The sequence below is a fragment of the Tamandua tetradactyla genome, chromosome 26 (genome assembly GCF_023851605.1).
Source record: "Tamandua tetradactyla isolate mTamTet1 chromosome 26, mTamTet1.pri, whole genome shotgun sequence".
NCBI classification, from domain to species: Eukaryota; Metazoa; Chordata; class Mammalia; order Pilosa; family Myrmecophagidae; genus Tamandua; species Tamandua tetradactyla.
In genome coordinates this window covers 18,723,605-18,867,783 of record NC_135352.1, presented here as the reverse complement: position 1 = coordinate 18,867,783, position 144,179 = coordinate 18,723,605, and the positions used below count along the sequence as shown (strand labels likewise).

Below are 144,179 nucleotides of genomic sequence, written 5' to 3'. Positions count from 1 at the left end.
CAGTGTGGGTCCCAGTTTCTGGAATAGGAAAGCAATTCGGTTTGGTTGGAAAAACAGGATATTCACCGGTTGAATTAATAAGTTAGAGTTAGATTGGAGATCATTGAAAACAACTGTTTTTCCCAATAGTGAATGAGATTGACTCCAGATCTTGGAATCTATAAGTAGTTCAGGTATTGCTGAATAGGGCAGAGGGATGTAGGGACAGAGAACAAGCAGAGCCTGGCAATAATGTCTTTTATAAAAAAATTTCTTAATGAAAACCAATTTATTTTCAACCTGAATAACAGTCTACTGCATCATGAACCTCTATCATTTCTATACTATATACTTAGGAATTTCTTGTTGTTTTATAGGTCACATCCTGAGTCTCATATGGGAATAGCATAGTTAAATTTAGGAAGGCATTGGAATATAAATAGCTATATTAAAGTATTGTAAGGTTTGAAAAATTACATGTCAAAACTGAAAATGTAAAAGGTTCTTTTGAGTTTCTCTATTTTTAAGTTTCCTTTCTATTTCTCCTCTGTTGATGACATTAATGTTGAATATTGAATCATTTTTTATTCCAAATGTTGACTATAGTTTCTCTATGCAATATGTGAGACTTGTATAAATGAATTGCATGGGTTTTGCTATTTACGTTCCTTAGTTATCTTAAATTTGTTCAAATATACACGAATTGGTGATAATATATCAATTTGAATGCTATGTGAGAAATTTACTGGGAGAAAGATCCTGTTTTGTTTTATTAATTCATAAGAATATTTGTAGAAATTTTATATATGGGAAGAAAACACAGCATTTTTCTGACCCTGCGTAACACAATTCCCAAGGATGAATTTGAATGTTGCAATTGCCTCAGAACTGCTCTCTATCTGGCTTAGTAAGCCTGGGGTTATTTTATTCAAATTCCAAATGTTGATTCAGGGTGCAGAATGGTACTTAACAAGCTTCCTCTGCTGAAGCTGCCTCATATCATTTAGTTGTATGTGTGCTGTAACACTCATCCTGGTATGTCTTATATTTTGGTTTTATATATATATATATATATTTATATAATGTTTATGCTTCTCCCAATCGGTGTGAGAAGGTTCAGAAGAAGGAGATTATACAATCTTACTCATGTTTGCAGTCCCAGTGCTTTGCCTTGCACGGTCCCCTGCCAGTAGATGATCAATGAGTGCTTGCTAAATAAATTAATGAACTTTAGGTTTCACTAACTTTTTCTTCTACAGAATAATAAGGGTAGATTTTAGTATATCAATGCACTTGGAAATTATTCCTAAATATCATCAGACCTGTGCAGATATAAAATCTTATAAATTTGGTACGTTTGTCTGTTAGATATGTAAAACTTTCAGATAATAGGATAGTATTAGGAGGATTAGCAGTATGCTAATTCATTCAGTTGATAATGAATAACAAAAGTGCAAATACTGTTCATATGTGCATATATATATATATCAATATATACCATATATAAAAATGTTATGCATATATAAATGTATGCATGTGTGCCATGAAAAAATATAGCCAATGAAAACATGGTGTTTTGCATTTATCTATTTATGTAAATAAATCCTGTGGAAGGATAGAGGCAATGATAGTTAATTATTCTTAGAAGGATCAGGGAAGTTCGCACAGAGGAGAAATTTGATGACCTAGTCCTCTGATGTTGATTAAGATTTTTCCATTCTGGGCAGAAAAAGTAGCAGAAGCAACAGAAAACTGGCCTGAACGTGCTGGGAATCTAGAACTCTGGAGCCCTAGCCAGAAGGGCTGTGGTCCGAGGTACATGAGCAGACACTACTGCGGAAAGGTAGAAATAAACCATTTCTTGATGAATCTCACACCAAAAAGGCAATTATATTCAAATATTCTTTCCATATCACTCCGAAATAAAGTGTTATTTTTCTCTTGTAATTTGATCACCTCCTTCATTTTATTGATGGCAATTTCTAAAGAAGTAATTAAGGGGTTATCAAGAAAAAAAATACTTGCCAAACAATCTTTATTTTGAAGGTATCAAAATAAAGCGATCAACATTCATAGAAGGAATATAAATTTAAGAAGATTTTTCTTAATTTGGTATCGTAATATTTTTCCATAATGTACATAAGTATGTTTTTTTAAAGCAAATATTGCTAGGTTTAATATTTAAATATATCCACTACTTCTTAGAACCACTGTTTTTTTTTTTTTTAAAAATTCATTGCCATAATGTTTTATGGCATGACATAAAATTTTGTACTTATTTCTTCTAGGAGCAGAATTTACAGATTTTTCTAAGTAAATCCATACTTCCTTTTGTTTAAAGGACCATAATTGCATTCTCTTTTATGGGAATGGACAAATTGGGATTCGAAATGGAATCACATTATTTCATCTTATTTTTCTCCATTGGCATTTCTCTCTAGTGCTCAGACATCATAATAATTTAAAATATTGGGTTGGTACAGGAGCAGCTGCACAACCACAAAACTAGTCAGGCCTGGGAGAGGAGTCAAGAGCTTCGCTGATATTTTGGAACTTGCTTTTTTAATTGAAGAGGGACACTTTAAGCAAATAGATGATTCCAGTATTTGGGGTTTAAAGGATGCTCATTTAAAAATTCTTAGCTATTTTCAGATAAGCCACATCTGTTCATGGCTGGAAAAGCTTTCCTGGTGTTGAAAATGATCTCTCCAGTTCAGGACTGCTGGTCTTCAGAACCCAAACTGAGTTGGTTCCCATCAGTGGGTTGCAAGAAACTATTTCAATCGTTAAGGTTCATGGTCTTAAGTTCCACAATATGAAATTCTTCCTTGCCAAGGTTTATTTACTTCTCAAAGATAAACATGTTCTTTTTTTTTTCCCTCCTGCTAATACAGTTGCGATAAGGAAGGTCTAGTTTCAAAATATTGTTGCTGTCTCACATCTTTTGTAACTTGAAATCAGTGCTATCACTCTCTACATTGCATGGACTACTGTGGTCTTCTCCTAACCGCTATTCTGGTCTCATACTTTGAGTGTAGTAGTTTGAAGCTGTTATGTACCCCAGATAAGGTCATGTTCTTTTAATCCATTCCTGTAGGTATAGACCTATTGTAGGTGCAACCTTTTGATTAGGTTATTCCAACCGAGATGTGACCCACCTCATTCAAGATAGGTCTTAATCCTATCACTGGAGTGATTTATAAGAAGATAAAATGCCTAGAGAAGCTGAGAGGTGAAATTAAGAGAAGCTCATAGAGAAAACCCCCTAAGAAGCTGAGGGAGGACCCATAGAAGCTCAGAGAAGAAGCCACTGGGACCAGAAACTGAAAGCAACAAAACCTGGGAGAGATGGACCACAACCATTGCCATGTGCCTGCCCATTTGACAGAAGAGCCCAAGCTTGCTGATAACTTATCTTCAGAGAAGGTAGATTACTTTTGATATCTTAATCTGGACATTTTCATGGATTTAGGACTGTAAACGTAATAAATCCACATTGTAAAAGCCACCTCATTTCTGGTATATTGATTTCCTCAGCTTTAGCAAACCAAAACACTTAGTCTCCTCTACTTATTTCATTCTTTACATCAGGGCCATAGGTATCATTCTAAAACACGAATTTGATGAAATCTCTCCCCTACTTAAAATCTGGCAGTGGGTCCCAGAACATAAATTGTAATTGTATTAATAAGGCCAAGGGCCATTCCTTATCTTTCCCCTACCTGTCCAGCCTCTTTCTTTTCTCTTGCCCAACCACACATTCCCTTTCCCTAGGATGCCCTCTGTACTGTACTCTGTTAACTTTATCTCATTCATTATACTCACATGCTGCATACTGTCCTTCAGAAAGTCTCATTTGACTCTCTGACCGTGTATAGATGTTGCTTCAGTGTACTCACACAATGTTATGCTCACCGCATTACAATATCAATTTATTCTCTGTCTCTACACATTAGGCAGGGACTGTGAAGTTAGATGTCTTGTTCACCTTAGTACTCAGGAGATATTTATAACTGGATGAGATAGGAATTGTGTAAAGCATGACACAGTTAAATGCCATGGTTTGTGTCATCAACTAGCTGAAAAGGCTTGATAAAATTATTTTGACCTTGTTCTAGTTTGCTAGCTGCCAGAATGCAATATACCAGAAATGGAATGGCTTTTAAAAAGGGGAATTTAATAAGTTGCTAGTTGACAATTCTAAGGCCAAGAAAATGCCCCATATAGAAATGTCCAATCTAAGGCATCCATCCAGGGAAAGATACCTTGGTTCAAGAAGGCCAGTGAAGTTCAGGGTTTTTCTCTCAAGTGAGAAGGCACATGGCGAACATGGTCAGGGTTTCTCTCTTGGTTGGAAGGGCACATGGCGAACATTGTGTCATCTGCTAGCTTTCCCTCCTGGCTTCCGGTTTCATGAAGCTCCCCGGGAGGTGTTTTCCTTCTTCACCTCCAAAGTACTGGCTCGTGGACTCTCTGCTTTATGGTGCTGCAGCATCCTCTGCTCTGTCTGAATCTCCCATTCTCTAAAACGTTTCCTTTTTTATAGGACTCCAATAAACCGATCAAGACCCACCCAAATGCGTGGAGACATGTCGTCACCTAATCCATTTTAACAATCACTCTTGACTAAATCACATCATCCAGGGAGATGATCTGATTATAGTTTCAAACTCATTATTCTACCTTTATGAAATGGGATTTTGATTAAAACATGGCTTTTCTAGGGGGCATACATCTTTTTAAACCAGCACAGACCTCTATGAGTCTGTCCCATTTCTTCAGCTGTAAAATAAGGATATCTGGATTACCTGTTTTAGTCTGCTAGGCTCCCAAGAGGGAGTATACAAGAAATGGGTTGTTTTTTACATTGGGGTTATCTTACAAACTTACAGTTTTGAAGCTGAGAAAAATGTTCAACTCAAGGCAACATCAGGCAATGCTTTCTCCCCAAAGACTGGCTACCAACAATCCTGAGCTCCTCTGCCATATGGTGAGGCACATGGCAGTGTCTGCTGACCTCTCCCTTCTTTTCTGGGTCTCATTGCTTTTAGCTTTCTGCCTCCCTGCTTCCTCCCTCTTTGTCTGAACTTCATCCTTTTATAAAGGATTGCAGTAAAAGGATTAAGACTCACCCTGAATGAGCTGGGCTACATCTGAACATAAGGTCAGAAAGATCCTACACTGAAAGGTCCTATATATAATGGGTCCCATACCCACAGGAATGGAGTAACTTTAAGAATATGATTTTTCTGGTGTCCTTTCAGCTTATAGACTATCACATAACCTAAATTTTATATACCAGCTAGTCTAAAATTCTATCATTGTATTTTATGATTAAGCAAAAATGACTGAGTACTTATGTTTGCCCAGCAAAGTATTACATACAAAATACAATGCAAAAGTTTGAAGTAAACTAATAGTCTGGTTGGAGAAGGAAGGCATACACATAACAAGTAAGAAATGAGAGACATAAATCTTCATAAAATATTTAAGTCTTTCTTTCTGCCAAGAAAGAGGAGCTAAAGAATGTTAACGTTGGTTAGGATTTTATTTTGAGAAATGGTCATGCAAAAACTTAGGGTGCTACACTTAAAAAATACTGTAAAGTGAGAAGGTAGCATGAAAAATGATATCAGTGTCATGGCTGTGAGCTCTTTATAATGGCAGAAGCACATTAAAGTTTCACAAAATAGGATTTTCTAGTTATATAGCAGTACCAGAGTGATAGTGAGTGGCCAATATCTACAAATAGTCTCTTTTTTGGGTGGGGGGCTTTATTGGGGGCTAGTTTGTTTATACTGCAGCTGTAGATATTGACTCAATACTACTCACATTGAAAGTTCAAAGTTTACTGATAATAAGAAAAATCCTTTTCATGGCATAACTTTTAGGGCATTGATGCATTTTGACATTCACTGTCATCAATGGACAATCTTAGTTTTTCCAGATCACCTGAATCTTGTAATGTCTTTATCAGTAAAATTTTACAGAGACGAACTGGACTGATTGATTACTGTAACTAAAATTGTTTGTAGGAGTTGATTGTTTTTAGTAGTGTAAAGAGTCAGGTGGGAAATAGGGAAAAAACTTACAGTTGGTTTTTCTTGCTAAATGGGATAATAAAAATAAAGCACCTAACACAGCACAGGCTCATTCCAAACATGTAATTTTCCATGACTTTTTGTTCACTGTTTTCTTGGTCAAGCTGTTGGGTCATGAAAATATTTGTGTTTTCAATCCTTAATTAGTTGTGGTTCTCCTTTTCTATGCTGGATTTTCCTATCCAGAAAGATGTTTTACATTTTCTATACTTAGAAATAAGATATTTGATTTTTTCATCTTCTAACCAGAATGACTAGAAGATGCTTTTCTACCATTGAGGGAAAATGAAAAAGATTCTATCTACTGAAGTCTCCCTGTATTTAGGTCTTCAAGTGCACTTCTTTTCCATTTTGGGCTAAACCTCTCTCACGCTTTAAGATCCTGTCCCACAAGCCATAATTTCCTGAATTCACCACTTTGAAGAAACAGAGATTTTTTTTCTCCATACCCATCACAAATGATCTATCTACATTGTTAGATGTTTTTTCTTGTTGTTGTTGTTGTTGAATCCATCCTTAAAATTTGAGAGGTAGTAGAAAATTTGGAATAATTTTGTCTAATCTCCAAATTTAAAAGATAAGGAAGCAATGCCAAAGGGGTTAGAAAGTTGTCTGTTTTTTTATATATAATTTCTTGAAATTTGTATTATGCTTCTGTTTATATCCCTATGCATGACCATAGCTGCTACTTTCAACAGCTCTATCTGGCTTGAGAGGCCATCCCTATATATTCAACTGACCTTCATTTACTGCAACTGTTCAAAAGAAAAACTCTGTAGTCTTTAGGATTTTCCGCCCAAATATACTTTTCTCTCCTTTCATATTGGTATCATTTTAAAAAAAATGAATTTTATTAGAGAAGTTATGTGTTTACAGAACAATCATGCATAAAATGCAGAATTCCCATACCCCACCCCACCACCAACATTTGTTACAGTTGATGATAATACATTTTTGTAATTCTACTATTTTTTAACAGTAGTTACATTTGTGACAATTGACGAAAGATTATTAAAGTAGTACTATAACGATTAGCCATATTTACATAGGGGTATTTTTCCCCCACATTCCTGACCTATTATTTTTGTTTTTTTCATTCATGTCTTTATTGTATTACTCATCTACCCATATATTGGATAAAGGGAGTGTCAGTCCCATGGTTTTTAAAATCACATGGTCACATGATAAAAGCTATATAGTTATAAAATTGTTATCAAAGATCAAGGCGACTGGATTATAGTTCAGCAGCTTCAGGTATTTCCTTCTGGCTATTCTGATACACTAGAAACTAAAAAGAAAAATTTATAGAATGAGTCAGCAGTCATAATCACTAATTAAATCCTAATTTCTCAGTTACCCCTCCTCCTTCTCATTTGATTATTCTCTCAATCTTCAGGGATATCTGGGTAATGACATATTAGCTTCCTTGTGCTAGAAAGGGGTATGGAACTCATGGGGTAGAGGAATGAAATGGTTGATATTCTTGGAGAGACTGGTACCTCTGTGTTTCAGGGCTTATCTGCATAGGAACAATCTGAAGACCTTGAGTTTCAGGAAAAAAAATTGGAAAACATACAATTAATCCAAACTAAGGTCTATAGTCAACTGTAACATTGCAATATTCTTTAATTAAATATAACAAAGGCAATATACCAAAGCTAAATGTTAATTCAGGGAGATGTAGGGGAGGGATATGGGATTTTTGTTGTTCTTGCTTCTCTTTCCTTTCGCTTCTTTCTTCGCAGAAGAAATGGCATCATTTTTAATATGACACTTATTGGACTTCATACGTCTTCTTGGTAAAAATGATCTCCACTCACTTATCCTGCCAAAAGTTCTGTTTGAGACTGGCTTTCATGGGGCATTTGTAAATTCCCTACCACGTAATCTTCTCTAATTTTTGTGCATTTATTTCTCGTGTCTATTATACATGTATAGATTTGTTCATTAGTTGTTTCAATTAGTTCTTGTCTTACTTTGTGGGTTTTTTTTTTTCATTTTTCATGTCATTTATTCATTAGTTGTTCCATGTCTTACTATAAGCGCGAGTATGCAATCTGGGAAGTCCTGTGTAAAACCAGTGTCATTGCTGTAGCTGATTAGGAGAAATAGGAAAGACCTGAGAGAGAAGAAAGTGAGTGGTATTTGTTAAGTGATTAGGGTGCATGAAGATCTCTTTTTAAGAACATTTGCTTGCAAAGCTGTGGTCATAACTTCTGATGGGACTTTGAGAAGACAACCCACACTAACCAAGTAAGGGTAAGATAAAATTGAGTTATGCATTCAGTATAAATACTTGTTAACTGGTTTATATTCCCATTCTAAAATTATCATGGTGAGAGTGGTTATTTCAAACTACTTATCTGTTGTCTCACTTATCCAATGAGTTTAGATAAATGAAATCAGATGCAATTCCCATCAGGGCTGCTGTCAGGGTGTTGATGCTTTGGATGAGATTTCAAAGAGAAGCATGTTCAGAGGCTGTTATTCCTATTAATTCCCACTGCCGATAGTGACCATAGTGTCTTTTAAAAGAAATAAAAGACAAGACATCCATATGCAAATAAGACAGTGATTTAAAGCTGCAAAATTAGAGAGAATTGTACAAATCAGCAAAATGGCTCTCTGCACATTTTGCCACCATCTAGTAGAAATGAAAGAGATAACAGTTTTGTGAGGTGAGCCAAAAGTAGGGGTGACGGGTCTAACATATCAATTTATTTTCTCAGGGGGATGATAATAGAGCTTTATAAAAGTTCCTGTCTATTATATCACAAGATGAGATTTCCAAACCTTAATACCAGATTGTTCCTGTTATCACTATAGTGATGGTAACATCTGGTAAATTGAAAAGGAAAGATAAAACATTACTTATTTATTTTTAATCTGAAATTTGCCTCTTAACAAAATCTTCTATAACCATGGGTATTAAACCACTTAAATTAATCAATGAATCTATTTGGAATAGAAAGGAAAATATATCCTCCAGCTGAGATGTAGTTGGTAATACTGGGGTTAAATGCTGCATAATCAGTATTTTGATAGACTACATCTGAATAGAGTTTGATGGAAGAAAAAAGACTTTCTTACAGTTTTAAATATGCTTTCATACAGCTTTTCAAAATATGGTAATCCCAACAAACCCATGGAAACGTTTTTTAAATCTACGAAATTCTGTATTTGAATCTTTCTTTTCTTCCTTCTTTCTCTCTTTCTTTCTTCTTTTGTGGTAACTCTTTGTCAGGATCCATGAAGCTTTGTTAGAAAAAAATGAAAATGGAATTGAGAAGTCTTAAGGGCCGATGGAGAAGAACCAAGAGTGAGGCAGAGAAAGGAGAGTTACAGAACTAAAATGAAGAGGAGGAAGTTTCTTGTAAGGAAAGTATGCTTAGTATTCGGCAAAAACGCAAAAGAAACCATATGCCTGTAGACGGAGCTAAATGGGAGGGGAACTAAGTGGTCTGCTAACCTAAAAATACTCTCACTTAATTTTATCAGGCATGGACATTTTAGATTAGAAAATTAAGAGAATTTTAAAAAGACGCATTTTTCAATTTTAAGCAGTATGCTACTGTAAAAATATTTTAAATGTTCATTGTTATTTCTATCCATTGTGCTTTATTGAGAGTGTAGCAAATGCTTCATTACATCCTTATAAATGGGTAGGGACTACAGAATAAACAAGAAGATGTATTCCTGAAAGAAATATCTGAATCATAATTTATCTCATAGTGCAATTTCCCGACAGCCTGCCTTCTACTCAAATAGCAGTGAATGGGGAGTAAATGTGTACTTTATAATTTAGGACATCACGTCAAGAATAAAATTTAAGAGATTTTCTCTCTATAATGTATATGGCTTCATCTGCAATACAGGCATATATGCCTTTACAAAACCAGTACCATAGCAGCAGTCACCTTATTACTTGCCGACAGGTATTTATAACTATTTGGAGCCAATCTGCAGGGCTGTCACATGGGGATAATAACCTGCCATAGTATGGAGAGCCTGGTTTCCTTAGGGTGGCTTTACGAGGTTTTTCTAATATATCTTGAATTGAACGGGATATTTTATTCTCATTACAATCCAAGCAACTCCTGATCAGGGGTTCTCAATTTTAATTTTGATCAACCTATCACTTCATTAGGGAAAAAGAAAAAGATCCTTTGAAACACCGGCTCCAGCTTATATTTGCTATCTCACATACAAAGGCACACAAACGTTTATGTAAATCTACTCCTTGGCATGTGTCCTGGGAGAGAAGAAATGGCTGGACAGGGAAGCACTCAAACACAGGAAGGCGGTTCTGGGAACCAGTGTGGCTGCCATCCCTGTTTTCTACTTTCTTTCTCCTTTGCTTCCTGAGAGCCTCAGGCAGGCACCTCAGACTCTCCAACTTGACAAGGATTGGTTTGAAGCCCGAGACTTTTTTTTTTGCAAATGCAAATTTCAGTTTTATTTTTAATAGTATTCATTAAGCATCAATTTTCTGATAAATTCTGTTCAGAAGAGTTATTTATACAGCAATCATTTACTAAGCCTCACTTATGATTTCTGGAATGAAAATTGAGATATTGCCTCCAAAGGATTTAGAGATAAAACAAGGTATTTTTCACATATGACATGTCCAGTAAAACAAAGCAAGTATATGATAATACATTACAGCTATATATAAAATGTTTTGAATGATAAAAGGAAATAATAGTAGTTGATATGGGATAGCCTTCATCAAAGGGGACTTATTAGAGGAAGTAAATATTTAATTGGATTTTTTTTACCTTTTTTCTTTTTTGTGAAAAATAACCTATATACAAAAAAGCAATAGATTTCAAAGCACATCACAACAATTAGTTGTAGAACAGATTTGAAGCCCAAGACTTTTTGTTATCTAAAATAATTTTTGAAAAAATCTGTTCAGAACATTTTCCCACTTTTTCGTCCTGTTCAGTAATGTAGGAAATCCTCAAAAGAATTTACTATATTGATTGAATAGCAAACCTTAAATATGTTTCTGATTTAACTATTGAATTTGTAGAGACTGGCATGTTATTTATAAAACTTAAAGTGTAATATGATTTGAAGACTTTTTTTGCTCCAAATATCTAAATGCTCCATGAAAGTATTGAAGCAAGGAGATGAACTACAGTCATGGGGAAATTTTTATATTTCATGATAATTCAGCATAGATTTATTCGTTCCATTTTAGCTATGTGCACACTAGGTATAAACAAATATTTCTTCCAGGGGAAATGCACATTTATTATTTTGATCCTAATAATTAATACCTAAGGTATATCTGATATATATATTTATATTCAAATTCATATTCGTATTTATATTTGTTGTGATATATGGAGATCTTTGGCCTATGAACACACTTGACTGGTTACATGTTATGGCTTATGAAGGTGATAAAACAGTGTTTACCCTCCTGAGTGGTTAAACTGTCAAATTAGGGAAAGTTTATTCTTATCCTTAAGAGGGAGTTGGGAAATAATAACAATTCACATTAGTACAGTGTTTTGTAGGATGCAGGTTGCTTACAATTATGTTAACTTCTGAAACCCTCATAAAACCCTAAGTGGTAGAAACAGCAAGTGTTCTTTCCCATATTTTACAGATGATAAGGCAGAAGGTCAGAGAAATTATGACCAGCTCCATATCACCCAGCTAATATGATTTAGACCCAAGACTTGATTCTCATCTTCTGTCTTTTGAACTTTCCATCATGCTTTGATTTATAAATCAATAGCATTTTGATGGAGTTCCTGTATCCTTTAAGAAGTAATTAATTCCAAGTATATTTGGAACACATAGTATACAATCATATGTGTGAAATCATTGAAATGAACTATTACAAAGCTATAATTTGAAGAAACAATATCTTAGTCATGTCATACCATCATTGGACTGGATAGATTGAGTGAGATCATGAATATTTATGAACATGGCTATCCTACAACTACTGATCTATGAGAAAATCATCCACCGTGTACTAATACAATTATACTCCTATGGATAGCTTATATTCATAATTTCAGTTGAACTATTTCCAGAACAGTATGTTCTAACATTACTTGATGACAGCACATATACATTAATAAGTAAGTTACAGTTTTAATACTAGCATGTATTTAGTTTCTGAAACTTTAGGAATAAGAAATATGATAAAGTACCAACCAAAACTATTTTGAGGAGTTGTAAGTGAATTATTTTCACTGACTTTTGTATAGATTTTCTTACTTTTTCTTTATTTTCCCATTTTTGTGTTACTTTTTTTTATCACTTCTTGTGATAAACCCTTTTCCCTTATAGACAGACTTTTCTTATTCCAATGTTATTGAAAGGTTTTGAATAAGGTTTAATAGAGTAGTACTTGTCACTTGGGCAAAACACCCTTGATAAAATCTACTTGACATATTTAATTTGATTAAAAGTCATTTATTCAATATATAGAAATTTTTCATCATTTCTTGAGATTTGTTCCATATTGACTAAATCTATGCTCTAGTTTAATCTGATAATTTAAGGAATTTTTTATCCAAAGATATCACTGGACTATTTCAAGTAGTTACGTTTGGGACAAAAATACATAATAATCCACTTGATCTAAATAAATTTTCAGATTTAGTTGGCCAAAGATTGCTGAGGACAATGTATATATTCTTGTCCTGATTGATTTACATTCCATTTTGTTTTCGTATAGCTTATATTTTTAAATTTAGAGATACACAGTATCTAGCACCATTCCAGAATTGTAGAGCCAAGGTCAGCAAACTATTGCCTGCAGACCAAATCATGTAACTGCCGGTTATTGTAAATACAATTTTATTGGAACATAGCTACTCTCATTCACTTCCATATTATGTATGGGCTACTTAATGGCTAAATTGAATTGTTATGACAAAGACTGGATGGCCTGCAAAGCCTAAAATATTTACTATCTGACTTTTGACAGATAAAATTTGCTGACTCCAACCACAGAGGTTACAATTTGTAGTTTAACAGGTACTATATCCATTTTCTTACTTTATTATTTTTAATATTTTATCCCTTTGGAAACATTCACTGCATTTCAGCAGAAAAACAGCATGCATGGAGAGGCACTGTGTTTCTAATAGTTTACATTTCTTTGAAAACCATCCGATGGCAATGACCTAAAGAGACATTTCAACAATAGAGCATCTGAATCCAGAACACATGATGAATGAGCTATTTTTGCCAGTTAAAATTTCCTTGTCACCTAGTGATAAACACTGCAAATATTTTCCCATAAACCCTAATAAATTACCTGGCATCTGTTTTGAGAGGAAAGCCTTTTGTAGATGTTTCTAAGTTAACAGTTATTTGTAACTAATATATAATCTATAACATATTAAAAAGCTATGGAGACTTCCCTAGTGAATATGCTCACCCTCAAATCCTAGATTCCAAGCAGGGTAAACAGTCTTACCATTTGCGGTATAGATTCTCTAGTGCTCAGGTATATCCAGCTTTCCACTCATCTTGACCTTATAGGAAGACTCCACTTCCAGGACCTTTTGCAGTTAGGTGGGGCTCTGTGACCACTTCCAGCCAATGAAATGTGCTGTCACAAGCTGTCAAGGCATTTGACATCAAAGTACCTCTTCTGTGCTCTCATTTGTCCTGCATTGCATATCTCAGAAGCCATATGTAGAAAGGGCAGTATAGAGGGCTCTTGAGTCACTGAAAGGAGGGAAGACCCCATTGACCTGGATCTGACTTGGTGTGAACCCAGTGATACGTTTTGTTTTTCATTTATCAAGCTAATAAGTTTGCCAGATACTCAGATTTGAGAGTGTATGAGTTATGCAGCATGACCAACTTTAGCAAAGCCAATGTTCTATTGTATTACAGCCTGGATTACAGTCCCTTATTAGTGCCCATACTTATTAGTGCCCATAAATTGTCTACAATGGTGGTTTTAAAATTAAAAAAAAATTGTTTCCTTTACAGTGTTGAGTTGAGAAAATACTCAATGGACTTTGAATCAAAAGTTTTGGTGTCCAAGTTTACTCCCTGACACTTTTGTCTAAACAGCTCTTTTTGCTATTTGGATCCAGGGAAACTGAGATAGTTGAGAAATAGAAGAAACAAGACATGTGTCCTTTTTCTATGATTAACAGTCAGGGGTGCCTATGCTATGTAAAACTTCTACATTTGAATAGCTGTGTGGCTTAAGTAGCTTTCTTCTTTCAAGTATCAGCTCAGCATTATTTTTTTTTTTAATTTTTTTTTATTAATCAAAAAAAAGAAAAGAAATTAACACAACATTTAGAAATCATTCCATTCTACACATGCACTCAGTAATTCTTAGTATCATCACATAGAACACATAGATGTATGATCATCATTTCTTAGTACATTTGCATCGATTTAGGAAAAGAACTAGCAAAACAGCAGAAAAAGATATAGAATGTTAATATAGAAAGAGAATTAAAATAATAATACTAATAAAATATATATATATATATAAAAAGGAAAAAGAAAAAAACAAAAACAAAAGATACAAACACACAAACAAACAAAAAACCATATTTCAGGTGCAGCTTCATTCAGTGTTCCAACCTAGTTACATTACACTTAGGTATTATTGTGCTGTCCATTTTTGAGTTTTTGTATCTAGTCCTGTTGCACAGTCTGTATCCCTTCAGCTCCAATTACCCATTATCTTACCCTGTTTCTAACTCCTGCTGGTCTCTGTTACCAATGATATATTCCAAGCTGATTCTCGAATGTCGGTTCACATCAGTGGGGCCATACAGTATTTGTCCTTTAGTTTTGGGCTAGACTCACTCAGCATAATGTTCTCTAGGTCCATCCATGTTATTACATGCTTCATAAGTTTAGTCTGTCTTAAAGCTGCATAATATTCCATTGTAGGTATGCGCCACAGTTTGTTTAGCCGCTCGTCTGTTGATGGACATTTTGGCTGTTTCCATCTCTTTGCAATTGTAGATAATGCTGCTATAAACACTGGTGTGCAAATGTCCGTCTGTGTCTTTGCCCTTAAGTCCTTTGAGTGGATACCTAGCAGTGGTATTGCTGGGTCGTAATCCATTCTGCCATTCTATGTCTTTTGATTGGGAAATTCAGTCCATTAACTTTTAGTGTTATTACTGTTTGGATAATATTTTCCTCTACCATTTTGGCTTTTGTATTATATATATCATATCTGATTTTCCTTCTTTCTACACTTTACTCCATACCTCTCTCTTCTGTCTTTTCGTATCTGACTCTAGTGCTCCCTTTAGTATTTCTTGCAGAGCTGGTCTCTTGGTCACAAATTCTCTCAGTGACTTTTTGTCTATAAATGTTTTAATTTCTCCTTCATTTTTGAAGGACAATTTTGCTGGATATAGGAGTCTTGGTTGGCAGTTTTTCTCTTTTAGTAATTTAAATATATCATCCCACTGTCTTCTAGCCTCCATGGTTTCTGCTGAGAAATCTACACATAGTCTTATTGGGTTTCCCTTGTATGTGACAGATTGTTTTTCTCTTGCTGCTTTCAAGATCCTCTCTTTCTCTTTGACCTCTGACATTCTAACTAGTAAATGTCTTGGAGAACGCCTATTTGGGTCTATTCTCTTTGGGGTGTGCTGCACTTCTTGGATCTGTATATTTAGGTCTTTCATAAGAGTTGGGAAATTTTCAGTGATAATTTCTTCCATTAGTTTTTCTCCTCCTTTTCCCTTCTCTTCTCCTTCTGGGACACCCACAACACGTATATTTGTGCGCTTCATATTGTCATTCAGTTCCCTGATTCCCTGCTCAAGTTTTTCCATTCTTTTCCCTATAGTTTCTGTTTCTTTTTGGAATTCAGATGTTCCATCCTCCAGTTCACTAATTGTAGCTTCTGTCTCTTTAGATCTACCATTGTAGGTATCCATTGTTTTTTCCATTTTTTCTTCTTTGTCCTTCACTCCCATAAGTTCTGTGATTTGTTTTTTCAGATTTTCTATTTCTTCTTTTTGTTCAGCCCATGTCTTCTTCATGTCCTCCCTCAATTTATTGATTTGGTTTTTGAAGAGTTTTTCCATTTCTGTTCGTATATTCAGCATTAGTTGTCTCAGCTCCTGTATCTCATTTGAACTATTGGTTTGTTCCTTTGACTGGGCCATATCTTCAATTTTCCGAGCGTCATCCATTATTTTCTGCTGGTGTCTGGGCATTTGATCAGATTTCCCTGGGTGTGGGACCCAGCTGGTTGAAAGGTTTTTCTGTGGAATCTCTGGGCTCTGTTTTTCTTTTCCTGCCCAGTAGGTGGCGCTAGTGGCGCTCATCTGTCTGCGGGGCAGTCGGCCTGGGAAACCGCGCGTGGAGGCGGGGGTCGCTGGCTGCCGCGGCTTGGGGGAGTGCTGGTCCAAATTGCCCAGCTGGCCCGAGACGCCAAGCGTGACGGGAGGGCCCCGCTATCCAATGTTCCCAGTCAGACCGGGGAGCCACGTGCGTGGAGGGGACCCTGGTCGCCAGCCGCCCCGGCCGGGAAAACGTGCGCCCCTCGGGTATCTCACCGCAGCGGATTCTCCCTGCCCGTTCAGCCGTTCCAGAATGGGGTACGCTGTCTTTTTGGTCTCTGTCGTGACTCCGGGAGCTGTTTCGTATTGTTTCTGTTTCTTAAGTTGCTTTTCTGGAGGAGGAACTAAGACCCGCGTGTCTTACTAAGCCGCCATCTTCTCTGGAAGTCTCAGCATTATTTTGTACTTTCAATAATAGGCATGGCTCTTTATAAGTAGTTTTGTAACAAACAACGTAACTTTTATTATCAAATAGCCATCTACATACATTGGGAAGGCTTGCTGTTATGAGTTTGTTTTTGAATCATTTTGTAAATGAAAAAAAGAGCACACCTTCTCATTTTTACTTTGAATATCAGTTTGAATTTTGATATTGCTAATCACAGACTGAGAAAATATTAAGCCTTCTAATGGAACACTTTTATTTTACAACAAAGCAAACTTAACATCATGGAAGGAAAAGGATTCAAGGCCATGAAGCTTGTGAGAGACAAATCAGTGACAAGAACCTGAAGGTCTAGAAATCCAGGGTAGGGGTTTTGCTACTATAAACCTCTACTTAAAAAATTGATGTATCATCCAGCAATATGCATTTTTATCATAAACGTGATTAACTAGAGCTATAAATAATATATTGGGGTATGAATTAGATGAGAGTTAAATTAAAATACAGTGATGTTACTCAAATGTCAAATATATCAAGAAACATATAATTTGCTTCTATAATTTGAGGAGCAAAAGGAGAGAAAGACAGACGCTTCTTTAAGATTAGAGGAATCTTGTGGTTGGTCAAAAAATGATTGAAGAGGTGCAGACCTAAAGAGAAGACCAGTTTGACATTTTCAAGCTGTGCTGGAATAGTGTAGTTACCATGATGGCAAAGAAGATGGGGATTGACAAGGAAACTAAAAGCAGGAAAGCACCCATATCTGTGATTGGAAAATATGCTTCTGTTGAGAAGATGAGGGAGAAAAGGTAGAAAAAACAGGATTGGAGGTAGATATGGAAAGTAAGGCTGAGAAGCTTGAACTTTAGTAAATGAGGTAGCAGGAACCTTTGCATAATTTTAAGCAATGATTTTGGAAGATTGACTCTTAGATGTGGTGCATGCCGATTTGAGGTGGGACAGATTGGAAGCAAGGCCACAGTTGGTGTCACATCTTACAGTGTAACTGTTCAAGAAAAAGGGATAGGACTTAGATGATTATGATGATAAGGAAAAGAAAGGCACTGAAGTTGAGGGTGTTTTGAAGTGCAGGATATTGTGTTTGGTTCTTGGTGAATCATTGGTCAGAAGAGAGGAAGGGAAGAAATGAAAGGAGTTTAGAAAAGTATGAAGCCAGACTATTTACTGAGTCGAGATATTTATTAGGAGAAATATCTAATTTATTTGGGAGAAGGTGCAATAGAATATGTAGATGAGTAGATATACTTGGAAAGGATTTTGAGATAGAGGTAAATTAGGGCTGTCACATAAAAGAACTAATTTTGATGATCTTTTTGCCATGTAGCAAACTACTCCGTTTCAAAGTAGTTGGCTTTAAACAACAAACAATCATTTATTTGTTCATACATTTGAAAGTAAGGTAGATCTTAGCAGGACAACTCATCTCTGTTCCACACAGCATCAGCTGGGGGGCAGCTGGACTAGAAGATGAAAACTCCACCATCAAGGTGATTCACTCACTTGGCTTGTAATTAGGTGCTGTCTGTCAGCTGGGCGCTCAGCCAGGGCTATGGGCCAGGAGCCTTATTTAGTCTCCAAGGCACTGCTAGGGCTTCCTTATAGCATGGTGGCTGAGTTTCAAGAGAAAGTGTCACAAGAGATAACCTTTTCCACTAATTCTGTTAGTCCAAATACTCATAGAGCCAAGATTCAAAGTGAGGAGATGTTGACCCTATGTTTCAAATGGGTAGAAGGCAAAAGAATTTGGAGGCCATTACTTCAAACCACCACAAACTGGAGCTCAAACCTAAGATCGAATCTAATGGTCGAGGTGGTACAGGGGGTGGGTGGTCAGTATTATTACAAAGGCAAGCTCTGAAGTGAGGGAAATGCAAGAGGGAATGGAGCAAGTAAAGAGGAAAAGGTCTAAAACTAAGTATCACTGTATCCACATTTATGGTTTAGAGGAGAAAGATGATAGCAGTAAATAATGAAGGAACATTATTTGACAAGAAGATGTAAGGTCAGTGGCAGTGTTATATTATTTTCTTTGTTTCTAGGTTTCTTTTCTTGTTTGTTGATATTTTTGAAGTCCTAGCTATATTCTCTATGTCAAGCACTCAAAGCCATTTCATGTACATAATATTGCTCAATATATATTAACTTTTTCATTGTCTCTGAAATGCTCAAACTAATCCCATAAAGAAAGAAAGAAAAAGAAAAAAGAAACTTAAGAAGGAAAGACAGAAGAGAAAAGAAAAAGATCATAGATAATAGATTTATTATAACAACTCTTATATAGCATTTTGCCCTGTCCTTATGGCCCAGAAACAAAGGAGGCAGCAGAGCTACTCTGGTGTCCCGTGGAGTATAATGTAGACACCTGCTTTGATTTCACTTTGGCGAAATCTATTACCTACACTGTGTGAACCTAAGGACCATAATTCTATGATAAGTAACGGAAGGCTCTCTGACTCTCCTGCTGGAAACCATGTACTTTAAATAATGAATCTCATATAACACCCAGTCAAGTCATCCCTGTCCTTGGATCTAAAAGGAACTACCAGATGATGATCTTGAATATAATTTTCTGAGCCTACAATTTTTACCTGAGTCTCTTGAGCTTAATATATCTTCCTAATCATCTTCAGATAATACTGACACTGTAAGAGTCTTTCTGATACAATGTGGATCCTGAGATAACTCAAGGTTCATGTAATTGGCCTTCCTCCAGCCTCCCTCCCCAGAGACCAAAATAACAGGAATACATTCTTGCATTTCAAAGCAGTATTTTAACTCCATCCAGTGTACTCACTAATGTGCCATTTGTTTTATGAATTCACTCTCGATTTCTCAGCTCAAACATATATTTTAAGGTAATAAAATGGCTCTAAATAAGAAACTCATGAAATTGTCACTGTGGCGTCAAGAAAGATGAAGACTTTGGAGATAGGTGGGGAATGTGGTGCCTTACTGTTTGCACTACCTTCCCTCCACCCCACTTCTTTTCTTCCTCTCTCTATCTCTTCTCTTTTCTTCTCTCTTTCTTTCTCGTTCTCTTGTTCCCTTTTTTCCTCTTTCGTTCCCCCAAAAATGAATTAAGATTAAAAGTAAAAAATTAAAAAAAAACATAAGGTAGTTGAGATAATCAGGAGATAATGATATTGAAACAGATGAAACCCTTAGGACTTAAATAAAAAAAGAATATTGGGTTGCTCTGTTCTAGCATGAGGAAGAGGCTGGGGGTCTTGCTGCCAGCATTGTACATCCATCTGTGACCTCTGGAAGGTTCTAATGTCTGGGATTGAAGCACCAGCCCCATGAACCCAGTCACTGAGACCCCGAACATCATCTGAAACTAGCCAAGGAGGGCTCTATGCTTCCCAGAAATCTGCCACAGTTGGAGGATTGGGTGGGTACATGGAGGCAGAGGGTTGAAAGCAGAGACCAGAAGGAGCCTCTGGAAACGCCTCTTGGAATAATTGTTTGACCTTGTCCAGCTGTAGCTTCAAGATACTGGATCTGGGAGTCAAAAAGATTAAAAGAGCCAGGTCCAGGAGGTCAGGTAGAGAACAGGATGAAATCCACAGTGCAGAGTTAACAACAAATAATGGGCAGTGTGTTAGTTTGCAAGCTGGCAGATTGCAATATACCAGAATTGGAATGACTTTTATAAAGGGAATTTAATGTTAGAAGTTAACAGTTCTAAGCCTATAAAAATGCCCAAATTAAGGCTTCCAGGAAAAGATACCTTAATTCAAAGAAGGCTGATGGGTGTAGAACAACTCTGTCAGTTGGGAAATCACGTGCTGGCATCTTCTGGCCCCTTGTTCCTGGGCCCTGATGCTTTCAGCCTCTGCTCCTGGGGTGGGATGGGGGGGGGGGTTCCTCACTTTGCTTCTCTTGGGCTGGCTTTTCTCTCTTGGATTCCCTTGGCTCTTTACAGGTCCTGGCTTGCTTAACATCTCATGGTGACATCTGCTGGGCTCCAAGCATCTCCAAACATGGGTAACTCTGTTCTTCAAGTATGGGCACCTGTGTCAGCTCTGCTCTGACGTTTCTGTCAGTATGTCATTTCTGAGGTTTCACCAAAATGTTTTCCCTTTTAAAAACTCTGGCAAACTAATCAAGACCCACTTGGAAAGGGTGACGCCACATCTTCATCTAATCAAAAGGCCACACTCACAATTGGGCATGTCACATCTCCTGGTGATAATCTAATCACAAATTTCTAATCTACAGTACTGAATCAGGATTAAAAGAATGGCTGTTCCCACAAGATTGAATCAGGATTAAAACAGCCTTTCTCGGGGTACATGATAGTTTCAAACCAGCACAGGCAGTAACAGGGAATGGTTCAGAACATGGAGCCCAAATTGTCCCAAGAGGTCATTAAAGGACCTGAGTTGCTGCTAGGGTGACTGCTGACTGAACCCATGGGTCCAGTTAAGGGCCACAGCCAGGTGTATTCAGACAAGAATTCATAAACTCTTAATTCATCTTCACATTATTTTCTGAAAGAAAAAAAAAAGAAAGATGAAGAGTGCCTGAAAGAAGAGAGAACACTCAGAAGACTCTTATATGTTTGTAAAATGTCCCATGCAATACTATATTGTCAATCTTTAAGCTTATTTCATTTGATAACATTTAATATTAAAAACTCTTGAATACACTCAAAGCATATTAATTCTATTATCTTGGTTACTATATAATTTAGAAATTTGTCCATAAAGAAATTGCTTTTATGGGCTAGTTAAATTAGAATAAGCATGTTTATTCCCAAAATGTTACTTATGATTTTAAAAGCAACAACAATAACAGTGATGCCTAATATGCCCACAGCACTTATTGTGTGTCTCAAGTGTTTTGCATGTATTAAATCAATTAATCCACGCAACAACTCTGTGGTTTAGACAGATGGTGCGTGATAAATGGTGGGACCTTGCCTTCCTATTACTCTTTTATTGAACTCAGCTGATCTGCATTTGTCCCAGTTTTACCTATTTGATTTCAGCGTAAAACTGCTTAAAATATAAACATCCTGCAATGTTACTCAACTTTGCTTCTAACCTGTGCTTCCTCCTCTCATTTCAGACAGAACCAGACTTACCAATGTCATATTCTATGATCATTTCTAGCATGAATATTTTCCCTGCATGCTCAGTTTTATTTGAAGTAAATCCCCATTCTTTGTCGGTACCCATTCCTTCTCACATTTAAAAACTCATCATGGGTGACATCAGAAAGCATGAACTTTAGTTAATTTCTAAACTGATTGTGCATTGGATCGCAAGTCTCCATAGCAGAGCTGGAAAGCAATTCTGAATACAATGGGCTCATGGTGTCTGTAAGTTCTGTAAGAAGGCACCATCTTCCCTGCTGTTCTTTCTGCAGGTCCCATCCACATTGTCATTCAGAAAATCTTCAAAGTTTTATCTGCCTGGGATTAAAGCCTCAATTACTTTCGTAGGTTTTTTTTTATGTTTTTTTGACCCTTTTTTTTTTTTTAACTCTTACCACCTTTCCAATTCTGAACAATTTTAACCAGGTTTTCTCAATTTTTCTGGTTAAAAATTGCTGTACAACCATCAAAACCTCAAAATGGAGAAAATTGAAGTCAAATTCCATTCTCTTATTGCAATAGTTTTCAAAATATAATCATTTATGATTCTTTCATTGTAATTGAGAGACAGGCTATATGTGTGACTATGTAAAAATTGCAACTATTTCTTTTTAAATTTTTATTGGGGTAACATATATACAAATCAAAACTTCACATTTTTATCACTTTCAAGGATACAATTAAATGGTATTAATTACACTCATAATGTGCTACCATCACAATCATCCATTACCCAAACTTTTTCATCCAAACAGAAACTCTGCATCTATAAATCAACAACTCTTTATTCCTTCCCTGATAATGAATAATATGCTTTTTCTCTCTACAAATTTGCTCATTCTAGGTATATCATGTAAGTGATTTCTTACAGTATTTGTCCTTTTGTGCCTGGCTTATTTTGCTCAAGATGATGTCTTCAAGGTTCACCCATGTTGTAATGTGTATTAGAACTTTGTTCCTTTGGCTGAATAATATTCCATTGTATAGATATACCACCGTTTGTTTACCCATTCATCTATTTATGGCATGTGGGTTGCTTCTAACTTGGTACAGAAGTTATGCTCCCTCTTGTGTGTTTAATAAATAATCAATGGGATATTCTTTCCACCTTGATGCAACAAAAAACTAAAATACTTAACCAATCTTGTTGACTTTCTAAAAATAGGTAATATCACATGCTTTCTATTTTAAATATCAGTTACTGCAAATCATTTTTACTTACTTTGTGTTCTTAATTCTTCTTGTATTATTCAATAATTGTTTCTTAATATAAGAATATATGCAATGTAGCATTCAAGAGCCCCTTAATTTTATTAACAGAGCTTCCCAACTGGTGTGCAGAAACCAAGTTACATATATGCCAGTGTATTTATTTCTTTCGGCACTCAGGGCATCTAGCAGAAATCAGGACAGTCAGTAATGTGAGTCTCATGTTTACCTGTGTCTGCTATAAAAATGTTAACATTTTCTGTGTGTACCATACCATGAAAAAAGTTGAAAACTGCATATTTAAAACACTTATCACTATGTACAAAACAATTTGGCAGACTTGACTAAGAATTCAAATTAAGAAGTTACTAAAAGAGAAACCAAATAATCCCACAGAGAACAGAGTGGATAAATGAATGAAAATAAAGACAAATTTGTGAATTACCAAACAGAAAAGAATAACTCCAAAACTAGTTGCTTGAGGAAGATGAGAAGCAAAGAAAAATTACTAGTAAATATAATTTTAAAAGGAAACTATATAATTAAAGAATGATAATGGCAGAATAACTACAGTTATAGAAGAAATGAAAAGGTATATAAGAGAAGAATTTGTTCAAGTCTATTCAAATAAATCTAAAACCTGAATGAAATAGATGATTTCTAAGGAAAAAATAAATCTCCAAAGCTGATCTCAGAAAAGAAGAAATGGGTTATGTTTCCCAAGGGTAAACCTCCTAAAAGTGCTAGAGCAAAATGGTTTAGAAGTGAATTTACTATAAACATTGAGACATAGAGAACTTCAAGGCTGTTTACACTGTTCCAAGATACAGAGAGAGCATGAGATTTTTAAAATATTTTTTATGAAATCAGAACATAAGAACAAGACATTATAAATGCTGCACATAAAACTAAATAAACTAATTTCACTTATAAATAACTATAAAATCATAAAAATATGAATTAGAATTTGGCAGAGTATTAGCAAATAATGTATTATTTTGATCATATGATGAGGAGGGGCTCATTTTAGGAATCCAAGTGTAGATCTGTGTTAGATTATCTATCAATGCTATTCACCATTTTATTAGATCTGTTACAGACTCCATGTCAAACTCATGATTAATTGTGAAACAGAAGTCCCAGTAAAGTTGGAAATATGAACAATGACTACTATCCTCAATAGGATTTGTAATTCCTTGGAATTTTTAGCTTCAAAATTAGATAAGAGAAGGGGGTGTGAGGGTGGTTCCATGGTAGAATTCTTGCCTGCTGTGTGGGAGACCAGGGTTCGATTTCCAGCCCATGCACAAAGAAATCAACAAAAACAAACAGACAAACAAGCACAATATTCAACAAATCATGCTGCAATAACGGGATACTCAAATGGAAAAAGAATGAAATGTGACTTCGCCATACAGCATACAAAAAAAATAGATGAGGGAAGTAAATGAGAAATATTAAAACTAGAGATTAATGTAAAACTTATAGATCACGAACTCAAGAATTCGTGAACTTACAGATCATGAATTCACAAAATTGAAGTGATCTTGAGTTTGACAATGGCTTCTTAGACACAATCCCTAAAACAATCCACGAAGAAAAAATTGATAGATTAGACTTCATTAAAGTTAAAACCTTCTGTACTGTGAAGGACACTGTCAAGTGAATGAAAAGACAAGTCACAGATTGATAGAAATTATTTGCAAAACATATCAGACCAAGGACTCATAGCCAAAATATACACAGAACTCTTAAAACTCAATAATGAGAAAGCAACTCAATTAAGAGTTTGGCGAAAGAGCTGAACTGACATCTCAACAAAGAAAATATACAGATGGAAATTAAGCATATGAAAAGATGTTCAAATCCATATGTAATTAGGGAATTGCAATGGAAAACAATGAGCTACTACTGCATTCTTACTGCAATGATTAAAATCTAAACCACCAACAACTCCAAATACTGGCAAGGATGTGGAGCAAAAGGAACTCTTATTCATTACTAGTGAGACTGCAAAATGGTCCAGCCACTTTGGAAAAGAGTTTGGCAATTGAACTCCTAGATTTTTATCCGCAGGATTTGAAAAACTTTGTCTACTCAAAAATATGTATGCAGATTTTATAGCAGCTTTATTCATAGGTGCTGAAGCTTGGAAGCAATCAAGATGCTTTTCCATGGGTCAAAAGATAAACAAACCATGGCATCATTCAATGGAATATTATTCAGTGGTAAAAAGAAATGGGTTATCAAGTCATAAAAAAACCATGAAAGAATCTTAAATGTACTTTGCCAAGGGAATGAGCAAGTCTGAAAATGCTACATACTATATGAGTCCAACTATGTGAAATTGTGAAAAAGGGAAAACTATAGAGAAAGTAAAAAAGATAGCAGCTGTCAGGGCCTGGGGGAATGGGATGGAGGGCAGAGATGGATAGATGGAGCACAAGGCATTTTTACGGCAGTGAAACTGTTCTGTAAGAAACCGTAATGATGGATATGGGTGATGTTATGCCTTTTCCCACAGACTTGTATACACAAACAATGAACTCTAATGTAAACTGTACATTTTATTACTAATAATAATTGATAAATATTGATTCATCAGTTGTCACAAATGTACCACACTCATGCAAGATGTTAATAATAGGGGATATTGTATTTATGTATGTGGTGGGGTAATTTGGGGACTCTTGATTTTCAGTAAAATTTTCTGTAAACCTAAAATTACTTGAAAAATAAAGCTTACTAAGATTGAAATGAAAAAAAAAACCTAGAGATTGAGAGAATATATTGTCATTGTTTGCATATGATATGAAGGTACTTATGATAAGCCAAGAAATACAACCCAAATGGAATTCAGTGAAATGGCTGATTAAAAGCATAAAAAGTATAAGGATTAGTAATCTATATGCAATAAAAAATTATAAAATATAATGGATGGAAAGATCCTATTTGCAATAGTAAATATATTTAGGTTAACTAAGCATGAACATTTAGCCTATCTGGACATAAATATGGAAGACTTATAAAAGAGAAATTTAAAATTTAACTAGTGTGTAAATGGGCTTTGAATCAATGGGAAGACAAATCTTGCTCTTATGGAGAAATGTTTGGTAGTGTTAAGATGTTAATTCCACCTAACTTAATTTATAAATGCATTTATTATGTTTGAAAGTAGCAAGAATTCTTGAAGAGTTGGCAAATGCTACTAATTTCATATGGAAAAATAAGCACATGCTATTTGCCAAAGAATATCTATAAAATAAGTGTTATGAGGAGAAATATCCATACTAGATATTGAAACATATTACAATGTTATAATAATTTAAATAGTTTTGGATTGATACAGATAAATGGGTCAAAATAGTCTGGAAATGAAAACCAAACTTCATCTGTATTTTAGTTTCCTAATCTGTTCAAGCAAATCCTATGAAATGAGTTGGGCTAAACAATGGGAATTTATTTGTTTACAGTTTTGAGGCTAAAAGAAAGTCCAAATCAGGGCATCATTAAGGCAAAGCTTTCTCCCCTAAAGAACGTGGCGTTCAGGTTGGCAGCCAGAGATCCTTGGTCCTTGGCTTATCACATGGCAAGACAAATGGTGGCTTCTCCTGGCCTCTTTGTTCTCTTCCAGCTTTCATTGATTCCACCTTCTTACTTCCTGTGGCTTTCTTTCTCTCTCTGAATTACACTCTGCTTATAAAAAAACTCCAATAATAGGATTAAGACCTATCCTGATTGAGGTGGGCCATCACTTCTTAATTTTATCCCCAGCAAAAGATCATTCTTACAATGAGCTCACACCCACAGGGATGGATTAGGTTTAAGAACATGCTTTTCTGGTGTACATACAGCTTCAATCCACCACAATAGGTTAAATCAGTGGGGAAAAAGGTGGATTATAATAATTGAGGAAGAATTGGCTAACTGTTTTGGCAAAAAAGTTAAGCTGAGATTCTGTCCATCTTTTCACTGCAACTTAACTACAGAAAAATAAAAATGTGAATATAAAAAATACCACAAAATTCTAGAAAATGACTGGTGAAATTTGGTAACTATGTGAGTGCAGTATGTCTTCATATGCATCATATTAAACTCAGAAGCCATTATTTAAGATTCATGAACTTGACCATAAAATTAGAAATATCTGCAGGAGGTGACATATGAACAGAAGCAAAAAGCAAAGATGAACAAGGGTATATGTTCATTTTTAAAAAATATGTGAAGAACACTTAGAATAAATTGCAAAAAGAGAAATAGAAAAATACACAAGGTCATGAATAGATGGTTTATTTTAAAAAGAATACTGGTGACCAATAACCTTAACTATTTTAAATGTCACAATAAAATGGCAATTAAACAGTCTATCAGCTTACCAAAGAGTTTTAATAATTGAGGAAATTCAGTTTGCAATAGTTTAAGGAAATAGGCTTTCCCATACTGTTGGATGACAATTTGGTGATATCTCAACTACAATAAAAATTGCTCATACCCTTTGAGCCAGAAATTTTAGAGCAAGTGGGCAAAGGACTGCAGAATATTTATTGCGTTATTTATCACAGAAAAAAATGATACAACCAAAATGTATATGAGTTAAACAACTTAAGGCACAGCCCTAATATGGAATGCCACATAATGGCTTTATGGAATGTGGCAGGCTTATATGTGCTGCTCCAGAACTCTATAAAGTTCAAATTGAGAGAGGCATAAGAGAAAAGCAAGTTTTACAGTTTTATATGCATATCTGTCAATACATACTTATATAATAGTTTATGCATAGAAACATTTTGGGAAGAAACTGTTTATGTGGCTATTTCTGGTCATTGAAAATCCAAGTGAAGCAAGAAAGAGGATTTTACTTTTCACTTTTTAAACTTTCTGTAATATCTGAATCAGTTAAAAAACTTTTTATATTAGATCTATAGAAACACATAAATAAAGAAATGCAATTTCCTTGTTTTGTTTCCCTCTTTCTGATGCCTCAGTGTTTGCATGACTTTAGAAGCTCCTATGCAGCCTCCATCTAATCCTTTACATCCATTGCTTCAGGTGCAAATTCCCACCTTAATTTGATCCCTGAATAAGAGGTTGAATTAAATAATTGGCCTCTGGATGGTTTAGATGAAGAAGGTCAGAATCCTGGGTGGGAATGGTTTCGAAAATGACCTCAGATTAAATAGACCATTGTCACCAGAAGGATTTGACAAGTAGAGGCAGACCCAAAATGCTTTAGAAAAGTCTGTATGAACATGAAACAAGGTTGTCCATATTTGGGGGGTCTTAAAAATGCAAGTCACTATCTGCCATCTATCCAGGGTGCGGGTGCTTGAAGGGAAATTTCCACTGTTTCTCAGCAGATAGTCTTTCCGGCAACCAATACTTCATTTGTATGGCTTAATCACTTTTTCCATTTGCTTCCTATCTGTATGCACCGTGTGGGCCCTTGTCCTTCATATCGGACGATTGATTTCAAGAGCCTCTAAACCAAGTCTCCTCCCTTGTCCAAACTCTTCCTTCCCAAAGTGTTCTTCATACTCAAACCAGATTGATCTTGTTTTAGTTTCTTTTGGACTAGACCCCTTTATTAGAGTCTTATTAGTTAAAAAATTATTAATTCAAACTGAAAACTGAACTTCTTAGTTTCTCACTATCTGAGCCCAGTTCTCTTTAAATTTATCTGTAACTCCTTTTCTGCAAAGGATTTTGCTCAACCAAGCTGGTTTAGCACTGGCTTTTTGAACTTGCCTTTTGTTTATTCCCACTTCAATAATCTTATCCTTGCTTAGAATGCTTTCTTCATTTCCTCTCTACTTAAGTCCAGTTTTTGTACAGTCCAATGTCCTTCCTCTATTATTCATGTACTCCTCCAGCTTTCATTGCAACATCAGAATAATACTATTTTGTATTGTTACTTAATAGGTTATATTTCTGCTTATTTGTGTAGAAGGACAGTAAGTTCCTTGAGGATAATGACCACAGTTTATAATTCTTTGTGATAGTTGCACCTACCATACAGTCTTGGACAAAAGATCCATTAATAGTGGGGTTAGCGAGATGATGAAATTCGCCAGAAATGTAGAACTTGTGAAGAAGGAGAGTTCCTGTGCAATGGTATCTACACAGATCATGTTGACATTAATCAAAGTTTTAACATCTCCATCCACAAATTGGTCTTTCTTGCCAACATATCCATTTTAGGATTTTTGACACGTATATTTTGTTACTGTTTATTTATGTCTGAATGTCTCAGTAGAGGAAGAAGACGACCCAGGATAGAATTACCATAAACAATTTATTTACTATATACAAGGTCTGGCTCTCCTGGTGAATGTATACATGTGGCATGTTACATATTCAAAAAGCACATAGAAAAGAGCAAACAAATAACAATATAAATATGAGGTCCATTTGCAATAGAAGAGTTTCATTGTTCAGGTATAAACAACCCAGAAAGACACTTTAATTATCTATTTTGTAGTGTTTTGGTTTTACAGAGTTTGTCCAGATTAGCTCTTGGAAAGAAATATTCGGTCATTCCATTTCATTTAGTCGCACTCAGTTGTTATAGGCATACAATGCAAAAATAAGGATTTTCAGCAATTGTCAATTACTATGGGTATATTGAAGATACAAGGCAAATCACACAGGCTAAATAATTCATTCCACTCCCATTTGGCTTAGTCTGTTGTGACTCCTATTTTATGTTTTCTCTGGGTAATTTTAATTTGAAAAATCACAGTTGAATAATGCCTGCAGAGGTATTGTCTTTTATTCATTCATTTATTCAATCAACTATTTACTGAGTGGTAGAATTTATATTATTTCTATAAAACAAAGTAACAGATTTATTAAAATTAAAGACTGGGAAACAGAACAAGCAAGTGAATATTTCAGAGACAACTATGCTTTATAAACAAGCACCAAGTTTATAAAGTGAGGACGCCAGGATTTAACAGAAAACTCCAATTTGCTTTTTTCTAAGATAAACTAACACATTATAAATGCAAAATACTCTTGTATAAATAAACCATTGGACTCAAGAGTCAGGAGACATGGGTTTCAGAACTAACTTTTCTACTGATCAGCTGTGTATTCCTGGGCAGGTCACAATTTGTTTGGTTCTGAGATATTTAGATGATCTTTTAGTTTTCTTTCAGCTCTATGCTACTCTGTTCTAACATCTTACCAAATTACCAAAGAGATTTTTTTAAAGCAGTAAAATATGAGTCAAATATTTTCTGGAAGAATATGTACCACTTTAGTTTCAATCTCATTTCAGCTTTCAATTTTTTTCTTCCTCATTTTCTCCTTCTCTTTCCTTTCCTCTTTCTCTTTTCTTTTGCCTTCCTCTCTATTTTTTTTCCTTCCTTGTGTTAGTTAGATTCAGTTGTCAACTTGGCCAGGTGAGCATACCTGGTCTTGTTGCTGCGGACATAAGCCAATGGTACTTGAACCGCATCTGTTGCTAATTACATCTGCAGTCGGCTAGGAGGCTGTCTGCTGCAATGAGTGACGTTTGACTTAATTGGCTGGTGCTTAAATCAGAGATCGCAAGGTAGCACAGCTAAGCAGCTCGGCATTCCTCATTTCAGCACTAGCAGCTCAGCCCAGGCCTTTGGAGATGTAGAAAGAAGTCACCCTGGGGAAAGTTGTTGGAACCCAGGGGCCTGGAAAGAAGACCAGCAGACACCATCCTGTGCCTTCCACATAAGAAAGAACCTCAGTGGAAAGTTAGCTGCCTTTCCTCTGAAGAACCAACAAAATAAATCCCCTTTTATTAAAAGCCAATCCGTCTGTGGTGTGTTGCATTCTGGCAGCTAGCAAACTAGAACATTCCTCCCTTCCTCTATGCCTTTAATTTCCTTGTACAGCAAACACTTAATTTATTTGCACCCTTTCAACATTCTACTCTCTATAGTTAGGGAGAGTCAATTATAGAATTGGTGATTAATACTCAAGGCTAATTAGATTTCCAATCCATGAATGAATAAAGGCAATACTACTTTAACCCCAATGGCAGCCCTGTAGAGAGAGGGCATGTTTATCTGTGACTGCTTCTAGAAAAACACACTCTTCTTGTTTGTGCAGCAATGGGATTTTTTTAAACTGGCGTTCGATGGGCTATGTGGGGGTGACTATTATTGCAGTTGGAGCTAACCTTTCTATATGATGCAGTTATAATATTATTTCAGTGATTAGACTTCTGCAGCTGAAGAGCTTAGTAGTACTCCCCCCAGAAGCTCAGAAGCCGTTCATATTAAAGAACTCTCTATTTTCACACATTATGAAATCAGTGAAACTAAGGTAAACTCAAAGACTTGGGGATTTTAGGTAATAGTGCTCCAAAGTGTCTCCTCCTTTGTTAAACAGGTTTATAATTTATTATGTTCCATATTTCTCTGGAAAGATAAGATATAATTTTCTAAGGGATTTTCAGGTCTGTGTTTGATAGATATGGGGACCATATGTCCCAGTTTGTCTGGGACAGTCATGGTTTATGCCTATTGTTCCACTATAGTTGTTAATAGCACCTCATCCTGATCTCCAAAGTATCCCAGTTTGGAAGATAAATTATAGGCTTCCCCTATTCATAGACTGTCATAAAAAACCAAATGAGCTATTTCTTATATGGGTTGTGTAATGCACAACCTGGATGTTTTCTCCTTGGGGAAAAGGCCCTGATGGTGAGTTAGACCCTGGCGCCAGACAGAGCCCTGAACCCTTTCTGTCTCTTGTGGCATATTTTTGTTTGGTTGAGTATATTAAATTGCTCACTTTTGTCAACTGGTTCATCAATTTGCGAATTAGGTGACCAAGTAAATTGCTTCTTAAAAAGGTTTGATCCTTGTTGAGAAACAGCCTCATTTAGAAAGGAGTGGAATTTTCAGCTGGTTTTCCTGGTAACCTAACATTGTTGAATTTGCAGAAATAAAGATGCAGATCAGTTGATTTGGCAACAATTTAATTACAGCTCACTGAAAATTGTGAAGTTATGGAACTCTTAGCTATGCCTGCTTTAGCCTACTGCTGGCTCCTGTAGGTGAGAGTGCAACAGAAACCTGGAATCACTTGACAACTGATAGCACTTTTTGCCTGAATGAATGAAGTCAAGTAACAGGAAACACGTGGGAGAATATGCAAAGTGTATATTTCTTTTCAAAAGATCTGAAGCCCTCATGCTTTTTGAGGGATCTAATTCCATTTTCATTTAGCGGAACATTTCTAACTCAAGTGCATTCAAATGTTTAGGGGATAATTTTTCATTAAAAGGAACATATAGAAATGAAAACTTTAAGAAGGGACAAACAGAAGCCACACAACTAAAATGAGTAGGTCAAAGGTCATCAGATAATTAAAGTGGTATCTGAAAATATGTGCAAAAGAGAAGTTATATTTTTCTTGATTTCCAGTTTGAGGGAGAATGAAGATAATATTATGCCTTATCTCATGCCCCTCTCCATCTTGCTGTGTGTGCTCGAGCCACTCTGTCATCTCCCTGTACTCAGGGAGTAAGTGATCCTCACCAGATTACCTCTTTGTGTGGCTCATTTGCCAGCACAAAGGGCTCCTTCTCAGAAATCATCCAGTCTAGAGTAGCTGTTCTATTATTTTCCACCCCTTTGCTGTTTTATCACAGCCATGGAGCCAATCACTATTTAAGTTTATCTCATTAATTTGCTTGGTCTCAGTTTTATTTCTTGTTTCCCCGCTAGCAGATAAGGTCCGCCAGAACAGAGGTCCTGCTTATCTTGTAGACTGCTATATTCCAGAAAAGGATCCATAAAAGGAGCTGGCACATAGAAAGTACTCGAGAATTATTTGTGAATGAATGTTGTTGTTCCTATAAGCTGAGACTCATATCAGATTCTTGAGATTGCATATAATTTGTGCAATGAACAGATTACTGTGTTGATTGTTGGAACTTCTAGTTTCAACCTTATAATTTATGTGCTGATGCTGTGACATTCCTTAATAAAAGTGCTGGACAATACACTATTTAAAGCAAATACAAAATTGGGAAACTATACTTAAATTTGCAGTGGGTCCTCTCAAAGGTGAGTGCTCACTCGATGGGCTCTGAGCAAAAAAGTGATACCGAGAGTTCAGGAAAAAAGCGCTTTATTGCAAAGTAAGCTGGCAGAAGTCTAGAGACAGCCCCATTCTTAAATTTGTCTCCTGGAACTAGAGAAACGTGGGGTTTTATTCAACTCAATCAAAGGAAGGTGGGGACAAGGATGTTTCGGATATTAGCCATATGGTGATTGCTTAGCAGATATCTAAATTAGCAACTGCAGGTTAACTATTGCCATTGGCTGTTCAAACATTCAAATTGGGAACTGCAAACCAGCTACTTCTGCTAACTGGTCCTTTGTTGTGATAGGTGGGGCCGTGACATTGCCAGAGCTGGTGACAGAGGGCCTCTCGCTTTTGTTTTCTGTTCAGTGTTTCTTTTACCTATTGTTCTTGCCCATTTGACTTCCCTTCGCAGGGTATTTTATGTTCTGGGGTGGCTTTAAGTTCAGGGTCCCTTACTCAGTGTATGCACAGCAAACTGGTTTGGACTGCTTTTTATGTAAGGTGGGCTCTGCGGTTTTATCTGGGCATTCAGGGAACAGGAGGGGGGCCTTACCTTGGTTCTTATGTGGGACTCCCAAGCGCGGGATGGAAGGAGTGTTAAGGGGCCCTTGGCTCAGGTAAACCCGGGCTCTCAGGCCTGGACTCTATCAAACTCACACTATACATGCCTGCTTTTCCTAAATGAATCGTTTCTATGTTGACATAAATGATTTTTAAAAAAACAAACAAAAACCCGAAATCCTTTCTAAGTAATTAATTACTGTGCTGATTATACTAAAAAAAAGGCCTTTACGTCTATGCATAGCGGAAATGAAGTACACAATTGTTATAGTAAACAGACTATGAAAGAATAACCATAACTCTGAGTCCCCAATTCCTCCGGGGGGGGGGGGGGGGCGGGAATTCAGCCTCAGCATCTGATGAGGGACATAAATTGTTACTGGCCTTCCTTGGGTTGGACCTTTGAAACAGGTCTCCTGATTGGTTACCCGCTTACAAATAGAAACCAAGAATGGAGAAGGGTCCACTGGTGTCCTAAAGGCATCCTCTCCCAGAAGAGAGGTGAGTATGGTTCTTTTAGAGCAGGCTGGGGGACATGCGCAGAGGTGGCTGATGCAAGCAGGTAGCGGGGCGTCATCATTGGTTCTGATCATGCGCAGTCCTCGCTAATGCTAGAACACTAGTTTACATATAGCGCATGCCCAGAAGATGGGTCTAAATACCGCCCAGTGGTAGAAACTTTACCGTTAGGTTGAGCAAAGAGCAGGTCAGGGTTGGGGGCTTAATGCGCATGCTCCGGAAAGATGCTTCCGGGCCTAAGCGCTCCCGGAAGGCGTGGCCGGCATCAAGATGGGGTTTGGGTATTTCATTGGCCGGGGATTTTGGTTTACCGCTGGTTGGGGGGCAGCAGTTCTCAATAACTTCTTGCAGGTGTTTGCTTGCTTTATTTTTCTGGAACTAACCACAACTCAAGAAAGAACAGGTTTCACAATGTGACTGTGTGGTTGTGAAAAAAAAAAAGAGATAGAAAAGAAGTTAGGTGGAACAACTTTTTTGGTCAGAATTCGTCTTGGTGACAAGGCCACTCAGAGGAGTTGACAGAGTGGCTAATATATAAGCTTGAGTCCATTTGTGACCTGAGTGGACAACCAGGTATTTGGTTTATCTCTTAAAATCTGTTCAGAAGTTCTTTTTCAGAAGTTACCTATCTCTAAGAGAACCTAACGTTACCTTTTTCAAGTCATGGAGAAGTGATTTCATATTATCGACGAAGCTGATGAAGTATCAAAGGAGGGTCAGGGTTGAACTAGTTTTTATGCAAACGGTCAAGTCTCCTTCAGAAAAATTCTCGGCTGTGCTCTTGGTGAATGTGGTGCTAAGAGCATGTATTTGTCATATGTGGCCATCAGCAATCTGCAAGCAATTTCCAGATGACATACTGCATATCTGGGCTTTATGTGGATGCCTACACATCTGCTTTCCTATCAGCAGTATTAACAAATAGCTCTAAGCTGTCTACTTTTAAATATTTGAAAGCTTTTCCATTCTTTGAAGAAGCCCTGATAATGCATGTGACGATAATCTCAATTCTTTTCTGTCAGGATGAGTTTTCTAGGGCTTAAACAATGTGTAATAGAGGGATATTAAAATATGATTCTCCTTCTTCTTTTGAAATGTAAAATTTTAAAGGTTACGTTCAGAAGATCACCAAGGAGATTTTGCAGTTGGCAGGTTTCTTTTACATCTTAAATATCCAGATGTTAATATACAAAACAGTTTTTAAAAATATTTCCTTTCTTCTGGTATAAAGCAATGAATATTCATTTAATATATGTAAATGAGATTTTTTTTCTCCCATCAATATTCTGATTTAATACTCCGGCAAGCTATATTTTGTTAAAAAGTTTTCTTTCCCACTTCCAAATTATTGTAAACAAAAAGTGAACATTTAAAAATAGCTTAATGGTAACTATAAATACACATTTACATGTAACTATTGGAAATTAAGCGTAAGAAGTTATCTGTATTCCATGTGAATTATGGAGTTCTAAAGCCTTATAATACAGAAGGAGGAATATAGTACTGTTCTAGTTTGCTAGCTGCTAGAATGCAATATACCAGAAACGGAATGGCTTTTAAAAAGGGGAATTTAATAAGTTTCTAGTTTACAGTTCCAAGGCCAAGAAAACATCCCAATTACATCAGTCTATACAAATATCCAATTTAAGGCATCTGGGGAAAGATACCTTGGTTCAAGAAGGCTGATGATGTTCAACATTTCTCTCTCAGCTGGAAGGGCACATGGTGAACATGGTCACATCTGCTAGCTTTAATGTGGCTCTACCCAAAAAGGACTCTCCAAAATGTTTCCTCTTTTAAAGGATTCCAGTAAGCAACTCCATCTTCAATTGGTGGAGACGCACCTCCATGGAAATCATCTAATCAAAAGTTACCACTCATAATTGGGATGGTCACATCTCCATGGGAACAAACAAAATGCTCCCACCCAGCAATATTGAATGAGGATTAAAGGGCATGGCTTTTCTGGGGTCCACCACAGATTCAAACTGGCACAAGTACCAATACTAGAATTATGGCATGTAAGGACCAAGAGACAAGTCTTTAACCCCTCAAGGAAACAAATGGTTAAACCAGAGCCTTAGAGAAGTTAAGAAATTTGTCTACGTTTTTAGAGCTATTTGAGATATGTTCCATGTTTCTAAGTCAAGTGTTTTACAGACTGTGTCACCCTTATTTCCATACATGTTCTTAAGGTGGCATGTGTAAACAGCAGTGGTTCAAATTAGGAGTCCTCATAGTTAATCTTTGCTATAATTACTGTAGCAGTGGGTCACAGACTAAATATTATATGTGATGCTTAATGAAAGTAAAGATTCTTGATCTGCCTCTCCAGGGGGTCTGTGGTAGAATTTGAATCTACTTTTTAAACAAGATTGTGATTCTGTTGTATTTGGTAAACACTCTGAGAATCTGTGATCTCTATACTCAAACATAGGATATGCATTTAATCTGAAACATGTATGTAAAAATTATAGGATCTCTATATGACCTTGGATGATTAAATATTCCAAAATCATGAGGAGTTTTAAAGACACAAATGAGTATAATCTGCGTGGAAGAAAGTGCAACTTGCTTTTTAAGACTCAGAAAGTTTTCTTAAATTGAGTTATCTCAGTCAAAATTTGTTTTGATAGTGCATGTCCATCCCCCATCCGCCCTGCCAAAAGGGGGAAGGTAAAGTGTGACTACTTGAGAAAAGTGATTACCCTATCAATTCAAATATATCTGTAGTAATAAAGCAAAACAATTATTTTAATATGAAAACAGAAATAATTAAATGACTCCATTTTCTATTCTAAATATGTATAGGACTGTCAGTCAAATAGATGCTGCTAAATTAATGTGCAGAATCAAAGTAATCTGTCTTAATTGTTCAAGGAAAAATTCAGATCACTCATCAACCTAGATAAAGAAAGATATGCAGATTTTATATCAGCCACTTGGCATTTCCCATGGTGATTTGCTATTTTAATTTTCTAGCCTCCTAAATGAACTATGCAACCTTCCCTATTCAGATTTCCACACACCTGTTTGGCCTGAAGACAAAAAGGGTATGAAAAAATGGTGTTTGTGAGATTATTCCCAAACTAATCCTCCTACAGACCCAGAAATCGTTCACCATCTGTTTGCTTCCTATCTACCCCTGCCTTTAGGGTCCTCCTTCCCACCTCTCGATTAATCAGTTTCTCTGGCCTTTTAATCTTCCCTTTAGTTCATGTGTTCATGTATAGAGCTTGTCTCTTCCTTTCAGGCATATATTTATGTTCCAGTCATTCTTCCTGAAATGGAGACCTTCGTTTGGCACTTGATACTGCCTGTGTACTGTCCCAGGGGCTGCTTCATTGGACATGGTTTATGGCCCTTTTTGCTCTTGCATCCTCTGAGGCTTCTTACCCAGAGGCATGGCATTATTTTAACGTAATGTTTAAATATGGAGAAATGTGTAGATAGTGGTCTTGGAAACTATATTCAGGGGTGTTTAAGTTGAACCTCAAGTTTTTGTTCTAAGGACTAATCAGTATGACTTGATCCAAATGTGTGGTATTCTTTGTTCATCTTTACTGCATTTAAAAAAAAATACATTTCAGCTTGAATCCTTGGGTCAGTATGTAAGTAAACATTAAATAGTGATTTGCTCAGTTTATTTCTTAGGTGTAATATGAACTTTGTCTGCAAACTAAAAATCAATCTCTTCTTTCTTTGAGAAGCAGATTTCCATTTTTAATGTGCCCTGTCAGTACTGAAGAGTGGGCAAAAAGGACATGTTGACTAGATACATAGAATAAGCCTGTAATAAAGGCATCAAACATTTTTACTACTTTGGTGAGACCACAGACTTTGAATTTAAATGATTTGACAACTGTATTATCTCACATGATATGTTTGACCCATATTTTGCAGAATAGTGCCTATGTGCTTGATTGTTCTATTTTTTTTCTCATTAGTCCTTTCCTGAACATAGTATTAACTCATTCAGCAATAACTTTATCCATAAATTAAAATTGCATTGCTGTATTTTGACAGCTGTATGGATGAAATACGATCCACAAAAATAGCTAAGATTTATTGAGTGCTCACTGGGTGCATGGCGGTGTTCTAAGTATTTTGTGTGTATGTTCTCAGTCTTCACAGTACACTTAATAAGATGGCTACAGTGATTATCCCCATATGGAAAACTATGGTGCACAGACGATAAGTAACTCTTTCAAGGCCAAACTGATAATAAGTGGCACAACCGCTTTTGTGAGAGGTCTGAAGCCAAGGCTCTTGCTTTTATACACTTTTCTTCTTAATCTTTAATATAAAGTTGAGGAACATTTGTTTTCCATCCTGATTCTTTAGACCTGAGGAGCATCACTCTACTTTAAAAATTAGGTTTTTGATATGTCTCAACAACAACAAAAAAAAAGCAGAGGGAGATGAAGATTTATACCTTAAATTAGTCTTTGAATTTTTAGAGGTGGGTGCTTTAAGAAATTTGCACTAATATAAATTCAAGATGTGATTTAGTTGTCCCTGTCTCAGACAGGCTGAAGTAATCTTGAAGTAAGTATCACCCTCATTTGAACATGCTAAAATCTACTCATTTCTAGTCAATTTAATGTAACAGCAACTGAAATAAAGGAAATTGAGAAATGAATATTTAGTCACAATTTTATATAGTGTTTTATATCACATTATCAGACTTCAGTAAATCCAGATTAGTTGTGTGTGATTGTTTGTAAAATTAGATTAAACAGTTATATTAGGAAACTATGGCAACAAACCAACATCTTATTGTCAAATTTTCAAGAAGTTTAAAGCAATTGTTTCTACTTTAGTAGAAATAAAGTGTTACCAATGAAAATCAAAGATGCAAGTAAATTTAGACAAAGGATGATACTTATTTTCAGGACAATTAGGAGTGTCCATGTCTACCGGCCATTGTTAAATTCTAAGCTGAAAGAAATTTAAAATACAGTCCATCTGTGTCTATAATTACTAAAAGGAAAGCTAAAAGTAAAATATCATTTGTTTGTATTGGTGTTGCAAAAGCCGTTTTGAGTTGGGTCTCCCTGTTCTTCTGATTGTTTCCTGGAGGAAAGTGTGTATTTTATGATACACTGATGATTTAGGGACTGATAACTGTAGGGATGAGGTCTGAGCTTGATGACATGGAAGTCAAAAAGCCTCAAATAAAGTTGAGAGTCTACTCTGGAGGTCACTCTTACACAAACTAGTTAGACATTGCTACCTATTATAACTTGCCAAACTCCAACTAAGACCATTCCTGCCAATCCTGAAGAATACCTATGGCATTATGTAAGATTCTACAAAGGTCAGTTCACTAGGGTAACTTTCCAGAAGCTTACAATCTCCGCATGGGTCCCTGGACCTAGTAAGTCCTGAAATGCACAGGGGCCAGCCTCTCTAGAACATCAACTAGTTCCATTCCCCTATTCCATATTACCGACAGCCACTTTCAACATGAAAAGTTAGAATGGGCACCCTGAAGAGTGGGAGAAAGACAGCAGTGATGGTGGAGTTATACAGAGAAGGTAGGGTTTAACAAATGAGTCTGGTTGCTGAATCATTATATTGATATTTATTTTTATCTACAGTACCTTAAAGCAGCTAGAAGTAAAATCCTAAAATTGTGAAATAGTAACCCATACCAAACTCTGAAATCTCTTCTACAACTAATTGTTGTGATGTGCTTTGAAATTTATTGCTTTTTAGTGTATATGTTATTTTTCACAAAAAAGAAAATAAAAAAGGGAGGAGTATAACAGAGAAGGTAGGATTTAACAAATGAGTATGACTGCTGAATCATTAAATTGATACTTTGTTTGGTCTCCAGTGTCTGGGAACAGCTCGAAGAAAAAATGAAAAATCTGGTATGTCAATTTGAATCTGTTATGCACCCCAGAAAAACCATGTCCTTTAATCCTCCTTCCATATTGGCTTTTGGTGGGTGTTATCTTTTTTATTGTTTCCATGGAAATGTGTCTCCACCTTTTCAAGATGGAGTTACTTACTGGAGTCCTTTTAAGAGGGAAACACTTTAGAAAAAGCTTCAGAGCCAAGAGAGCCCATGCAGCCAGAGACCTTTGGAGATGAAGAAGAAAACTTCACCCCACCCCACCCCCAGGAGAGCTCCATGAAATAAGAAGCCAGGAGAGCAAGCAGACTTCTCCACATGCCCTTCAGCTGAGAGAGAAACCTGGAACTTTATCAGCCTTTTGAACCAAGATATCTTTCCCTGGATACCTTAGATTTGGACAGTTTCTTAGCCATGCCTTAATTTGGACATTTTCACAGCCTTAGAACTGTAAACTTGCAACTTAATAAATTCCCCTTTTTAAAAGTCATTCTGTTTCTGGTATATCACATTCCGGTAGCTAGCAGACAAGAACATCAGGGAAGTATAACCCATGTCAAACTTTAAATTTTGTTCTATAACTACTTGTTGAAATGTATTTGGAAATTTATTGCTTTTTTGTATATATGTTAAATTTCACAATAAAAAAATGTTAAAAAAAATAAAAAGGCTTATATGAGTATCCCATCAACAAGATAGAACAGTGTTCTCACCTGGGTTCTTCTCTCTCTTAGAGAAAAGAATGTCTTTGTCCTGATTTTAGGTCTATGAACTTTAGTTCATGAAAGCATCACTTATTATATCTAAAACATTGAGAGTTCTGAAATTTACTCCAATAATAGCTCTCCATTATGTAAAATAAACACATTACAGTTGTACTTGTCATTAGGAAAAGTTGAGGCAAAGTCATTTTTGTAGTCGATAGAGTGAATTTTTCTGAAGTAGTTACAGAAAAGTGCATGATTAGTTTTAAAACAGAATAAATTAAAATAATTAACATAATTATACAGCAGAAAATTAAATGTAAAAGTCTTTTAAATGTAAAGGACTGATTCTCATGCCATAGCTGTAAGAGTATAGACTGGTGGGCTGCAGCTTGACTCTCAGCTCCACTACTTATTATGTGTGTGAATTTAGGCGTATTCCTAATCTCAGTTACCTCATGTAAGACATGGATGTTAAATAATGTGATAAAACACCAACTTACATAAAGTGTCATGTATATTGCATAGCACATGAATACTCAGTAAATGGAGTTTTATACTTTCTACTCCTTTTCCTGTTCAATGAGATTGGTGATATGTGACACACTTATGCTGTTGAACATTTACATTATTCCATTGCTATGTAGATACCATTAGATGAGAGAGGAAAATGATTTATGAGGCATATGATGATGGTGGTAACCTAAAATTAAAATTTTAGTTGTATAAGTCATGAATGAAAATAAGGCCTCGTTAATTTCATGGTCAATAGTGAGAAATCCAGATTAATAAATGTATAGTATGTGTAAAATTTTCCTAATTGAATGTTGTATTAGGTACTCTAGTAGAAAATGACTCTGTACTCTTGAGTAAATTTAAGGTTTTTGAACCTCTTCTTTAGTTTCTTTCTCTAAGCCTTTGAAGTTTTAATGTATTAATAGTAACTTAGCTTAACCAACACAAAAAGGAGACCCACATTAATGAATAATTAATGGCAGTATCTGAGATTAAAATCAGTCTCATAAAATAAACACTGTCAGTTTTTCTGCAAGTTATTTAGTAGTGCCATGTGCAAGAGTTTTATTCCAAATGATAATTCATTGATCACAACTGTACTAAAAATACTTTGAAATCAGTCGAAATTTGTTCATCTGTAGAAATGCATTAAACCACTCACATTTTCAAAAATGTGTCAACAATGTGATGTTTTCATGATGTCAAGAATCTGTACAATTCTGGCAATAGCAAGGATGTTAACAATGACATCATATATGTAGATATCCCAACATGTACAAAGGACTGTGCTGAGAAATACAAGGAAAGACTATAAAATTTACATGTAGTCTCTTACATCAGCTAGACGTGTTCTTGAGACCTTTGATGTATATGGTTAGATTTTGGACAAAATGGACTATTCCAGCAGAGTAGATGGATTAACAGTTTTGGAACACTGACTGTGTATGTGTTGGGTCTATGTATAGGACTACAATAGTCCTATAAAATGTGTTTCATTGCTCTCATTGTACAGATTGGGAAACAGAAATACAGAGAGGTTAAGTAGTTTGCTAATTTCATAGTTGTTTTCCGTTGTTAAAGCTGCTAGAATGTAATATACCAGAAATGGAATGGCTTTTACAAAGGGAATTTATTAAGTTGCAAGTTTACAATTGTAAGACCATGGAAATATCCAAACTAAGGCATCCAGAGAAAGAAAGATACCTTGGTTTAAGAAAGGCCCATGGGTCCGGAACACCTCTGTCAGCTGGGAAGGCAAATGGCTGGCATCTGCTGGGGGTCTTTGCCTTTCTCATTTAAATCATCTTTGCTGGGGGTGTTTTCTTTTTTTATCTCCAGAGATCACTGCCTGTTTGGGCTCTGAAACTTTTTCCAAAAATGGCTCCTTCTTACAAGACTCTAATAAGCAACCCCACCTTGAATGGGTGGAGACACGTTCCATGGAAATCACCTAATCAAAAGGTACCACCCACAATGGGGTGGGTCACATCTCCATGAAAACAATAAAAAAGATCCCACTCAGCAATACTGAATGAGGATTAAAGAGCATAGGGGAAGACATAATAGAAATATGAAACAAATCCCATGCATGAATCCAAATCCCTTCTGTGTCATGTTGTTTGATAAAAGAAATTGATTAATCATTTCCTTTTCACATGCCTTAAGACAATAAAAAAAGTTGCTTTCTTACTAGGAAATAAATAGTATAAATCCAGAAATCCATTGATATAGTTAAAATCCCTCTTCACTAATATTTCCATCTGGCTGGGAAAAAATGGGTCAAGTTTACTTACTTGATGAAGAATATGTACAGAAGGATGAATTTTGCTGCACTGGGTTTTAAAGCACCCTAATAGATTTGAAAATATACTATGTTCACAAACTTGCTTGATATATGTGGTAGTTAGGTTCAGGAATCAACTTGGCCAGGTTAAGGTGCCTAGTTCTGTTGCTGTGGACTTGAGCCAGTGGTACCTGAAGCTCATCTGTTGCTGATTACATCTCCAGTCTGCTGGGAGGTGTGCCCAGTTCAATGAATGATGTTTGATCTAATTGGCTGGATGCTTAAATGAGAGAGCTCAAGGTAGCACAGCCTAAGCAGCTCAGTATACCTCATCTCAGCACTTGCAGCTCAGCCCAGGCCTTTGGAAATACACAAAGGAATCACCCCTGGGAAAGTTGTTGGAACCCAGAAGCCTGGAGAGAAGGCCAGCAGAGATCGCCCTGTGCCTTCCCACATAAGAACCTCAGTTGAAAGTTATCTGCCTTTCCTCTGAAGAACTATACATTAACTAAATAAATCCCCTTTTATTGAAAGCCAGTCCATCTCTGGTGTGTTGCACTCCAGCAGCTAGCAAACTAGAACAACATTGAATTTAATAAGTTGCTAATTTACAGTTCTAAGGCTGAGAAAATGTCCCAATTAGAACAAGTCTATAGAAATGTCCAATCTAAGGTATCTGGGGAAAGATACCTTGGTTCACGAAGGCTGATGAAGTTCAGGGTTTCTCTCTCAATTGGGAAGGCACATGGTAAACACAGTCAGGGTTTCTCTCTTGTCTGGAAGGGCACATGACCAACACGGCATCATCTGCTAGTTTTCTCTCCTGGCTTCCTGTTTTGTGACGCTCCCTGGGAGGCGGTTTCCTTCTTCATCTCCAAAGGTCACTGGCTGGTAGATTTCTGTTTCTCGTGGCTTTGCCATTCTCTGCTCTCTAAGAATCTTTTGTTCTCTGAAATGTTTCCTCTTTTATAGGACTGCAGTAAACCAATCAAGACCCACTCAAATGGGTGGAGACACGTCTCCCCTCATCCAGCTTAACAACCACTCTTGATTGGGAGACATCTCCAGCAAGATGATCTAATTACAGATTCAAACATACAGCATTAAATAGGGATTTGCCATTTTATGAAATAGGACTTTGATTAAAACATGGCTTTTCTAGGATCCATACATCCTTTCAAACCAGCACAAACATATAAGGCAAGATCTTGGGGTAAAAAGTCAATTTTTAAAAAAAATGCCAGGGTTATTTGATTTGTAGAAGAGAATGTGGAACAGGGATTAACAATGATTAAACTCTGTAGTGCATGTGTTTCATATAACAACATATTCTTCAAAAGGTGTTGAATTTGCTTTAGGACAGAACTACATAAACATGCCTTGTTTTTTCTAGGTATCTGCTTATGGGTGTCTTTAGCAACCATGGTGCATTTTAGGAGTGTAGAAAATGTTTTTTCATGATTTCTGAGCACAAAGGTTTAAAAAAGAAATTGATACATCATTTAAACAATATTGCAATATCCATCTTTCATGTTCTTGTAGAATTCTCATGTTTTGCTTGTCAGAATGTGTCCTCTTTTAATTACTACTCTTATCTGAAGAATGCTAAAATTTAGATTTTTATTATTCAACATCAATGGAAATTTATTATGTTTCACAAAATCACCCATTTCCAACTCAAGAAGCAGACACACACAAAAAATGTATGCACCAAATGTTCTTTTTTTTTTTTTTTTTCTTCACGGGCAGGCACCAACAATTGGACCCGGGTCTCTGGCATGGCAGGCAAGAACTCTGCCTGCTGAGCCACCATGACCCACCCTGCACTATATGTTCTAACCACAGAAGAATATAATCTCATTTCAGAAAACCAAGTGAGTGGGACATAAAAATGCACACTTTGAATGATTTATGGGTCCTGTATGTGAGGCTGAGTAGGAGGGTAGGTGAAGTTGGGCAGGAGAGAAATTCACAGGGGCATGAGACAAGAATGCCAGAGGCAGGCTCAGATTGGAAACAGCCAGAGAAAGTATGCAGATGTGTTGGCAAAATGGAGGGAGACATCTCTTCTCAAGAGGATGACTAAATTTATAAATGGGTTGGTGTATACAGGAATGAAAAAATAAGTAGCAAAGGTGTGACTAAGGAACAAAATATGAAGCAAAGTAAAATGAAAATGATGGTTTGGACTGTTTGGAACCTATTTTTTACATAGGAAATATGTGTTGTTTCCTTGCCGTGCTAAGGTGGCAATTTACATAAAGGCACTGAGTTAGCCTGAACAGATATCAACATGTGGCACACTCCAAAACATCTCATTTTAGTGACATTGGTAATAATCAGCACCTTCTGAGAAATTAATTTCTTTTTCTGTTGGCAAATGGAATACAAGGTTTTTGTTTTTGTTCTTGTTTTTTTAATAAATGGAGCTGCCGATTGAATCATTTGTAGTCTTAGGTTTCAGGAGATGTATTTCATGGTCAACATAATCACGGTTACTGATCATTACCCCTTTTTGTAAATGAAAGAAAATTTACCTATTTAATGTGCTAGGCTATAAAAGGAAGTACAATTAGTAGTTGATTTTCAAGGACCTCAAGGTCTCAATGAAAACACAGGACTTAAGGACCTGAAAAATAAATAACCATTTTGGATTGTGGAGTTGTATAAACATAGGTCAGATATTGGCCCATCTCATCTTAGGTATCTACATTTGACTAAGATATTTAACCTTTTCAAACCTCATTTTCTTCATCAAAGCCAGATTTTTTTATTATATAGCTCTCCTAAGGTTGTTTTGTGAATCAATTTAAATAATGTTTATCAAACTACTTGGTCACTTGGCACATAGTAGATTGATCACATAATCCTAATTATCACTATGGAATGATACTGACCATTGCTAAAGGAGCAAGAGAAAGAGGAGATGCATTCAGTTTCAGTTTATAAGATCAAGCCTAACTCATAGAATGTCAGATATTGCTAAGTAAAGCTCATATCACATTAGAGATCAATAACCTAAAGTATAGTATTAGATTAGACATTAGAATTTACTAAAATTCTTATTTCTTTGGAAAGTCTTCAAGTGTGTCCAGCTTCATTACTTTTTACAACTTATTTAATGTCTTCATTTGTTCGTTTTGCTTATCTGAATGAACAGTGGCATGTAGTCAATAATCTTTGCAATTCACAGAAGACAATGATTAATATCTTGGCTTCAACTTAATTTCTTTGTTGTCTTTAAAAATACCATAGATGTGAAGTGCAAATGAAGATGTCAAAGGAAATTGATGGGTCCGTAGGTAGTTTAGTGGCAGAATTCAAACCCAGGTTTGATTCCCAGCCAGAGTACCTCCACCCCCACCTCCCAAAAAAGCACTGGGAACAAAATTTCCGTATGCTATACATATCACATATGTCTTGGTTAGGGACATGTGTCAACTCGGCCAAGTTGTGGTAGCTGTTTATCTGATTGGGCAAGTACTGCCCTGTCGGTTGCAATGAGGACATTTCATAGGAGTAGGTCATGATCACGTCAGCTGCATCCACAGCTGATTCCATTTGTAATCAGCCAAAGGGGAGTGTCTTCTACAATTAGTGATGCTAAATCTAATCACGGGAAGCCTTTTAAGAAGGACTCAGAGGAGACAGGTTGCATTCCTGCTTTGGCTGGTGATCCTCTCCTGCGGAGTTCATCCAGACCCTCCATTGGAGTTGTCGGCTTTACAGCCTGCTCTGTGGATTTGGATTCTGTGTTCCTGCGGTCATGTGAGACACTTTTATAAATTTTATATTTGCAAGTGTCCCATTGATTCTGTGTATCTAGAGAACCCTAACTAATACATCTTGGTACCGGGAGTGGTTCTTAAGAAACAGAATCTTAAAAATGGATTCTTATGGATGGTTTCCTACTCTGACTGGACTCAGAGACACTAAGGACTCTAATTCCCATAATCAGAATGACACTCCCAATCCACGGACTGAGTTGGCAAAGGAGATAGTCAAAATATATCATTTGATTCTCCTAGTGCTTCGCTTGTACGAAACCCGACTCTGGGGGATAATGTTTTTGACACCTTTACAGAGTTTTGTAGAAATAAGAGTTACAGAGATGTTGGTTGGTTGTTGTTAGATACACTGGCTACATTAAGGGGTGGAAGGGATGGGCTTAAGGCTTCAAACGAGAAGCTTAAGCGCCGTCTGAAAGATGTAGACGTTTCTATGAGTATCCTGAAGGAAAATCTTATTTCCTGTAGCCGTAGACTTGAGATCTCTGAAAATCAGACTCAGAATCTTATTGCTAGAGTAGCAACTTTACAACGTAAACTGAAATCTCAGTCTTGCATGGTGTCTGCCATTAAAGTGAGGGCATTGATTGGAAAGGAGTGGGACCCTGAAAAATGGGATGGTGACATATGGATTGATAATGATGTTGGGGGCGAGATTGAAACCCTAGGCCATGCTGAGTCTTCTCTAGATAACCCTGTAATAGTCTGCCCTGAGGACATAGCAACCCCACCTCCAGCCTGCCTTGAGGAATTGGCCACCTAACCTCCTCCTGAAGGGATTAGCCCTAGAGTGATTAATCCTGTTTCACCAGATGAAACTGCAAATGAAGGCCCTGAAGCAAATGGCTTGGAAGATATTTCTAATTCTTTTCATGACCCACCCCCACCACCCCTCATTTCTCCCAGACCTATAACTAGACTAAAGTCCCAACAGGCCCCTAAAGGTGAGGTACAAAGTATCACACATGAGGAGGTACGTTATACTCCAAAAGAACTGTGTGAGTTTTCCAGTTTATATAGACAGAAATCAGGGGAATATGTGTGGCAATGGATTTTAAGAGTGTGGGATAATGGTGGGAGGAATATAAGGCTGGATCAGGCTGAATTTATTGATATGGGCCCACTAAGCAGAGATTCTGCATTCAATGTTATAGCTCGAGCAGTTAGAAAAGGTGTTAACACCTTGTTTGGGTGGTTGGTTGAAACATGGATCAAAAGGTGGCCAACGTTACCTGAGGTTGAAATGCCAGAACTGCCCTGGTATAATGTAGATGAAGGGATCCAGAGGCTTAGAGAGATTGGAATGTTAGAGTGGATTTATCATGCAAAGCCTGCTCTTACACCCCAGGAATGTCCAGAGGATGCACCTTTTACCAGAACAGTGAGAAATAAGTTTGTGAGACTAGCACCATCATCCCTCAAGAGCTCTGTGGTTGCACTTCTCTGTAGGTCAGATATTACTGTAGGAACTGCTGTCACTGAGCTGGAATCCTTAAACACAATGGGGATGACAGGATCCCGAGTTGGCAGAAGCCAGGTGGCAGCACTTAATCACCAAAGACAGGGTAGACACGGGTATTATAATAGACAACAAACTCAAAGGAGGCATCAAAATTTTATGACACACGGAGATTTGTGGCATTGGCTAGTAAATCATGGGGTACCTAGAAATACAATCGAAGGGCAGTCTACTAAATTCTTATTGGAGCTCTATAAACAAAAGAGTTCTAGGTCAAGTGAACAGAAGTCTAACCTGAATTACAAAAACACAGAATCACGGCCCCTTAATCAGTTTCTGGACTTGAAACAGTTTACAGACCCAGAGCCTCTTGAATGAAGGGGAGGCCAGGTTCCTTTGGGGGAGAACCCTGTTACACTGCCACAAATTTATACTGTTAATCTTCCTCCAAGTCTTCCCCAAGGAGACCGATGGCCTTTTACCAGGGTAACTGTGCATTGGGGAAAAGGAAATGATCAGATATTTTGTGGATTATTAGACACTGGTTCAGAAGTGACATTAATTCAAGGGGACCCAACACGTCACTCTGGACCACAAGTCAGAGTGGGGGCTTATGGAGGCCAGGTGATCAATGGAGTTTTAGCTCAGGTTCGTCTCAAAGTGGGTCCAGTGGGCCCCTGGACCCATCCTGTAGTTATTTCCCCAGTTCCGGAATGTATAATTGGCATAGACATACTGAGCAACTGGCAGAATCCCCATGTTGGCTCTCTAACTCATGCAGTGAAGGCTATTATGGTGGGAAAGGCCTAGTAGAAGCCACTAGAACTGCCCCTACCAAGCAAAATAGTAAATCAGAAGCAATACCATATTCCTGGAGGGATTGCAGAAATTACTGCCACTCTTAAGGACTTGAAAGATGCAGGGGTGGTGATTCCCACCACATCCCCGTTCAACTCTCCTGTTTGGCCTGTGCAGAAAACAGAAGGGTCTTGGAAAATGACAGTGGATTATCATAAGCTTAACCAGGTGGTAACTCCAACTGCAGCTGCTGTTCCAGATGTAGTATCATAGCTTGAGCAAATCAGTACATCCCCTGGTACCTGGTATGCAGCTATTGATCTGGCAAATACTTTTTTCTCTATTGCTATTAGTAAGGACCACCAGAAACAGTTTGCTTTCAGCTGGCAAGGTCAGCAATATACTTTCACTGTCCTACCTTAGGGGTATATCAACTCTCCAGCCCTATGTCATAATCTTGTTTGCAGAAACCTTGATACTTTCTGCCTCCCACAAGACATCACACTGGTCCATTATATTGATGATATCATCTTGATTGGATCTAGTGAGCAAGAATAGCAACTACTCTAGATTTACTGGTAAGGTATTTGTGTGTCAGAGGATGGGAGATAAATCCAACAAAAATATAGGGGCCTTCCACCTCAGTAAAATTTCTAGGTGTCCAGTGGTGTGGGGCATGTCGAGATATCCCTTCTAAGGTGAAGAATAAGTTGCTGCATCTGGCCCCTCCCACAACCAAAAAAGTGACACAATGCCTAGTTGGTCTTTTTGGATTTTGGCGACAACATATTCCTCATTTGGGTGTGATACTCCGGCCCATTTATCAAGTGACCAGAAAAGCTGCTTATTTTGAGTGGGGACCTGAACAAGAGGAGGCTCTGTGACAGGTCCAGGCTGATGTACAAGCTGCTCTGCCACTTGGGCCGTATGATCCAGCAGATCTAATGGTGCTGGAAGTGTCCGTGGCAAATAGAGATGCTTTCTGGAGCCTTTGGCAGGCCTCTGTAGGAGAATCACAATGCAGACCCTTAGGATTTTGGAGCAAAGCCTTACCATCTGCTGCAGATAACTACTCTCCTTTTGAGAAACAGCTTTTGGCCAGCTACTGGGCCTTAGTAGAGACTGAACACTTAACCATGGGCCACCAAGTTACCATGAGACCTGAGTTGTGTATCATGAGTTGGGTGTTGTCTGACCAACTAAGCCATAAAGTTGGGAGTGCACAGCAGCACTGTATTGTAAAATGGAAATGGTATATACGAGATAGAGCCAGAGCAGGTCCTGAAGGCACAAGTATGTTACATGAAGAAGTGGCACAAATGCCCATGGTTCCCACTCCTGCTGCCACATTACCTTCTCTTTCCCAGATCAGAGCTATGACCTCTTGCGGAGTTCCTTACAGTGAGTTGACTGAGGAAGAGAAAACTCGGGCCTGGTTTACAGATGGTTCAGCACGATATGCAGGTACCACCCGAAAGTGGACAGCTACAGCATTACAACCCCTTTCTGGGGTGTCCTTGAGGGACAGTGGTGAGGGGAATTCCTAGTGGGCAGAACTTCGAGTAGTGCACCTGGTTGTTCATTTTGCTTAGAAGGAAAACTGGCCAGAGGTGCATTTGTATACTGACACATGGGCTGTTGCTAATGGTTTGGCTGGATGGTCAGGGACTTGGAAAGACCATAATTGGAAAATTGGTGACAAAGAGGTCTGGGGAAGAAGTATGTAGATAGACCTTTCTGAGTGGACTAAAAACATGAAGATATTTGTGTCCCATGTGAATGCACACCAGAGGGTGACTTCAACAGAGGAAGATTTTAATAATCAAGTGGATAAGATGACCCGTTCTGTGGATACCAGTCAGCCTCTTTCCCCAGCAACTCCTGTCATTGTCTAATGGGCTCATGAACAAAGTGGTCTTGGTGGTAGGGATGGAGGTTATGCATGGGCTCAGCAACATGGACTTCACTCACCAAGGCTGACCTGGCTACAGCCACTGCTGAGTGCCCAATCTGCCAGCAGCAGAGACCCACACTCAGCCCCCGATATGGCACCATTCCCCAAGGTGACTAGCCAGCTACATAGTGGCAGGTTGATTACATTGGATCATTCCCTTCATGGAAGGGGCAGCAATTTGTTCTAACTGGAATAGACACATACTCTGGATATGGGTTTGCTTTCCCTGCATGCAATGCTTCTGCCAAAACTACCATCCGTGGGCTTACAGAATGTCTTATCCATCGTCATGGTATTCTGCATAGCATTGCTTCGGATCAAGGAACACACTTCACAGCAAGTGAAATGTGGGAATGGGTGCATGCTCATGGAATTCTCTGGTCTTACCATGTTCCCCATCATCTAGAAGCAGCTGGATTAATAGAACAGTGGAATGACCTTTTGAAAACTCAATAACGATGCCAACTAGGTGGCAAAAACTTGAAAGGCTGGGGTAATGTTCTCCAGGAAGCTGTGTATGCTCTGAATCAGCATCTGTTGTATGGTTCTGTTTCTCCCATAGCCAGGATCCATGGATCCAGGAACCAAGGGGTGGAGATGGGTTTGGTATCACTCACTATTACCCCTAGTGATCTACTAGGAAAATTTTTGCTTCCTGTCCCTGCTACCGTGTGTTCTGCTGGTCTACAGGTTTTAGTTCCAGAATGGGGTGTGCTTCCTCCAGGAGAAACAACAATGATACCACTGAACTGAAAGTTAAGATTGCCACCTGGTCACTTCAGGCTACTTATGCCTCTGGATCAACATGCCAAGAAGGGGATTACATTATTGTCTGGGGTAATTGACCCTGACTACCGGAAAGAAGTAGGACTGCAACTACATAATGGAGGTAAAGAAGAGTTTTCTTGGAATATAGGAAATCCCCTAGGGCATCTATTAGTCCTACCATGCCCTGTGATTAAAATCAATGGAAAACTGCAACAACACAATCTAGACAGGACTACTAATGGCTCTGAAACTTCAGGAATGAAGGTTTGGGTCACTCCACCAGGCAAAGAACCACGGCCAGCTAAAGTGCTTGCTGAGGGTAAAGGGAACATGGAATGGGTAGTGGAAGAAGGTAGTGATAAATATGAACTTTGACCACGTGATCAGTTACAGAAACGAGGACTGTAATGCTGTTTTGTTCATGTTATACTGTTTAATTTGTAAGATATCAACTTTAAGAATGAATGTTGCCTAAGGATTTGCACCCTATTCTGAAGAGATTTAATGTGTTTCCAGTTAAATGCAGGACAGTTGAGTATTGTCAGGTAAAAGAAAAAAAAATGTGTGCTTATTTGTTTTCATTTGGAAATTAAGTATGGTTTAAGGTGATATGTATATATATATAGGTGCCAAGTTGACAAGGGATGGACTGTCATGGTAGGGACATGTGTCAACTCGGGCAAGTTGTGGTAGCTGTTTATCTGATTGGGCAAGTACTGCCCTGTCGGTTGCAATGAGGACATTTCATAGGATTAGGTCATGATCACGTCAGCTGCATCCACAGCTGATTCCATTTGTAATCATCCAAAGGGGAGTGTCTTCTACAATTAGTGATGCTAAATCTAATCACGGGAAGCCTTTTAAGAAGGACTCAGAGGAGACAGGTTGCATTCCTGCTTTGGCTGGTGAGCCTCTCCTGCGGAGTTTATTCAGACCCTCCACTGGAGTCGTCGGCTTTACAGCCTGCCCTGTGAATTTGGACTTTGCATTCCTGCGGTCACGTGAGACACTTTTATAAATTTTTTATTTGCAAGTGTTCCCTGTTGATTCTGTGTATCTAGAGAACCCTAACTAATACAACATATCTCCCTCTCTTGTGTGTATGTATAAATGTAGAAATATATGTATGTAGGGCAATACATTAAAAATAAAATGAAATTGAAAAACATAAAACGATGACCATGGGCACTGTTATCTAAAGAACATTATTGATTGTGTATCCATCAGGATTCCACATTCTTGAAAACAGAATTGCTCAATTGTAGATTTACTACAATACCACATAATCACTTCCTTAGAAATTTTGAACTACATGATAGATATTTTCCACAGTGTTCTCATGGTCATGAGAATATTTCATGGTCATGAGTTATTGCACTAAATATTTGCAAGATGATCATTAATATAAAGAGCTACAGCATAGCAACATTAAAAGTCAAGGAGCATGAAATGTAAGAATTTAATTTAAAAAATTCAATTCTCATATGAAGAAACAAAAAGTTATGGTTTAAATGAAGTAATCAATCTACTTTATTACCAGGCTCCATGTTTTTAAAGGACGTTTTAGTAGAATGGAAAGTGAAGGAAAATTTTAATATCAGACAATTTTCCCAATATATTTTTTTAATGAGGAAAGTTTATGTTATATGAATTATACATGTAAAATTAATAATACTCATTACTTCTTAGAAGAGATAATCAATTATATGCTAAGTGACTGCAACTGCAAGACTTATCATTTAATTTACTTTTGATAACAACATGATAAACTAATAGATTTGGAGATGACTGGGGAAATTAACATGAATTTTCAAAATATGTGGTTTCTTTACTTTCATGGTACACGTTCCAGTTCTCTCTGGCCTGGAATCCATCTGTGCAATCCAATTTGTTTTGAGATATGTCTATATGTCTGCACTGAAGGGTGAAGATTTTTTCTGAATATGGCTATTATTTCAGATGAGATTGGGCATGTTCAGGGTGGTATGGCCATGCACAATGAGTATTATTTCATAAGTTGCAGTCATAAGAGAGCATTCCTGTTCTTAAAGAGAAATTTGTCTGTAGAAGTAAATCAGATGAATAAATAAATAAAATAAGATTTGACTGTGAAATGCACTGCTTTGATGGGCATCTTGGAATAAAGAACCAGGAAGTTAAGTACTGTCTGCATAAACCTTTTTTACGTAAATGATTTCCAAAGTCAGCCTTTTAAAGTAAGGTCATTTTCAGAAATGACAGAAAGCCAACTGAGCAATAATTAAAGAATTATTGCTTTATTCAATTAGTGCTCCATTAATGGTTCTCTAGGTCATACTGACTTGATAAAATGGAAAGGTAAAGAACCCACAGGTAGCAAAAGTCCTTTTAGGTATAATAGATGTAAATTGTAGATAAACAGTGACACTTACTTCCTACTTCCAGTTCACTCAGCGAAGATTTTGCACTGGACATATTATACATATTCCAGGCGATATGTCAGTTGACAAGAAGGAAGACACAACTTTCTCCTTTTGATCTTCACATGGATTTAGTAATTTTTATAAGTCACTTAATGTTTATGAAAATTGCCTCCCTCTCTTTATATATGTATTATATCATTATGCAACTATATATATATTTATATATATATATACACATACATACATACATACATACATACATATATATGTTCATTTCTCTGTTAATTAGCCAACACATTTACTGAACACAATATAGACAAAACACCATATTGGGGGTGGGGGAGGATTCAAAATATATCAAACTAAATACTTTTTCTCTATCAAATCTATAAAATATATATTACATGGTTCTTATCCTTAGGAAAATTATCTTTTAGTTAAAGAGCAAGGATGGTAAAAGCAACAAACCTAAAGAAATATACGAGATGGTTCTAGGCAAATTTTGTGTTCACTATTTTTTTCTTTTCAATTTCGGTTTACTTTTTCTTCATTACAATCAATTTCTTAGAATGACCTGTGCCTTCTTGCCTTCTTTGCATTTTTGTCTCATTGAGCTTGCAGCATAGCAAGTCCATATCCCTGGATAAATCCAGTTAACTTGACTCTTCTATCCTCTTCTGTGCCTGCCCTTAAGGAGCTTGGTGTTATTACAAAAAAATCTTGAAACTGGGCAGCTTGTGAACATTTCCATCATTATCACTAACTACAAATGGGTACTCAATTCTGCCTGAAATCTCACTATGTTTCTCTAATTTTCTTACTCTCCCTCTCTCCTTAATAATTATTATAAACCTTTTTTGGTTTGTTTTTTGGTTCCTCGAATATTCCATTTCTTCTATTCACTTGACCTTCCTCATACATTATGGAAGGAAAAAAGCCACCGAATAAGGCCAATTCAAAAAATTTGCATTTCTACCAGTCTTCTCTGATAAAAGTAGAGGTAACCATGTACTTTAGATCAGCTGAAAGTCAATTAAACAAAAGTAAAAAAATGCATCTAAATGTCCCTCTCAGACTTTTGATTTTAAAATGGCAAATAAGAAATGGCATTGCCCCATCTGTCTTTTGGTTTTTTGGAAATCCCATTCTCAAAAGAAAGGGAAGAAATCAATAAAAGATCCATTTTCAGCAAACCTAGGAGACATTTGTAATTTCAAAACACAATATATGAGAAAAAGTTTATAAGTGTACTTCAGGTCAGATTGGAGTGTGATAAGACACAGAGAAACTATGTGGTCACACAAATCTCAGAAAAATTGGGAAAGGGCTTTTTTTTTTTTTTTAAATAGGAAGCACCCTTTGAGAAGCAAACCATCTTTGGAGCAAGGGAGTCAGGGTGCTTAAATTGGTGGTGAAACTTTCCTGGACTCAGTTTGATGTTGAGTAAATGTAGGCAAGGTCAGGCTGACATATGACATCCTTTAGGGAGCCAGGGCAGGTGACGGAGAGTGACTGGGCATTATGAGCAGTGCTGGAGCTTCTGAGAAGCTGGCTTGAGAAAAGTCAGGGTGAAAACCACGTTCATATTGGAAACCTTGTGTCATAAAGAATTTTACTGTAAACCATCCTGTAACATGGCCAGGATTTTCTCCCTCTGTTCTTATCCCATAAATATATGGTCCAGGACTCAAAGATGAGAAATAATTGAAAGAGAACTAGCACAGAATCTTTATGAAGATGCCACGAGAAAATTAAAGTGAGAAGAAGAACAAGAGAAATGAAAGGCAGATGAAGAAAATTCACTAGAGAACAGGCTAGAGAAGAAAAGGAAGAAATGAAGAGTTAAGAGGATTAGAGAGAAAATGATGGGCAATACAAAGAGACTTGGTTTGAATCTCTGAATAAAAGAACCAGAATAATGGAATAGAAAACATTTGAATAATACAATTGAAGAAAACATTCCAGAAAGAGAGGATTGAATCTATAGAATGAACAGATACCATATTCTAGGAGAAATTTACAGAGAATAATCATAGTTGAGATACAGTCTAGTGAAGTTACAAAACTCTGAAATCAAAGATATTTGCCAAATGGGTAGAATTCAGGTTAATTATAAACAAAAACATGTTAATTTGGTTTTATAGTAGGTCAGTACTAGGATGAGGTCTAAACCAAAAAGTTTACATTTAAACAAAATGTCAATCAAATATAAAGGAGGAAGATAAATATTTTTGAATATAAAGCAGTGAATGTAGTTTCCATGAACCTTGATAAAAACTGGCAGTGAGCACTGAATCTAATTAACTGTAGAATAAAAGACTAATATTAGTGTGAGAATTCTGGATACAAAATAGAACATGAAAGTTATATACTCTGTAAAATTTGTGTATCTTCAAAAGGCTGGTCTTGAGGAAAGAGGAAAAATCTGGGAGATTGTTTAAGGATGTGGATTTATAGTGCCTGAGGTTCAAAAGATGTAATTTAAAACTAATAAATCAGGTAATATGTGTATTAGTAGATGTGGTAGTTAAAAGTTGTTATGTACAAAAGAAAAGATCATGTTCTTTTAATGTATTCCTATGGGTGTAGACTTATTGTGTAGGTGGTGCCTTTTGATTAAGTTATTTCAGTTGCTGATGTGACCAGCCTCATTCAAGTTGGGTCTTTATCCTCTTACTGGAGTCCTTTATAAGAGGATAAAAGCCACAAGGAAGATAAGTTAAAATTCAGAGAAACATTCAGAGAAGTTCAGAGAAAAAGCCATAGACAGAGAACCAGAAACTGAAGCAATGAAGCCCGGGAAAGAAGGACCAGCAGACATCGCCATGTGCTTGCTGTCTGAAACAGGAGCTCAAGCTTGCTGGTAACCTGTCTTCAGAGAAGGTATCTGCCTGTTGATGCCTTAATTAGGATGTTTGTGAAAACATCTAAGACTGTGAAGCCTTAGAACTGTAGATTTATAAGCTAATAAATTGCCATTGTTAAAAGCCAACCCATTTGAGGTATACAGCATTCTGGCAACTTTACCAGACAGAAACAGTACATTTTAAATAGCATGAAGATAAACATTAAGAAAATAGTATAATAAGTAATAAATATATTCCTTCAATTCTTGTTCATTGTATAGAAAATGGAAATTATAGGTATAAAGATAACTGGGAGAACAAAATAAACAAATTTTCATTTATTCAAAATGAAACAAAAAATGCACACTATACAGTAAAATATACACATACTCACATGCATGTGACTCTTCAATAATTGTAGAGAAATATAAATGGGACAGGTAGCCTATTAAATAAAAAGATCACCAGTTGGATCACAAAGCAAAATCAACATGTGCTGTATATGAAAGACATCAGAACCCTTAGATGATTTTAGAGAGGGTGGGTTTGAAAGACCAAAGTATGGAAATGGGAGGGCAGTCAGAAGGCTTCCTTCACAAGAGATATGACGGAGTATATTCAAGGAATATGGAGGAGCTAAAAGAAAGACAATTTGTGATGGACTGGCTGTGGTATTGAAAGAGAGAGAAGATGACTTCTCAGTTTCTCATGAGAACATTATCACCTGAGGCAAGCGTATTGGACGATAAGAGTTTTAAAGTGAAAGACCATGCATTTATTTTTACCTTTTGAGTTGGATGGGTCTATGGGCTACTTAAGTACATCTACTGGGCCAGTAGTGGTTACATTAATCTAACATTCAGTGGACAGTTAAGGAAGATACTAGTTTGTAACTTGTCAGCATGTGTCAGCAGACAGTGTAAGATAATGTTTACATCTAGTTTGTGAACTACTTGCTAAAGACAATAATGAAAGTTGGGGACATTCCTGGGGTTCAGCAGAGAAAGAGAATGATGTCATAATGGAGTCATAAATGGGAGGGGGAAAAAAGGTCCTATTTTCCTTCTTCATAGATAAGAATTAAGTTTTTTAGATTGGTGCCACTTATTGGGACACAAACTGATTTTTAAAAGAAATATGCCAGCAAGTTAAGGATTTTTCTAGTGCTTTTGAGAATCCAATTCTCCCAGAAAATTCTGATTTCTATTATTTTATAGTAGAAAATCTGCCAAGCACAGCACTAAGAACTGTCAAAACTGTTGTAAATACAGGGAATGTATTTATATTTCATTGCATGGGTTTATTTAATGTGAATGGCTCAAATTCTCTTATTTCTTCCTTGCCAGGTTAATATTTGGAATGATTTTTATAATTTTACTTACCAATGAAGTAATTGTAATGCCTGTTAATGATACAGTAGAGCTAGGTCAAATATATCCTTAAAATACTCTGGGTGAACTCACTTTTCCTGCTATTTATAAAAAAAATCCATTTCATTACAGTGATAAGTCTCCATAAGGAACACTCCACACAAGTAATTTAACATTTCAAGTTGTTAAAATCACTTTGCTTTTGGCTTCATAACTTTAAAATGCTACCCAAGGCACGCTGTAATTATATGGGAATGTGCAACTTGTCAAACCTCATAGCTTTTAAACTTCCGATCAATTGAAATAAAACATATTCCATAAGAATCTTTGCCAAAATGATGCTCCTTATTGAAAAGTGGTACTCTAAGAAAATGTCTCATTTTTTTTCCTCTGTGAGGCAGAAAAAAAGAATAGTAAAAGTGGGGATGCTGACATGGGTGGGAGTGTGTGAATAAGGTGACTGGACTTGTGCATAAAATAGGTAAGTGGGAAGGAAAAAGGAAAGGCTCCTACTTAACTTCCTTCTGAGTGCTTAAGTACTGGCAGGGGTATAGGAAAATTTGAAGACACAGCCTGGGAGCAATCTCTACCCTCAGGTGGGGATGGGATAGGAATCAGGGTGGGGTGGCAGCAGACCGAGAGGACAAGCAAAATCCTAGAGAACAGTTATATTGTGGCATATGATCAAGGATAGGAAACCAAAGTTAACAGTTTATATCATTGCAAAATGTGTAGGAAAAGAGGATTCTTAGAGTGGAATGGGATTATGGGAGAAAAGTGAATCCTGAGTGATGTTTAGGAATTTCAGAAATCCATCTTCTTGTCTTCCCCTTTTCTTGTCTTTCCTACTAACTTGTAACTCTTTTATTGCGATCACAGTCCAACTTTCCCCACCTCTGCAATATGTCTCTCCTTCCCTTCTCTGTCTTTCTCTCTGCAATTGATCTACTTTTTCTAAAAGTCTTGAAAACGTTTTGAGAGAAGCCAAAAAAATAAAAGCTCACAAAATGATTGAATATATTTGAATGTGATTGTTTTCTTCATCTTTTTAGACTGCAGGAGGGGAAAAAAATCACTCATTACAAGTGCTAGCATAATCTTTTTACATTTCTACTGGCACTCATAATATTATAGAGCAAAGAGCCATATCTTTTAATTTTATCTATATACAACAGAAGTTCCTAGGTAAGTTTTTAAAATCTGATTTTTTTTGTTGTTGTTGTTATTGTAAGTTTTTGGTCTTGGATATGTCAGTGATTTGTATTTCTGCCCACTACTGATCAGTGATTCATTGGTGCTTAGGTTGGTTTAGAAAAAGTTGATAGGTAGGGACAAATTTATTTTAAGTAATTAGATTTTACAGCAAAACATAACGTTTCAAAATACCAATATTTGCAAAAAAAATTGGAAATGTTTCTATTTTGCATGGAATATAGAAAGTGCTTTATATATATGCCTCATTTAAACATAAGAGGCATTGTTAGTTCTTTTGAGTGACGGAGAGGTAACTGATGTGACAATCTCCAGGGCAAAGCTCTAGCCCAGGTCCTGCCACTAACCAGATTTGTGCCTTTGGGCATGTCACTCAAATTATCTGGGCTTCAGCTTCCTCATTTGCTAAAAACTTAAAGTGCTGGGCTAGAATTTCAATGCCTCTTTTAGCTCTCTCCCACCATGTTACTTTATAAATGACACTTTAAAAAGACATCTCTATGCTCATTTCCTTCTTAAAGTTCAGTATGCTTTTAAAAGAAAATGACCCCATAAAATGGCAGGGCATATACAAAATGAATTCCATTTTGGAATTTAAATAGATTTTACGTCTGATTTATTTAGATACACTCAACCAGGGATGTGTTTTTCTTAGTCTGGAAGTGCCTGTCCCCAAGGTGGGAATAATATCTCATTTTATTTTGTCTGACGACTGTGTATTGTAACTCTTGGTGTTTTCCAGAACAAATTAAAAAATGATTCCTTTACACAGTTTGAGCTCTGAAGACAAAAGATACCTAAAGGAAGATGTTAATTTAGCTAATATATAATGAAATTTAATTTCAAAGTTGTTGGACTAAAACACACCAGTCATTCAACACAGTCTTGTTAACGGCAAGGTGTGTGACAGCAGTTGTGTTAGGTGCTGAGGTTTCAGAGAGGAAGAATACAGTTCATGCTCTCAAGAAATTCACTGTCAAGCTGGGGAAGCTGACATTTATTGAGAAGTGATTGTATACTCAGGTGCATAGATTCAGGTGTGGCATGGGAGGTGCAGTCTATTTACTGTGGTGAGTTGCTGCCTAAGATAATGTCTAAATTTGGTTAGGAAAGATGATAAAGCATATTCAAGGTGCCAGGAGGAGCAGGGCCAGAGGAAAAGTCATTTTAGGCAAATGGCAGAACATAGGCTCAGACATGAAAATAGTATCATGAGAAACAAGCAATTGTATATAGCTGGAGAATAAAATGTGGACATAATTTCAGTGGCTGGAGTAGGGGGATATAACTAATGCTTTATTCACTATATTAAAGAACTAAGGAGCTTTAGAATTTGCCCTGTAACATCACATAATGAAGAAAGAATATTATGATGGGGGGGTGTCTTTTAGAAATATTAGTTTGAAAAGAGTCCATATCGACAATAGGGTTTATGACCTTGATTTTGGATCAGGACATCCTAATGGTGCATATTAAGGGAAATAAACTGGTGGAATGGAGACAAGATATATCAGTGAGGAGGCCATTGTAGAAGTCCCGTTAAAAGATGATGAGCTATAACTTGTCATTTTCATTATATCTTGTGTGTTAATTTATTTTAAATCAATAATCAGAATTTGTGGGTGATATGATTCATTCTGTCTCTCTCCCCTCTTTCTCTCTGGTGTTAATTCAGAAAATAAAATTAGGATAGCACTAACAAATGCAAAATGAAATTCTAGCCAAGCAATATTTTCACATATGCTTGTTTGTTATCAGCAGTTGTGAAGCTAGGGCAGTTATTAAAGAAGTGAAAAGATTACTTCTCTGAACGAAAATCAGACAACAACAAAAGATCCCGCATAATACCACATCAATACAGCCACCTTCCTCTGTGGACTTGTTGGCTCAGCTTGTGCTGGCCTTTTGTATCTATACTTGACATGAGGCCTTTTGCTGGGATGGGCTGTCTTCAGTCTATAAGAAATGGAACATGTCTCTGCCCTTAAAATAAGTTTTTTGCATAACAGTGCTTAACCTGTGTAGGAGCCAAGGGTTTAAACAAGACCTGCAGAATTTGTTGGGAGCAGCTGGCGTCAAAGTAGCAGCAAGAAATTGAGGAGATAGTAATTTGCTTAATGGAAAACAATCTGGGAGAGAGAATGTTTGTTTTGTCTTAGCCCCAGGTTCTTTGTGGTCATCTTAAGTAAGCACTCTGTATTCTCACCAGGTGCATGCATACTCTTTGTCACGTGAATCCTGCAGTATATAAGCAGGAACCAATTAAGAATAAAGTTGTCTGATGTCTCTGGTCTGTTATCGCTGAGCTTCAGACCCCCTGAACCCATCTTTGTTGGTCTTTTATTCTTTCTTTCATTCTTTCTTTCTCATCATTCCTTAATATCCTTCGAGCTCCATTTCATAGGAAGCAACAAACCTAATGCACTTAGTTTTTAATGGCTCACCAGATCACTCCCAGCAGCATGAGAAAAGCCAAATCTTTGTGGGCAGTCTTTGCAAGTATAGGCTTTAGACATCTTTCTGGACCTTCTCACTCTGAGAACTTTTATTGCTCCTTAGAAATGAGTTTTGTGATTGGGGGCAGAATGTAGGCTTATTTGGACTACAAGTGCATCCTTACATGCACTGAGATTCCATCACTCCCATTGCAAGAGTAGATTTTTCTTAAAAAAATTAAGTGATGGAATTTATTGTGAAAGCTCTTCAGTCGTCTCTTTGGAGGCTTATTTTTTCATTCTTAACGGCTCCCTACTGAGATGCCTTGTTTCATCTTGACCTTTCTAGAGACATCCTTTTTTCCAATCTTATGGCCTCCATCCTAAATTTAATATTCTAGATTCAATTTCTTCACAGCTTAGCTAAGAAAGCAACAAAATTAATATATACCAGTGTGACAATAGGCCATAAGTAAGGGCACAGTGAGTTAGTGTGCTTTATATTTAAAGCAACACATAAGCCTTTCAGTGTGCTATATTTATAAAGATGTATAAAGTTATTTTATAAAAATATGCTTTAACTGCTGACCTGACATTAGTGGGAGAAATTTGGAGCTCCAAGGAAGTCTGATTGGGGGAAGATTTTTTTGTTTGTTTATTTTTGTTTCATTTTTTGTTATTTTTGGTACCCCTCAACATATACCATTGATACCTAATTGATTTCAGGTACAACGTTGAATTTCCTTACTTTTTAAAGACATACTTCTTAGGTAACCAGTGTCTTAGTTTGCCAAGGCAGCAGTAACAAAGTCCGCAGACTAGTTGGCTTAAACAAAAACAGTTTTGTGGACTACATGTACAAAGGTGTCAGCGGGGTCATGCTTTCTCCTAAAGGGAAGAAATTGTTCCATGCCTCTTCCCGGGCTTTTCTTGTGGGTGGCCAGCAATCCATGATGTTCCTTGGCTTTTAGCATTACTCAATCCCTGACATCACATGGCATCCCTCTCTCCCTTTCTTTCTCTCTCTCTGCCTGCCTGTCTCTGTCTTACTTATTGTCCAAATTTATTCTGCATGTAAGGACACCAGTCATACTAGATTAAAGGCCCACCCTAATCCAGTTTGATGTCAAGCTGGGGAAGCTAACATGTATTGACAAGTTTACTAACCTAACTAATATTATCTTCAAATATCCTGTTGACAAATATATCTGTATTCACAGGATTAGAGATTAGGACTTGAATATGTCTTTTTGAGGAACACAATTCAATCTGTAACAGCCAGGCTCTTCACTAACTCTGAATCCCCTTCTATAACTAGGGGTGAGACATGTGAAACATTCAGAAGCTGGTCTAGAAAAAAAAGGTCCAGGCAGAAAGAAGTAATATCTCATTTGAAGCCAGATCAGTTGCTTAGAAAGGGAGAGGAGCATCTCAATGGCTTTCGAAATCTTAGAAGAAGTAGGCATCAGATGCTGGAGTTTGGGACCAGAGACTGGAGATTTGTGGAGATTGGAGCCAGCAAATTCTTCCTTGGTGAGGACAGTCCTGAGCAATTTCCTGAAAAAAGGTTGCCTGTCTCTGATTTTTTTGTAGTTCACCACTGTGTGCTCTGCAGGAGACCCTGATGAGGTGGCCAGTCTTCAGTGGATTCAGTGGCTTTTCATTCTCTCTTCCTCCTTCATGCTCACTTTATACTGTCTTCCTAAGCTCCTCCCATGTGAAATGTCAATCACACTGTACAAATTACCAATTCAGTTTTGTCTTTGGAAAGCTACCAAAGCTGGTCTTTGTTTTGACTTTGAATTTGGGATCTACACACAAATGACACAATTATATCTAAGTAACCATTTATCTATCAATTAATTTCTGTTTATAAGTGTAAAGATGGACTTTATTTAAAAGAAAACCTTTTGAGGACTACAAATTACCAAGTAAAAGTAGATCACTACTTAGAAGCCTAGTGAATATCATTTTGCTTGTCAAACTTTGACAAAACTTCCTAGCCTTCTCAGAAAGTTTTTTGTTTGTTTAATCTGAAAAATTAGCACACAATTCCATGAATCCTTTTGTAGAATTTTTCTTTGAGTAACTTTGACAAATTCACCCCATTCACAATGTTATTAGTTATGATAATGCTCTTCTTTATAAGGTCACATTGTCTTTATTTCAAATTATGTTGCACGTTATTCCTTCAAAATGAACTTTTAATTTTCAACTCCAAATTCTTGGTTCATAAAGATGGCACCTTAGAAAGGGATAATTTCCTCTCAGTTTCTTATGGTGTTATTCCAGGCCAGTTTCTTTCAGCAATCAGAAAACCTTCAAAATGTCGAGTTCTAACATGAAGTCTTCCCACCAAAAAAGTGGTCACGTTTTGCTTTCTAATAACTATAACCATAATTGGGCAGCAGCAAGAATAGAAAAATGAAAATTAAAGGTACCTGTTAAAATAAATTGATCGATCATACAGAAGTAATGTTTGGCTCATGGCAATTAAAAAATGGCAACCTGCGAATGTTAATAACTAGATACTTGACTCCTTACTAAATATGTTAAGAGAATGAAGCCAGTCCAGTATGACCAAGTGGGAATGAATCATTATCGTTGTGCTTCATTCTTCACAACAAATACTCTCAGTTAATAAGAAATGTGAGTTATATTTAGTCCCAAGTAGAATCCAATTATGCCACACCTGTGGAATACTACCAAAACTGTTCTTTGTTTCAATTTTGAATTTGGAATCTAAGCTCAAATGACACTTTTCCATTTTAGAAATCATGTATATCTGTCAGTTTTAGAATACCAGTTTTTCTGAATTCAAAGGCATTTCTTGTAGGGGTAAAACTAGAATAGATACATAGCTATTACAGACTGTTGTGAAGTATATTTATGTATTTTTTATTTGCTCTTTATCGGCAATAACCCTGGGAAATAGACATGGCAGGTGTATTGATCCGGTTTTACAGATAGCCTTAAGTATCTTGCCTAAGATCACATAGATATTATAGATATTCAATAGAAGAGTTGTGAGTAGAACTTAGGTGTACTGATTCCAATCAGGCCCCTTTCTCCATACCTCATACAGTAGTAAGGATTTTTTCAGAGAAAAATTCTACAAAGGGATTCATGGAATTGTGTGCTAATTTTTCAGATTAAACAAACAAACAAAAAAACTTTCTGAGAAGGCTAGGAAGAAAATACTCTTTTCCTTTTGCATGGCAGCTCATTTTATCATAAGTACTCAAGACTTACAAATTTTAAACTACATCACTAAAGATTATAAATTAAAGAACTTCACTTAAGTAAATTACTATTACTTAAAAGTTAGTTTGAAATGATTTAATTTCTTCCTTGGTAAAAGGAAACTGCATTCTGGGGTAGTCAAAGTCTCCTCAGGTGTTTTGTAGAATAGGAAATTACCTAACAGTGATTGATCACCTACTATGAATATATTATTTCAACCCTATTAAGTGAGATGCATTATTACCCCCCATTTTATCGAGCATTTTAGTTACTTGTTTAAGGACTCTCAGCTAAGTGGTAGATCCAGGAGGGGTACCTCAGTGGTTTGGCAGTAAATCCCTTTCTTTTTCTCCTACACTCTACTGGATTACTCTCTAAAATCATAAATGATGAGAAGGCTAATACAGTCATTCAACTAAAGGACTACATCATGTGTGCATTTGTAAGGAGTTAAAAGAAGTTAACTGTAAAGCTTATAAAATATTAAATCTAAATATCACACTGAGCCTTGAATTATTCTTTAAGTAACATCCCTGCGCTATAAAAATCCATTTGCAATAAATTTTCATATGCAAGATAAAGGATTTCAAAGTCTTTCCGGAAAGCCCATGGGCCCTATGCAATTTGTACTCCTTACATTCTTTCCTCTGAGTGCTTAGATATTCATTGTTAGAGGGGTTTAGTCTGTTACCTTAAATTCAAGTCCCAGTCAATTACTACATGCTCATTTTCATTTTATGTGTGTAAATGTCTTACTGTTACCAAAAAAATGCTATACACACTGAAAGTGTCAGCTGTATATTATTAATAGCAGAAATATGGAAACAAAACAGTTGCTCTTGTATGCAGGGAAGCCTTCAGGGAAGATGACCCTTAGAATTGGGTTCTCAATGACAAAATGCAAATGGATTTTTTGCTTATAAATTTCTGAATGCAATTATTTACTTACAATATTACTCACCAAATTGTAATTATGCCCATGAGATGAATATGTTGAAGCTTGCTGAGAGAAGCTAATATCATCATCAACATTTTAGGTATCTTTCTTTTGGCTAGTTATTGTAGAATTGATATGTGACAGGGGAAGGAAAATTTTTCACATTTCACACTGGAAGCATTTTTATTGGATATTGATAATTTTGCTCAGTGCTGCAAGGAGAGGAGCTTGCCTCTAAATTCATATATTTCTTTGCATGATTTACCTCATTTTTCAGTCCTATTGCATGTGTGTGTGTGCACATATGTGCATATATGTAGGCCTAGCGATGAAACACATAAAATATCTGTGCATATACACATATGTGGCTTATGGAGAGTAGCACACGGGTTTGAAAGAAGATATGAAATAAGAAATAATAGAAAATGTCAAGATATATGAGCATTGTTAAAATTTGGCTTAGCAACCTGGAATAGGGGATGGGAAATATGTTCCCTAGCTTTGCTGGTGACACTGAGTTTTTCAGTCTAATGATATGCCAAGATGACCAAAATCAATGACAGGAAGATGACCAAAATCAATGACAGGATGTTAGCAAAAAGGATGAGTTGAAGTAAGGTGATATATGAATTCCACTGTAAGAGTAAGATAATGTATTTAGGAGTCAGTAGTTAGAACTGTACTAATAGGGTATCAAAAATGAAATTTACAGTTGAATACAGTGAAAGGAAAGTGAAAGAGAGTAGAGGAGGAGAATGTATGAAAAGAAGAAACGGACAGACCTCAATGGATCAAGGAAAGCTTTATCAGAGAGCTTGAGAGGACAGCCCGAGGAGCAGTCAAGCTGACTGAACCAAGAGCCGTGATAAGGGGAGGAAGAGTGGCATATTTATAGAGCAGGGTTTATTGAAACTAAGAAAAATAAAAAACAAAAAAAAAATGTCTTTTATGGTTACACTTCTGCAGTTAAACATTTAGTATACTTCGGAGATTGTTAGGAATAGGCAGGTGGGGTTCTCCAGTTCACCAGGGTGGGTAAAGTTCAATCAGCCGTGACAGGTTAGGTCAGTTTGTTATTTCCATCATACAGGAAAATAATCTAGAAGTTATTGTTCCCAAATATATTGGATCAGTATATTTGGATGGCCTTAACTATAAAGAACATTAGAAAAAAAAGTGAAGACATGCTATATCCCTATATAAAATACTGAGGTGTGCACACTTAGAAAAAAACAACAATTGAATGCATTTCTATATTTACAATAAGCTTGTAAATCATAAGCAGTTATTTACTTTGAACAATATACTTTCAGAATCCTCCAGTGTCATAAATTAAAGAATAAACACATATAGTTGATTTTAGGTAAATTCAGAGTATGGCCTCATCAACAGTTCAGCCAAATGAAGAATTTTTTGGATATTGCATAACGGCTTTGCCTCTCAGTGAATACTTCAATTTAGCAGTGGTCAATTTTTGTCCAGTAGGGTTTAATTTTTTGAATATTAGGCTTTATTGTAGTTTGCTTTTATTGTTTAGAATAATGAATGTAAAAAGGGAAAAAATGAATGTGCTGACACTAGTAATAAGTATAGGGCTCAGAAATTAAATGCTATAGAGAAAAATTGTTTCCAATGAAATCAGCAAATATTTAGATTTAGTCTGGGTTACTTATGTGTACAGTGGTGAAGCAAGTTTTGTAAAAATGGAAAATTTACTAAATTAAGGAGTTACAGTATTTGGTATTAATATACCTTTGAATATTTTTGCATGCCAAGATTCTCTTCATATAAAATGTACTTACAGTTTTCAATTTTTGCACATTGGATTTCCAGAATTGTTTTCAAGAACATATCATATGTAAAGGATATATGGGTATGAAAAGAACCTGGTTAAAAAATTGGCACTCCTAAGCTTACTAGCCATATGATCTTCGGCAAATAACTTCTTTGAATCGCAATGCTCCTATCTGTCATTTGGAGGTAAAAATAACTATGTTAGAGGTCTTTTGTGTTAGTAAACAAGATTACAAATGTAAATACCCAGCACAGCCCCTGAAACTGTGGGGTACTCAATAAATTGTGCTGATCATTAGATTTTATAGCTCTGAGTCCTAAGTTCTTGCCATTCCGCTACAGTATGATCAAGCTTGGAGATTGATATCAAGTTGAAAAATTTCTGTGCAGTGGGACTTCCATGAAGATAAATCTCTTTAGGATGGGACTCAGAAGCTAAGGATGTGTATTGTAATGATGTAAAATGATTCACTCACTAAGTAATATAACATTAAAATAAGATGTTAACTCCCTATTCCTCATTGTCTTTAGGCTAAAATCCAACTTCTCTTATAAAGATTTCAAAGCCGGTTTGGATTTGATCCCTGTTCACACTTCCACTCGCATCTTTTATGCCTACCTTATATCCTATGACCCAGCTATTCTAAACTGCTTTTAGTCACTGAAATAGACCATGGCTTCTGTACATCGTACTTTCTATGCTTAACGACTCTATTTTCAGATCTGTTAGCTTTCTTCAGCTGATTCTTTAGGTCTTCTTTGGTCATCTTCTTCTTCCCTCCCCATTCCATTTAGATATCTCTCTAGTATGTTCCTATATAATGGCACAGGAGGGATTGAGACACTTTTCAAATTAAATTGCCTAGTTGTTTACATCTCTAAGTAGACTGTTAGCAATATGATGATGCCACATGTTTGACTTCTTTACCTTTACTCCAAAAGCTTTGCACAGTGCACGGAATAGGATATGTGGCCAATAAATATTTATGGATGATAAAAAGGGATTCATGAATGATGAGATTGATAGAGGTAAAATATGTATATTCAAAGGAACGAATATTAGATCATTTTTATCAACCTCAGAACACTTAGAATTGGTAAAAATTAAGGATAAACATGTTTCGAAAGAAGGCTTGGCTAAACCAATGGATAACAATGAGATATCCATACATAAGTGTTACCCAGGGCATTAGGGAGCAGGATGAAGAGCCCTCATTCTCAGACACTGAATGGCCTTGGTAAAGTCACTTGACTTCTTTTGGCCACAGTAGGTTTATCTATAAAATAAGTATAATGAGATTTTACATACCTGAAAACAACAGGTTGAATAAAATAATTCCTTGAAGTCTTTTCCAATTCTAAGACCCATGATCCTATAGACGCCTTGTGAAGTTAAAGGCAACTAGAACTTGTGAAATAAAATTTCCAATATGCATATTTTAAAAATCTTTGCCAAAAGAGATAATCATTGTGAGAAAAATGTATGTGTGTAAATACCAGCAGGAGCATATAGTTTTCCTTAAGAGTCTCTATATGGAAATAAATGACTGGACATTATATTAAATTAGAGATTGCAAACAGGCACAATCATTTTAGATTAAAAAATCATAGACATTTACACACAATTTATATACTGGTTTTCATGGTACAAACAGTTGTATATAGGATCACCTACTCAGATATAATTCATGGCTATTTCAGTTGTATAAGCAAGTGTCCTTTCCCTAGATATTGATATTCATATCTTATGAAAACCTCAATGAATTTCAATGATTTGTATAAAAGACATTATTTTTGAGGAAGATTATATTTGCCTGTCAATTCAACCCATTTTTCATCTACAGAGAAATCCTCTTGCCACAGAACTATAATACTCCTCCATGAATTTGTATCAGGTTTGATGTAAAAAAAACTTCTGTAAATAAAAATCTCATAGTGAGGGACCGGGTAGCAGAGGGTGAGAGTTATGGAAGGAAAATAAGCTGGTCTGAAAGTCTAGTGATGCACATACTGTACAGAAAGTCAGAAAGAGAAAAGTAATATATTCAAGTACAAGGATTAAAAAATGAAAGAAGTAAAAGCAATTCAGTATACTGGCAGGATATTTTGAGTTGAAAGAAGTATGTCACAAGGTGTAAGACAGAACAGAAGGAAATGTGGAAGTTTATTATAAAAGTCTTAAAAATATAAAGTTAAATCAGAAAATAAAAGTCTAAATATAAAACTTAGCCAAGGAGTATATTATCTTTACATGTATAAAAATAAAAAAATTATTGGAGAGTATTGGAACAGGTATCATAAAACACCACAGAAAGGAAATCAGATCCTAAAAATAATTCACAAATGACAGAACAATGGAAATGTAAGGTAGACTCCAAAGGTGGCTAATTCAAGTACTAGAATAATATTACTAACAGTAATTGAGTCATGATAAGAATATGGGGGAAAAGGAGAAAAGTATGAAACAAGGATCCAACTATTCACTAATGAATTTATGCAATTCAAATAAGGTGCTCCTATGGACCAGGTGTTAAGTACTGGAGTTATAGAAATAGAAAAAGAGACATTTTTGGCCTCAAGAATTTCACAGTTAACACAGAAAATGGAATAAGCAATGCAAAATTACACCCCCAAGTGATGTCATGCCATAAAATAATAGCAGTAAACATAGGGTGCTAAGGAAGCATCCTGGCCAGAGGAAAGAAATTTTATTGGGGAAGGAATATTTGAATCTTGCTTTAAAAATAAGGAAAGAAAACTGAAGTGTTTTGGTCAAATGTGTGTGTGTAGGGGAGATGGTGAAGGGAATATAGATTTGGAATAAAGGTTACCACAAGTAAAAAGGCACATATGAATGGGTAACCATTGGTATGGTGTTTTCAAGCTGTATGTACCCCCACAAAAACGTTTCTAAATCTAATCCATTCCTGGGGGTGTAACCCCATTGTGAGTAGGATCTTTTGTATTTGTGTGTGTTTGTGTGTGAGTAGAATCTTTTGGTGAGGCTACTTCAGTTAAAATGTGACCCACCTCATTCAGGATGGGCCTTAATCCTCTTACTGGAATCCTTTATAAATGAAAGCAATACAGAGAGAGAAAGCCATGGAAACAAGAAGCAGGAATCAAGGAAACCCAGAAGAGAAGGGAGAGACCAGCAGATGATGTGATGTGTAGTCATATGACAGAGGAGCCAAGATTTACCAGTAGCAGGTCTTCAGGAAGAAAGTGTCACCTTGATGTTGTCTTAATTTGGACATTTTCTCAGCCTCAAAACTGTAAGCTAATGAATTCACATTGTTCAAGCCAAATCATTTAATGGTGTTTGATTTCAGCAGCCTAGGAAACTAAAACACTCAATGCAGTAAGTTCCATATTGTTGGAGGATACATGGATATGAGAAGGCAAAAAGTGAGACCAAGAAAAGGTGATCTGGTTCCAGGTTCTTAAGGATTGAATTAGTCAGATTTATGCATTTTATAATCCCCTTTGCTAGTGGTACATAGAATTAATTCAGGAAAATTAAGACTGAAGTTATGGAGAGACTAAAGGCCCTGGAAATACTGCTAGGGAAAAATGAGAATGGTGTTGAGGGAATATAGTGATGAAAATGGACATAAGAACCAATAGGACATGACTATGAAATATATGTGCAGAGGGGAGAAAGACAAAAATGAGAATGGCTAAGTTCAGGGTTGACTTACTGAAGAAATGATCATATTTTAGAGATACGGAATGCTAGATATGTAAGGGAGTCGTGATCTTCAGAGACTTGTGGTTTTGTATGCATGAGAGATATAGATAGAAATGCCCAGTAAGCATAATAGATGTGTTTGTAGCACAGAAGTGTAGTGTAGGTGATACCATGTCAAGAAATGAAATCACCCAGGAATAAAATGAAGAAGGAGAAAAGAAATTACCGAGTGGCAAACCTTGGGAAAACCCAGCATTTGAAAGGTAGGTAGAGAACCTGAGAAAGAAACCGATAAAGGTGCCCTAAAACGTAGAAAGTTTGCGTCCTAGTGAAAGGCCTAGCTTTTATTTAAAGACACAGGAAAAATATATATATATTACAGTGGTTAAAATAAAATAAATTTAGGAAATCAATTTTTTCTAATATAGGGAGAAATAAAAACTATGAAATAAAGTAACACATAACCATAAGCCTTAGGCAATAGATGAAATAGGATGAAGCAGTGAAAATTCTTTTAGAAAGAAAGTATAGTTAAATTTAAAAAATACTAATGTATCAATTTCAAGTAGAAATGTCCTATGACCTTACTCAAGTCTTAAACCTGATGTCTTTCAAATTATGATAGTAACAATCAGTCACACATCATAGTTCTCAGGGCTTAAATAAAGAACTGTGTGTGAAATTGAAATCTCTGGAGAAACAACATCCAAAGTCATTCCAGAGTAATGACTACAGTGCAGATATTGCAAAAGCTGGAGTGCATTAAAGGAATCTGCACTTGAAAAATATTTTAAATAATCATTGACGTGGTATGAAGGAATAAATTGGGCTACTTTTTATTGTATTACAATTAAAATTATTAGTAAAAGATTTGCAATAGCTATTTTGAGTTGTTTTGTCAAACTTTACATTGTTGCTTTCTTTCTTACTTAACTTTTTAAGTAGAAATTATTATGTAGACCCCCGTGCTGATTTGAATCTGTGGTGGACCCCAGAAAAGCCATGTCCTTTAATCGTAATTCAATATTGCTGTGTGGGAGTATTTTGATTGTTCCCATGGAGATGTAACCCACCCAGTTGTGGGTGGCAACTTTTGATTAGATGATTTCCATAGAGGTGTGTCTCTACCCATTGAAGGTGGAGTTGCTTGCTGGAATCCTTTAAAAGAGGAAGCATTTTGGAGAATCCTTTTTAGTAGAGCCATGAGAAAGCCAGCAGATGCCGCCATGTTCACCATGTGCCCTTCCAGCCAAGAGAGAAACATGAATTTCATCAGCCTTCTTGAACTAAGGTATCTTTCCCTGGATGCCTTTGATTGAACATTTCTATAGACTTGTTTTAATTGGGACATTTCTTTGGCCTTAGAGCTGTAAACTAGCAACCTATTAAATTCCCCTTTTAAAAGCTATTTTTTTTTTCTGGCATATTGCATTCTGGCAGCTAGCAAACTAGAACAGATTTTGGTACCTGAAAGTGGGGTGCTGCAGTGGTTTGCAAATACCAAAGATATTGGAACGGCTCTTTAAGTGGATAAGGGGAAGAATCTGGAGAAGTTGTGAGAAGCCTGACAGAGAAGGCCTAAAATGCTTTGAAGAGACTGTTGGTAGAAACATGGACTCTAAAGATACTTCTGACCAGACTCTAGACAGAAATGAGGCATGTGCTATTGCAGACTGGAAGGAGGGTGATCCTTGTTTTAAAATAGCAGATAATCTGACAAAATTGACTAGTCTAGGCTTTGCCTGGAAGGCAGATTTTAAAAGCCATGGACTTGGATATTTAGCAGAAGAGATCTCCAGATTAAATGTGGAAAGTGTAGCCTGGTTTCTCCTTGCAGCTTATAGTGAAATGTGACAGGAAAAAGATAAGTTGAGAACTGAACTTTTGGATACAAAGAAACCAGAAATTGAAGTTCTGGAAAATTCTGGGCCTCCAAGAAGGGAGACCCCAGAGAAAAGTGCCCCATGTGAGGATTTAACCAAATGTGGAACCAGCTGGTCATTTCAGAGAAAGTCAGGCTCGGACATGGAGGTATCCAGGAAGGATTTGTGGAAACTCCTTATATCTGATGGGCATGATCCAAGGCTACTGCATAGAAAGCCAACTAGAGTGTTGTGGGATCTGTATAAAGAGAACCACTGCCAGTCAGGACTGAGAGGGACAGAGAAGGGACACATTGGAGGAAAAATAACTGCAGAGGCAAAGCCATTGAGGCAGGGACTGGAGACAAGAAGCCTCAGGCCAGAAGAGCAGACCCACCCAAGCATGTGGAGAGGGTGAGTTTGCCCCGAAGGCAGAGGATGGGCCTTCCACCTCATTGCAGTGGAAGAGTTATGCTGCCTCAGGCCTTGGAGAGGGTGAAGCACATTCCTTGAGGTCTGTGGAGAGCCTGGCTGCCACCAGATGGGGGGGTTGAGCATGTGCCCCGAAGATGGCAGAGAGCCCAAGTACAGCCCTGATGCTTGGAGAGGGTGGAGCCGAGAAAAAGGTGGTCTCCCCAATGTCCCTCAAGGTTGCATTTAGAGAGAGGCAGGCCACTGCATAGGCCCTGCCTCTATGGTGTGGGACTGCTGTTTTCTTTTTCTTTTTTAAAAAATTTATTTATTAATTAAAATTAATTAATTAATTAATTAATTAAAAATAAAGAAACAAAATTAAACAACATACGTAATCCGTAATTCACAATATCATCACATAGTTGCATATTCGTCATTTCTTCAAACATTTGCATTAATTCAGAAAAAGAAATAAAAAATAGAAAAAGAAATAAAATGAACACAGGAAAGAAAAAAAAAGATTATACCTACCATACCCCTTACCCCTTGCTTTCATAGCTCACCAGCATTCAAACTAAATTTATTTTAGCATTTGTTCCCCCTATTATTTATTTTTATTCCATATGTTCTACTCCTTTGTTGACAAACTGCCGTTTTCTGAAGCCCCAAAGATGAATGACTCTCAGACTTTGAACTCTAATGGACTTTACACTGCAGGTTTTCAGAACTGCTTGGGTCCTGTGATCCCTGTGTTCCTCCCTATGGAAATGAGTATATATATCTAATGAATGTTCCTCTTCTGTATGTTGGCAGTAAATAACTTGTTGTGAGTTTTATAGGTCCAGAGCCAGAGGAGAATTTTGTCTTAGGACAGATCATACCTGTAACTAACTTTGATGAGTTTTTATACTGTTTCTAACTTTGTATTTTATTTGTACTGTTACTGAAATGGTTTAAGGTTTTCTAATACTGTTAAGGAATGAATGTATTTTGCATTTGGAAAGAGCATGTCTTTTTTGGGGTCCAAAGGGTGGGATGTGCAGGTTTGAATCTATGGTGGACCCCAGAAAAGTCATGTCCTTTAATCCTCATTCAGTATTGCTGGGTGGGAGCATTTTGATTGTTCCCATGGAGATGTGACCCACCCAAATGTGGGTGGCAACTTTTGATGAGATGATTTCCATAGAGGTGTGTCTCCACCCATTGAAGGTGGAGTTGCTTGCTGGAATCCTTTAAAAGAGGAAACATTTTGGAGAGAGTCCTTTTTTGTAGAACCCGAAGAAAGCCAGCAGATGCTGCCATGTTCGCCATGTGCCCTTCTAGCTGAGAGAGAAACCTGAACTTCATTGGTCTTCTTGAACCAAGGTATCTCTCCCTGAATGCCTTTGATTGGACATTTCTATAGACTTGTTTTAATTGGGGCATTTCCTTGTCCTTAGAACTGTAAACTAGCAACTTATTAAATTCCCCTTTTTAAAAGCTATTCTGTTTCTGGTCTATTACATCCAGCAGCTAGCAAACTAGAACAACCCCCTAAATTTATTATTCAAGTGAGCTGATATTTTCCCAAGTAAGTAAAGTATGTGTGTGTGTAATAGGTTTATCCAAAAGCTTTCTGGGCCATTTCTACCAATATTTTCCATAAATCCTAATGCTCGCTAACACTGCATAAGAATGGTGAAATGAAGTGGTGAGCCTCCTTTTTAAAAAAATATTTAAAAATCTATAATCTTGGATTCATCAGTAGTTTGATTTCCAGGTTTTTTTTTATAAGGTAAATTCCGTATGGTTTGTATCATTAGTTGGCCAAAATGCCCATTTAGGTTTTCACTGTTGCTGTATAACCTAATGTTTTCATTCTATATAATGAAATTAATATTTTAAAAATGCAGTTTTATTGAGATATATTCATACATCGTATAATCTATCCAAAGTACACTATCAGTGGCTCACAGTATCATCACATAGTTGTGCGTTCATCACCACAATCAATTTTAGAACACTTTCATTACTCTGAAATAAAAATAAGTAAGAAAACCCCAAACAACCCCATACCACTTAACCCGTTCTATTATTGACTCTTAGCATCAGTGTAGTGCCTCTGTTACTTTGATGAAAGAATATTAAGAGTTTACTGTTAACTCCAGTAAATAGTTTGCGGTAGTAATTTTTCCTATATACCACTCTATTATTAACTTCTTGTAATAGTGTCATACATTTGTTCTAGTTCATGAAAGAATTTTTAAAATATTTGTACTGTTCATCAAGTTATCCACCACAAGATTTTCTATATTGTATATTCCCATGATTTAACCTCTAGCTTTTCTTTTGGTGACATATAAGACACTAAACTTCCCTGTTTTATAAAATTCACACACCATACAGCACTGTTAATTATATCCATAATAACATTATCTGAATCCATTTCCAAATGTTTAAGTTCAACCTAGTTAAAAGTACAGCACATATTAAACAACTCACCAATCTCTGGCATCATACCATCTCCTATTTTATGTTCATGAATTTACATGGTATATAATTAGTTCATATTAGTGAGATCATACTGTATTTGTCCTTTTGTGTCTGACTTATTTCACTCAACATACTGTCCTCAAGGTTCGTACCTGTTGTGTGCTTCATGACTTCATTCTACTTACTGCTGCATAATATTCCATTGTATGTATATACTGCATTTTGCTTATCCATTCCTATGCTGATGGACACTGGCTGTTTCAATCTTTTGGCAATTGTGAATACTGTCACTATGAACATTGGTGTGTAAGCATCTGTTTGCATCCCTGTTTTCAGATCTTGGTATATACCAAAGTAGGAGGATTGCCAGATCCTAAGGCATCTCTATATGTAGCTTTCTGAGAAGCTACCAAACAGTTTTTCAAAGTGGCTGTATCATTTTCCATTCCCACCAGTATGAATAAGTGTTCCTATTTCTCCACATCCTCTCCAACATTTGTAACTTCCTGTTTGTTTAATAGTGACCATTCTAGTAGGTATGAAATGATAACTTATTTTGGTTTTGATTTGCATTTCCCCATTAGCTAATGGAGCTGAGCTCCTTTTATGTGGTTTTTCAACCATCTGTATTTCTTTGGAAAAATGTCTGTTTATGTCATTTGCTCATTTTTTAATTGCGTTGTCTTTTTATTGAGTTGTAGGATTTCTTTATGTATTCTCGATATCAAACTCTTACCAGACATATGGTTTCCAAATATTTTCTCCCTAATACCAAAGCCTGATAAACATATTTTCAAGAAAAAAAAAACAAAAACTATAGGCCAATCTCTGATGAACACAGATGGAAAAATCCTCAACAAAATACATGCAAATCCAATCTAAGAGTAAATTAAAATAATTATGCATGATCAAATGGGTTTTATTCCAGGTATGCAAGAGTGGTTCAATACAAGAAAATCAATTAATGTAAAACAGCACCTTAAAAAATTGAAAGAAAAAAATCACATGATCATCTTGATTGATGCAGCTGCCTTTTGACCCTTTTCATAAAGTCCTTTGAAGCCCAGAAGTTTTCAGTTTATTTTTTCTTTCATTTTTTGTGCTTTGAGGAGTATGGTCTAAGAAACTACTGCCTATTACCAGTTTCTGAAGATATTTCCCTACATTTTCTTGTAGGAGTTTTATGGTACTGGCTCTTACATTTAGGCCTTTGATCCATTTTAAGTTAAATTGAATAGGGTGTGAGATAGGGGTCCTCGTTCATTCTTTTGTATATGGGGATCCATAATTATCCCAGCACCATTTGTTGGAGAGACTTCTTTGTTGATTTGGACTTGGGAGACTTGTCAAAGATCAGTTGACCATAGATGTGAGGGTGTATTTCTGAACTCTTGAGTCCATTGATCAATATGTCTCTCTTTTTGTCAGTATTATACTGCTTTCACCACTGAGGCTTTATAATATGCTTTAAAGTCAGGGAGCTTGAGTCCTCCAACTTCATTCTTCTTTTCTTCTGATGTTTTTGGATAGTTGAGGCCCTTTATACTTCCAAATAAGTTAGAAAATTAACTTTTCCTTTCCTGCAAAGTAGACTGTTGGAATTTTGATTGGTGTTGCATTGAATCTATAGAGCAACGTGGGTAGAATTGACATCTTAATGACATTTTGTCTTCCATTTCATGAGCATAGAATGATTTTCCATTTATGTCATCTTTCATTTCTTTTAACAACTCTTTATAGCTTTCTGTGTATAAGTCCTTTATATCCTTCTTTAAGTTTATTCTTAGATTTTTTATTCTATTAGTCACAATTGTCAATGAAATTTTTTCTTGGTTATCCCCTTAGATAGCTTATTTACTAGTGTTAGAAACCCTACTGATTTTTGCATGTTGATCTTGTATGCAATCACTTTGCTAAATTCCTTTATTAACTCTAGTAGCTTTGCTGTAGTTTTTTTCAGGATTTCCTACGTAATCTGCAAATAGGGGAAGTTTTACTTCTTCCTTTCCAATTTAGATACATTTATTTCTTTTTCTTGCCTAATTGCTCTAGCTACAGCTTCTAGAACAATGTTGAATAACAGTGTTGACAGTGGGCATCCTTGTCTTGTTTCCCAGTCTTAGAGGGAAAGCTTTCAATCTCTCAACATTGAGTATGATATTAGTTGTGGGTTTTTTATATATGTCCTTTATCATGATGAGAAAGTTTCCTTTGATTCTTAAATTTTGAAGTATCTTATCATGAAAGGATATGGAATTTTATCAAATGTTTTATCTGCATCAATCAAGATGATCATGTGATTTTTTTCTTTCAATTTTTTAAGGTGCTGTTTTACATTAATTGATTTTCTTGTGTTGAACCACTCTTGCATACCTGGAATAAAACCCATTTGATCATGCATAATTATTTTAATTTACTCTTAGATTGGATTTGCATGTATTTTGTTGAGGATTTTTCCATCTGTGTTCATCAGAGATTGGCCTATAGTTTTTGTTTTTTTTTTTCTTGAAAATATGTTTATCAGGCTTTGGTATTAGGGTGATGTTGGCTTCCTAGAGTGAGTTAGTGTCTTCTTTTATTCAATTTTTTTTATTAATTTGGGCAGGATTGGTATTAAGTCTTTTTGGAATGCTTGGTAAAATTTGCCTGTGAAGCCATCTAGTTCTGGGCTTTTCTTTGTTGGGAGATTTTTGATGACTGAGTCAATCTCTTTATTTGTTACTGAGTTGTTGAGGTCTTCTCTTTCTTCTTAGGTTAGTATAGGTTTTTCCTGTGTTTCTAGGAAATTGTCCATTTCATCAACATTGTTTAGTTTGTTGTTGTACAGTTGTTCATAGTATCCTGTTACGATCATTTTTATTTTTCAAGGTTTGAAGTAATGGACCTATTCTCATTCCTGATTTTTATTTATTTGCATCTTTCCTCTTTTTGTTTTTTGCCAATCTTGCTAAAACAAAGATTTTGTTTTGATTGTATTGTTCTTCTTGAAGAACCAAATTTTGGTTTATTGATTCTGTTGTATTTTAATTCTGCATTTCATTTGTTTCTACTGTAATTGTCATTATTTCTTTCCTTCGCCTTGTTTTGAGTTTAGCTTACTGTTCTTCCTCTAGTTTCTCAGGTGTTTAGTTAGGTCTTTGGTTTGTAGCTCTTTTTTCATTTTTAATGTTAGCATTTAGAGTTATAAATTTCCCTCTCAGCACTGACTTCACTGCAGCCCTTAAGATTTTTTTTTACATTTTTTATTGTGAAATATAAAATATATACAGAAATGTAATAAATTTCAAAGTACATTTTAACAAGTAATTATAGAACAGATTTCATCATTTGAAAAAACTACAATTTATCTTTCTTTTCAGCTGCTCTGAGACACTGGAGACAAAAAGGAATATCAATATAATGATTCAGTCGTCACACTCATTTGTTAAATTGTGGCTTCTCTGTTCTAACTCCTCCTTCTCCTTTGATCCATCTCCCAGTCTTTAGGGATATTGGGACTATGCCTTTCTAATTTTTTTCATGTTGGAAAGGGGTGTTGACAGTATGGGATAGGGCCATGAAACTGGTTGATATCCATGAAGAAGGTGGCATTTCTGTGTTTCAGGATTTAACTGGCTTAGGAACCATCTGAAGGTTTTAGGTTTCTGAAAAGTAAACTTTGTGCATGCAACTTTTGTAGGATTTTAGATAGAGCCCTGGGGGTTCTTTAAGGTTAGTAGAAATGATGTGGATTGGGGTTTGGCAAACCATGGTGATTAGCAGTATCTAACTGAAGCTTGCATAAAAGTAGCCTTCAGAATAGCTTCTCAACTCTTATTGAACTCTTAGCCACTTTATCTTATTTTGTTACAATTCTTTCCACCTGTGGTCAGGAAGGCATTCTCTATCTCATGGTGCCAGAGCCAGGCTTATCCTTGGAGTCATGTCTCATGTTGCCAGCAAGACTCACACACCTGGACATCACAGTCAATGTAGGGGGGAGGGTAATGATTTCCTTGCTGAGTTGTGCTGAAAGAGAGAGAGAAAGAGAGAGAGAGAGAGAGAGAGAGAGAGGACATAGACATAGACATAATTGTAGGTAGGCTTAGCTTCTCCACTACAGAAATAAGTTTCATAAGAGCAAGACTCAACTCAAGAGTTTGGCCTTTTAACTTGGAAGTCCCTTGTGTTTGAGAGAGTATCCAGGGTTTCCCAGGAGGGGATATTTAATAGTTCAATATTTTTTCTCCAGTCTCTCAAAGGATTTTGGCAATACTTTTTAATTGTCTGCCCAGCCATACCCTGGGAGGTTTCTAGGTATTTCATTAAGCTATACAGAATTACAAACCCTCATTCCCATTCTGGGCTCCATGTATTTGAGTTGTTTAAATGAACTCCGCAGACAGGTTGAGTTAGTTTGTGTGCTACAGAAAATTTGAATTTTGGACAAAATGAAACTCCCTTCCTTTTGTCTCATACAGTAGGTGAAGTTTTAAAATGCAGACAGTGTCATCCTTTACCCTGTATTCTGATTTACCTTAATTCCAACCTGATCAACTTCATTCTTATCTCTTATTGAAGCCTAATCTCTTTTTTGTTTCATCCACAGTTGTTGTATGTAGCAATGCTGACTTTAAGAGCTGCAGAACTCCACCTCTGTGTCTCAGGTGTCACAAATGTACCCAAAGTTCTGGGGAAATAGCAGGTTATGCATATATAGAGCAGCATCTCAGAATCTAGAAATAACACTTAACACTCAGGAATAATGTGACTACTGTAAGTAGCTTACAATCTAGGTCCCAATTTTCTTATAAGCATCTTCTAAAAGAGACCATATAATATTTGTTCTTTTGTTTCTGGCTTATTTTGCACTGCATAATTTCCTCAAGGTTCATTTACCTCGTTGCATGCCTCATGACTTTGTCCTTTCTGTAGTTGTACAGTATTCTATCGTATGTATACACCAGAGTTCGCCTTTCTGCTTCGCAGTCATTGTACCCTTTGGACACCTCCACCAATTGGGCATCATGGATAATGTTTAAAATAAGCAATCCATGTCTCACAGAATCCTCACTCAGTTGTACAGTCATCATCATTCTCCATTTTAGGTAATTTTCATTGATCCACAGAGTAAAATAACAGATGAACACACCCTAACCAAAGAGCAGCCCAAAGCTCCCGTTAACTCTTGTCCCTCCTCTCAACTATTTACCCATAGTATTGCTGTGGTACTAGTGAAGTGTTCTGTTAAATATAGGCCTTAGCATGCAAGAGCAGTTTTCCCTCTGTGCCCCTCTATTATTGATTCTTTGTACAAGATTGTACTTTAGAAGTAGTTCATGCAAGAACTTATATTTACAGTGATAATTGGTAAGATACATGGCTCTGTACAACAGAATCCTCACTCAGTTGTACAGTCATCATCACTCTCCATTTTAGATAATTTTCATTGATCCACAGAGCAAAATAACAGATGAACACACCTTAACCAAGGAGCAGTCCAAAGCTCCCCTTAACTCTTGTCCCTCCTTTCAATTATTTACCTATAGTATTGCTGTGTACTGGTGAAGTGTTCTGTTAAATATAGGCCTTAGCATGCAAGAGTAGTTTTCCCTCTTTGTCCCTCTATTATTGATTCTTTGTACAAGATTGTACCTGAGAAGTAGTTCATGCAAGAACTTATATTTATAGTGATATTTGGTAAGATATCAATATTCATGTTCAATCATATTCACCTTCAATATGTCAATTTTACTTACAAACCCACTAATGAACTCCTATCACTTCTATCCATTCTCAAACATTTAAGTTCAACCTCATTAGGTAACTGTTCACCTATCTCTAGTTTCTGTGTATCTCTAGGTCCCCTATATTCTACAGTATAAGACTCGGAGTTTACCTTTACCAGGTCATATTAGAGAACTCATACAGTATCTATCCTCTTCAGTTTGGCTTATTTCACTCAGCATTATGTTGTCAAGGTTTATACCTATTGTCATATGCTTCAAGTCCTCATTTCATCTTTTACATAATATTCCATCATATGTATATACCAGATTTTCTTTATCCACTTGTCTGTCAATAGGTACTTGAATTGTTTCCATCTTTTGGCAATTGTGAATTATGCTGCTCTGAACATCAGTGTACAAATGTCTGGTCATGTCACTGTTTTCAGCTCTTCTGGGTATATACTGAGTAGTGATATTGCCAAGTCATTGGCAAACTCGATATTTAGTTTTCTGAGGAACCACCAAACTGTCTCCCACAACAGCTCACCATTATACGTTCCCACCTGCAGTGAGTAAATATTCTAATTTCTCAACATCTTCTGCAGCATTTTTAGTTTCCTGTTTGTTTAACAGCAGCCATTCTTATAGGTGTGAGATGATATCTCAATATAGTTTTTTTTTAATTTTTATATCTCAATATAGTTTTGATTTGCAGTTCCCTTATAGCTCATGAAAGTGAACATCTCCTTGTATGTATTTTAGCCATTTGTATTTGCTCTTTGTAAAAATATCTATTCATATCTTTTGCCCATTTTATAATTGGGTTGTTTATTGTTTTGTTGTTTAGTTGTATGATTTATTTATATATATACTGAATATTAAACTCATATATTCAATAGGTGGTTTCCAAATATTTTGTCCAGCTGAGTTGGCTGCCTCTTCACCTTTTTGACAAAGTCCTTTGAGCCACAGAAACATTTGATTTTGAGGAGTTCCCAATTATCTATTTTTTATTTCACTGCTTGTGCTTTGGGCATAAAGTTTAAGAAGCTACATCCTATTATTAGGTCTTGAAGATGTTTCCCTATATTTTCTTGTAGGAGTGTTGTGGTACTGGGTCTTATATTTAACTCTTTGATCCATTTTGAATTAATTTTTGTATATGTGTATATATACTTACCTATGGTAAGGGTCCTCTTTCATTCTTTTGACTTTTGATATCCACTTCTCCCATGCCCATTTATTGAAAAGACTGTTCTGTCTCACTTCGGTGGATTGGGGGACTGTGTTGAAGGTTCATTAACAATAGATTTGGTGGTTTCTTTCCACATTCTCACTTTGATTCCATTGAACAGTATATCTGTCTGCCAGTACCATGCTGTTTTGACCACTATGGCTTTATAATAAGCTTTAAAATCAGGAAGTGTTCATCCTTCTACTTTGTTCTTTTTAAAAATGTTTTGGCTGTTTGATATCTTTCTCTTCCCAATAAAATTATAGCTAGCTTTTACGAGTCTTCAAAGTAAGTTGCTGGGATTTCTCTTGGTATTGCATTGAATTTGTAGAACAATTTGGGTAGAATAGACATCTTAACATTTAACCTTCCTAGCCATAGGCATGGAATGTGTTTCCATCAATTTAGATCTTCTTTAATTTCTTTTAGCAATGTTTTGTACATTGTCTTTCTGTGTACAGGTCCTTTACATCTGCGGTTAAGTTTATTCCCAGATACGTGATGCTTTTAGTTGCTATTTTAAATGTAAGTTTTCCCTTATTTTTCTCTTCAGTTATGTCATCACTGATTTTTGCACATTAATCTTTTAACCTGCCACTTTGTCAAATTTGTTTGTTAATTCCAGTAGATTTCTCAGGATTTTCCAAGTATAGGATCATATCTTCTACAAGTAATGTAAGTTTTACTACTTCTTTTCTGATTTGGATGCCTTTTCTTTTTTTTTTTTTGCCTAACTGCTCTAGCTAGGACTTCTAGCACAATGTTGAATAGTGGTGGTTGGTGACAGTGGGCATCCTTGTCTTGTTCCTGATTTTAGGGAAAATTCTTTCAGTCTCTCACTGTAAAGTGGGTGAGATGCTGTCTGTGGGTTTTTTCACATGTCTGTTTTCATATTGAGGTAATTTACTTCGATTCCTAACTTTTGTAGTGTTTTTACCAGAAAAGGATGCTAAATTTTGTTTAATGCTTTTTCAGCATCAGTGGAAATGATCATGTGATTTTTCCCTTTTGATTTGCTAATGTAACTTATGTTCCATTGAATGATTTTCTCGTGTTGAACCACCATTGCATACCTAGTATATAAACCCCACTTGGTCGTGATTCATAGTTCTTTTAATGTGGCATTGGATTTGATTTGCAAGTATTTTGTTGAGAATTCTTGCATCTATATTCATTAGGGAGATTTACCTGTGGTTTCCCTTGCTTATAGCATCTTTATCTGGTTTTGATATTGGAGTGATGTTAGCTTGCTAAAATGAGTTTGATTTTGTTATTTTTTCCAGTTTTTTTTTGGAAGAGTTTGAACAGCAGTGGTGTTTGTTCATTCCTGAAAGTTTCATAAAATTCCTCTGTGAAACCTTTTGGCCTTGAACTTTTCTTTGTAGAAAGATGCTTGATGACTGATGGAATCTCTTTACTTGTGATTGATTTGTTGAGATCTGTTTCTCCTTGAGTTAGTTTAAGTTGTTTCTTTCTAGGAATTTTTGCATTTCATCTAAGTTGTCTAGTTTGTGGGTAGATAGTTGTTCACAGTATCCTTTTATGATTTTAAAAAATATTTTCTTCAGGGTCCATGGTAACAACCCCCCCTCACATTACTGAATTTGTTTTTTTTGCACCCTCTTTCTTTTGTCTTTGTCAGCGTAGTCATGGGTACATTGATTTTAGTGATCTTCTCACAGATAGAACTTTTGGTTTTATTGAGTCTTTCTTTTTTTGTTTTTCTCTAATTCATTTATTTCTTTTTTAATCTTTGTTATTTCTCTTCTGTTTTCTTTGGGGTTATTTTGCTGTTCTTACTCTATTTCCTGCCGTTGAACAGTTAAGTCCTTGATTTTTGCTCTTTCTTTTTTTATTATAGGCATTTGGGGAACTAGTTTTCCCTCTTAGCCCTGCCTTTGCCCCATCCCATAATTTCTGATATGTTGTAATATCATTTTCATTTTTCTCCTGATATTTACCTACTTCTCTTGCAATTTCTTCTTTGACCCACTGTTTGTTCGAGTGTGTTATTTAATCTGCATATATTTGTGAAATTCTTGTGCTTTGGTGGTTATTGATTTCTAATTTCATTATGTTGTGGTCAGAGATAGTGCTTTGCATAATTCAGATCTCTTTGAATTTATAAAGACTTGTTTTTAGCCCCAGCATATCCTGGAGAACGTACCATAAGCACATTAGAAGAATATTTATGTTTTGGAGTGTAACAATCTATATATGTCTGTTAGGTCTAATTCATTTATCACATTGCTTAGGTTCTCTATTTCCTTGTTGATCCTCTGATTGTTCTACTTATAGAAAAGAATGTTGCATTGAAGTCTCCCACTATTAATGTTAAAACGTCTGTTGCTTCCTTTAGTTTTGTCAGTATTCTGTCTCATGAACTTTGCAGCTCCTTGATTGGGAGCATAAAACATTTATGATTGTTATTTCTTCTTGATGCATTGTCCTGTGTATTAATATGTAGTGTCCTTCCTTGTCTCTTATGACACCTTTACATTTAAAGACTACTTGTTTGACATTAGTATAGGTACTCCTGCTTTCTTATGTTACAGCTTGCATGAAACATTCTTCCATCATTTCACTTTTATTCTTTCTGTATCTTTGTGTCAAAGATGAGTCTTTTGTAAGCAGCATATAGATTTTTTAATACATTCTGCCAATCTCTATCTTTTAATTGTTGAGTTTAATCAGTTAACAGTCAAATTTATAACTGTGAAGGCAGGTCTTAAATCTACCATCTTATCCTTTGGTTTTATTTGTCAATCCATATGTTTTTCCCTCTCTCTTTTTATCCTTTAAGTTACCCTTACTGACACTCTTCAATCCTATGCCCTCCTCCAGACCTCCCTCCCTCTCCTGTCTTTTTTTTTTCAATTGACAGGACTCCCTTTAGTATCTTTTTTAACATGGGCAGGCACCGAGAACCAAACCTGGCTCTCCAGCATGGCAGGCAAGAACTCTGCCACTGAGCCACCTTTGCCCACCCCCTTTAGTAGTTTTTATAGAACAGATCTCTTGTCAACAGTTTCTCTCAGCATTTATTTGTCTGTGAAAATTTTAATCTCTCCCTTACTTTTGAAGGACACATTTGCTGGATAAAGAATTCTTGGCTGCAAGTCTTTCTCTTTCAGAATCTTAAACATATCTTATCCCTCCCTTCCCTTCTCGCCTCTATGGTGCCTGTGGAATTGTCCAAATTTAGTAATATGTGGCTTCCCTTGTATGTGGTGAATCACTTTCCTCTTCCTGCTTTCAGAACTTTCTGCTTCTCTTCATTCATTTGAGAGTTTGATTTGTACGTGTCTTGGATTGGGTCTATTTGAATATATTCTTTTTCATTTTCTGTGGGCTTTGATTTGCATATTTCTGTTTTTTATAAGCATTGGGTAGTTTCCCCAATTTTCTCCTCTACTAATCTTTCTAGTCTTTTTCTCTTTTTCTGGGACACCGATGATTCTTATGTTTGTGTGCTTCGTATTATCCATCATTCCCGTGAATTTGATTACAGATTTGATTACATCTTTTCTCTTTTTTTTTTTTTTTACCATTTGTTCTTTTTTGTGTTCAGATTCAGTTGTCCTGTCCTCTAGTTTGCTTATCTGTTTTTCCACTCTTCAAATCTGCTGTTATATGTCTCAATTTTATTTTAATCTGGTCTCCAATATCTTTCATCTCTGTGAGTTCACTTTTTTATATTTATTCTTTCTAATTCTTCCTTATGCTTTTCTAGTTTATTTTTGATATCTTTTATGTCATTACTCAACCCATTGAATTATTCAGAAGATTTGTATGAACATCTTTATTTAATTGTTCCAAATTTTGTGTCTCCTCTGTTGTTTTAATTTGGTCATTAATTTGGGCCATATCTGCCTTCATCTTCATGTGCTTTGTGATTTTCTGTTGGCTTTGAGATTTGATTATCTTGATAAGATTGTTTCATATATTGATTTCCCTTGCTCATCCAAGGTTTTGTATTTGTTTGGGTTTCCACTGATGGTCTTCTTTGTTTTCTTGGTGTGTCAGTAATTCCTTGCCAAACCAAAGCCCAGACCTCTTTCAGGAGATACTGTTCTGCTTGAAGATCTGTTGAAAGCTAGGCAAATATATAGTCTGCCAGGCAGCGCTTCCTGCATCTTCCATTCAGATGGCACCCTTGGACCACTTCTTCCCCATAGGCCCACCTCTCCCAGACTGTGGCAGGCAGCTGAGCAGGATGGACACCCATTGCAGTTCCAGCCTTGGCTGCTGGACTCAGTGCATACTGAAAGCAACAACCCCAAGGCTGCTGAGTGGGTAGTATGTACCATGGCAGAAAATCTGCTTGTGGACCTGATGGGTCCAGTCTCCCCATCAGGTCCCTCTTGAAATCACCAGTCTCCCTCTTGAAATGACTTTGGGCTGTGAGACTGGATATTTCAACTGATTGTGCCCTCAGCCAACCCGGAAAACCCTGGTGGTGTGGCTCGGCTTGGCTCTTTTCCTTGCCCACGCCTCTTTGCCCATGCATTCCTGAGGGCTCTGCACCTCTGTGGGGAAAGAAAAGCAGTATCAGGACCCAGCGAGTCTCTTTCACTAGCCAATTGTTGGACTGGCGCCACTCTGCAACTCCTCCTCCTACCAAAAGGTGTGCCTCTCAGTCTCTGCCTAAAATGAGACACTCACAGCAGCCTGCCTCAGGGGTCATGGGCAGGTGCTGTGTACTGGCTAGATGGTCTCTACATGCAGGCAAACCAAGTTTTCTGGCTTCCAGGTTCCCCACGGGAGCTCTGGCCTGTGGAGCTGAGAAGGAAGATCTCCCAAGCTAGCTGCAGAGGCAGGCACTAGTGCAGGAGCACCATACTCCTTTGGACACCCCTCCTTCCTGCCTGCTGCTTCTTGCCCCCAGGTGGAGTCACAACTGAGTACACTCACTCTGTTCTCTCCATCCTGTTTCCTCTACTTTTTTCATGTATATAGTGTAGAAGATCCTCTCTTGTCACTCGCACCCTAGAGTTGCTGTCCCAGTCTTTTTTTTCTCACTTCTCTAATTGTTCCATGGAGCAGGAGTGAACTCAGCCTATCCTATTCCACCATCTTCCAAGTCCCCCCTTAAGTTTTGATATGTTTTGTTCTCATTTTCTTTCATCTCAAGATATTTACTGATTTCCCTTTCAATTTCTGCCTTGACTCCCTGATTGTTTAAGAGCCTTTTGTTTGACTCCATATATTTGTGAAATTCCAGTTCTCTAGCTGTTATTGATTGCTGGATTCATTCCATTATGATTGGGGAAAGTGCTTTGTTTGATTTCAATCTTGTAAAACTTTTAAGACCTTTTTGTGCCTCAACTTGTGGTCTATCTTAGAGAATGTTCCATGAGTGTTTGAGAAGAATATATGTCTGCTGTTTTGGGGTGCAATTTTCTATGTATGTTTTTTTAGCCTAGCTTAACTATCATATTATTTTGTTTCTCTGTTTCCTTATTGATTCTGTTCAGACATTCTATCTATTGCATAGATACATCTTTTACTCCCTTCTTCCAGTATTTTGCCCATGCACTTTGGGGCACCTTGGTCAAATGAAGACATATTTATGGTTGTTATTTCTTCTTTGAAATTATTTCTTTTATTAATATATAGTGTCCTTTTCCCTTGTTTTATAACATTTTTGTGTTTAAAATCTATTTTGTCTGATAGTATAACTACCCCAGCATTTTTTTTATTAACTACTTGTATATATTTTGCCACCTTTTCACTTTGTCAATCTGTTTGTGTCTTTAGGTCTAAAATTAGTTCTCTTGAAAATAGCATATAGAGGGTTCATATTTTTTATCCATTCTGACAATCTGTGACCTTTTATTGGGGAGTTTAATCCATTCACATTCAGTGTTATTACTATGAAGGCAGTATTTACTTCAATTATTTTTATCCTTTCACTTTTATTTGTTAAATCTATTTTTCCTGTCTTTTTATCCTTTTAGTTTCTCTTATTAGTAATCTTCACTTCTATACTCTCCTCCACATCTTTCACTTCTCTTTTCAGCTGTCAGAACTCCCTTTAGTAATTCTTATAGGGTAGTTCTATTGTTATCAACTCTCTTATCTTCTGTTTATCTGTGAATATTTTAAACTCTCCCCACTTTTTAATTTAATTTTATTTTTTGTCCTTTTTAAATTATATAATATAATATACATACAAAGCAAAGAAAGGAAAAAGCAGTAGTTTTCAAAGCACTCTTCAACAAGCAGTTAAAGGACAGATCCAAAAGTTTGTCATGGGCTACCATACCATCATCTCAGATTTTCCCTGTAGCTGCTCCAGAATGTAGGAGGCTAGAAGGAACAAATATATATTTTTTTATCATCACAACTGACATTTTTTTTCTTTCTTGTGAAAAATCACATATATATAAAAAAGTGATAAATTTCAAAGCACAATGCAACAATTAGTTGTAAAATAGATTTCAGAGTTTGGTATGGGTTACAATTCCAGAATTTTAGGTTTTTTACTTCTAGCTCCTCTAAGATACTGGAAACTAAAAGAGATATCAATTTAAAAATTAAGCAATCATAGTCATTTGTTAAACCCTACCTTCTCTGTATAAGTCTACCATCACCTAGACCATTCTCACTTTTTCATCTTGGAAGGGGCTGTCAACAATATGGGGTGGTTAGATGGAACTAGCTGGTGTTCTGGAGAGGCTGGGCCATCTAGATTTCAGGACTTATCTGGTCCAGGGACCCATATAGAGGTTTGTAGGTTTCTGGAAACTTTCCCTAGTACATGGAAACTTTCTAGAATCTTATGTAGGTGTTCTTTAGGATTTGCTGGAATGGTTTTGGTTGGGGTTTGGCAAGTTATATGTCTAATGTCTAACTGAAGCTTGTATAAGAGTGACCCCCAGAGTAGCCTCTCGACTCTATTTGAACTCTCTCAGCCACTGATACTTTGTTAGTTACACTTTTCCCCCCTTTTGGTCAGGATGGAATTGTTGATCCCACAGTGCCAAGGCTGGGCTCATTCCTGTGAGTCATCTCCCACACCAACAGGGAGACTTTCACCCCTTGGATGTCATGTCCCATGTAGTGGGGAAGGCAATGGTTTCACAGAGTTGGGCATAGAGTGAGTGAGGCCACATCTGAACAATAAAAGAGGTCCTCCAGAAGTAACTCGTAGGCATACTTATAGGTAGGCTAAGCTGCTCTGCTATGTACATAAGCTTCATGAAAGTAAGCCTCAAGATCAGGGGTCACCATTGTTTTTTTTTCACATAGGCAGGCACCAGGAAATTAACTCCCTCCTTCATTTTTGAAGGATGTCTTTTCTATGTAGAGAATTCTTGGCTAGAAATTTTTCTCTTTCAGTATCTCAAATATATTGTACCACTACCTTCTTGCCTCCATGGTGTCTGATGAGAAATCAACACTTCGTCTTATTTGGCTTCCCATATATGTGGTGAATCGCTTTTGTCTTGCTGTGTTCAGAACTTTCTCCTTCTCTTTGGCATTTAGCAGCCTGTTTAATATGTCTTAGAGTGAGGCTATTTGCATTTATTCTGTTTGGAGTACATTGATTGGGCCACTTGGATTTGTTTATTTATGTGTTTTCTAGAAGTTGGGAAATTTTCAACCATTATTTCTTCAAGTATTAATCATGGCCCTTTTCCCTTCTCTTCTCCTTTTGGAACACCTACGATGAATATGTTTGTACACATTGTGTATCAGTTGTTTCCCTGAGAACCTGCTCGATTTTTTCATTTTTTCTTTTGTCTGATCCTTTCTTCTGCCTCTTCAAATCTGCTGTTGTCTTTTCTCTAGTATATTTTCAATATCAGCTATAGTTTCATTTCCATAAAGTCTGTTATTTTTCAATGTATTTCTTCACATTCTTTATTATGCTCACCGGGTCTCCTTAATATCCTTTATCTCTTTATCTATCTTGTTGTATTTGTTTAGGAGAGTTATCTGAACACTTTTGATTAGCTCCAAGTTCTGTGGTTCCTCAAACTTTTTAATGCATTCCTTTGACTTGGCCATATCTTCTTGTGTTTTAATATGATTTGTGATTTTTTTTTGCTGGTATCTGTCATCTGAAAGTCTTTATGAGTCTTTTCTGAAGGTCAGTCAGATCATCACCATTTCCAGATATAACAGGGGCAGGAATCCATGCAGGGGGTATAGATCCACTGCAATGGACTTGAGACAGAGCCTTGAAAGACTCCAAAAAAAACCTTTGTGTGTCCCCTGCACTTTCTGACAAGACTGGCTTATGGTATTCTTTGGCTACTTTTATTGTCTCTGGAGCACTTCAAATAATGGCATCTTTCAGGGTCTGACTGAGTAGGGCTGAAACTGTGGGTTTCCTGTGCTCTCACTTCTCTTGCCAATATCTGGCTCAGTGTTGGACTGTGTCCCCTTTTGTACTTGGGACAGAGGACTCCCACACCTATCCCAGTCCATAGCCATCTCCCAAGCAGGGATAGGGCTGCCTGCTGCTACTTTCCTTAAGGGTGAGTGATGGGCAACAGGATGTGGCTGGAATTACAGTTTCTCTATGTTTTTCAGGCTCATCATCCTGACTTGGGTGTTGAAATGTCTTTCTCTGCCCCACGGATTCCTGAACAGTTGATTTGGACAGTTTCTGCCTGGATAATTATTGTTTTGGGGATAAAGTAGGTTCTGCCATTCTGTCCTTCATTCTCCATTTTGGGACCTCCTGCTTGAGACTCCCTCCTGGAATTTCCTGCCATGGAGTTGGGCTCTGTCTGGATATATGTGGGTATCTATCTTACTGCTGTGAATATTTTTTAGTCTGAGTCCCTGGTGAGAGGATGGATCCCAGCCTCTCCTCTGGCACCTCTCAAGCTGCATGGGACTGAGTGAGGGGAAGGGAAGAGGACCTTCTGCTCTGGTATGGAAATTTCCTCCCTGATATTTTTCTCTTTCTTTGATTCAGCATTTATGATATGCTTTACCTTCCTCCTGAATTCTAAGCAAGTGAGACTTGTCCTATTTTTTTGTTGACTCTCTGGGGGAAGGTTTTTCAGTGGATTCTTTAAGTCACCATGTTGATCCAGCCAGATGAATATTAATGTTTTTAAAGATGATAGTGAGTGGTTCTCATTCATATTTTAGCATGTAGAGCACTTAAAGAAAGCAAGCCTGTTAGAAGTTTAGGAACAGGTGGCAGCAAGAATTTCTTTTTAATGTTCACTTCACAATTAAAAATAGAAGAACTAAAATTCCCACTTCTTGTACAGCAGAATATCTCCCATTGGACTGATCCTTTCACAGGCAATAAACTGAATAAAATGTAGAAACCAACTATCTAAAAGTCCTGAAGAACAACAGAAAGAAACAGATTCTGGACAGGAGTTGACACTTCAAGGAAGAGAATAGCACTGCTTATATTTTCCATTATTATGGCTTTTAGCCTTAGCACCATGTGGGGTGGCTAACAGTTGGATAAAAAAATATATATATATATATGTATTTTTTTTATCTTTGATGGCTTGAAGAAATAGAGAACAGCATGTGCAAGATGGATGAAATTTGAAGATGTCATGAGTGAGTGAAATAAGCCAGGCACACAAGGCCGCATATTGTATGCTTTTCACTGACATGGGGTAATTAGAATAAGCAAATTCATAGCATCAGAAATTAGAATACAGGGGTTGGCGTGGTGTTAAGGAATGAGAAGTTAATAATGCTTAATTGGTACAAAGTTTCTGTTTGAGGTGTTTCAAAAGTTTTGGTAGTGAATGGTGGTGGTGGTACAACATTGTTAAAGCAATTAACAGCACTGAAGTATTTATTTGAATGTGGTTAAAGTGGGAATTTTTTAGTATATGTGTGTGTGTATGTATATATATATATGACTAGAAAACAAGTTTTAAAAATAGCACAGGGCAGTACAAAATGAATAGTGACTTCTGAAGTAAACTATGCGTAAATACTCTCTTCAAAACTCCAGTTAGAAATGACTGAAAAATATGGCCCTCCCTTGTGACACTTTGGGCCATGAAGCTCCGTAACAGCCTTAAATATTCTTACTTACAGAGACAAAAACCTAATCAATTAGCTCATCAGTTGGCCTGCTCCTTAACTGCCCCTGAGCAGCTATATACCACCAAAAAAAAAAAAAAAAAAAAAAAAAAAATCACACCATTGTGCTGACTGATGTCCCTTTAAACTAATCGCCAGAAAGCTCATCTAGGCATTCAAAACTGGCAGGAGTCTGCTACCATTACTGATACTAAAATTGCACCACATTCTTCTGTTTTTTCTCCTGTCCTGGGAGTTCCTTAATTGGTCTAATTTCCTGCCCTCCCCCTCATCTCAACTCCTTGTGACCCCTGCTAAACAGATTTGGATCCCCCCAAGTTCTCTTCATTTTGGGAAATAATGAAATCCACCCCCTCCCACTGGCTCCAGTGAAAATGAGAAGTTATTCTTCAGTTCTTCCTTTTTCTCTCCCTCACATCCAATCTGTCACGAACTTGTCCGCTTTATTTTTTGTTGCCACTGCTACACAGTCTTACTGTCCTTCTGCTTCCATTGCCCCTCTTTCAACCTGTTCTCTAAACACAACAGCCAGAGTACATGGTTCATGGTGTACATTTCAGTCACGCCCCTGCATGATGTAAAAACCTTTCCATTGCACTGAAAATGAAAATCTGACTCCTCAGGATGGACTTCAGGGTCCACGATGACTGAGAGGTCTGCCCCTTTCATATTGCATTGTTTTACTTTAGAATGGTGTCTAAATGATCTCATAAATTTTTAAGTGTATATATTTGTTGTTGGTATCTTCCCACTAACGTGATAGAAGATTCTACACTGACCATACTGGCTAAATTAATTATCTACTATTCTCCATTTTACTTCTCTGTTTTCTTTTATCTTTTCAGAGCATGAAGGGCTCCTGGATACTATGTTGTTGATTCACTCACCATTTGTCTCACTGCATCTGAAATGTAAGCTTTTTGAGAACAAGGGCATCAGGAATCATATGACTAGAGCATCTCCAGTACTTCAAGCTTTGCCTGACCCAGATTAGGCTCTCAGATTCTTGAGTGGGTGAATAAATTATAAAAATGATCAGGAAAGTAAAGGATGTCAACTCATAACATTTTAGTACTGAAAAGGACATTTGTAATCATTTAGTTGTGCATGAATAGCTCTAAGTAAGAATATTGAGGCCCAGGAAACATAGCTAAATATCTAAAGAATTGGCAATAATTACTTAGATGCCATCTAATATACACTTCACCATGCCACGATGATTCCTTTGTAAGCAGATGGATATTTCTTTCTTTTTGTCCCTCATTTTTCTGCATGCCTGGAACTTGTTGAATTAATACATGAATAAGTAATAAAATATATTAATAAATTAGTTTATCAGGTAACCATTTGCATTCTTTCAGCTCTACCTGCCATGGATGGAGAAGCGTTTGGTAATCTGGATAGAAAACAATCGATACCCTCTCTGTCCGTAGGAGAAAGAGGGAGATAGTGTGAGTGATCCCTACCTTAAAATCTTGGGGCCTAATTAGAGGATTGAGTAGGAGTTTCTGAAAAGAAAATAATTAGAATCTTTCCTAGCTAGCACTTTTGGTTGGATCCTCCCTGCATGTACTTGCTTGAGATAAAATATGGTAATTCTTCAAGGAATATTGCTGACTCCATGTGGGGTGAAGCCACCCTGAAACAGCTGTGCCTCCCATATGCTCTTCCACTGAGAGTGCTTTGCTCCAGCCTAGTGTGGCTTGACCCACACCCTGCTAATCGGCACCATGATGCTAAAACCCTTGCACCCAGGGGAAAGCACCGAAGTCCCGTTCCTATGTTGGCAGTATGACCTTGCACACTCAGGGCCTAGCAAACGCAGTCTGTCAGAGGTACACGGACTGCTGTGTTCCACTGTGGATGTACCTGTCCCATTCACCTTCAGCTTGTGGTCATAAGCCTTGCCTGTTAAAATCCCAAGAAACTGCCCAGAGAGGTGAACCAGGTCTGTGATGACTAACAGGTGCTGCATTGCTGACACTGGCATAATTTGGAGACTTTTAAAAAAGCAAATTTTACACAGTTCGTCTCTAGGAAGGTGAATTTAATGAAGTGGAGCAAAGTTTGACATTTTAGCTCACATTAAACCTGGATGTACACTTAGTTTTGCAAAATCGCCTATGGCCAGCTTTAAATATGATAGAGAATTTTATTTAGGGTAGGAAAAAATGTTTCATTTCAGATACAGTTATGAAGAAAGAAATGTTGGTGCATGATATTTGGATTTAGACACTATCATTTTTAACATTTGGGGCTTTGTTTATATTTGTCAAAGCAAAGAAGACTTTAAAAAAACATCCACCCATTCATTTCATTTACTAGTTAAATAATGAGTTTATTGATTGTCTTGTAATTGTCCTGCCATTGTGTTTTGATGCTAAATAAGAGTTCCTGTTTTCAAGGTACAGAAAATACAAAGGAAAAAAGGATTTTTCTAATTAATGTTCATAATAGAGCAGGAGAGCAGTAGCATATTTCCTTAGATTTGCTCATACTATCCCATATAAGCAAGAAAAAGAATTGAAGAGGTCTGTGCCCAGTTTTTTTCCAAAATATACATAGGTTTAAGGTCTTGGAAGGAAAGAGTCCTTGCAACTAGAGTTATAAATAGATGTACCTGATCACTGTGGGGCAAGGGAAGGACACCCAGACTAAGCCTTTCAGGAAGATTCCAGGAATGTTCCAGGGATAAAGAACTGCTTAACTATATTATTAAAACAGATTTAATGATGAAGAGTAGTTGTAAGTGTAAGTAACAGTGCTGAATTATGGGTGTGATTGTGGTTGAAAGGGGAAGTTTAGGTTCGTGTACCTACTAGAAGGAAAGCTATGGGACTGTATGCCATAGTGAGCCCTGTTTTGGATGATGACTGGCTAATTGTACAAATATAAGATTGTTATTGCATGAGCTAGAATAAATCTATGTCATATTGCAAAGTGTTAGTAATAGACTGGTATATGGGGAAAAATACCTACTGCAAACTATGGACTATAGTTAACAGTAATATTGTAATATTATTCACCAGCTGTAGCAAAGGTACTGTATGAATACTAAGTGTTAATAATATGGGAGTATAGGGGTATGGGATTTTTTTTTTTGGAATGAGGAGAATGTTCTAAAATTGATTGTGATGAAAGCAGAGCTCCTTGCTTATATTGAGAGCCATTGATTTTACACTTTGCATGGATTGTATGGTGTGTTAAAAAAAGGAATGGAGGTGGAGAGGAGTGAAGAAATCTCTTTTATATGATAGCTGTATGAAACACATGAGAATAGATAAGTTGAAGACATGAGTAGGGGAGGCAATACTTATAAACTGAAAAGCAAAAATGAGGCCACCTATTCAGATTTGGAATGAACTAAGCAAACCACCAGAAGACTTTTAAATCTTCTTTAGTTCCAAAACTGGAATATACAGAACAGGCGATAGAAGCCGATAGACCTGGGCTAGGATTTCAGTTCTACCTTTTACTCTGATGATCTTGGGCATGTTGCCTGACCCACCTCAGCTTCAATTCCCTCATTCGTAAAAAAGGGGATAAATTGCTCTCTGTTTGATATAATATGAACAAAAATTATATGTTTTCAAAAAAAAAAAAAAGAGTAGGAACACGTCTTGTCACTGCCTATCTTTGTCCCGTTTTATTATTATTTTTCACCAAAGTAAAATACTCGGTTCAGTTATTTGAAAAATAAATGAATACAGGGATTTTTGCAAAAAGGATAGGTCAGAGGGAGGAAGACCTTTCAGAGAGAGATAACCACAAAGACTTGGTGAGGTATTTTCTTGGGCCCTGAATTGTCAGTCTGTGCCTGTGGATGAAAATGAAGCCTGAGGACAGTGATGCATTTGGCTCACAAGCTTTATTGAGCATCACAAGGATGTGATTGAGCCTGGAATGCTGAGCAAGCACTGCTTCTCAAGGTGTCCCTTATGACTCTCATGGGGTGGTGGTTGCAGCCAACAGTCTTTGGCAAGTGAGGAATCCGCAGGATCCAAAGAACTTCCAGGCCCTGACTCTCTCATCCTGAGAAGGGCTGCATGACTACCTGGAAATCGTTCGCATCTCCTTGTAAGTCAATAATGCTGCTACTTAGCAAGCCATGTTCTCAGATCTAGTTTTGTTGAGTTTCTTCTGAAATTCTTGTACAGTCAAGAATTATCTATTCCTGTATTATGGGACCTAGAAATTTCTCATTTATATCCACTCAGGGATGAGGCCTACCAGAAGTGTGTAAAAGGGTAGCAAAAATAATAAAAATAATGAATAATATGAACGGTAACAATAGCTAACATTTCATTAGAATAAATATGAACCAGACATATTTTGAGCATTATACACATGAAATATGTATTATTAGGATGTCTGTTCTATGGATGAGGAAACTGAGGCACAGAGTGGCTAGTGACTTGCACAAGGCCATAGGCCAAAATTGGGCCTGGCTGGAGCATGAATGAAAGATGGGGACCTTATTGTGAAGTGCCCTGTATGCTCTATTAGAGGACTGGACTTATCGTGTAGGGAGCTACCCAGGAGTTATAAGCAGAAAAGTGACATGGTCATATATTTATATTACATTATTATTTTAGAAAAAATGGCTCTGGAAGCATTGTGAATAAAGGATTGGAGATAGTAAGGAAAAATGTGAGTAATTAACAGGGTGATTATTTAATAGGCTATTACAAAACTCTAAGGAAAAAAGAGGGCCTGGACTAATGCCATGGTGGCTGGAATAGATTTGTGCTGTAAGAAAGAGGAATAAAATATGGCATTCAGATCTCCCACTTGGATAAATTTTGCAAGAAATGGTACTGTTTATGAAGAAATGGCTAAAAGAGAAGATTTGGATAATGTGCTGGTTTGAAGCTGTATGTACCCCAGAAAAAGATCTGTTCTTTTAATTCATTTCTGTGGGTGTAGACCTATTATAGGTAGGACCTTTGGTTATGTTATTTCAATTGAGGCTCGCCCCAGGGTAGGTCTCCATCCTCTTACCAGAGACTGTTATAAAATGATAAAAGATAGAAAAGTGCCGAGAGAAGCTAAGAGAGACAGAAGATAAAGGAGTGAAATACACAAAAGCTGAGAGAGGAAGCCACTGATACCAGAAGTTGAAAGCAACAAAATCCAGGTGACAAGGACCAGCAGATGTTGTCCTATGCCCTGCTGTCTGCCACAGGAGCCTAAGCTCACCGGTAGCCAGTCTTGTTGGTATCACCCTGTTGATGACTTAATTTGGGTATCATCCTGTTGATGACTTAATGTGGACTTTTTCATGGCCTCAGAGCTGTAAACTTGTAAACTAATAAATCCCCATTGTTAAAAGCCAGTCCATTTCTGGTATATTGCATTCTGTCGGCTTAACCAAACCAAAAGCAGGGAGGAAAATTGTGAGGTTAATTTAAGGAGATCATGGGACCTCTATATAAATACATTCAGTAGTAAAGTATATAAATTGGGCCAGAGCTTGAGAAAGTGGCCTGGGCTAGAGCTATATGTGGTAGAATTGGAACACAGAATGGAGTATTCCGTATTGTTTCAGTTATTAGCAGTGGACACTCATATTGTGAGTGCTGACTTTGTGGTGAGCAGAGAGCCTCGGAGGGAAGAGGCGTGGTAGGAAGCAAACCAGATGGGAGCAGAGAGGCAGTCCTGGCCCCTCCAAATGAAAGCCTTGTCCACAGTTTAAATCATATTGAGGCCTCTGGATTCCACACAACCACTGGGTGGCCTATATTTTATGTGTGGCTTTGAAATTCTGTAAAAAACAATAGTTAATGTTATGTACATTGCGGGGCTCCAGCTCCTTGGGAGGGAAAAATGATTTAAATCAAGTCCTAGATCAGAGTTAACAGGCTTTCCATTGCCCAGACAGGTATCAGCCACAGAGTAAGGATATAGAGTTGGCAGACTCCTCTGAAAAAACAACAACAAAACGGAGTTAAAATATATATATATCTTAAGAAATTTGCAAATTAATTTTTCTCTTTTTTTCCATTTTACAGATGAAGACATTTAAATAATTCTGCTAAGGCTACACACTAGTAAATAGCTGAGCTAACACATCCGAATCTAAATACAGGGTCCGTATGTTAAATGATTACATTATACTGCCTCTTTCCTTTCAACAAATGGCCCAAGGAGGTCAAATAGCCTGGTTTCTCCGTGGAGGGGAAAGCTAGTATCTCTTATTGTAGTATTTCAGGGATTAGTGGTCATTGGAAATTCCACATGTGTGGTATGGTGATGACAGTGAGATAGATGGGCACTAGTATAAAGGCTGCTGCTAATCTCCAAGCTGCAGTCTGCCAGAAGAGGGGCCAGCGAGAGAGAGAAACAGAGGACCACATGGATATGCCGGGGTTAGAGGTGAACCAGCTCGTATAAATTACTATCTGAAGAGAACTAGAGGAAATAGAAAGTTGTGTGACTGCTTTTTTAAATGTTGTTTAATATTGAAATAATTTTGGAATTAAATGACTGCCATTATTTGGTATTTATATAATTTTATTATGAGCAAGAGCTAAATATTTACTTGTAGATATATACTTGGTTTCTGGAAAATGTACAGGTACTATTATATTGCTTAGTTATTGTCATGGTACTAAATTCTGAAGTTTTGCTAATTCTTAGTCTCTTCACATCACATCTCCTTTGCCAAGAGCAAATATGTCATGTTAATTTCATACCTTTGATGCAGAATTTGTTTCTTGCTTTCAATTTTGTCAAGATAAGGCAGTCTTGATTTAAGAACCGGAAACTTTTGAATCTGGGTGTCAGATTTCTGAAATTTACGGAACAGCATGACATGCCAGTTTATGTCAAACTCATAATAGGTATATGTATAAATGGTGGAGAAATGTTCACTTCACAGTCTGTGCTTAGAAATATCCAAACTGAATGACGGTAAACCTGTTAAATGCCAATGAGAGCAGAAACCTATGTATGTGACAGCAAAACATCTCTTAAGCAATGAGTTTTTTTATATTTCCACTGTTTTGCAAGTAGAAAAAAGGAAGAAAAGGAAAAAAAAAAGTTAGAAAAGCCATTCTTACCTGAAAATTTCTTTTTTATGCCTAATAAAGACCATGAGAATCAAGATAATATTAAACTATTTCCCATTTAATTATTGCCATTGGTCTGTTTGTGTGTGTGTGTGTGTGTGTGTGTGTGTGTGTGTGTGTGTGGCTGTAAATATGGAGATGGACTGCATGGCTACCTTTTGAATTAAATGCTCAGTGACAGAGGTATAGGTTAGAACAGGAGATAATATAGACTAGATATATCCGTCAGTAAACCAGTGCTCATTGAAATCAACTCAGAAGGTGAGAAGAAATTTAGGTAAGCAGAAAGGGCTTATTGGAGGAAATGGAGATTCTTTATCCAGCAAAAGAAAAGTAAGTGACTCTTTTGTCAGGGGGAGAAAAAAAACACAAAACACTGGGAAAATTCTTAATTATGAAGGAAGGAAAGACAAGGTTCCTGTCATACCTATGGGGTTGATGACTTCAGTTTCCAAAAGGGTTGGCATGAACTTTCTTACTAGACCTACTGTCAAAGGTCAAATACAGAAGACTAGACAATTGGAAATTTTTACAATCACAAGTACAAGGTAATAACTCAGTTTCTGGGAAACTGGGTTAGACGGTACATTTATTTACTATATTCGCAGATTGGATTTTGACGTAGTGTTCCCTAAATTATCTCTGTTGCACTTGTAGGGACTAAGCCTCTGCTGGGGACCAGGGAAACTAGCTATGTGGATGGAAGTGATGTGGACAAGTGGGGCCAGAGGTAGATCTTTGCTAACACTAATACTAGGTTAGGTGTTAGGTTCGTGTTTCCCAACATTGTTCAGTGCAAGCTATCGTTCCTCAACATGCTTTGTAATTAGGTAGTTTGGAAAACACCAGGATAAGCAAAGTTAAATTGGAGATTAATACCTTATATATAGTTCACCCTTTAATATGCTGTGAGAAGTCACGTGGTTAAAAATAAATAACCATTTGACTTCTCACAGAATATTTAAGGGCTAGATTTAATGGGTGTTTAGCACTTCCAAAATTAATTTGATAAAATCTTTTTTTTTTTCTAAAATCCTGCCCAAATCTATCTCACATAGCCATGAGGGAGCAGTTCCACCCAGTAAGAAAAGCCTCAGGGAACATAGTGCACAACTGAATATCACCTTAAGGGAAGAATATCAGAACCAGTACCACAGTGTAGTGCCTGCCGCTGATCTTGACTCTACCAGATGCACAAGTCCTACCCATGATTCTCCGATAGCCAGGACATCCAGGCTCCTACTGTCTGCCCCACTGTTGATATAACCCAATCTGACCACCACCACTCTCTGTCTACCAGAAATGCCTTAAGGTATTTCTAACCTGCAGTCAGAAAATTCCCTGATCTTCTCTTTTCACCTTGATTTTTCATTGAAACCTGGATCACATAGAAAAATTGCTCTCCATGAAGCCCTCACAAATGGAGGATTTTTCTCCAACTCATAGAATACCTAAGGAGGGAATGATAGAGTAACTGTTCCTCCTCCAAATTAGCACTTCTTCTCCTGTTTGTTAAAATCCCTGGCTCTTCTAAAGTCACAGGACCTGCTCTTTCTCCCCTCCTTCTGAGGAAATCTTCTAATATCCCAAGGATACACGACTCAGCTGAAGTTCTCTGTCTCAGACCATAGAATATGCTAAATTATGGCTCTGAGTCTTCTCTCACCATCCAACTTTTGACATTAACTTTAGTGACTTCCGTGTTCACCTTGATCCTGGCCTCTGTTTCTTTTTTATCACTATTGAGCCTTTCCTCTGTCCCACTGTAGCATCCCACTCTTGTTTACCTAAATTATGGTAACTTTGAAATCACAATTTCAAATATCCTTCCAGGCCACTTGCTTGAATACACCTACAACTGCAATCCCTCAACACCATAATGCAATGGTGAAGATGGTGGTTCTCAAACCTGCCTGTGCATTTTATTTACTTAGGGAGCATTTTAAAAAACGCTGCAGACAAAGACGTAGAAATTAAAATCACAACTATATATCGCTCACACACATATTGATAGCTAAGAATAAAATAGAATGGCAGTACCAAGGTTGGGCAAGAATGTGGAGCAATACAGCTCTAACGTATTTCTAGAATTGATAAAATTATTTGGAAAACTGTTAGTCAGTGTTCTAGTTTGATAGCTTCTGGAATGTGATATACCAGAAACAGAACAACTTTTAAAAGGAGGAATTTATTAACTTGCAAATTTACAGTTCTAAGGCCATGAAAATGTCCCAATTAAAGCAAGTCTATAAAAATGGCCAAATTAAGGCACCAACAAAGGTTACCTTCACTCAAGAAAGGCCAATGAAGTTCAGGGTTTCTCTGAACTGGAGAGGCATATGGTGAACATGGCGATGACTGCTAACTTTCTCTCCAGGCTTCTTGTTTCATGATTCTTCCCTATGGGCATTTTCTTCTTCATCTCCAAAGGTCTCTGGCTGCGTGGGCTCTTGTGGTCCTTGTGGCTCCGAAGTTTTTTCCAAAATGTTTCCTCTTTTAAAGGATTCCGGTAAACTAATCAAGACCCACCTGGAGTGGGTGGAATCACATCTCCCTCTAATCAAAGGTTAATACCCACAATTGAGCATGCCACATCTCCCTGGAGATAATCTAATCAAGCTCCCAACCTGCGGTGCTGAATAGGAATTAAAAGAAATGGCTGCTTCCACAAAATGTATCAGGAATTAAAACATGGCTTTTCTAGGGAACATAATCCTTTCAAATCAGCACAATCAGTATTTCCTAAAGCTCAACATATGTCTAATCCATGAACCAGCACCTTCAATCCGTAGCACGTACACAAAAGAAATAAATGTATATGTCTGCCAAAAGATGTATATACAAATATTTTATTATTCATAATAATCCCAAACTTGAAACAACTGAAGTGTCTATCAACAGGAAAATGACTAAATAAAAATTGTGATATTCATATAACAATACTACACAGCAATTAAAAAGAATAAACTAGAGAAAAACTCAGCAACAAGGATATATCTTAAGATCCTCTATTGAGCAAATGATGTCAGGTGCATAAGAATACATGTTATATAATTGCCTTTTTTTCAGGTTGAAGACCAAGAAGACTAATTCATGATGATACAAGTAAGAAAGTGATTACCTGGGAAAGTAGTGTGCAAAGTTACATGAAGAAAAACTTTCCGGAGTACTGGATATTTTCTGTATCTTTATCTGGACTGTGGTTACATGAGTGGACTTATATATAAAGAATTTATCAAGATTAGTGGGCTTAATGTAGATATGACATATCTCAATAAAAACAAAACCCCAAAATTTCAAATTTAAAAAACAATATTAAGAATAGAGGGGTCTGTTAAATTAGCTGAGTGTTTTAAGATGTGACACATTCTCCTCAAAAAAAAAAAGAATAGAGGGGTACTCCCTAAATCTTACTCAACCTAAAGCTAATAGCATCCTTTTTGCTCAAAGACTGAATGCTTTCCCTCTAAGACAAAGATATCCATCCTTTCACTATTAACATAATACTGGAGGCTATGCCCACGCAATTAGGGAAGAAAAAAAAAAAACGATAGCCAGATTGGAAAGGGACTAGTAAAACTGTCTTTACTACGTACAATGGGATCTTGTAGGTAGAAAATTCTAAAGTGTACACCAAAAAATCAAAACAAAACAAAAAACCAACTACTAGAATTAATAAATGAGTTCAGCATGGATGCAGGATACAAGATCAATATTTTAAAATCAGTTATATTTAACGAACATGTGATGAAAAATTCAAAAATGAAGTTACAAAAACGAACATTCATATTATGAGAAACATTCATAATAGCATAAATATATATATATATATATGTTTAAATTCTTAAGAATAAATGTAACAAAAAACATATAACTGAAATCTACAGAACAACTGCTAAAAAGAAATGAAAGGGGATCAAATGAATGGAAATACATCTCATGCTCAAAGATTGGAAGGCTAAATATTGTTTATATGTTAATTTACCTACAGATTCAAAACAATATTTGAATCAAAATTCCAGATGGCTTCTTTTGCAGAAATTGACAAACTGATCCTAAAATTCATAAGGTAATATGAAGTACCCAATAGAACCAAACCAGTTTTGGAAAGGACAAATTTAGAAAACTTTTCCTGATTTTAAAACTTAGTACGCAGTGACAATAATCAAGACCATGGTAGTGGCATGAAGATGGACATTTTAGATCAATGAAGAAAATTGAAATTCCAGAAATAAAACCTTGCATTTTTGGTTAATTGGTTTTGGCAGATGTGCCAAGATAATTCAGTGGGGGAAAGAATAATCTTTTCAGCAGTGATGCTAGAACAACAAGATATTTGCATGTAGAATGATAAATTTGGACCAGTACCATACACCATACAGAAAAAGTAACTAAAAATGATCACACACCTAAATGTAAGAGCTAAAATAGAACAATCTTAGACAAGAAAATAGGAATAAATCTTCATGATCATGGCATAAGGAATGATTTCTTAGATACCACACCAAAGGAACATATGACACAGTGGAAAAAAATGATATATTGGGCCTCGAGATTTACATTTCCAAATCATATATCTGATAAGGGACTTGTATCCAGAATATATATATATATAAAGGACTCTTTTCAGCTCAATAAGAAACCAAATACCCCAATTAAAAATGGACAAAGGATTTGAATAGATATTTATCTGAAGAGGAGATGTGAATGGCCAATAAGCATATAAAAATATACTGAATATTATTAGGCAAATGCAGCTCAAAACCACAGTGTGATAAGACTTCATATTTACTAGGATGGCTATAATAAAAAAGAGAGGCAATGGCATATTGGTGAGAATGTAGAGAAATTGGAATTCTCATGTATTTCTGATGGAAAGATACAGCCATTTGGGTAAAGAGTTTGGCAGTTACTCAATAATGTTAAATGTGGAATTACCATCTGACTCAGCAGTTGCACATCCAGAATAAATGAAAACATGCATCTACACAAAGAGTTGTAGACACTGTTTATAGCAGTATTATTCAGTCAACCCAAATTTCCATCAAACGTGAATAGATAAATAATTACAGTGTACTCATACAATGGAATACTATTCAGCAATAAAAAGTACTAATGCAGCTAATATGCAAATGAACCTCAACAACATTATGCTAAGGAAAGAAGCCAGATACAAAATATCACATATTGTGTGATTCTATTTATGCAATGTCCAGATTAGGCAAATCTGTAGAAACAAAAAGTAGATTAGTGGTTACCTAAGGCTAATGACGGGAGAATAAGAAGTGCCTGCCAATTGGGATGAGTTTCTTTTCATACTAATGGAAATGTTCTAAAATTAGATTGGGGTGATGGTTTTACCACTCTGAACATAAACTAAAACATTCAATTGTGCACTTAAAACAGGTTAATTATGTACATGTATATTATATCTCAGTAAAGCTGTTTTTAAAAAGTGAAAAAAGTCAATACTGATGCCTCAATCACTTTTCTTTTCAGTGCAAATACCTAGTAGTCACATACTGTTCAGGAGTGTCACACACCATCTAATTTTGCTTTACATTAACTAACACAGATCCTAAATGAGTACTTGGCATTCTTGGAGAAATTATTAGTAAAATATTTCCCACCTTTTCCTCTTTCCTCTACATTGCTCTTAAGTGCCTCACTCTCTCTAACACTCACTCTCAGCTGACCTCGTATTTAGGAGAATAGAAGCTGTTTCTTGGGAATGTCTTCTTGCTTGTACCACTGGAGGAAAAGTCCCCTATCAATGGTCAACACCTCTCCTGCCCTCTACACTATGCCTTGTCCAATGCAAGTTCGCTTTGTTGCGTACTTTACTTTTGTGTGGAGCATTATTTTTCTCTTTCATAAAACCACTCTTGCCACCAGATCATCTCTGTAAATTTCTCATATGCCAGTGGAATGCAGTGGTGTAGTCAGTTGCCCTGTCTGTAATACGTGGATGAAGTAAAATTCACCTCATTGAATTGTTGGAAGGATTAATTGAGTTAATATCTTTACTGTCCTTAGAAGAGAGTTTGGCAAGTAGTAAGTGTTCTACAAAAATAAGCTGTTATGCATGCTAATTATTAATTGGTCACATTATATCACAGTCTTTAATGTTAAATTCAGGCCACTTATAGCAATCCATATACAACATTGGAGAATCCTCCATATTCAGTCAACAATTCAAAGTGCTGGGCCTAAGGGCTCCCCCAAGTGTCATATCTATGTGTATTCTTTTCCTCTTAAATTTTATTCCCACCACCCCTCCTCATTTCTCCTCCTCTCATCCTTTTCTTCGAGGCTTTTAAGCTAAATGGTGAGTCATTGGCTTGTCACTTGGATGTATCTGAAGAGGTCATTGACTCTCCACAGTGAAGGAGAGTTTGAATGAGAAGAAAGTAGTTATCAGCAGTTTAGTCTAAGAATAAATCATCTATAAGAATATCAAACTTAATATACTCCCAAGATTGAAAACCTTATCTGAATTTCAGTGAGTTGGTGTGTTAAAAATATATCAAATTTCCTGCCTTTGCAACATGCTACTAATGATATTTAATCCCGGAAAGGGGGCAGTATTTTCTGTATCCCAAGAAGAGGATTACCAAGGAGAAAATTCTTATTGTCCAGGATTGGAATAAACATTCAAACACGTGCTAGTGTCTTTCATCTGGAAATGAAACAAAATAGAACACTGTCTTTTCTAGGTATTGCCTCAATTTTTCTCCTCCTTTTTCATAGTCTGACATTTTCTGCATCCTTTTTACATTTTCTCCAATTGCCATTATCAATTCATGCTAAATCCACTGAAAGTGTTCTTGTCAACATTACCATTGACTTCTGTGTGGAAAACTTCTAACATATTTGCTCTTGTCAAAATTACCACTGACTTCCATGTGGAAAACTCTTAACATATGTGCTTTTACAAGGTTGACAGTCTCCTTTTAGTGACATCCACTTCTCTTGGCTTCAGTTCTGCCCTCTCCTGGTTCTCTTGTTATATCATTGGCCATGGTGTTGTTTTCTTTGCTTGTTCTTCCTTCCCCAACCAACAACTACTAAGTCTTATGGTTAGGCCCTCTAATTTTCAGCTTTAGTGTTCTCTCTGTAACTGTTGGCCTTTTCTCCCAATTTCATGTGTCCAGTCTAGACCTGCCATGTGAACTACAGGCTCATATATCCTGACATCATCACATAATTAGTTCACAAGGATCTCAATTTTCCTATGTTTAAAGTTCAACTGTTGAGTTCCCATTCCTGAGTAGATAACACAGTCATTTTCCTCAGGTGTTTGAGCCAGAGATATACCCACTCTTATCTGTTTATGTCACCCCAAACATAAAATCTATATGTCCTCCATATATATATATATATATACACACACACACACACACACACACACACACACACATATATATGTCTGCCTGTATGTATAATATATATGAATTATATTCCCTATCTTATCCCTCTCTCCATTGCCATCCCTTAAATTCTAACCGTTTCCATTTCTCACTTTGGCTTGCTACCACAACCAGATCATGTGTCCTCTGTGTAACTTACCCAACCGTGGGTAGTGGCCATGGATATATCTTCCTAACTATCTCCATGCGTCCACTTCTGGACCGCTCTCATTCATTCTATATTGGAGGGTCAGAGCCATCTTTTAAAATATAAATTGGATTATGTCATTCCTTTGCTTGAAACTCAATAGTTTCCATTTACCTGAGAAATTAAAAACTCTGCACAAATAAAAATTGTGCAGAGGTTACATAGTTTCCCTTGCTACTTCTTCAAATTTGTCCCAGGCTACACTCATTCTTCATTATGTTCTAGCCACATATATATCCTTTTGGGTTTTTTAACAGACCAAACTCTCCCTAAAAGCAAGGCCTTTACACATACTAAATTTTCTGTCAAGACTAGCTAATCCCTGCACAATTTGCACCTGTTTCTCTCTTATCTCTTAGGTCCTAGCTTATCCCTTACCCCACTCACCTACTCCCCCAGCAGTATCACAAAACAAAATTTTTTTTATCACTTATCTTTACAATTGTGGCTCCAGTGTCCAGCATAGTACATTGCACATAATATACACTCATTAATTATCTACTGATTGAATGAATGATTCTCTTCAGGACACTGATATTCCATAGGACACCATTTGAAAAAAGCCATTAGAGATATATTGGTTCTATAACTCTACGTTTCAGTAAAATATTTTGACCTTAATCAGTTTTATTTTGAACAGCAAAATTCTTTTCTTTTTTTTTTTTTAAAGAAATATCAGACTGCCTCTTGAGCTGGAAGCTTAAGTATATATTGTGTCATTGTCTGTTGAGAGGGATTTTTTGAAGGTTCTTTTCTTAGATTAAAAAAAAAAAGCTCATCTCTTTTCACAAATGGTTAATATGCCTAGATATATCTTTGCATAAATTATTTTCTGTTTGAGAAGCAAATTATAAGCAAGCAATAGTGAAAAATTATTAAATCTATGGTCACAAGTGAATCGGGTAGGAATTTAAGTTTAGAAACTGGTTGAAAAGTTATCTGACTAGCGTTGATCTCAAAGAAATAATATATGTATTGTATATATATATACACATATATATATATAATACATATGTATAATGAACCTCGGAAAATCTTATTAGTGGAGCTTTAGAAACATAGAAACAGAATATGAACAGTAATGTTGAAAATAAGGGACTTAGACTTTTAGACTTATGTATATGATATATAAACAGACTAGCGCTGATCATGAGATTTATGTGATGTCATAAACTTATGAGATCTCTATATTTTCTCTCTAGTTTACTGAAATTCAAACCGTTAGTAAAGTTTTATCATATCATGGCATCCCTTTTAGAAACATGGGTGTCTTAAAGCCCTTCAGACACATTTTGTTTCATTTAATTAGTGATTTTCAAAGTTATTTCTGTGTATTCTAGACTTGAGCAAATGAGTAAATATATTAAACATAATGGGAGCCAAATTTTCTTACTGTTAAAGAAGAGAGTTTACAAATATGTAGTGGGGAAGATAAGAATGTTGTGTATTGTGTTGGGTTAGTATTAGAATTATCAGTATCAGACATCTATATGTTTGTACCTATGTCATTCACCTCTGCTGAGAAGGCTAGAAGAGAGAACACACTGTGAGCAAAGAGCACATCTAGCACTCATTGCTTAGTTTCTTGATTTTTGTTTTCCAAGAAAATTAACTAGGACTCTGGGGCAGGGGCAGAGAAAATAGAAGTTAAACTTGGACACCGTTGTTCCACCAAAAGATAAGCAATGCGAACATAGGAAATGGACACTGTGGCAACCTCGAAGGGACTTCACTGGTCAAATCTGGGACAAGGTTAGTACCAAAATCAATCATCATAATAATAATGGTTTATAACTAACTGAATTAAGAATCCACATATTTATATTAATATAAATAAATAAAATAAATTTCAAAAACAGTCTTTGAAAATTAACTTGAATGCTCATCAGTATGATTTATTTTTCGGCTAATACATATATTTTGCTAATAACTCAAATACTTGTTTTTCCAACATTTACACATACTTCGGTGATGTGTGGTATGTGTGAAAAAATATTAAGCATGTAAGGTGTTAGGTTTTTTCAATTGGAAAGTATTATTTTGCGTGATGGTTGAGTTCTTGTGTCAGCTTGGCCAGGTTATGGTTTCTTTGATGTCCAGTTGTTGGTCAAACAAGCACAGCCTGTTACTGTGCTGTGGGGTTATTTCCTGGATTTAAATCATTAGTTGATTGATTACACTTGTGGTTGATTACATCTACAATTAACAAAGGAGATTGCCCTCGGCAATGACAGGAGTCTCAGCCAATCATTTGAAGGCCTCAGAGGGAGAACTGATGATTTCAGCAGTCAGGAAGATGAGTTTACAGCTCTGCCTCAGCCAGCCAGGCAGCATTAAAACTTTCATTGGAATGCCCAGCTCGAGGCCTGCCCTACAGAGTTCAGACGTGCATCTTCTCCTGTGGAATTTATCAAAATCTTCAACTTGCAAACCCCAATTTGCAGGCTGCCCTACTTGCCAGTCCCCACAATTGCATGGACTAATTCCTGTAATAAATAAATCTTATAATTTACATATATATATATATATATATCTCCAGTCGATTCTGCTTCCCTGGGTAACCCTGACTAGTGTATATTGTATTAAAAATACTCTTCATTGTAGAATGAGAATCAGCACTTAAGCAATTAGATAAAATATAAATTGTTCAATGTAAGTATGTGTACTAAAAACATAATTTAATAGAATGCAGTCTATATTATGTTAATTTATGAATGGGTTAATTTTTGCACTCACATAGGGACATATATTTAAGCACAACAATCTAATAACCAGTATCCGAATGTATTTAATAACCAGTATTTGAATGTTAGTTTAGATAGTGGAAAGTATTACTGGTTCTTTTCTTCTAATTTGGTCTTCCCTTGGCCAGTGAGGGTTAGCCTGATTGGATAGTGTCTGCACAGAAGGGAACTGACTGCTGTTCTGATTAGCCACTTTGTCAAATGTCGCTTGCAATCAATTTGGCTGATGGAAGGAGCCTTCAACTCTGATCAAATCATCTGTTTTGTCAGGGTAGCCGAGCGCTGGGGTGCAGATCAATGTCATCACACTTACTCTCTGTCTGCGATAGAGGGATATAAACATGAGGAAATGTGCTTTGCAAGTATAAACAATTAATAAGTGATAAGCACAAACCTGACATCTCAAAATCGGTTTATCACCGTGACCTACTAAACTAATGTCAGTCTTAAACCCAATCTACAATGACTCAGCCCCAGGATAAAATTATGGATATTACTGATTTAAATGTCACATACCCAAATACATTTTAACTCATATCTCAGAAATACAGAGCTGAGAAGCTGTATGCATTTGCTCTCGTACCTGCCTACGGAACACTGCTACCAAATCCTTCCTACAGGAGATAACACACAAAACAAAGAATCCATTTGTACTAATCCTGAATCCACCTATCTTTAAGGCTCAGCTCAGTTGTCATGATCTCTGCAAAGGGTTATCTGACCCCTCAATTATACTCTGAATTATACTATATCTCTTCTATAGTATGTTTTATCCCTCTAAATTAGTATTTATTACACATTCTCTTTGAAAGATGACCATTTCTTTCTGTATTTCTTCCACAAGTTAGGTATTTTACAATGATTATTTCCAAGTAAAATATTTATTAACCTATATCAATCATAAACTTAAAAAATACTCATGGCATTCCTTGTGCAAATAGGTTATACACATGGTATACCAAAAGTATACCCAGTCTCCTCTAAAAATCCAAAAACCACAAGCCAAGATTTTATTGAGACTCATTTTTTCTAGTCTAAATTTATACAAATAAACCATTATAATTTACTATAGTCAAACTATTATTTAAAGTTATATAAGTTACCTTTACAAATTACCCCTAGCCTTCACTCCACCCTAGGTTATGCTTGTGGTACAAAGAGGGTCTCCTTAACCCTACCCAACCACTCACCAGACCACATGGAGACTAATTAATCCCTAATCATTATAGTCTTTTTTTAATCATTCAATCATTTATTCATCAATCATTTATTGAGAAATAATTATAAGCAAGCCTCTGTGCTTGGCTGTGTGTCAAGTGGTAAACCAGAGTACATGCTAATATCCTTAATAGAATTTACTGTCAAGTTGAGGAATTGACCAATAACCAAAACAACAGAAAAAGCAGGGTGTAATAAGACAGAATCCAGCTGAAAAGAATGAATAAAAGTGGGAATCTGAAAAGGGCATACGTATGATCAAGTTATTTTTGTTGCATGCTTTAAGAAATTAAATTTGTACAGTTGAAGTTGCAGATATTGCTAGAGCAAAAAAAAAGTCTTTTTTTATATACAGTTCATTTATATAGAGTTTTATATAGAGTTCATTCATTTTTTATATAGAGCATGGGGAATGGGAGCGGATGATGGGGTTCAGGTGCATGGAGTGTGGGGTGAGTCGCCAGGGGCTGTGCTGGTGAGGGTAGTGTGCCCAAGGAACGTGGCCTGGCTTCCTTCCTAGTCCGGTATTCCCGTCCGTGCACTCCCGCAGGCTTTCGGCTCCATGCTTCCACTCCAGGCTCCAGCTTTCTGCCTCTCAGTTCTTTAGCCTCTGTAACCAGGGCTGCCACTTGTAGTGTAGAAGGTTCTTCCAGATCAGCCGCACTTCCAAATTGCTGCCTCAGTCATCCTCCTGTCCCTTCTCTAACTTTTCCATGGAGCAGGGTTAATCTTGAGTTTCTTTAGTCAGGCATCTTCCCAGAAGTCTCCATCAGAGTCTTAATGTTATCTATTGTTGCAATTCTCACAGCACCTTACTGAATAATTTTCATATAGGAAATTCTCAATGACCGTTTTCCAAATTGAACACAGTCATGACTGTTACTACATCTTAAACTCAATCCTAGCTAAAATGTCTTTTATCCAAGGTAGATATTTAGAAATCTCTGAAGTTTTACTATGTACTTTTTAATCATTTATGTGTATTGTTTTTGGAAAGAAAATTCTTTTCATCTATTCCATATTGAAATATTTTCACTGAAAGCAAAGGCAGACTATCAAGAGAATTGTGGAAAACTACATACATGATGGGTATTAGATGCCTGCCAAAGAGTTTCAGCTTTCCCAGTGGGGCAATTAATGAGCTAATGAACCCAAATGCAAAGTGAATTTTTGTAATTGACTTAATAAGAGTGGGCAGAAAGAGAGCAGCTTAATGGATGGAGAACAAGATTTAACTGTGCACTCCTGCCAGATAGACATGTTGCAATCAAAAATTAAGTCTAGAATATTTAGTTTTTTGGTTCATGATAGTTAGGCTTATTCAATATAGCATATGGGACTTCCTGGAAGATGACGGCTTAGTAAGACGCGCGGATCTTAGTTTCTTCTCCAGGACACCTACTAGGGGAGTAGAAACGATACAGAAAGCGCCCAAAGCCACAACAGAGATAAAAAAGACAGCGTACCCCATCCTGGAACGGCTGGCTGGCTGAGAGAAGCAGCTCGGGTGAGATCGCCGAGGCGCGTGGGCCTTACCGGGCGGGGTGGCAAGCGGCCGGAGTTACTCCCTTCCCCCTTCCCGGGCCGGCTGGGAGAATTGGAGAGGTGGTCCCCTGAAACCAAGGCGACTGGCGCCCACACCACGCGCAGCCCCCCGGACCAACTGAGAGAATTGGATCGGAAACCCCCAGGCCGCGGAGAACGGTGACCCCGTGACTCCCGGGGAACGTGCACTCTCTCGGGCGGGCCGCTGCCGCTGGCGCCCTCCCACCATGCTTGTTGCCCAGGGCCGACTAGGAAATTCGGACGGGCTCTTTCCCTGGCTGCGGCGACCAGCAACCCTCCCTGCGTTCGGACACCTTCCCTGCGTTCGACCCCGGGCCGGCTCAAGCCCCTTCGGCTAGCGAACCCCCAGGACGGCGAGAGTTTTCCAAAGTTTAAGGTCCCACAGCACCTTTTACTGGTGGGACCCGCAGACAAACGTGTGCCACGAGCGCCACCTACTGGGCAGGATAAGAAAAACAGAACCCAGAGATTTCACAGAAAAATATTACAACCTTGCTGGGTCCAACACCAAGAGAAATCTGAATAAATACCCAGACGCCAGCAGCAGAAGATAACTGTCCACGCTCAAAAGATTGAGAATATGGCTCAGTCAAAGGAACAAACCAATAGCTCAAATGAGACACAAGAGCTGAGACAACTAATGCTGAATATACGAACAGAAATGGAAAACCTCTTCAAAAATGAAATCGATAAATTGAGGGAGGACATGAAGAGGACATGGGCTGAACATAAAGAAGAAATAGAAAAACTGAAAAAACAAATCGCAGAACTTATGGAAGTGAAGGATAAAGTAGCAAACATAGAAAAAATAATGGATAGCTACAATGATAGATTTAAAGAGACAGAAGATAGAATTAGTGATTTGGAGGATGGAACATCTGAATTCCAAAAAGAAACAGAAACTATAGGGAAAAGAATGGAAAAATTTGAACAGGGTATCAGGGAACTCAAGGACAATATGAACCGCACAAATATACGTGTTGTGGGTGTCCCAGAAGGAGAAGAGAAGGGAAAAGGAGGAGAAAAACTGATGGAAGAAATTATCACTGAAAATTTCCCAACTCTTATGAAAGACCTAAAATTACAGATCCAAGAAGTGCAGCGCACCCCAAAGAGATTAGACCCAAATAGGCGTTCTCCAAGACACTTACTAGTTAGAATGTCAGAGGTCAAAGAGAAAGAGAAGATCTTGAAAGCAGCAAGAGAAAAACAATCCATTACATACAAGGGAAACCCAATAAGACTTTGTGTAGATTTCTCAGCAGAAACCATGGAAGCTAGAAGACAGTGGGATGATATATTTAAAATACTAAAAGAGAAAAACTGCCAACCAAGACTCCTATATCCAGCAAAATTATCCTTCAAAAATGAGGGAGAAATTAAAACATTCTCAGACAAAAAGTCACTGAAAGAATTTGTGACCAAGGGACCAGCTCTGCAAGAAATACTAAAGGGAGCACTAGAGTCAGATACAAAAAGACAGAAGAGAGAGATATGGAAAAGAGTGTAGAAAGAAGGAAAATCAGATATGATATATATAATACAAAAGGCAAAATGTTAGAGGAAAATATTATCCAAACAGTAATAACACTAAATGTCAATGGACTGAATTCCCCAATCAAAAGACATAGATTGGCAGAATGGATTAAAAAACAGGATCCTTCGATATGCTGTCTACAGGAAACACATCTTAGACCCAAAGATAAACATAGGTTGAAAGTGAAAGGTTGGGAAAAGATATTTCATGCAAATAACAACCAGAAAAGAGCAGGAGTGGCTATACTAATATCCAACAAATTAGACTTCAAATGTAAAACAGTTAAAAGAGACAAAGAAGGACACTATATACTAATAAAAGGAACAATTAAACAAGAAGACATAACAATCATAAATATTTACGCACCGAATCAGAATGCCCCAAAATACGTGAGGAATATACTGCAAACACTGAAAAGGGAAATAGACTCATATACCATAATAGTTGGAGACTTCAACTCACCACTCTCATCAAGGGACAGAACATCTAGACAGAGGATCAACAAAGAAATAGAGAATCTGAATATTACTATAAATGAACTAGACTTAATAGACATTTATAGGACATTACATCCCACAACAGCAGGATACACCTTTTTCTCAAGTGCTCATGGATCATTCTCAAAGATAGACCATATGCTGGGTCACAAAGCAAGTCTCAACAAATTTAAAAAGATTGAAATCTTACACAACACTTTCTCGGACCATAAAGGAATGATGTTGGAAATCAATAATAGGCAGAGTGCCAGAAAATTCACAAATACGTGGAGGCTCAACAACACACTCCTAAACAACGACTGGGTCAAAGAAGAAATTGCAAGAGAAATTAGCAAATACCTCAAGGCGAATGAAAATGAAAACACAACATATCAAAACTTATGGGACGCAGCAAAGGCAGTGCTAAGAGGGAAATTTATTGCTCTAAATGCCTATATCAGAAAAGAAGAAAAGGCAAAAATTCAGGAATTAACTATCCATTTGGAAGAACTGGAGAAAGAACAGCAAGCTAACCCCAAAGCAAGCAAAAGGAAAGAAATAACAAAGATTAGAGCACAAATAAATGAAATTGAAAACATGAAAACAATAGAGAAAATCAATAAGGCCAGAAGTTGGTTCTATGAGAAAATCAATAAGATTGATGGGCCCTTAGCAAGATTGACAAAAAGAAGAAGAGAGAGGATGCAAATAAATAAGATCAGAAATGGAAGAGGAGACATAACTACTGACCTCACAGAAATAAAGGAGGTAATAACAGGATACTATGAACAACTTTACGCTAATAAATACAACAATTTAGAGGAAATGGACGGGTTCCTGGAAAGACATGAACAACCAACTTTGACTCAAGAAGACATAGATGACCTCAACAAACCAATCACAAGTAAAGAAATTGAATTAGTCATTCAAAAGCTTCCTAAAAAGAAAAGTCCAGGACCAGATGGCTTCACATGTGAATTCTACCAAACGTTCCAGAAAGAATTAGTACCAATTCTCTTCAAACTCTTCAATATAGCATATGCACTGTATACATCATATATATATATATATATATATACACACACACACATAAATGTGTATGTATATATATATATATATACGCACACATAAAATATGGACATGGGTAAAATTTCACTTGGAATCAAAGGTTATCCATAAATAAATTAGTATGTAAATAATAAGCAAGTTCAGGGAAGGCAGTTGAGCTTCAACTTGCAGGAAAGTTTGGGTGAACTCTGGAGCGTTCTGCATTGAAGTGGGGGAGGGGTACCCATGAGTTTCATGCTGTTTTCCTCAGAGAACCCTGTGGGAGCAGGTAGGGAAAGGGTTGTCCATTGGCAAGGCTGCCCACCTTCTCATTTCCATATAAAACTAAGCAGTAATCTGCTTGCTTCTCAGTATTTGGCTTTCCCTTGAAGAAAGAGTCCTGTCACAGCCCAAATACAGTGAGAGTCAATTGTTGAAATGGGCATTTTCTAAACTTTATTGACCCACAAAATTATTTTATTGCAGAATGTCACCTCATGATTTTTCTAGAGAATTACTAAACAGTTTCCTTATGTTTGTATGGTATACACCCAAGAAATTATATTTAAATAAAAGAAAAATGGATTTTATGTGTTTTCAAATTTGTATTTTAGTTGCACTTATTTTAATATATTTTAAAATATTAAGAAAAAGTGTTGCATCTCCATCTTTATTTTTTTTAGCAACATGCAATGTTTAATTTACCTCAGAGTATTTATATAAGAAGATCATTTTTTATTAGTAAGTATATATTCAACAGCAACCCATTATATTTGATGTAAATGTACCTACATTGGAACCCTCAAAAATGGACTAGTATAAATTTATAACTTATGAACATGAATTCAACTAAGATAGAAAACAATTTAAAATTATATAAGGGTCAAAACCAATAGGAAAGCTGGTTAATACCAAAACAACTTTGTGACTCTGTTTTCTGTATCCTTGAGATATGTGGAAGTTTTATACTGTCCTGTTTAATGAGAAACAAAAATAAATAGTTACTTTATTTCCTGATTTAAAAAAAATTTGAAATCAAAACAATACCCTTATTCTCTCCACCCTTAGAACTCCTAAACAGTGATCCTAGAGGTATTGTAAAAAATCCCATGTATCTGTTCTTGTTGAAGTATGTTGCTGTGATAGCATTACATTGTTCTATAGGATAAGGGTTAAGAAATTAAGGGAATGAGCAAAAACCGCAAAGTATCTAGTTAGGATAAATGAGGTAAATTAAGCCTTTTGAGAAACAGTTTAATGATGCCAGTTATTGGATTGGAGTGCATTGCAGTTGAGTAACTAGTAAAATGGCCAGTGTGTGTTCCTGGGGAAAAGAAAACCAGAGTTCCTCCTTTCTCCTCAGGTGGAAGCTTGGGTATGATTAAGCAAGGGAAAGTTCTTTTTTGATATGGGAGCAAGTGCTATGGAACAAAACAAGCATTTTGTCATGCTATTTGTAGCATTTCCCTAAAGTTTATTAAGTTTCAATTTATATTTAGACATGCCAAAGTGGTTCACTCCAAATAACTAATAGGTGGGAGGGATGTAGAGACTTTCAGTAAGGAAGAAAGCAGTTTAAAAATGGCAATATGTGAACCCATATCAGATAACAATCTGGTTGCGGATTTGGTTTGTAATTTTCAAAGGACACGTTTGTTTGTTTTAGGTCACCTTTAAATCTTGCTAATTTAGAAGAAATATAATGAGCTCTTCAGAAATGAATTTCCTTGCGACACAGTGGGGGTACATTACCTTGTAGTGCTGCAGCTGACTTGGCAGCCACCCAAGCTGTGGCTAATTTAAATCCTTGCTGACTCTATAAGAAATGTGAAGCCAAGGCGGGAAAGACTGGGGAGCTAATGCAGAGCAGGGAGGCATCAATGCGAAAGGCAACTGGCAGGCACCTGGACTCTAGCTTTCCTCTAATCCATTTGGGGGTTGATTAAAGAAACGAAGGTTGGTTTAAATACTTAGGCTTTTCTGTCGGTGAATGTAGATTTGTTTTTACAAAGTTTCTCATAGTCTTGACTCAGTGCCAGAATATGCTGCTAAAGACAGCATTTTTATCATCTTACTGTAAATGCAAATGATTTTTCTCACAAATGAGCATTTCCTCCCTGCCCACCCCTGCAAATAAGGAAAGATTAGCCAAAATAATAAAGCCAAAAATAAATCGGAAGTATATGCATACTAATTATTTTAATTTTCTTTCTTTAGTCTTTGTCTTTTCTATCTTCTTATGTAAAGCTTCACATTGCATTCCAGTTATGCAATTAATTTCACCATTGAAAAGAACATAGAAGAAATCAGGAGCAGTTATAAAGATTAACTGATGGTATTATAAACTGATAAATGCTTTTTGCTTCTTTTAGGTAGTAAAGTACTATGTTCTCTTTCCTTGGATTTCAAATGTCTGGTTTATATATTTCTTAGATGTAGAATTGCTGACATCCACTTGTTCCCCACGAAAAGATTTAAAAATCTCTCCCCGTCTCTGCATATTTGTGTGAATACTTTGATCCCATGATAAAAAAAATGTATGTTTCTTGTTTTCAATCAAGGAAAATTATAAAATGTATCAAAATCAGTATAAACATTCCTATGCAAATACTGTATATCTAGGAATTCATTTTGATGATTTTACAATTAACCTACCCGTATATGTGCTTTAATTATATATTCACAGCCACATAAGGAAATGTATGTATGTCACATAATTTTTGCTATATATTTATGATTAGAATATATAGCTCTTCTTATATGGTAATAAGATAAAATAATTATTTCATTTATATACCTTAAAGCACATTTGATCTTATGGCTTAAATCATAACACAATCACTAAGAAGTATATAATTGTCTAAGTTATAGTTGAAATATATAACCTACAGTTCACAAACATTCTCAAATATTCTCAAAGATATATCTTATCTAATAATATATCTTATCTTATCTAATAATAAGATAAACAAAATAATTATTTCATTTATATACCTTAAAGAACATTTGATCTTATGGCTTAAATCATAACACAATCACTAAGAAGTATATAATTGTTTTTGCTTGTGGCATTAAATCATGAGGAAATAGCTAATTAATATGAACTAATATGACTTAATTCTTCAGGAAAAAAGTATAATCTCCATGGTTTAAATAACTACCTTACTTTTAATAATAATCAGATAATCTATTTTGTATTTTTCATGCCCATATATTTTGGGAATAAATTTTCACTTAACTGATAACTTTTTACCATTTCATTCACTTCAATTCTAGAAAGAAATATTTTGAATTTGTGTACTTTTCATCAACATTTTTCTAATATAATATAGTTCAGTCCACATTACATGGTTTTATAATCAAGTTTCTAACAAGATTTACCAGCCTGCAGTCTAATTAATTTATTGTGGCTTTGGTAGGCATAGAAACTGGGAAACAAAACTTATACATATATATATATTTTTTTCACAATTGTAGGGTTGTGCTTTATTTTTTTAAACTTTTTTTATTGTATAGTATAACTTATATACAAAACAAAGAAATAAAAAAGCAATAGTTTTCAAAGCACTCTTCAAAAAAAATTTATATTTTTAAGTGCTTGAAATAAACTGCAGCTTACCTTTGTTACCTGATCTTTCCTAAGAATGGGTGATTACCTCTCTTGGCCAGCAGTTAGTTAACCTCTTCCCACTGAAAAACATCTATCAAGAAGAAGCAACTCATGTAAAACAAAATGACTTTAATCAACAAAACATCCTCATTGTACCTTGGAATTAAGTATTAAAAACCAGGCCTTTGGAGATTTGAAGCTAGTTCACTAGCCGTATATGATGTATCTCTACTATATCCATTAGCATGGATAAGAAGGAAATGAGGGGGATGTAGTAATAAGCTGAAACTTCTTTTTTCACAGAACCATTAATATTTAAATATCTGCTGAATACAGCTAGATGGCTTCATGGAGGTACTTAAATAACAAATTTGGTACTTTGTAGTCTTGTATAGTAGCTTACATATGATTTTATGGTTGTGATTTCCAACTATCAATCACTTGCAGATTATTTATTTTGTACAAATTAAGTCTATCATATATATAAAGTACAAGTTATAATGGAGAAATAGCCTGTATTTTAGTAAATAGTATATCAAGCAGAATGTAAAGACATTAGAATTGTATAATATGGGCAATACACAACACTTGAACCATGGAATCGAGATATAATATGCAAAATGTAATATGGTACAAAGTAGAACAATACATATAAAGAATATTCACATTCCTAGTATTCAAAAAAGTGTAACTTAAAAGTAAGTAATTTTCTCCATCAAGTTGACCAATTTTAAATGTATGATCATATCTACTGTTGGTGAGAATTGAGTGAAATAGGTTGTGCTGTACTGCAGGGGGGAGTGCATGTTATTATATCTTATGGAGATAGTGTGATGATATATATCAGTGTTTTGCCCCAAAATTGTAAAAATTGACTGAAAACATCCAATTAGAATAATATTTTCTGAAGAAATAATGAAATATTCTTACAAAGATTATATATAACATTGTTTTATATTAGAAAAATTGGGAAAAGCCAAATACTTTCATTTGGTCTTTGACAATACAGTTATGATATGTAAAATGATAAAAGTCTATGATGCCATTGGTATCATGCTTCGAACAATATATAATTCGGGTTCCTTTTTGTGAATACTATCTACTAAATAGTATAGAACTGTCATGATAAATGTGAGATTCTAACAAACCATGCAGCTGCTTCAGACACACTCCTTTAATCCATGACTCTCCTGTGCTCTTAACCACTTTGTGTAGATGAAGAAACTAATGTTAGTGAACATAAGTAATGATTGTAATGATGATTAGAGTTATAGTAAAACAGAAATCTAATATTCTAAGATAGGTTTCAAGAAGCATGTTGAAGTGAAATTATATAGGAGAGCAATATCAATGGGTCATTGATCCCTGACAAATCTAAATATCTTTTTAGTAGAAATAACTTTGAATAAACATATCTTAGAAATGAACTCAACCTCAGTATTACTTAATAAGCCAAAGATTTATAGGTAATGCAAACGCACATTTAGTATGAGAATTAAGGAAAGAGATTGTCTTTTGCTCTTAAAATTTTCTCTGAGTATTTTACTCTCAGAAATGAGCCAAGCGCTCGCTTTGGCAGCACATATATTAAAATTGGAATGATACAGAGAAGATTAGCATGGCCCCTGCGCAAGGATGACATGCAAATTTGTGAAGCGTTCCATATTTAAAAAAAAAAAAAAGAAGAAATGAGCCAAAATTTCATTAAACAAAAAACATAAAATAGAAAAATAGTATTTTCCTTTATGTGCTAGGAAACTTTTTTTTAAGTTGGTGAAAATTGGTATGTAATTAAAAATATAATAGCAGGAGATTCTCTATCTGTGACTGTGCAAAGACAAGGCTTGTAGTCTGTGACCCATAATTATGAATATGGAGCCATTTTTTATTAGGTTTCAAGATATGAGTTTGAAAAATACCCATTAACTATTTATCTCATAACACTCTATAATTAAGCATAATTGTCCCCACACTCACATACACAGTTACATTTTTATAAACACACCACTGTCAGTGTGGAAAGTGTCAATTCTAGAAAGTGCGACTTCTAACATCTTCCTGGAAATTTTATATTATGCTATTTTTCAAAAGAGTCATGTTATTTATTTTTAACATTTATATTTTATCTTCATAAATGTTTCTTATAAAATATTCCATTGAATGTCTTTCTTGTTCTAGAAATGATCCATATGCTTATATTTAAGTATTTTTCATTGAAGTTTTTTTATGGTTTAAAAACTAATTTTGTTTAAAAATGCTTATATTTAGGAATTTTTAAAAGAGTAATATTTTTTCTCTCAAACATTTCAGCACAATATTGAGTTATTTGGTATTGAGTAGTTCAGTATTGACCTGCAAATGGAAAAGGACCACAATATTTAAACCTCATTATAATTTCAAAGAGAAAACTATATAATTAACTCTGGGATTAATATGTCTCTCCTCTGAAAATATAACACATATTCAGAATCATTTATTGTTTCTGTTAATCCAAACTATGTTTCCTATAAATATAATATCAAAGTAATAAACAGAAAATTATAGCACTACATAAGTCATAGGGGAAAAAAAAACACAGATGAAATCCTCTCTTTACATTCAAAAATGTATTTATTTGAAAATAAATTCTTACCTATATTATATGTACACATATATTGACATCAGAATTGTATACACTGTTTAGGTTCTTTATTCATGTGTGCAATGACATAAGAAAACCACTAGAAATGAACATTTCTATTGAAGATATACTATATGTTAGGCATTGTGTAAGTTGTTTATATTTAGGCAAAAATATATAATTTTATATATTCCATTTTAGAGATGAAGAGCCTAAAGCTCTGAGAGGTTGTTATTCATGGGATTTGAGCAGTCATTGGAATTTGAGCCTGGAACTCCTAAGCTGTACTCCCACATTAAGTGTATACTAAGAGGAAACTGGGCTATCAAGGAGGGAGGACAAGATGGCAGCCTAGTGAGGTATGGGATTTAGTTTGTTCTCCAAAGTAGCTAGTAAAATAGCCAGTAACAGTACAGAACAACTGCTGGGGGAAACAACAGTGATCAGAAACACAGTGTTCACCAGTGTGGACTAGGTGTAATGACTGAAATTCCACACAGAACTGTAAATCCCCCAAACTATGGAGGTTGGAGCTCCTCCCCCATGAGTATGGAAGGCTGGTTCCCAGAGGAAAAAGGAAACAGACTTTACTAATAGCAAGGGCTTAACTCAACCAGCTCCAGTTGCAGAATTAATGAACAAATTCTGACTACTGAAAACAGGCCCCCAGCACAGATAAACCTGGAATAAAAACTAAAGGAGCTAAGAGTTTTTGCCCCAACTGAGAGGGGACAACGCTGACAGAAAAAACAAAACAAAACAGAGGCTTTTTGAGTTGAATAGCACAAAATCCCTGAAAAGGGCTCGACCCCAAGAAAAGGGGGCATATAGAGCCTGGGGACACACAGAAACATTTACCAACTCCAGCTCTTGATTGACAAAACCAAGGAGCAGGTCTCCAGCTCTGAGAAGGTTTTTTGCTTTTTTTTTTTTTAATTTCCTACATGGCTTATTAGATAAAACTGGAAGCACTCTCAGGCTCCAGCACTGCCCTAGGCAAGGGTGGAATTAAGGCTTGCCTGAGAGGCAGAGTGACTAATCAGGTGAAAGGGGTTACTTCTCTAAAGGGCTTATCTTCTCCAAGAAAAGATGTGTGGGGCCCAGCTCTAGTGTAGACCCCCTTTCAAGGAATTCAGGCCCCAGGGGCTGCAAAATAGAAACAATCAGAGCTTGCCTACTGCCTCAACTCTGTCTTCACCACGCCCCTGGCAGTAAGAGCCTACTGAAATTAAAGGAACCCCATCACTTTAAGTTGGTGGGAAGCTGCAGGCAGACAAGCAGTGCAAGCTGGGCAGGATAGGAAAAGCACAGAGTCTAGAGGCATCATAGGAAAGTCTGACAACCTTCTGGGTCTCACCCTCAGGGAAAACTAATGCTAGTCACTCTCTACTCCTGAGGCATGGGCCTGTCTAGTCTGGGAAAACCTGACTGGGCTCAGTGATATCTGAGGAGATCCTCCTCAAAACAAAACAAAAACAAAAACTCCATAGAGGTCTTAGCAAGAAACAGAACAAGAACTGAAAATTCTGATCAGGTAAACAGAATCTTTGCTAGGGTTCTAGAATAAGTTGAACTGAATGTCAAAGAACATATAGAGAACAAAGCCAACCAGCAAGAAAACCCTAGGTAAAAGAATGAAAACAACCTCCAGAATAAACTAATTAAGGAAATCAAATTCGTAGACACCAGCAAAATATAACAAGTCATACAAGGAAAATCTAAGATATGGCCCAGTCAAAGGAAAAAACCAACACTTCAGAGGTGCAGGAGTTGAAACAATTATTTCAGGATGTTTGAACGGACATGTACAATCTCATAAAAAAATAATCAAATCAAGAATTGAGGGAGAATATAAAGAAGACATTGGGTGAACATAAAGAGGAACTTGAAAGTTTGAAAAAACAAATTGCAGAACTTAAGAGAATGAAAGGCACAATAGAAGAGAAAAAACAATGGAAACCTAGATTTGAAGAGGCAGAAGAAAGAATGAGTGAATTAGAGGACTGGAAATCTGAAATCTGGCACACAAAATAAAATATAGGGAAAAGAGTGGAAAAATATGAGCAGGATGTCAGGGAATTGAATCACAACATTGAAGTGCATGAATATATGTGTTGCGGGTGTCCAAGAAGGAGAAGAGAAAGGAAAAGGAACAGAAAGACTAATGGAGGAAGTAATCACTGAAAATTTCCCATCTCTTATGAAAGACATAAAATTACAGATCCAAGAAGTGCAGCATACCCCAAACAGAATAGATCCAAGTAGACATACTCTAAGTCACTTACCATTCATATTGTCAAATGTCAAAGACAAAGAGAAAATTTTGAAATCAGCAAGAGAAAAGCAACCCATCACATACAAGGGAAGCTTGATAAGAATATGTGTGGATTTCTCAGCATGGAAGCGAGAAGGCAGTGGTATGATATATTTAAGATTCTGAAAGGGAAAAACGGTTAACCAAAAATTCTATACCCAGCAAAATTGTCCTTCAAAAATGAGGGGGAGATTAAATATTTTCAGATGATCTCAGATAGAATTTATGACTAAGAAACCAGCTCTACAAGAGGAAACTGGTTCAGAGGACTGTAGTATTGAAAATACCTCTGAATGACTCTAAAATAGATGGGCTAAGGAGAGGTTGCCTGCATGTATCCTGTTGGCTGTTTACTTGAATAGGATTCTAGTATTTATTACTACTCTTCAGGATGTGACTGATATGACTGACATTGTGTTATGATAAGATAGCATGGATAGTTAACAGAGAAGCTCTATTGCATGGTTGGTAACAGTGCTTCCCGTAGAGGCGTTGTCAACCTTGTGCATGATCCTCTATTTCTTTTGCCTTAGTTTGTGCCTCACAGGGTTGCTGTGAATATTAAATGAAGTAATACACATAAAGCTCTTCAGTAGTGGAGAGTGTAAGTGCTCCATAAATGTTAGCCACATTTATGGATTTTGTTTCCTCACATTTTAGCTTAATGCAAAGTAAAGAGCATCTTAAGGGATAAATTTCAATTTCAATACTTCTTAATCCCTGATGAGTGGCAGACACCACTAATCAAACATGGCACTCTTTACCTCCAGGTCTAGACATGGTCTTAGGATCCTTTGAACCAACACTTATGAAGTAACTGGGTTTGGTATGTAGTAGCACACTTATTTTGCCATGTTAGGCAATAGGACTTTTTTTCCTTTCCTGAATAAGTTCATGCACTAAGGGTGGAAGAGCTACAGCATCCTGGTTAGAATAAAGCTACTTCAGTACAGATTGGCTTTATGAAAGATCTTCATAGCTATTTGTTTTAAATGAGGTAATTCATGGACAAAGACATAGAAATAATCCAAAAGGAATTATTAAATGAAACCCTATTCTTGCTCCAATTCTATGATAGAAACATTTTCACATTGCTAGTATCTGAAGTTGGGAATTAAATAATAGTTACAGGAATAATAAGATCTTTTGTATTAAGAAAACTCTTATTCAAACTTCACAATCCATTTTAGACATCACTTTTACACCATTTCTTTTCTGCTTCTTCCAGAAAAGAAAAGTTTGCTGATTCCATTTCTGTTCTGCTTCTAAGTCTCATATGTATTTATATTTTTGTGTGCCCCATTCTATAGTATAACTATCTTTCATGTCATTTCCTTACAGGAGTACAAACACCATGACGACCACTTTTATCTTCTTGTTCTTAGCACTAAGAACCATGCCTGGCATAGAGTAGGTGCTCAGGAAACTTTTGTAGAACTGAAAATGTGTTGCCTAGTGAATGGAACACAGAGCCAAACATGCTATACCAGATCACTTCTTCTTTTGAAAGAGACTACACAATCAATTTCTAATTCCAGATAATCTACTATAACCATCTCATGGAAGCCATTTTTTTTCAGAAGCCAACATGATAGCTTTGCTGTGTTGAAATAACTTATAAAGACTTTGGCTGGAAACTCTATGCCACTTATGTCAGTGAAAGCGTAATCAACAATTGATAAACTTGTAGGGAAACAAAAATGGGATTCAGTTGTATTTCTTTTTCTACAGTGGATAAAGGATTTTTGGATTGGCCTTTAAATCCTCAAATAACATTTTCCTCTCATGAGTGAAAAGAAAAAAAAGCATGTTTATGTATTCGTTTTTAAGTTTTCACTGGGGAGTGGTTTTAAAATTGCAGATGCTGTACTATGATTCTTTGACCCAAGCTTAAGGGCCCTAACCAATTTATTCTTAAGCCTTTCAAATGCACACACACACACATACACACACATAAAGTTTTGCTAAAAACTTCGCAGTAAAAAGGAGCATTAAATATATTTGAAATATAGCCTAAATGCAATATTATATAATATTGCCCTAAATGTGGGCACACATAGACATTGTTTTGTTTTTATAAATAAAATCATACTGTTCAAATGCTAATTCTTAGAGGTTGGCTCCAATTTTTCAGTGCAGAGTTGTCAGAAATCTCAAAATTATTGAAGTAGGATATCAAAGCAAATTGTATTTTCCTTTTATATGATATATTGTTTGCTATTTGGTTTTACTAGTCCATAAGTTATATATAAAATGTCTATAAATAAAAGGTTGTTCCATGAAATGATCTAATTTGCGTGCTAATCATTTTGTCTCCCAATCATCTCTGCTTATTATAATAGTTGCTTAGCTCTTGTGTAGGTTGGTGACTTTTAGTCCATGAAAATGCAGTGAAATTTTTTTCCCATTTGCACGTTTATGTTCATTCACAAAATGTGAATTATGAACATGTTTGAAACCTGGTGTCTTAATTTCATTGAATATATTCTAAATTAATTTGGAAGGTTTACAGGCTTTTAAACATCATGAAAATATGTGATTTTATTTTAGATAATGTTTTGAGGATGAATGATGCAGTCTTTTGGTTAGATTTGCAGATCCTATTCTTGTAAATAAAAGTACCTATTCCTTGCATCCAGATAAAGGAATAATTGAAGCTGTTTGTAGAAGTGTCACCTCTGAGATCAATGTACATAGCATATATATCATCATTTTCAGGGTTTCACATTTTGCCCACTTGAATCAGCATGACTGAAGGAACTGGGGAAGCAAAAAGCAAGTTTATTTGGAAAATATATTTCTTATAAAATTGGTTTCGACTTAAAAAGACTTAAGAAGTAAAAAAGAACACTTAGCCTTCAGTAAAGCTACAGAATTGCTGTAGTACAAAAGACAAAAGGCAATACTTCCTTTAGAGTAACCTCGTTCTAAATTTTGATGGTACTAAAATGTTCTTGTAATTATGATTAAAATTCTTATTATTTGGCTAGTCAAGGGACAGTTGTAGTAGCATATGCATATCATTAGAAAAGATGTTAGAGAGGGGGGCAACATTGAGTAGTGGCTAGGAATATGAGTGGTACTTTTGTTCAAACCCTATCTTTCTTCTTTAATTACTAGCTGCATAAACCTGTATTTTAATTCCATAGGCTATTTAAGCATGTACCATGAGATGGGTTGGGTTACACATGGGAATTTGCTCATGCTGTTGAGACTACAAAAAATTCCAAATCAACACATCAACAAGGCCTTGATTTAATCCATTTCTGTGGGTTTAGAGCCATTGTAAGTAGGACCGTTTGATGAGATTACCTCAGTGAAAGTCTTCTTCCTGAAGACTGGCTTTCTGGGGCTGGCTGCTGGCAATTCTTGGCTCCTCTGTCCCATGCAATGCACACAGCAGCATCTCCTTGTCTCCCCTTCTGCAGGTTCTGCAGGTGTTAAGCTTCTTGCTTCTTGTGGCTTTTTCTCTCTATGTGATTTTCATTCCTACTTAGAAAGGACTCCGTTAACAGGATGAAGAGTCATCCTGATTGGGCCGGGCCACACCTTCACTGAAGTAATCTCATCAAATGGGCCTATTCACAATGGCTTTACACCTACAGAAATGGATTAAATTTAAGAATAAGCTTTTCTGTGGCACAAACAGATTTAAACCACCTTAACCTACTTCACCCTTTATTATTTCAACTTAGCATGGAGGTGATAAAAATTTTCACACTTCATAAGTTTGTTGAGAGGAATACATGTGTTAATAGATATTTCATACTTAGAACAGTGCCAGTCTCGGAGTAAGAGGTAAATAGCTGTATCCTATAAATAGATCATACTTTTTTTTTTTTGACATGGGCAGGCTTCAGGAATCGAACCCAGCAGGTCTTCAGCATGGCAGGCCAGAATTCTGCCACTGTTGCTCACCAGATCATACATTTTAAATAAAATTTATGAGTCAGTGTTGCTTTCCCTCCCCCTTCTCTCTTTTTATTTTTTGTAAATTATGGTCTCAATCAAATTAGTATATAAAATGAAGGATACTGATTTGAAAAGGAGAAGGGATTCAAGATGCCTGTGAACTTTGAAGATATTGTCTGTTATTCACCACAACTAAAGTCACAGCTTTGTCTCTCCAATTCATTTATGGCATTCTTCATATTATATAACTTCTCTGAATCTTTATTTATAAATATTAATTTATGAAATTAGAACATAAGATATCTACCTGTGAGTATTCTAGAAAAGCACATTTTTTTCTCAGAATCCAGTAAGCTAAATACAAATGTGTCATAGATGAATCAAAATCTCCTTAGCACAGTGTCATCTAAGTAGGTAGTTTCTCAAAAATTCACCTTTTCTTACAATGCTCAAAGATAAAATTTTATTACTATGAAAGTTTCTTCTAATAATTGTTAACGACTCCTCATGTAATTTTCTCATAGGGAGGGTTTTTTGGTTTGTTACTTTTTTGCATGGGCAGGCACCAGGAATTGAACCTGGGTCTCCGGCACGGCAGACAGGAACTCTGCCTGCTGATCCACTGTGGACTGCCCTAGGGAAGGGTTTTATGGACAAATAATCTTGTATTATACAGAAATGGATGTATCTCTTTATTTCAGGACTTCTTGGAGTCTTTAAAATGCTAGTGCACATTATGATTCTGTATGAAGGAGATTGAAAACATTTTTGGTCAAAGATGCTGTCGGGGTGCAACATCTCATTGGGCCAGTGTTTCACAGAGACCCAACAATTTGGGCAAAGTTGTCATTTTTGTGCCACAGTGCACATCAGGCAACTGAGACTTCGTTTCTTGTGCAAAACAATAACAGCAATTATCTTCTTTGGTTATTGCTTCGGTCAATGGTACAACTTTGCCCTTTAAAATTATTTTCCATTGAAAGAGGGTGAGAAAAATATTAACCAATAGTCAATAGAGAGTAGACATAAGCAGCAATATATTAAGGCTCTCCGTATTCTACCTCCTATGTCTACTTAAATAGAAAATTGTGGAGTGGTAAGAGAAATCCAGTGTTGGATTCCTTGCAAAAATTAACTAAGGCTAATAGAGAAATTTTGCAATGTCTTTAGTTGGACAATATGGGGTTGTTCATGGAGACAATAAATGAAGCAGACAGAGTTCTGGAAACTTTATTAGGGAATGGCTTGGACAATGAATCTCTCATGCCAAGCTCTGATTGGCATTTGAGTCCCTTTTATAATTTCACAGCTGTGCACCAACCCTAGTAGTATCTGAGCACAGCTGGGATCTGAGTGTTGACAATATATATAAGTGGGAATCACTGCACTTTTGTTTGAACTTCTTCATGCCTCACTTTGGTGCACAATAGCAACCTTGTTATTTGTCTACAATTTTTTGTCGGCTTTTGTGATTTGTGTTCTTTTTCTTTCTGGAGAAAATCACTGCAAGCCATTTCAAAATACCCTGAGTTAAGAAGATTTGGACTCTTCCTTCACCCAGAAGGGCTTAAAAACAAATAGAAAACTGTGAACATTCAGAAATCACAAATTTTTTTTTATTGTTTTAGATATTTACTTTCAGAAAATAGACCTAATACATTTGTAAAAAGTTGAAAAGGAAAAGTCAGTCTGTGAATTTTCCCTGCCTTTGAATCAACTTCATAGAAGAAGCTTTGGTCATTTGATTTAGATTTGACATTAATGTTGAAAATCTAAATTCTTCATGCAAATCATATGAAAACACTGTGAGAGCTGAACAGTTGGAAAAAATTACAGGGCAAAGAATCTAAAAGAAAGAGCATAAAATGTGACCTTTGATATTTAAACTTTATATATTTAAGTTTGCAGAGACAAATTTTGAAACTAGATATCCAAGATTCTGTGATAATATGTAATTTGCTTGCAGGTTCTAATGTATCAGGTAAGTTTGGCATAAGAAACAAAAAGTAAAGCTAGTAGATAAAAGTATATATAAAAGAAATTCTGAATAAATATCTAAACATGACAGTTTGAATTACTTTATGTGAAAAGATGATACATATGGAGCAAGGGTTAAAGAAACAAATATTTATGTACAATCATGTAATTTCCTCATTAATTTATAATCTCATTTGTCAAAAACTGCTCCAATTTTCTTTCCATTCCTAAGGAAAATGTTTTGTTTTTTTTTTCTTGAATCAAAACCAAAATCCTGACCTGGATATAAGATATTACATGACCCTACTAGCAGCTCCAGAATTCAGGCTGTACTGTCATCAAAATTTCTGGTATCTTCTAAGAAGAATGGGATTTCAAACTAAGGAGCCTTTGACCACCATGTGCTTTCTCGCTCAAAGTGCTCAGAGTGTGATTTCTTAGCACTCTCTTTTATCACCTTTTCAGCCTCTCCACCTCAGTTAACACAAGAAAAAACTACCTTAGGGGGAGAGATTTTATTTTCCAGCCTTTCTTTCCTGCTCATATAAAACTGTAGCAGAAAGAAGAAAAGAGGAAAAAAACCCAATTATGTGTCTTCAGAATGACAGCCTGAAGCCCATGTCTCTCCCTTACCTCTATTAGAAAAAAAAAAAATAGAATACTTCTTTCCTAAATGAGGGAAAGAAATTGTAGCAGACAAGAATGAACAGTTATCCTTCAGCTACATGCACATGTGAATTTCACTTTGTATTTTTAAACCGTGCATACCCATCTTGACTTTGAACCCCAGACTTCTTAGAACAATCTACGAATTCCATCTCATTTTAATAAATGTAGTCAGTTTTAAAAAGTTTATGCCAAATACAGTTAGCAAAATATAAGTGTCTCTTAGGTAAGTATTTAATCAAATGTAGTTCGTGTTATTATCAAGTATACAAACAAGCAAAAACCCCTGCTGTGAAGAGATGGATCAATTGCTTGGACCTCTAAATCTCTTGGAAATTTCATGCTGATGTTCAAGCTACTGTTTTAATTGCTCTCTTTGTGATATCCTTATTTAATAGCTTAGTATGATTTATCCCAAATTCTATATCCTAGACTCTTTAAGCCTTTATCTTGGAGCTGAATGACATCATCGAAGAAGATTGTGAAAATTTCCCTAATGCCAGAGAACTAAACAGAATAAATGGGGAAGCAAGTCAGGTTAGCATTTTCTAAAAAGGGGATTAAAAGTTAGAGTTTTGTATTCTAGATGGCTCACAGGCCAGAAGGGACTCTTATGTAACTATTATCTGACTTCTATTTAGTACCCTAGTTTTGGACATACCAAAGTTAAAAATTCTCAAAGTTAAAACTGGCACAGGACCAGTTCTATGGAACCAACTTTTGTGGTTTTTTTCTCCATCTGGTGCGAACTTTTTTTTTTGGTGCATGATTCATGAATCAAACCTGAGTCTCCCATATGAAAGGTGGGCATTCTAACCACTGAACTACCCATGGTACAAACTTTCATAAATTATAATAAATATATGTCAATTAAGTTTCTAAGAATGTTTCTAAATGCTTACTCTTAATTTCTGTACTTATCTCATGGCTGACTTGTAACAAGCAGTTCAGACACTGGCATTGGACTGTGGCCCATACTTTGAGTAGCACTGCCAAAGGTCAACTGTGCACTTTGAAAAAATCTATGTGTCACTTGTTGATCCTCTTGTAGAATCCCAAAACAAAGAGGAATCATAAGTAGAATAGTTTGGAATGGGGGCAAGGAAGAATACTTGTTGCCACCTTATTGCCCCCTTCTTGAGGACAAAATGTAAATGTAATCATATCTCATCTGCCCAGAGACCAGGTTAATAGTAGATGCTGCCTTCTAAACCCTGTCATAAACTGAGAGATTACTGGGGGGGAAGCCCAGGAGCCACTGTGACAATTGGTCTGCAACTTGTGCCCTGAAGCCATGAACTTGATTTCATAGAAGAAACCATCCCTCAGATGCATGCTATTTAATGTTTCATGTCCAATTTTCAGCAAGCGTGATTATCTGATTTTCCAGCTCATAGACTAGAAACAGATGATGACAGCTGGCAGCAGGAAGAAATAACTATTACTGTCTCTGGCAACAGGAAGAGTTGATAGCTGACTGAATAATCAGACAAAAGCATGAAGAAAATGTCCACAGTAATCTAGGGCCATTTGGTGTAGGGGTGAAAAATCCTATCCATCTGCCCAGGGCTTATGGTCAGAGCATGCAGCTCTGCCATGGGCTTGGTGGAAGACAATAAGTTAACTTACTTACATTCTCTGAGTTGCACTTTATTCATCTATGAAATGTGGAAAATAACAATGCTTTTTCAAGAACTGTTTGATGTCAAGTCCTAAAACTTAAATGGAAGCACTTTGGAGTTGCTAAATAACACAGCAATGAATGCTATTATTATTTCTATGTTTCAGCCAGACAGAATTGCATTTTTTGGTATAGTGATCCTGTGTCCTCAAGAGAAATTAACTATGGTTCTGTTTGAGAAGCCATTTAATTCACTTTAGAAAGATTTCAATTTAAATTTGTTAACATTTCATTTTTAAAGCAATAGACTTTACTAATCGAAACATTTAGCTACTCGTCTAATCATTGAATTCATCTTATGTATTTTTAACAAAATGAACGTATACGTAAATGTTGTAATTAACTTATGTGGAATGCATCGGGCTGTGACAATGACAGATGGCAGAATTCGTAATTGCCAATACTGTCTTGAGCAGGTCACTAACATTTTTGGGTCTGTCACATTATAAATGCAGATAGCACTATCAGAGCCAGTTCAGGGTGTTGTTGCAAAGACCAAAATATGAGGGGCAATTTAAATATAAGGCTATATTTATATTTTATTACCTTAATCCCTAAAATTCTAAGATATTTCTTAGAAAAGTTATAATAAATCTAGGCTCGAGAGACTATTCTAGAGACTTATGGAAGAAATTCCAGGTAGTAAGGTATGGGTAGGGGATCAGAGGTGGTAGTGCCCATTTGCAAGTTGCAGAAACAACAAAAAAATACAGATCATATGGCTGGAAGGCATAAGGCATCACCAGTGAAAGAAAAACATGGAGACAAATCCAATTCAATGACGATACTGGAGAAGGGCAAATCTCGGTGTTGGGAAACCAGATGCAGACTAACAGTTTGCATCATGTTGAATAGGTCGTGTTCTCTGCAATCCACTGTTAGTTTCTATAGTAAGAATTTTTTCATTAGCTTCTTTGAGAGATCTCAATTTTTAGTCCGTTACTCTAATGTGAGTAAGCCTTGTTAATTCACTTTCGACTTATAAATTGAAACTCAGAAAGATGACAACCTCAGGTCAGCTTGGATATTCTGATCTCTGTGCAGCGTAATAACTACATGATGTAGTTTTTACAAATCTTCTTCACTGATCTTCAGGCTTGTCTAACATCCACTTTATCTAGTAGTAGATAATGGCAAGCGATCTGAATTCACTCTCCTCTTCAGGTATCATCAAATTAATTATCAGGAAAACATAAATTTTCATTCCCCCTGCTTTATTCTACAATTATGGTATTGATAACAATTCTAAAGGTATTAGACTTGCAAGCACCAAAGTATTTTAACTTAGTATTTTTAATACAGCTGATTTGAGAAATAAAATTGCTTCTAATATTGAGCTATTTTATTAATTCTACTAGCATGTAAATCCAGTGTATTTTAGTCACATGCACTTTCTGAATAAAACACTGTCATTCATAAATAATATCTCTTTAGCTAAATACTGAAGTGTTAATGGACTTAACTGATAGCCATTTGAAAAGAAAAATGCAGTGATCAGATTTTCAGACTATGGTTTGAATCCACAAAACACTGCTTTTAAAAAATGTAAATGTTTATACCAAATTCACTAAAACATCATTTTTAAATTTATTTTACACAAAAAATATATAGACAGATATAAAATGAAGTCTTCTCTGTATATAGTAGGAATGTATGAGAAACCTTTTATCTATGAAAAGAGCCAAATAAGAATTAATAGTTCAGCTAAGCTCTGTTGTTTCAACTACTTTCTATCATTAAGATATATTAAGATATTAGCTAAGAGCTTGACAGGTGGAATTCTGACCAAAATGAAAGGGAATGTCTTGTAATTAAGATAAATTGTAATCCTTTCTATTAGATACCAGTGATGCTGATCATGTTTTTAATATTGTCTATTCAGGCACAATAATTGAATTGCGTATTTAGGTGAGGTGAATTCAAAAGCTAGAGTTAATATTTTCTAGTGTTGAACTAACAGTGGATATATTTTAGTCAAGAATAATAGTGAGAGACAGGAACATTGACAATATACATAAGAACATTTTCTCACGCATATATACACCTCTTCCTCCAACCTTTATCCCCATCTCAGTCCTACCTTAGACAGTAATTTAATCATCCCAGGAGACTGAACTACAGGAGGAGTTTCTTGCATTAAGTTGGACAGATGCCTTTGATTACTATGGCAATGTGCACCTTGGATGATTCTGTCCGCGACTTCTCGCTCAGCGTCAAGCCCCCGGCCGGCGGATGAGACAATGAGGAGAGACAGAGAGACGCAGACAAATCCGCGCTGGTGAGAAACACAGGTCCAAGACACGTAGCAGTTGTGAGCACAGACCTTTACTGGAGTTAAGCTTGCATTCTCTGTTACAGGTTCCGCGCGGGCGAAATATCCCGCGGGGGAACAACCTCTATGCGGCCGTCAGGCACGGCTCCCTGTGGGTCGTCTCCACCCACCCCGTCCGGGTAACCTCTTATATACTGTGCCCAAACCCAATAGGTTAGTGCCACGTATACAGAGGTGATTGGAAGATAGGGTTGGTGGGCGTGTGCGTCATTTGCGGAAGCAGGATGTGAGCGCCATCTTGGCTCACTCGATGGGCGGGGGGAACTCTAGAGCAGGCTGCAGCGTGTCCACTAGGCCAAACCCGGAAAGCGGCTCTCTACATCTCCCCCTTTTTGTTTTTATAAGAGGCATGGTCCGTAGACCGTATTCTTGTACCCAGTGTCTCTATTGATGATGGTGCTCCCGTGGGCCTGAGTGGCTCACAACATAGTTTGGTGCTTTGGGGAGTCTGGACTAGGCTCGCGTCATCACACGACGGAGCCTCTGGCACCGACCAGAATGCTCACCTCATATAGAGACCGGAGAGTCCGTGAACTGGATACCACGTGACTCCTCCCTGCAGTGCTTCGCCTCGCAACTGGGTCAAGCGGGGATTATGAGAGCGACAGCCAGGGCATAGGAAACGCTGCGGAGGCCTCGGTGCAATGGCTAGAGCCAAGCCCAGTCTGGCCAGGACTGCGGCCGCAGCTCCACCGTCGAGGCGGCTAGGCGCGCAAAATTAACAGCCTCTGGTGCCTAGCTAAACACGGGTAGTGGCCAGGGAGCCTGCAACAAACCTTGCTGACAAGAGCTTTGCCCCAGGTGATTCAGACGGGCTATCTATCGAGGAGGGACGCACACCCACATTTGACTGGGAAGACATAGCTAACATGGTAGAAACACGTAGTTGCTGCTGTGTCTGGAACAAGCGTTCTAACAAACATTTAACAGTGACTAAGCCCACTAATAGTCCCACTGCCACGAGAATCCAAGTAGTCAAATTGGGCCAAGAGAACCATGAGGTGACTCGGTTCCACAGACTTTGTACAGTCTCGCCCAGTTTGGAAAGGTCGAAGGCAACGGGGGTTATTAAAACTGGTCCCCCTTCTAAACAATCGAAGGGTGACCGGCGCTTTCGTTGCTATCTCGTCAGTCGCCGCCGTCATCAGCAGAGTTGGAGGCCTGATCTGATGGTTCAGGTTGAAGGCTTGTTGGTTTTTTAGGCAACAGCTCCGTGGCCTCCTCGGGCGACGTCACGGTTCTCACCAGTCTTTCCGGAACCCACACTGGTTGACGTCCTGGTTCCTAGGGAAAAACACAAACAGAGCCTCTGGCCCAGCTGAGCACTGGGTCAGGGCCTTGCCATTGTCCTGACAGGACATCCTTCCATCGGACTAGACCTCTATGTGGAGGACTCGGAGTAGTGTGCTGTAGGGCAGGTGTCATTCCTTGTGCATTTTCATTTAAAAAATTGTACGTAAACAAGGCTATGGACAGTTGAGCCTTTGGGGACAGGCCGTGACCTATTCCCCCTTTCTGTTTCTTTAGTAAGTCTTTGATGTCTAAGATGAAAATAGACCAATGCTCTGGCAGAGCTGAGAGAAGGGGCAACCCCATCTGAACAGGTCCTAAGGACTCCATGCAATTATTAATGGCTCTTAAATCATGTAACAATCTCCATCTGCCTGATTTTTTCTTTATGACGAATACGGGTGTGTTCCAAGGCGATGTGGAGGGAATGATATGGCTCTTTTTTAGCTGATCTGACACTAGAGTGTGTAATGCTGAGAGTTTTTCCTGTGATAATGGCCACTGAGGCACCCACACCGGGGTACTGGTCTTCCATTTTAGTTTTATAGGTGTGGGTGGGAATCTCCCCTCAGTGGCCCCTAGGAAAAACCCAGGCCTCGTCTGTCAGAATTGGAGACAGCTTGTATAGGCCTTGCGCGCCCCTGCAATGAGGCTCCTAAGCCTTTGCCGGGGACATATCCCATTCCTTTTAACAAGCACTTAGAAGTTGGAGAGCAGCCACTGTAATTACCTGATTCGGCCACCAGAGGGAGCCCGTGGTGAGGGTTTTTGGCGAGATCACCAAAACCATTCACCGGAAGCTGCCGCATCCCTGCAGCAGGCGCTGGCGGGGCGGAAGGCTGTGTGGGTGAGACAGGGGGCCTCCCCCAATCGATCAGCGGAGGCGCGTCTGCACCCTCGGTCTCATCACCATCTGACTCTGAGTCAGAGGTGTCTGAACTAGCGCCAGACTCTGGCGGCTTGCCTTTACGGGAGCCGTCCGCAGACGAAACTGACTGAGTTTCTTGGAGCGCGTGCCGTGCCTGCAGCAGGGCGGAAGACGGACTTAGGCCTGCAGCATTCTCCGCCTCAGGGCAAGCACGGACGGTTTCCCAGATAGGGACCAGGATCGGGTCCATACAAAGGCCCGTCCGGCGCGCCCGTTCTATGTCATTACCAAGTTTTAACCAAGAAGGCAGACTAAGGCTCCCGGAGTGGGTGAACCAAGGTGCAAAAGCAGCAACATCGTCTAAGAACCGCAGGAGGGAACTCTTCCTAACCGAGATACCCCACTGCTTCAAAAGGGTCTTTAAGGGAGTTAACAAAGGTGAACTTCCTGACTGCCCCATGCTTGCAGTCGGCACTGTACTTTAATCAATCGGGGAGCTCTCCCGATTCACTGGGGCTACCTGAACGCCCACAGCCCTTAACTCTCACGTAACAGAAAGCACTCACCTTCCCACGGTGATCAGGCGTGGAAAGTCCGCTGCGAACTCAAGAAGCACGTCCTCACCAGCTCGGGGAAAGGCAGCAGAAGGGTTCCCCGTACGGGCCACCACTTGTCCGCGACTTCTCGCTCAGCGTCAAGCCCCCGGCCGGCGGGTGAGACAATGAGGAGAGACAGAGAGACGCAGACAAATCCGCGCTGGTGAGAAACACAGGTCCAAGACACGTAGCAGTTGTGAGCACAGACCTTTACTGGAGTTAAGCTTGCATTCTCTGTTACAGGTTCCGCGCGGGCGAAATATCCCGCGGGGGAACAACCTCTATGCGGCCGTCAGGCACGGCTCCCTGTGGGTCGTCTCCACCCACCCCGTCCGGGTAACCTCTTATATACTGTGCCCAAACCCAATAGGTTAGTGCCACGTATACAGAGGTGATTGGAAGATAGGGTTGGTGGGCGTGTGCGTCATTTGCGGAAGCAGGATGTGAGCGCCATCTTGGCTCACTCGATGGGCGGGGGGAACTCTAGAGCAGGCTGCAGCGTGTCCACTAGGCCAAACCCGGAAAGCGGCTCTCTACATGATTCAGAGGTGAAGTGAATGGGATTTTTAATTGAATTTTATTTACATCACACCATTTACATGGAGCAAGCTAAGGGTAAATTGCTGAAGATTGATCTATAAGAAGCACACATGGAAGGGCTTCTCAGCATGATTCCAGAGACAGTCTTCTCAGTTAGTTGGCATGCTAACATTGAATATGGTTTGGGGAGTCTGATCTCTTATATATAAAAAGTACAGTGACACAGATGACTGCTGTTATAATCCATTTTGGCCATGGTTACATTCCCATAAAATATATTCACTTACTTAATAATCACTGTCTAAGAAAGTAATATATGTGTTTTTAAAATATATAGACCAAAGACTAAAATATATCTCCTCTTTGACCTCTCCTCTTAGATCTAAGTCAACTGATAAAGAGATGCTTGAGTCAGACACATGGAGTTACAAATGCCATATTTTATTACTAATCAAAGCTAGATTTGGGGACATTGGTTAATTATGGCATCACAATGAGATTCCTATGACTTCACTCTCTTCTAAACTGAACTGGGACCAACCTGCCCCACCTACCTACTTCTATAAAACACGCTAGCTGTAGGAGCAGTGATGTATGCCTTCTGAGGCTAAACAGACACTGAAAATAGAAAGGTGGGGTGGATCCCACATTCTTAGTTCTTCTCCCACATTCATCAATCAGGTAGTCAAACCTCCTCTCCTAGAGAGGAGTGTTGGAGCTGATTAAGGGCAGGGGGCTGCTTTAGTGGAGGGCTTCTTTGTGATGATGTGGATGCATGAGAAGAGAGGTGAACCCAACAAATCTTATCTCAGTAAGGGACTCTAAGTTTACTTGGATTCATAAGCTACAAATCAACAGTAACCTCAGTTCCCTACCCCCTTTTTGCTTTTCTGTTCTGCCCATATCCAATATATTTTCAAAACATATGCTGAATGGCTCCACCTCTCTGAAACTGGAAAACAGAAAAAGTTTCCTAATTGACCGCGACTTCAACTGTTTCACCCCTGCAATCCAGATCTCATAACCATTCATCAAGTCAAAATGCATCCCTGTTTAAATCCCTCCAATGACATCTGAAATCCTTAGGATAATTTAGGAACCTCTAGGAATCCAAGATTCACTCTTTCTTCCAAAACAGCTAGTAAACAAGCAGAAACTTTCAGAAATGACTCTTCTGGGACTCCAGAGGCCAGAAGAACACTGCAGCATCCATGGAAGAACAGGAGAAAGATGCCTATAAATAGTGGTAAAGAACTGTGGGTAAGCTTTCTCCACAGTGACTGCTTGTACCTGATTACCCACTCTCACTGAAGGCTGCCTCAGGATCCAGACTTTTGCTAGCTCGCTGGTGACAAAATGGGACAGAAAAATCATCTTACCCAAGAACAGGTAGGGGCAGGCATGGCTGAGCTCTGAGTTACTATTTCAACCCACCTCAGACAATCGTGGCAGACCTTAAATGAAATAGAAGACCTCAACAGACCAAATACAAGTAAGGAGTTGAACCAGTCATCAAAAATGTCCCAACAAAGAGAAGCCCAGTACCAGATGTCTCACAGATGAATTTTACTGATCATTTCAGGAATAGTTAATATGAATCTTGTTGAAATTCTTCCAAAAAAATAAAGAGGAGAGTATGCTATCTATTTCATTCTATGAGGCCACCATTACCAACATACCAAAGTCAGAAAAAGATATTACAAGATAAGAAAATTATAGACTAATTTCTTTAATAAATATTTAGAAATCCTCAACAAAATAGTCACAAATCAAATCCAACAATACATTATAAGAATTATAGACTGTGATCAAGTGGGTTTTATCCCACGTAGGCAAGGGCGGTTCAACATAACAAGATCAATTTCTGTAATACACCACATTAACAAAATAGAGGGATAAACACATGATCATCTGGATTGATGCAGAACAGGCATTTGACAAAGTCCAGCATCCTTTTTTAATTTTAACTAGTATTTCTATGTGCTGGTATGAGAAATAGGAGGGAGAAAAATAAAAAACCTTAGAATGAATTTGACCAAGAATGTGAAAGACTTGTGCACAGAAAACTACAAAACATTGCTAAAAAGAAATCAAGGAAGACCTAAATAAATGGAAGGACATTCCATGTTCATGGATTGGAGACTAAATATTGTTACGATGTCAGTTCTACCTAAACTTATTTGCGGATTAAATGCAGTCCCAATCAAAATTCCAACAGCCTACTCTTCAGAAATGGAAAAGCTAATTATCAAATTTATTTGGAATGGTAAGGGGCCCCAGACACCCACAATTCATCAATTAGAAGAAGTTGAAGGATTCATACTTCCTGACTTTAAAATATTTTGCAAAGCTACAGTTGTCACAACAGCATAGTACTGGCATAAAGTTAGTTAAATTGACCAACAGAATCTATTTAAGAGTTCGTAAGTAAACCTCACATCTATAGCCAATGGACTTTTTTTTTTAGGGCTCATGGCCAACTTTCTTTCTTTTTTTTTAATCAAATTTAATTTTTCATTGTGAAGTATAACATATATACCAAAAAAAGCAATTAATTTCAATGCACGCTGCAGCAATTAGTTATGGAACAGATTTCAGAGTTTGATATGGGTGACAGTTCCACAATTTCAGGTTTTTCTTTCTAGCTACTCTAAGACACTGGAGACTAAAAGTAATATCAATTTAATGATTCAGCAATCATACTTATTTGTTAAATCCTATCTTCTCTGTTATAGCTCCACCTTCTCTCTTTGTTTTTCTCCCAGTCTTTAGGGGTATTTGGGTTATGCCCATTCTAACGTTTTCAAGTTGGAAAGGGCTGTCAATACTATGGAATAAGGGGATGGAACTAGTTGATGTTCTGGAGAGGCTGGCTCCTCTGAGTTTCAGGATATATCTGGCTAGAAATTCATCTGGACTCTTTAGGTTTCTGAAAAATGATCATAGTGTGTGGGAACTTTGTGAAATCTCAGATAAAGCCCTACATGTTCTTTAGGGTCGGCAGGAATAGTTTTGATTGGAGGTTGACAAACCATGGTAAATAGCAATATCTAGCTGAAGCTTGCATAAGAGTAGAATCCAAAATAACCTTCAACTCTATTTGAGCTCTTTCAGCCACTAATACCTTATTTTGTGACAGTTCTTCTCCCTGTTTTGGTCAGGAAGGCATTATCGATCCCATGCTGCTAGGGCCAGACTCATTCCTGGGAGTCATATCGCATGCTGCCAGGGAAACTTTCACCCCTGGATGTCATGTCCATATAGTAGGGAGGGTAGTGATTTTACTTGCCACGTTGGGCTTAGAGAGAGAGAGGCCACATCTGAATAATAAAAGAGGTCCTCCAGAAGTAATTTTTGGCATAACTATAGGTAGGATTAGCTTCTCTGCTACATAAATAAGCTTCACAAGAGCAAGTGTTAAGATCAAGGGCTTGGCCTATTGACTTGGGAGTTCCTAATGTTTGAGACAGTATCAGGGATTTCCCTGGTGGTAAAGTTTAATACTTCCATATTTTTTTATCCCATTCTTCAAGGGACTTTGCCAATACTTTTTGATTATCTACTCAACATATGCTGGGATGTATTCTGGCATTATATTAACCTATACAGAATTACAAGCCTTCATTCCCATTCTGGGCTCCATATGTTTGAGTTGTTTAAATTTTCTAGTCAGACAGATTGAGTCAGATTATGCTACAGAAAATTTAGGTTTTGAACAAAAAGTTTCTTTGGTGTCATAGAGTAGGTAATTTTCTACAATACGAACAATGATGTCCTCCCTACCCCTGTATACTGATTTACCTTAGTCCTGACCCAGTTGGCTTTGTTCTTATCTCTAACACCCAGTAGATTTTTGATGAGGCTTTCAAGACCACTCAACTGGCAAAAAAATAGTCCTTTCAACAAGAGGTGGTGGATATCCATATGCAAAAGAATGAAAGAGGACCCCTTCTCACAACATATACAAAAATTAACTCAAAATGAATCAAAGACCTAAATATAAGAACCAGTACCAAAAAAATTCCTCCAGAAAATCTGGGGAGATATCATCAAGATCTTGTGGTAGCAATAGTTTCTTATACTTTACTCCCAAAGCACAAGCAGCGAAAGAACAAACAGATAAATGGAACTTCCTCAAAATTAAAAAGTGTTGTCCATTGAAGAACTTTGCCAATAAAGTGAATTAGCAACCTACTCAATGGGAGAAGATATTTGGAAACCACATATCCAATAATGATTACGTCCAGAATATATAAAGAAATCCTAGAAGTCAACAAATAAAGAGGACAACCATAGGCAAAATTAAAAATAGGCAAAAGACTTGAATTGATATTTGTCCAAAAAGGAAGTACAGATGACTAAAAATCCCATGAAAAGATGCTGACCATCCCTAGCTTTCCGTGAAATGCAAATTAAAACCACACTGAGATACAATTTAACACCTATTAGAATGATCACTGTTTAAAAAAACAGAAAACTATGTTATAGAGAGCTTGTGGAGAAATAGGGACACTCATTCGTTGCTGATGGGAATGTAAAATGTTGCAGCTACTGTGGAAGATAGTTTGTCATATGGTATAGAATTGCTGTAGGATCCTCCACGCCCACTACTAGGTATATACCCAGAAGAACTGAAAGCAGGGACTTGAACAGACATTTGCATGCCAATGTTCATAGTGGTATTAGTTACAGCTGCCAAAAGATGGAAACAACCCAAGTGTCCATCAATGAATGCATGGATAAACAAAATGTGGTATATATGTATAATGAAATATTAATCTTCTGTAAGAAGGAATGAACTGATGCATGTGACAACTTGGATGAATCTTTGAGGATATTATGATGAGTGAAATAAGGTAGATACAAAAGGAAAAATATTATATGATCTCACTGTTAGAAACTAATTATAATAAGCAAGCTCATAGAGTT

General features: G+C 36.8%; 1 long non-coding RNA gene and 1 other non-coding gene across 2 annotated transcripts; both read left to right on the top strand.

Annotated features, from left to right (window-relative positions):
* The first annotated feature begins 34,474 nt into the window (after positions 1 to 34,474).
* Positions 34,475 to 95,107, top strand: LOC143669669 (uncharacterized). The gene is made up of 3 exons (XR_013168965.1): positions 34,475 to 34,845; positions 94,415 to 94,480; positions 94,931 to 95,107. It is a non-coding gene; the product is annotated as an uncharacterized LOC143669669 (long non-coding RNA).
* A 26,910-nt stretch (positions 95,108 to 122,017) lies between these two features.
* Positions 122,018 to 122,124, top strand: LOC143670065 (U6 spliceosomal RNA). Its single transcript, XR_013169246.1, has one exon. It is a non-coding gene; the product is annotated as a U6 spliceosomal RNA (small nuclear RNA).
* The last annotated feature ends 22,055 nt before the right edge of the window (positions 122,125 to 144,179 follow it).